At 41.2% G+C, this 120,532-nt stretch overlaps 8 protein-coding genes across 17 annotated transcripts; 3 read left to right on the forward strand and 5 right to left on the reverse strand.

The window, feature by feature from the left end:
- Positions 1-5,078: 5,078 nt before the first annotated feature.
- carnmt1 (carnosine N-methyltransferase 1) lies at positions 5,079-17,646 on the reverse strand. 2 transcript variants are annotated; one of them, XM_035436224.1, is made up of 8 exons: positions 17,472-17,646; positions 12,760-12,955; positions 11,052-11,218; positions 7,814-7,954; positions 7,532-7,710; positions 6,754-6,867; positions 6,406-6,509; positions 5,079-6,126 (listed from the first exon to the last, which is right to left on the reverse strand). In XM_035436224.1, the coding sequence occupies exons 1-8, from the start codon at positions 17,618-17,620 to the stop codon at positions 5,941-5,943; spliced, it is 1,236 nt and encodes a 411-aa protein (XP_035292115.1). In that variant the 5' UTR covers positions 17,621-17,646; the 3' UTR covers positions 5,079-5,940. The 2 variants fall into 2 exon arrangements, with proteins under 2 accessions (XP_035292115.1, XP_035292116.1); XM_035436225.1 differs by lacking the exon at positions 17,472-17,646 and adding an exon at positions 17,440-17,461.
- A 363-nt stretch (positions 17,647-18,009) lies between these two features.
- On the reverse strand, positions 18,010-22,287 carry LOC118237485 (hibernation-specific plasma protein HP-55-like). The gene is made up of 5 exons (XM_035436223.1): positions 22,137-22,287; positions 20,862-21,494; positions 20,080-20,347; positions 19,214-19,367; positions 18,010-18,639 (listed from the first exon to the last, which is right to left on the reverse strand). The coding sequence occupies exons 1-5, from the start codon at positions 22,240-22,242 to the stop codon at positions 18,442-18,444; spliced, it is 1,359 nt and encodes a 452-aa protein (XP_035292114.1). The 5' UTR covers positions 22,243-22,287; the 3' UTR covers positions 18,010-18,441.
- A 530-nt stretch (positions 22,288-22,817) lies between these two features.
- nmrk1 (nicotinamide riboside kinase 1) lies at positions 22,818-31,636 on the reverse strand. Of its 3 annotated transcripts, none has more exons than XM_035436229.1 (9): positions 30,221-30,365; positions 29,698-29,742; positions 29,366-29,456; positions 28,447-28,495; positions 28,002-28,173; positions 26,306-26,377; positions 25,850-25,956; positions 25,515-25,598; positions 22,818-23,362 (listed from the first exon to the last, which is right to left on the reverse strand). In XM_035436229.1, the coding sequence occupies exons 2-9, from the start codon at positions 29,724-29,726 to the stop codon at positions 23,352-23,354; spliced, it is 615 nt and encodes a 204-aa protein (XP_035292120.1). In that variant the 5' UTR covers positions 29,727-29,742; positions 30,221-30,365; the 3' UTR covers positions 22,818-23,351. The 3 variants fall into 3 exon arrangements, with proteins under 3 accessions (XP_035292120.1, XP_035292119.1, XP_035292121.1); XM_035436228.1 differs by having other exon boundaries at positions 30,122-30,284; XM_035436230.1 differs by lacking the exons at positions 29,698-29,742; positions 30,221-30,365 and adding an exon at positions 31,538-31,636.
- Positions 30,708-45,819, forward strand: ostf1 (osteoclast stimulating factor 1). The gene is made up of 10 exons (XM_035436227.1): positions 30,708-30,881; positions 38,165-38,211; positions 38,666-38,716; positions 39,731-39,794; positions 40,636-40,689; positions 42,474-42,581; positions 42,923-42,972; positions 44,562-44,640; positions 44,818-44,916; positions 45,719-45,819. Exons 1-10 carry the CDS (start codon positions 30,848-30,850, stop codon positions 45,775-45,777), a joined length of 645 nt encoding a protein of 214 aa, XP_035292118.1. The 5' UTR covers positions 30,708-30,847; the 3' UTR covers positions 45,778-45,819.
- A 4,872-nt stretch (positions 45,820-50,691) lies between these two features.
- Positions 50,692-56,892, forward strand: LOC118206794. The gene is made up of 7 exons (XM_035379868.1): positions 50,692-50,811; positions 53,402-53,752; positions 54,173-54,271; positions 54,965-55,051; positions 55,679-55,712; positions 55,854-55,895; positions 56,283-56,892. Exons 1-6 carry the CDS (start codon positions 50,766-50,768, stop codon positions 55,870-55,872), a joined length of 636 nt encoding a protein of 211 aa, XP_035235759.1. The 5' UTR covers positions 50,692-50,765; the 3' UTR covers positions 55,873-55,895; positions 56,283-56,892.
- Positions 56,893-67,437: 10,545 nt separating this feature from the next.
- On the forward strand, positions 67,438-72,203 carry LOC118206424. The gene is made up of 6 exons (XM_035379133.1): positions 67,438-67,588; positions 68,660-68,965; positions 69,388-69,468; positions 70,845-70,955; positions 71,398-71,437; positions 71,559-72,203. Exons 1-6 carry the CDS (start codon positions 67,540-67,542, stop codon positions 71,602-71,604), a joined length of 633 nt encoding a protein of 210 aa, XP_035235024.1. The 5' UTR covers positions 67,438-67,539; the 3' UTR covers positions 71,605-72,203.
- A 573-nt stretch (positions 72,204-72,776) lies between these two features.
- Positions 72,777-112,461, reverse strand: LOC118206422 (calpastatin-like). Of its 7 annotated transcripts, none has more exons than XM_035379127.1 (15): positions 112,199-112,456; positions 104,235-104,342; positions 83,849-83,878; positions 83,563-83,640; positions 82,521-82,601; positions 82,186-82,233; positions 80,725-80,805; positions 80,283-80,384; positions 79,638-79,754; positions 79,167-79,244; positions 78,877-78,930; positions 76,050-76,085; positions 75,848-75,919; positions 75,329-75,404; positions 72,777-74,609 (listed from the first exon to the last, which is right to left on the reverse strand). In XM_035379127.1, the coding sequence occupies exons 1-14, from the start codon at positions 112,238-112,240 to the stop codon at positions 75,339-75,341; spliced, it is 993 nt and encodes a 330-aa protein (XP_035235018.1). In that variant the 5' UTR covers positions 112,241-112,456; the 3' UTR covers positions 72,777-74,609; positions 75,329-75,338. The 7 variants fall into 7 exon arrangements, with proteins under 7 accessions (XP_035235018.1, XP_035235017.1, XP_035235019.1 ...); XM_035379126.1 differs by having other exon boundaries at positions 75,329-75,407; positions 112,199-112,449; XM_035379128.1 differs by lacking the exon at positions 112,199-112,456 and adding an exon at positions 111,481-111,633 and having other exon boundaries at positions 75,329-75,407.
- LOC118206421 (diacylglycerol kinase kappa-like) lies at positions 76,097-78,870 on the reverse strand. Its single transcript, XM_035379125.1, has 2 exons — positions 77,798-78,870; positions 76,097-76,829 (listed from the first exon to the last, which is right to left on the reverse strand). The coding sequence occupies exons 1-2, from the start codon at positions 78,686-78,688 to the stop codon at positions 76,650-76,652; spliced, it is 1,071 nt and encodes a 356-aa protein (XP_035235016.1). The 5' UTR covers positions 78,689-78,870; the 3' UTR covers positions 76,097-76,649.
- Positions 112,462-120,532: the final 8,071 nt, after the last annotated feature.

The raw sequence follows: 120,532 nt of genomic DNA on the forward strand, positions 1-120,532 counted from the left end.
GAATATTATGCAACTTCATGGAGACAACTCATTGACAAGGGTTACGAAGCACTTAAGACATTCATTTTGACAAATAGAATTAGTGGTGGAACATTTTGTTTTCTTGGAATTGAAAAGAGTTGTAGAGAAATTGTAAAGAAAATCACAACAAAAAAAACATCTCACCTACAGTATGAGGATTTTGGAATGCAGGGATTGATTTCACATATTCCCTCTTGTACAAGGTTTCTTCATTCCAAGATTTCCTGGACCTTCAGTTTAAAATACGTTTTCATGTCATCAAGAAAAAACAAACTTAGATCAAAGTGTAAATGACTGGTAAGTGAACAGTTATGAATTTTATTCATTGTAGTCCTGTTCTTAGATTTTCTAAAAATGCATACGTAAGTAAGGAGAACCTTATGTTCCTGTTTTTTCATTGAAACTGTTTGTGAGAGAGCCTGCTTGTGTCGCCAGTCTGATCCAGAGACTGTAAAAAATAGGTCTGATCGCGCAATGACGTCTCTCCCTGCATGCGTATGTGCTGGGCTTCTCGGAGTCTGCGCGGAAGGAACTGTGAGCGAAAACCAAGGGCTCTCAGGAGATTCCAAACTTACAGTACCTAGAGTTTCCCCGTGCCTATGCGCCACCATGTGCAGATACTGTTACGGTTACCCAAGAACTGCATATCTTTTGTGACACCTCTGAGCGAGCTTATGGCTCAGTCGCCTACATTCGCACTGTGGATGATCAGAACCAGATTCATGTTTCCTTTGTGCTTGCCAGGTCACGGGTAGCCCCAAAGAAACAACTCTCGATGCCTCACCTCGAGTTGAGTGCTGCACTCACTGGGGCCCAGCTGGCCAGTACCCTCCAGGCTGAACTCACGGTGCCTATTCACCAAATAATCCTCTGGTCAGACTCCACCACAGTACTGTATTGGCTCAGGTCACAATCTTGCCGATACAAGGTCTTTGTTGGAACTTGTGTCATCGAGATTCAGAACCTGACGGACGTGGAGAGTTGGAGATATGTGGATTCGGCAAACAACCCAGCAGATGACATCACCCGGGGTTTAACCCTGGAAGAACTAGCACAGCCCCATCGGTGGCATCGAGGTCCACCCTTCCTCCATCAGGCTACTGATCAGTGGCCAGCAACACCTTCCACTGATTCCGAGCCTGACGACAGTGAGCTCAAGAAATACGCTTTCATTGGTACTGTCACATCTTCTGACGCTAGTACATTCTCCTCATGGAAGGAACTTTTACAAGCCACATCCCAGTCCCTTCACGGGGTGGCTGATTCAGACTCTAGCTCACCTGGTAATGCAGCAGACTACATTGCCGCGGAGAGGCTCCTCCTGGCACAAGCCCAGATGGACTCATTTCCTGAGGAGGTCAAAGCCCTTAAATTTAACTGGCCTTTCCCATCTGATAGTCGACTGGCAACTCTATCTCCTGATTATGACGATGCCACTGGACTGCCGAGTTGGTGGCAGACTAAGCCATTCGGAAACATCAGCACTCTTGCCGAAGCTGCCAACTTTGGCGAGCTAAGCCTGATATCCCCAAAATGGCTGATCTTCCGCCCTCTCGTCTGCGCCTTTACAAGCCACCATTCTATTCGACCGGAATGGATTGTTTTGGCCCCTTTACAATCAACATTGGACGTCGCCAGGAGAAGAGATGGGGAATCATCTATAAGTGTATGACAACACGTTGTGTGCACCTAGACCTTCTTGAGAGCTTGGATAGTGACGCATTCTTGATGTCGCTAAGGCGATTTATAGCACGATGCGGCAAGCCGTACGAGCTACTTTCTGACAATGGCACCAACTTTGTCGGCGTAGAGCGGGAACTGCGCAAGGCTTTCACTTCCATGGCCCCTCACTTGCAGGAACAGTTGGCCGAACAGATGATGTAATTTCGGTTCAACCCGCCAAGTGCTCCTCACTTCGGTGGGACCTGGGAGAGAGAGGTGAAATCTGTGAAGACTGCTCTCAAAGTCATTCTCAAAGAACAAACTGTGCTACAGACAGTTCTCATAGAAGTAGAAGGCATATTGAACGCCAAACCTCTGGGATACCTGTCGTCTGATATTGCCGACCCAGATCCGATCACCCCGAGTATCCTGCTCGTGGGACGTCATGATTCCTCTCTTCCTCAAGCCCTGTATGATTCTAGCAATCTCCTAGGGAAGCGCGCCGTTGGAGACATAGCCAAGTGTTGGCGGATCACTTTTGGTCCACTTTCATTCTCCATTACTCGCCTAGTCTACAGGAGAGACGGAAGTGGAGGACAGATGGCAGGGAACTGACTGTGGATCAAGTGGTGCTTATTGTAGATCCACAACTCCCCCGCGCCCTTTGGCTTGTGGGTAAGGTGACTCATACGTACCCTGGGGCAGATGGACACATTCGAACTGCGGCTGTTCAGGTGGGAGACAAGACATGCATTCTTCCAGTAGCCCGATTAGTCCAGATCCCAAGACTCCGTGATGAGGACGATCAGGGTCACTAGCTTTCTCCCTGTGTACAACTGTCCTGGCAGACATTTGGGGGCAGCTGTGTGAGAGAGCCTGCTTGTGCCGCCAGTCTGATCGCGCAATGACGTCTCCCTGCATGCGTACGTGCTGGGCTCCTCGGAGTCTGCGCGGAAGGAACTGTGAGCGAAAACCAAGGGCTCTTTTTCCACCGTTGTTTTCATTTGTAATGACTGCGTAAATTAGTACAATGTAAGTACTTCTACCATTTAGCGGTGCTTGTTAGCCTTAGTGTTTTGCTGGGTTTATAATTTGGCTGAAATTGCCAATTAATTTAGAACGTATTGTTTAATTGCTATATTATTTCGGTCTTCCTAGTTCCTCATATGGCGGCTAGTTCGGCTAGGTTGCTACACCTGTTAATAATCGCGTATGTAACATAGCAGTGGAAAACGTATTAAGTTAAGTTAATTATGATGTAAAGCACCTTGTCCATGCATAGTACTGCCAGTTATTCTGTTGATGCCACTGTATTTATGTTAATGCAAATTTAGAAAGAGCAAATAATGCTACCGATGTTAATTGGCATGCTAAGGTTTGTAGCCGTTGATTATTGTGAAACTCTATTCTTCAGTTAAACCCGGATAGCAGCTACTAACATTAAGGGTGGTAATTCTGCCCTAGGGTGATAATTTGTTATTATTCTTATTATAACTGGCTATATTGTTATTATTATGCCTTTAAGGTGATGTAATGTTTTCTCCTTTGTATTTTCTCTAGACCACACACACATACATGGTACCAGTGACAATGCATCTTAAATAAAGCTGCTTAAATGAAGAATCCTCCTCGTTGATTCTCTAACCGGAGTCAGGTCCATATCGCCCCAACTCTAAATATCGGTCTGCAAATTCCAGAGGTCTCTATACCTCTAGTATACTATTCATTAAGAATTTTAAGAGGGACTTTGTGGGAGAAGTTGACAGTATGCCACAATTTTAACTAATAGAATAAAGAATGCAAGGGAGATCAATCAGAAAAATCTTTTTCATTTTGAAAGTATTTTTATATAAAACAATTAAGGTTGTTAGCCTGACTTTACGTGTAGGTGCAAGTATGTAAGAATACTTGTTTAAGAAAAGTCATGAAGGGGGAGCCACATGGATTTCATGATGGCAAATGTATTGATTTTCAATGACAATGGTCAATTTCGCTGTGGCATTTCTACTATTAACTACTTTTAACTAGGCTACTGTAGCTACCTTGGATAGCCACATATTAAAATGTATGTTACCTAAGCCTATGGATCATTTACCAACATACAATTAGTAGGTCCATCATGTATACAATAACCCATTAAGAACACACCGTAATCAAAAATATGACACTCATTTATTTGTAATTCATGGTAAAGGAGAAATGACTGAATCCACACCTGTTTCTTTGAGCTAGAATGTGTGTTTGCATGTATATATGTGTATGTATGTCTCTAGAGTTAGTTATCTTATGGTTCATACATTTATACGCATTATTATCAGTTACTCATAACACAGTACAAAAAGAAATATCTCAACAAAAATACATTTTCCATGTACAAAAATCCCAAGTTACCACACATACAAAACACTGTAAGTCATGGATTATAATGTGAAAAATCCAGGCCTGCCACTAAAAGTACTGATATCAAAATTAGGCCAAGTTACAAGAAACAATACTGGCTATCTTAGCTCACACAAATGAAACAAGCTGTATTCCAAAGCAATGCTTCCCAATGTTTCCTAAAATATTTCCCTTTATTTTTTCATCATACCGTCTGAAGAGAATGTGGTCAGTCAAACTTTCTCTCACATCAAAGTGTCAAATAACAATTTAAATGTTTTAAATAACTGATGAAAACTTGAAAGGACATGTTTATACTTCAAGTTAATTTTAGTCCTTGCAATTTACTGTGACAATTGAAATATCATTTGTAAAACGGACACTATAGATAGATACTTCATCACCCCCAAGGAGACATTTTTCGAGCAGCATACAGTTGAGGTCAAAAGTTTACATACACCTAGGCTGAAGGTATTAAAACTAAGTTTTTCACAACTCCGCACATTTCATGTTACCATACATTTCTTTTGGAAAGTCAATTAGGGCATCTACTTTGTTCACATCGGAGGTAATTTTAAAACAATCGATTAGAGACAAATTTATTTCAGCTTTAATTCACTATATCAGAATTCCAATGGGTCAAAAGTTTACATACACTTTGTTAGTATTTGGTGGCATTGCCTTTTAATTGCTTAATTTGAATCAAACACTTGGGGTAGCCTTCAACAAGCTTCTCACAATACTTTGCCAATTTTTTTTGTCAATATTGTTTGTTGTTCCTTGGTCTCATTTTGATATCAAGACTTTCAATGCCAGGCCAAGATTTTGCAAGTTTTAATTAATGGCTTGTAGTATACGTAAGTAGCTTGGCATTTTTGCACATTGTTTTTGTTGATTTAATCCTCCCCAGTCAGAACTACAACCTGGAATACAATGGGCCTCATTCACGAAACATGCACATCACATTTGATCGTAAACTGTGTGCAAGAACGTTTTGGCATTCATATTTTTTTTAATCTGTATTTGTTCATGGCTGTTTCCTTATGCTAAGGTCTGCACATGTGTCATGAATCCCATATTGTGTTTTTACAGGAACATTTTAAAGAACAAAAGTAAGTTTTGTGAATGAAGCCCTATGTCTGCTTCACTCCACCCACCACAATCTTGAGTCAGCACCCTTTTTATTTACAGCTCCACCACTGGTAGGTGGACAAGCATAAGGTCGTTTCTATGAGTAATTTTCTTTTTTCATGTCCCTTTAAAAGCTCTGTGGCATTGCACTGCAGGTTATACTACCAGATTTGTTCAACCCAGACTATCCAAAATTGCACTTGGGTTTGAGAAGATTTCAGAAAACCAAACCATGACTCCATATAGTATTGATAAAATACATACTGTATAACGGAAAGCATTCTGCACTTTAAAAAAAAGTTTTAAAAAAGTTTATTTTTTCCTTTATTGTCAAGTGTGTACGCAATTTAACCCAGATGAGATGGAGGGGAAAAAAGCCATTACCAATTATACATTAAGTTTAAAACAACTTTAGTAATTAGAGAAAATAAATATACACAGTTGAAATTTACAGTTGACATCTGAAGCACATGCAAACGATTTAGATACTTCAGAATGATAAAGAAAAACTTCTGGGTATAAATTTGGACATGACAAAAGGCACCAAATCAGGACTTTACTGAAGAGGCGAAAAAAATGAAATAAAACGCCGGTAATCTTGTCATTTGTCACTTTGTTGAGTAGTGTCCTGTTATTCCTTTGCAGACATTTACAGTATGAAACGCATACTATGCAAGTTCCGAGGGCATCATGATGATAATAAAAAAATAATTGTACTTTTCTTGGCTGGGAACGCGTGTCTTGACGTCATGTCATGTCATCATTCTTCTCATTCTGTTGGGATTCCTCAAACTGACATACGTCCGCCTCCTGGAAGCCGTTGGAGAAGAGGTGAGCTGGTTTTCGAGCCACGAAAAACACGCAGTCGTACAGGTACTTCAGCATGGAGCGCTCGTTTTCTGTGTATGTGGTGGGAACAGACTCTCTCTCCACCTGCACACAGACAGACAGAGGAGCACATTTTGATTCACCCTGATTCTCAGAAATCAAAAATAAAAGCACCAGCAGCACTCTGGTATCTCAACTCCACAGAAGCAACAACAATAATAAGAATTATTATTTAACTGTTATTATTATTATATGTATACACATCATCAACACAGAAAACATGAAATACAAAGAAACCAAACAATTATGATAGCACTGGTTACGCAGTACATTCAGTCAACCTCCCCGTAACTTCCAAGTCATGTAAAACGCACTGCGCTCTACCTCCATTTGGAATCCGTATTTTAAAATTACAGCCTTGATATCTTCGTAGCTGAGCTCGACTGACAGTTCATTCGCCATGTTTTCAAAGTGGTACAGCAGTGGGCCTGGAAGAAGGACAGTTAATTCTGTCACAATTCCAAAGAGAAGTTTCTTTTCTTTTTTTATACAATATTGAAGAGTATTCTGAAACATTTCAAGACAAAAGCTGACACAGCAGCAGGGATACATTTTTATTTACCAGTCTGATGACACAATTTACATAAAACTATGTATGGGAATTAACAGAGATGTAAACAAAAAATGTATTGAAAATGACATGTTTTAACCAATGATTTTGTGTTGGCTCACCTAAATTAATCCATACACCGCCAGGTTTGAGAATGTTCCAGATCGTTTCTATGTAGTCAATGACATTGTGAGCCGTATCAATAAAAAAGCAGGTGGTGACACAGTCCCAGGTATCTGATGAGGGGCATAAAAAACAGACGTTTGCGTGACCATGTTACGTTTTCTTTCATTATATGTACACAAACACAAACTCTGAGGGGCTCAGACACAGAAAGAAAATCTTACTAGGTTTTTCCTCTTATTCTCTTTTTCTTCATTTCCAGACAAATGTGACAAGGATGAGTGCCAAAAAGTAGGGTCTGCATGTTCCTTTGGCCTCTGGTTCTTAAATGTCACAAGAAAGACTGAATAAAAATCACTAAATAGGATTTTATATTTGCAAGATCTTACCCTTACTTTCTCTGATGTGTTTCACATTAGTTTGATGGCTGAGAATCAACCTAGTTTGGCCTCTTCAAGAGTTCACAGAAACATTTAATTTTTTTTTATTTTATTTTTTTTAATAGTTTTTTTGTGGGCTGTTTTGCAGAATCTACTTTTTGACGTTTTTCTTTTGCTCTTGAATGAAATTCTTTGTGAATGCATTTCCAAGGCAACCAAGGCAGACATTTTTATTGGCAGCAGGGACACAGTCCAGAACTTGGAATCACTGAGAATGGCGTTTCAAGCACAAACTCTCCTTAGATGGGAAAATCAAGGGCTAAATTCTATTGGTTGGTGCCATAAAAGACTGAGTTCTCATTGGGTGGCAGTACAGGACATACTGCCGCTCACTCACTTGGCTCTGTGTAGACTTCCTGGAAGTCCCCTGCAACCATAGAGAAATCGGAGTTAGGTGGAAGACTCTGGGGGTTTACGTCAGGGAAGGTCACCGGCCGTGTCTGGTCAGCTGATCTCTTGTTATTGCTGAACTGGTGGACCCATGGATACAGGATCATAGAGTTCACTTCGTCGCATCTAAAGGGGAGAAAAAAACCAGGCATCACTTCTGTTTTGGGCCAGCAGGATGGTGCATCCACCCATCAGTACCTGCTTAAAACTGCACTGAGAGAATCAGTACCTGTTCAACACAAAGTTGGAAGAGAACAGCATGAAGAAGCTCCACTCGTTCCCCTGACAGGAATAGCCCAGACTAGCGATCTCCCAGGCCAGCCGCCCCAGCCCTGCACCGGGCACCAGGATGCTCACCTTCGAGGGATCACTGCAGAACATTGTGATTATTATTAGTGGTAGTAGTTATAGTAGGCTGACAAATCAAGGACGTTTCTGATTCACAATGCACTGTACAGTACCAGTAAAAAGTTTGGACACGCCTGCTTAAACCAGTTTTTTTCATGATTGCTTTAAAATGCTTTGAACTGTATAAACTGGTCTATATACATTTAATATTTCATGATATGATATTTGTACTTATATAAGCAGATAATCATAAGTGAATTGCATTCAAAAGTTTAATTTTTAAATGAAAATGGAAATCTTGTAAGCTCACTGGGGGGGGGGGGGGGTGCATTGTTTTGTTATTTAAATATCTTGGTACGAACTGGTGTTCATGATGACGTCTGTCTTAACAGGTGCTCCAGGACCTGTAGAGTTTTTCATATTAAAAAAAATATATGGAGAAAAACATGGAAAAAAACTGGTTTAAGCAGGTGCATACTGTATATGCACTGAAACATCTGACCACTGTTTGTTTTTGTAGGTCACTTCACAGTCACAGCCTCTTATCAGACCCCCCAAAGTAAAACAGACTGTGCTGTGCTGTTTACTCTGCTAACAGGGAGTCAGCTGGTGTGATAAGGAGACAGTGCTCAGTTCCAAAACATCCTACTGGATCAGCATTATGTGAGCTTTGGTTTGTCCATAAAACAACGCAATCATGTTTTGTATTGTTGGAAAGCCAATGTCATGGGGAACAAGTTGGTCTCTGGTGGTGGGGTGCTGACTAAAGATCTTCATACCTATGGCTCAGCACCCAGCCAGATACAAAGGTTAAACTGGTGTGACATGCTAACAGAGACAATGCAAGCAAGATAACTGATCTGTAGTTTAGCCATTATTGTGTCTTCATTTTATGACTTGGTGTTTTGTTTTTAACTTTTGGGTTTATAAGGGGAAACTTGCAGGGGGGACTCGTCACCACGGTCTCATACGCATATGCATAAAGCCATTAAACTCCACACACTTTGGCACCATTGTATATTATTGACATACTGTGCAATAAACTGCATTCACTTTAATCTGGCATTCCTCTTTGACTCTTACTCCACTGCACACCTAGCAGTTTTAAGGTCCTAAAATGCACATGGAATATCTGCACCCCATAGTCACTTGCCTATACACTAGTGTTGCAGGACACATAATTGTATTTATGAAGGCTACACAAGCCAGAGGCACATCCGCGTCTACGGTGATAGATAATGATCCGTATAGAACCACACAACTGCTGCACAGCAGTCTCCTGCATCTACAGTGCCTTTGGAAAGTATTCAGACCCCTTCACTTTTTCCACATTTTGTTACGTTACAGCCTTATTCTAAAATTGATTGAATTCATTTTTATTCGCATCGATCTACACACAATACCCCATAATGACCAAGCCAGGTTTTTAGAAATTTTTTCAAATTAAAAAAAAACAAAAAACTGAAATATCACATTTACATAAGTATTCAGACCCTTTGCTATGGCACTCAAAATTGAGCTCAGGTGCATCCTGTTTCCACTGATAATACTTGAGATGTTTTTATAACTTGATTGGAGTCCAACTGTGGTAAATGCAATTGATTGGAAATGAGTTGGAAAGGCACACACCTGTCTATATAAGGTCCCACAGTTGACAGTGCAAAAAAGTTGTCAGAGCAAAAACCAAACCCTGAAGTCGAAGGAATTGTCCGTAGACCTCCGAGACAGGATTGTGTTGAGGTACAGATCTGGGGAAGGGTACAAAAAATTTCTGCAGCATTGAAGGTCCCAAAGAACACAGTGGGCTCCATTATTCTGAAATGGAAGACGTTTGGAACCACCAGGGCTCTTCCAAGAACTGGCCACCTGGCCAAACTGAGTTCCGCTGTGGAGATGGGAGAACCTTTCAGAAGGACAACCATCTCTGCAGCACTCCACCAATCAGGACTTTATGGTAGAGTGGCCAGACGGAAGCCACTCCTCAGTAAAAGTCACATGACAGCCCATTTGGAGTTTGCCAAAAAGGCACCTCTCAGACTCTCAGACCATGAGAAACAAGATTCTCTGGTCTGTTGAGACCAAGATTGAACTCTTTGGCCACAATGCCAAGCGTCACATCTGGAGGAAACCAGGCACCGCTCATCACCTGGCCAATACCATCCCTACGGTGAAGCATGGTGGTGGCAGCATCATGCTGTGGAGCGGCAGGAACTGGGAGACTAGTCAGGATCGAGGGGAAAGATGAACGGAGCAAAGTACAGAGAGATCCTTGATGAAAACCTGCGCCAGAGCGCTCAGGACCTCAGACTAGGGCGAAGGTTCACCTTCCAACAGGACAACGACCCTAAGCACACAGCCAAGACAACGCAGGAGTGGCTTTGGTACAAGTCTGTGAATGTCCTTGACTGGCCCAGCCAGAGCTCGGACTTGAACCCGATCGAACATCTCTAGAGACACCTGAAAATGGCTGTGCAGCAATGCTCCCCATCCAACCTGACAGAGCTTGAGAGAATCTGCAGAGCAGAATGGGAGAAATATCCCAATTACAGGTGTGCCAAGCTTGCAGCGTTATACCCAAGAAGACTCGAGGCTGTAATCGCTGCCAAAGGTGCCTCAACATAGTACTGAGTAAAGGGTCTGAATACTTATGTAAATGTGATGTTTCAGTTTTTATTTTTAATAAATTTGCAAAAATTTCTAAACCTCTTTTCATTTTGTCATTATGGGGTATTGTGGCTAGATTGATGAGAATAAAAATGAATTTAATCAATTTTATAATAAGGCTGTAACGTAACAAAATGTGGAAAAAGTTAAGGGGTCTGAATACTTTCCGAAGGCACTGTATGCATAACTGTTAGCACAGCTGTTTGGTGTGTTGGAAGGGTTTCTTACAGCTGGTGATAATGTTCTGCTTTCTTACTGTTCGTGACCTCGATGCTGTTTGGTGTATCTGAGGGGTTTCTTACAATTTTTTTCCCTGTACAACGCCACCTTCATCTGTTATATTAACGGAAAAGGCAATGATGCTAATTCTCTATGAAGTCTCTCATGAGCCCAGACCAAAACTAAACTGTGTGAAGAGCAGGAAAAGGGGGGGAGGTGGTGTCACGCCTAAATACCATTTATCCCTGGGGAATATCTTCAGAATCTGGTCGATGAGGGGCTGGTAGCAGGTGTCTCTCTCCGGCTTTCCTGCCTCACTCCAGTCCCTCACAAACTGTTTGATGGTGGACTTCAGCTTGTCCATGTCGAACGTGGATGACGGGCGCACCTTCCTCAGGTCATCCTGACGACAGCAAACAAGCACCAATCAAATCCGAAGGCCGGACACAGGCTGTGCAGCAGCGCCTGAGGAAAATGGCCAGTCCCTAGCCGGTGGATATCAAATAGCAATCAAAATCAAATGGAAATCAGTGACAGGGTACTCCTCTCTAAAGGAGGTCAAGCACTGCTTAACAGAAGAGACCACCCCGACTGTGGTTTTTGGGCTGTTTTTTTTTTTTTTACAGAAATAAAATTATGATGTACAGAGATCTAATGCAAAAATTTTCTTATTATCTTTCTGTGAAAGCCCAAGGCTCCTGTTCTGTCCAGGTTCTGAGCAGTCCCATGCTTCAAGATGGACTATATTTACAGTAACTCACAGCTTTGTTAAGCACGGCAGTAGGCGGCAGTGTAGTATAATGGGCCTGGTAGGACACTGCCATTGTATCCTTGAGCAAGGTACTTAACCTGCATTGCTCCAGTATATATCCAGCTGTATAATTGGATACAATGGATACAAGTCGCTCTGGATAAGAGCGTCTGCTAAATGCCTGTGAACTAAGCACGACATGTTCTTAGCAGGACACCGCAGTTGCACCTTCCTTCAAGGGTTTTCTTTATTAATCACAGGACAACTCCGGGCTAGAGATCTGCGCAGGACTGTTTTTCACATCCCGTGCCCGCCAACAAACCGCAACATTAAATTGTACCCCTGCTCATGCCACTTCCACTGAAGTCCGCCCGCAGCCTTAATCGTTGCCGTCCGCAAAATCAATTTACTACCGTGCCGATAACAAGTTTGTATTCTACATACCACACTAGCCTAACACAGTGACATGTTTTTCAAACATAATGAATCAGGCTACTGCCTATTAAACAAAACAAGACCGGCTGCCTGGTGTAGGCTTCGAATAAAAACAGGAGCGCCACAAGTTTTTAAATAGCCGTAAACTGAGGATGTTTGAAGAAAAATAAGCAACAAATCTTTATGCTCTTAAGCCATCAGCTATCTACGATTTAAACATATACATACCAGCCTCCTATAGCTACAACTTGTATTTTTGCATTTTTTTAACGAGGCTCACTCAGATTTTTTTTTAACAGTATCGGGGGGGGGGGGGGTGGGGGGTGGCAATGGGTCTGGTCATTTGAAACAGTTAAGCTTGCGCCTTCATAATAGTGCATTGGCTACATGACGTGACAACTACACTATTTTAGATGGACAAAACAAATTTCAGCAATTTTATATGAATTAAATGCTAAATCATTTTGGGATGCTTGGACTGCAGCATTTTCACTAACCGCCTGTCCACAATAGGCTAAATATATACTGCAATCGCATAAATGACTTCAAGTCCAGCGGGACCCACGGGAATCCTGTCCCAATGCAGACTTCTACTCAAGACCTTCAAAAAGTTTCAGTATTACAGGAGAGTCACAGAACAGAACACACAAAACTACATCTTGCGTGAGCTCCTGAGTGGACCGCTCCACAAAGCAAATAAACAGCTGCCTTATAAGGGAATGTCCTCAAGCATGGCAGACGGTGAAGGTGTCACCTACTTCTTCTCCGTACTCCATGTTCTCAAACATGTGCACGCAGTTCAGCACGATGGCCTGCAGCACTTCCTGGTTGTGGTCCACGCAGCGACGGACCTTCGCTAAGTTGGACAGGAAGTTAGGCAGCAGCATCTGGTGGTGTTCAGGGAGGAACCCGAACTGTCTCTCTGCTCGATTCACTCGCTCGTGAATGTGGACTCTGGGGGAGGCGTATTTGGGAGAGGGAGAAAGAGAGAGAGAAGGATGGAATGAATAAATCAGTCAAATTTTATTTATATGGCGCATTTTACAAAGAATTTCTCAGACAACGCTTCGGTTCACCCTGGCCTAAACAGCCACAGCGTAAGCCAGAGGCAACTGCGACAAGGGAAAACTCCCTGGAAGACATGAAGAAAGTTTACTCCATCACTTTAAAAAAGGACATACAGTCATGTAGTAAAAGAAAACCTATCATCGGGAAAAGCATGCCTTCCAAATTGAATATATTAACAGCATGCTAAGATTAACTAAAATAATTTAATGTGGTCATTCTTGTGTACATATGCATAACTCAAAGAGGGGTTTTAGCCTCTCCCATTGCAGACACAATAAACCCATTCAAAAAACTCCCTCATTCCATACTCTGCTAAGATGTTCAAACAGTTAACTGGTCTGCACCACCAATAATGCAAGAGAATATCCAAGCAATCTGCAGGCACAATAACTGATAATAGGTGCACTAATCAGGCTATCTGGCCTTGTTCTGAGTGTAAGGTCTGAAAGTGTGCTTGGCATATAATGTATGAAATGTGTATGGAGGCTCCATAAGGCCAAATTGTACAAAATATGACAGGAACCCTCAGAAAGCTTCCTTCCAACAGTCCTGAGAAGTATGTCCCCCTCAATCCAAGATTCTTAAAGATAATCAAATACAAATATGCAAAAATTGTGGTAAAGATATTTTACCACAACTCCCTTACATCCAACCACGGTTCAAATTCTGAAATATGCTAATTGAAAAGTAACCCAAGTATATCATGTGTATCACATTTCGTGCACCTTACAGTCAAGGTGATGCTACAGCACCACTTCAAATTTGCAATGTTCAAGTCATTATTTCAGATGTGCCCATACATCCAATATACACCAAAGTTGGTATGCATGATATTTGGAAACAATTTTCAGTCCATGACAAAAAATAAGCTGTAATGATGAATTTTGGCTGAACAATGACTTTTCTGATAAAATTCAAATAGACTGCCACATGGCTCCCCTCCCATCCCCCACATTCACACTCTAAGAGTAGCTGCAAGCAGGACATAACCCCCCCCCCCCCCCACACACACACACACACACACACACAATGCAGTGTGCCGTTCCTGAGCCTTGACATATAGCCATATTATGTTCTCTGTAAGCATGGTGGCCTTGCAAATTGGTCTACTCTTTATTTAAAGAAAAATACTGGGCTTATTGAGGGGAAAAAAGCGTTCATGACCCCGGGATTACATCAAAACAACAATACTGGCATTTCTATATTCACCAGGCTATGATATTTCATAAAACACTTCCATGTAAAAACGTTAAACGATTTCCCTGCAGCTAACTGTAAGCCCGTTAACCTGGAAAGTTACATTTTCATGGTAAGCATGCATCATATGTATAATTGCACAAATTACTACAAAAACTCTAAGATGACATGCTTCCTATGCAGGTCACCTTTTGTAAAAAAAAAATAAAGGGCTCTATTTTCTGGAAACAATGTTGCACAGTGTGCAGACAATGACACAGCATGAGGGCACAGTGGGCGTGGCTACTGAATGTTTGTATTTTCACGGGCAGAGGAGAGCAACGCACAGTTCAAAGCACGCACTGCAGGTGGAAAATGGGTAGGATTAGCCTGAATATATTAGCAGTGGGCGTGTTACAGGTGGATCCAATCGCAGCCAATCAAATTTCCTCTTTTCATTCCCATTCAGAGCCCTGTGCTTTAGACCCACGTGGTCTATCACTGAAATGGAAGATGAATATATACGTATCAGCGGAAACTTATTGCAAGAGAAGTGTGTGGGAGTTGTTGTGGAGGTGTAGATGTATCACTATTATGGCCCAGTTTTAATTTCCTATTAAACTAGTTAAATTGCTTAAATGTGATATGCTATAATGACAAGAGTACAAATCCAATCCTGCATGCCTAACATTTTTGCCAATAAAATAAAAAATAAACCAATAAAAAAAATAAAACATGACATTCCTAATTGGTTGCTGGTTTAAACATCTATGCACAGTATGCTGTTTTGAGCCAACAGTGTTTTGTCCTGGAAATATGGTACATATTAACGATTTATGCAGTTATAGTTATTTTTCATTGTTACAATTCTACCGCATCTCTGTTCCAACTGTCCTGCACATACTTCACAATTGTAGCATTGGACTACATTTATGTTTGTTTAAATTGTACACAAACCATTTGTGATCACCTCAAATGTAATATGATGTATTGTAGCAGACAAGTTCATGCTCTTTGTAGCGAAATTTCATAGCTATTGAGTTATTGAGTAAGAAGTGGAAATTGTTACAAAGAACCAGTTCTCCCCTATCTTGGAGTTTTATTAAACAAATAAAACCAGGGAAGATATTAACAATGTCAATGTTGCCATTCACAGCAATAAAATGACTGGGTAAATCAACTGTTGCTCAAAAATATAATGTATGAGTAAGGTGACCATATGTTGGTTTTTTTTTTTTAAAGGACAGGGGCAAATGGTGTGTAATGAACATAATAGGCTTTAAGGCTATTTATTGTTTTAAACAGCCTATGGTCTATTGAATGAGCAAAACCTAACCAAACAGGAAATTAGAAATCCCGGTCCCAAAAGATGAAATATCCAGAAAAAAGTGGAACGTCTGGTCAGCCTATGTGCAAGTCCATAATTAGCCTAATTCACAAGAATGGTGTCATCTATCTTAAATCTGGGGAAGGGAATTATTCTAAATAATCACCACTGCCATAAGTTTCACTAGCACTACAGCACATGCATGAAGAAGAAGAATGCAATGAAGTGCATTCACAAGTCTCTGTGTGCACACTGAGAACTGCCTGTGGCATAACCAGCTGTGGTTGAATCTAAGGAAGACATCTGTAAAGTCTACAATTCTCATTTAGGAGCAGTATGCTTTCCTTGCATTTCACATTACATAAATACTTGCAGATGAGAACAGGACAGGCAGAAAGGCAAGGATGGGCAGCACCAGGCAATGGGGGGGAAAATCTGCAACTCAAGGGGTAATTTTGCTCCAGTGGGGCAAATAGGCTGGTACTCCATCAGGACTATATGTGTGTAGCTATGTGCCAGGCTAGGAGAAACAAAGGACTGGACCTTGCACACCGCTTGTCTCCCTCTTCCATCGCAGCATGCAGTGCACCACAGCAACACAACTGTGGTAGTATGAATGCAACTAAGCTGTTGCACAATTTTGTTTATGTTTTTCAGAAATATCAGAAAGATACAAATTGCAGTCAATGCTGTGACTCACCCTTGGTGCTTGGCCCCCGAACATCACAGCTTGCAGCTATATTTTTGTATTATTAACTGAACCACTATATATTTGCCTGTAGCTGTATAGGCGAATTAAGCTACTTTTACATAAAAAATTTAAATTCTGTAATAGTCCAAGTTTTTTCTAATCACAGAGGCTTTCACTTAAAAAGTCAACAATTGGTCTTTCATGATTAGACAAAATGGCACTTTTCAGTGCTCTTACACAAATTAATATTTTCCTTCAATTTTCTTTCATTTTAATTGCTTTGAAAAATACTGAAATTCTTGTTACCAAAATTAAGTGCTAAATAACTTCACATAATATTTAAATACAATTAAAATGGATCTTACATAGTCACAGACTAGAGTTGACCAAATTCTCTCGTAGCACATTGGGTAACATGGAAGGAATGAAGTGAATGAACCACGCAAAAAAAAAAAAAAAAAAAAAAAAACGCCCATCTTGCAACCCCACGAAGCTACATCACTGCCATAAACCAAAACACAGGCCAACTATAGCGCATTTAAACAGCTATTCAGTTTACTGGTTGCCCGACATCGGTCCTATGTTAGCTACTAGATGGCAGCCTAGATCAGTATATTAGGCATCAGGCAGCTGACTAGTAAACTCCCACAATAGGAAGCAATCTCTTCGTTACAATTCATGTCAGTATACTACAAAAGACATTCAATTGTGGCCTGACTGAGCGAGCCAGCTGTTAGCATTTTGCAAGCCTGCCAACCAAGTTGCTCATTGACTCATAAACAGCAAGCTCACTACTCGTTACTGTATTCAACTGCAAATGAATGCAATCGGAGTTTGCAATCTACCGTAAGAAACTTTTCATTTTCTTGTTCTCGAAAGAACGGCACGCTAACCAATGTGCCCTGACAGTCTAACTGAAGTTCTGAGAATGCCCTGTAGGTACTCCTAATGTCACCCAAATTTGATAATACAAAAGACTGATGGTGGCCACAGTTTTGTGTGGTGGCGCATCATAAAATAAAGATCACCTGATCTGCATTGTATCCGTTTTAAATGTATTCCTAAGAACACACTCTAAATTCTCACCAACAACGCCTGTGAGGTAGCTTAGTGACTAACGTTAGCTATCCAGTGCTAGCTAGCTAACGCTACAGATACCACCCAGCTTTCTCACACCTTGTTTGTCTGTTCTGAATGACGATAGCTACCTATAATATCTAAATGCATCGATGACTTTCCAGAAGTGTTGGCGCTCCAGCCGCTCCTCTTCGTCTGGAGCATATTTTATCCTTTCTCTGTAAAAATATGCCTCCTCTTGTTCTCCATCTGCACTCAGTTCCTCCGTCGCCTCGGCCATCGCTGAGAATGACGTGCCCAGGCCAGAACAATCGAGACCAGACTACCATAGACAGGTTAATCAATCGAGTTCAACAAACTCGCTCAAACCAAACAAACAGGAATTAGTGGCTATTTTTGGAAAGGCAATACAACAATGACAAGTTATTAATATAATCAGTGATCTGCTGTAGTAATAATAATAAAAGAGCTTTATAGTGAAGTTGAAAAATTCACCTCAACCACTACCAACGTGAAGTAATCACCTGGGTGAGGCAAGTCAGAGCAGTAAAAGATATATAATTGTTGAGCCAATTGTTGAGGGATTATCAGGTGACCGGTTTAGAGAGCCTATCCGAGAATTATACTAAAAAACCAGGCATCCCCCAACATTTCTAGGACCACCACAAATTCAGGAGTCTCACTCTCAAGTTTAATAACAAGTACAGGCATTCAAAAAAGTTACACAATATATTTTGGTGGTAAAATAAGACAACTTTTTAGGATGTGGCATTTGCAGACAATCATTCATGGATGACACTATATATTAAAGTACTTTCCTGAATAATGAATATTGAAGATGTCACCCAGGAATAACATTTTCCTGTAGGACATTGAAGAATTATAATAATGCTCAGGTGTGTGTGTGTGTGTGTGTGTGTGCCTGCGTGCATGTGTGAATGTGTATGGCTGTGCATGCAAACATCCTAGGGTGTATGCAAAAATTCAGCATTTTTATTTAAAAAAATAAAAACAGAAAGCATGTCTTTTTTATTTAAACTTTTTTGCATTTTGCCAGGCAATAAGATTGGAATCTTATTTACAATGGCAGCCTGGCATTATTTATTTCCCCAATGGATTCACTATTTTTCCCATGAAGAGCACACTTTTGGTGTCAGTGCTATAGATCAGAAACATGAACGGCCGATCAAACTTCAGGAAGGGAATACGGATGAGCGAGTGAAGTGTGATCGTCACCCCTGTTGCAGCTGCTGCTGTGGCTCCTGCCTCATCAACATCTAAAGAAGCCTGATGAACAACCTGAAAGCAGTCACACAGCAAAGCTTAACATATGGCACAGTTTAAGCACCACAGTAGGAACTAATACACATGTAATACTGTATATTATGTCAGTTTCACAGAGCTGGGTCAAATACATATTTGTTTTGGATTCAAATACTTTTCTACACTTTACTGATCTTCTCTGGTGTATTGTAACAAATATTCTCAAAAAGTGCAAATCCTACCTTCTGGTCATACTGGAAGGCTCAATTACACCAGGCAAGATCAATAGAGCACAGAAAAGTACAAAACAAATACGTATTTGACCCCGGTCTGCAGTTTCAGATGTTATTTCTATTATCAGTTGAACCCATTTTGTTTTCCAACACAAGCATTCTTGTGGAAAAAATTTCTATCATAGAAATATCAAGCTCATTTTACTGGGGATCAAAGTGTGAGAATAGTAAATTACAGCAACACAAACAATGCATTGAATCAAGGTTTAGTATAACTAACTCAAAAATTGATTAAACAGCAAATATTTGTAGATGCACAACTGTCACTATTGTTTCTACTGTCACAAATTTTAACACTTTAAAAAAAATTTTTTTACCTCAGATACTTTCAGTTTTACTCCTTCTTCATTAGTTATTCCTGTGAAGTCAGCCACATCATCAAAGATGTCAGGCATTCCCATTCCAGTCAGGACGTCCTTGAGTGAGTATGATGTTGTGATAGAGAATTTGGGAACATACACTTTATATTCCCTGCAATGGGAAAATTGATAATAATTACTCTGCTTTCTCATGGTTTTCAATGCATTGGAAATGTTCATTGTTTCAGGGTGCAGGTAAAAAGGACAAAAAGAAAAAAAAACACAGGAAGAAATATGACCAGCCATTTTAGGGTCAGTTGCAACATAAGTAATGGTAATAGTAGTAAACTGCAGCAAGGTGATATTGAGGACATTCAAAGTATTTTTATAAATTATTTAAAATCCTTCCATTGTCTATAACTGCTTATCTTGGTCAGGGTCGCTGGTGGCTATCCCAGCGTGCATTGGACAGGATTACAACCTGGACAGGTCACCAATCTATCGCAGGGCCAACATCATTAATGAATCAGTTTAATAGCTTCTAATGGCTGTCACATTTTTCAAAAATGAATATGACATTTGTAAGAAAAGAATGTACGGTATGTCCAAAACAATCACAACTGCTCTTCGGGAAAGGAAATCATGCACCAAAACAGTAAGTTTATATCCATGAACTTGTATATCCACAAATGAAGACAGAAGCCTCAAGGCATCGGCCACTTTAGTGCATTAATCAGCCACTATAAATTAACGTTTTCATACTAAAACTCACAAGTGCCGTAATGGGAACTTTTACATTACTTCATATCTTTGAGGATATACATTTTTTATGTACCCTTTTGTCAAAATTTTGTTTGATTTTATGCCTTTAAGCAGTTACTTACTTTTTTTTCATCCACTTCAGCCATTTTGCCACGTGTTTCCTGCAAATGACCTCTTCCAGTTTCTGCAGTCCATCCTCAGGAAGGAGCAGCAGCATTGAGACAGAATCATTATAATGCAGCTGGAGAACGTGAGTGGAGATCTCTGTGTCATAATAAACATTAAAATGGTTCTTTTCTATCATCATTGGGACTTGAACTGTTGTTGTGTTGTCAACGAAAAATGGCATTTCCAGTGTTGATTCTGGCTTGAATGGCACCTCCCATTTTCCTGAAAAAAATGTAATTCATTAGTTCTTTTTTTAATCTTGAAAACAGGATAAAAAGTTATTTTACTGCCAACTACAGGAGAATTTGGGAAAATGTTCCCTGCATAAGTAACATGGTGATTTACATTTAAAATAATCAGCAGTAAGACAGTATGTTTAGGAGCTTTCAGTCAGTTGGGAACTTGACATAAATATCCATTGCTGACCTACTCAGGAGGTTTTGTAAAAACATTACTTCAAAAGCAAATTACTTATTTTCCTGCTTGTAAACTTGGAAAAGAAAGAGTAAGTATGCATCTTTATGTTGGGTGGGGATTAATGAATACTCTGAATGCACAGGGTCTTTATGTCTAAACTAGTAAGGGTCAAGAAGGACGCCAGAAACTCCCCCCCCCCCCCCCCTTCATGATAGGAAACAAAATATTAGAGGTTACATGAAGACTTAAATACAAAAATGATACTTTCTGTTCAATTAGTTTTACTTTTTGTCCTCACACTCATCCACATATCCCTCACCTTTGAAGTATATGTAGTTGATGAGATACATTACTGTTAGGGGATCCACTTCCTCAACCAGCTTTGTTATTTTACCCTTGGTCTTTTCATCCACATACTTATTTATCTGCTTCTTGGCCTCTTCAGCATTGCCAAAGTTGGTACTAAAACCCTCTGACCGGTAATATTGTTTCATGCTCTCCAGGAAGTTAGGGCTTGGCTTGATGTTTTCTCCAATGAAGAGTGCATTCCCAAGTGACAGGTCTACTTCCGTTTTCTCGTTGAGGTCCTGATGGATGTGCTGGAAGGCCTGGTTCATTTCCTCTGCAGTCATGTCCATCTCGTTGAAGCCCAGACCTTCAAAGAGCTGCTGGTGCGTCTTCCCTCTGGCTCCCAAGGACAGAGCGGCCAGGGCCACGGACACGCTCAGTGGGGAGAAGAAGACGTTCTTGGATTGAGAAGCAGGCAGGGCAGAGATGTGCTTGTACAGATGGAAAGCAAAGTCAAGATTCTCCTTGTATATCTTCAGGCTTCCAGCAGCAGAATCGTTGTGGACACCATGGTTGCTGTGCGGTGTGTGATGGTGGCACTGGGCAGTGGACCAAAAGAGCACTAGTGCAACACACAAACTCAGCAGCGCCTTCATCCTGGTAACTATCAAATCAGAAATATGCATGTTCAAACAACTAAAACATGTAGGATTTGTTGCATTTACTGTATGTACTTGTTGGGCCTATGTGAGATCATACAAAATTAAGATTTTACAAAACAAAAAGCGAAATTATATGAGAAGTAGACAAGACCAGACATCACACACGCATAAAAAATGCTCTCATCTGTGGATTTCTTTATGGAAAATGTCAGTATTTGCAGTGAAGAGAAACATAAAGTGATATAAAGGATCTTCAAGGGGGGGAAATGCCCAGTGAAAATGTATAAGCTAACAGCATTATAACAGACAGGTGTAACTACATAGCAAAATGAAAATAAAAAGTAAGGAACAGAGAGGGTAAAAACAAGACTGGGTGAGAGCACATTCTGAAATATAACAAAAATCCAAAATTAAATCAAAAATCCCAAATAGCCAACTGACATTTAAATCTCTTAAAAAGCAATAAAAAATATCAGCCACGGGTAACTATGAGGATTTGATCATTAAAATATTGCCAAATCTTGAAGTGGCCACCAATCAACTCATCTACTGAAAGTAAGTCATAACACTGACTAGACTATTGTACTCTATAGTAATATTTTAAAACAGATTGTATCACAAAGATGACCAAATGCTGAACTCACCTCTCCTGAGTTTTCTGGTGGATTCTGCTCGGTTTTGAATGGCTCTCTGAATTTTTATATGTTTGTGGATTGCCTTGTTTGGTTTAGTTCTTGATCTTTGGCCCATTTTGAAACCAAGCTCAAATTTGTACTACATAATGATTAGCCACAGATTTTTAGGCCTGCTGACCAGAGATTATGTAACACAGGGTGAAATGGAAGGGACATCATAGATTATTGTTACTGACTGTTAACTCCAGATATTAAATGTCCATTCAGCACATATTTGAGCGCAGCGCTGCCCGGATTGCCTTTTTATTTCTGTTTATTGTCACTTCACACCAACTTCTGGAATTGAACAGCCAACTGACATTTTGACAAAGGTAAACATTTTCAGTTCAGACAGTGAGATCGCCTCCCTCCTTAGCAGAAATACACAAGTAATTTGCCTTAACATACCAGTTTGAACTTTCCAAAATGAACATTGTGGAGGTTTATTAGTTTACTTTGGCTACTCAATGGCATTAATGGCATTTGGACTTCTTTGCCTGACAAATGCATCATATCAGCCAGCAAGTTAAAAATGTCCCTGCTGACCCTGATGGAGATGAAGAGCTATCAAACCGTATGCCAGATCAAGAATCCTGGGTTATGCCGACTCATGCAAAATCGGAAAAGAGGAATCAACAATAATACTGCCACTCATTTGTTAAAACATATTTTAATGACATACTTCTGACTTTAAAAAACTCACTTTCACAATAGCTCCACCCCCCCCCCCCTACATTCAATTCCATTGATGTTTTTGAAGGTAATAAGGTCTAACTTTGTACACAATACTGAAATGCTGTATATTTGGGAAAAAAAAATAATAATAAGATAAAAATACACGTCATATTGAACAGCAGTGAAACCACCTTATATTTTCTTGTAATACCGCAAACAATTTATGGGTCTTTCATTTGAAAATGTTCAACTCTGCCCATGTTACACATTTTTAACACATGTAACAACATTACTATAAACACACTGTAGCTTAGTTCATTTCGCAAAATCAAAATACCGATAAATGTAATACCCAACACAAAATGTCTGTGAAGAACAACGTACAGAAGACACACTATGACTGTGTTGTTATTTGGATAACAAATGTGTATATAGCTGAATGTGCATTATAGAGTTTTCTTCACTATTGTATGGTGCAATATTCAAGTACTAGATGGAACACAGGGAGTGTCAGTCTGCATCTGCAGGGGGGGAAACAACAAAAGCAAGTTCAGTTCACATCCATAGATACTGATTAAATATAAATTCCAGTTAAACTAGATGGCTGCCTCTTTGCGTTAATGACATTTGTGCACCATGGTCACACTGCGATTCTCTCCCTCTGATGTCAAGAACTATCGACCTGTATCGCTTCTGACCAAAACCATTGAACGAGCAGTGCTTAAGCTGCTATCATCTTTCCTCCATCAGAACAACCTTCTGGATCCTCACCGGTCTGGCTTAGAAAACCAGGCACTCAACAGACTGCCTTCCTGGCTGTGACAGAAGCCCTTGCCACTGCAAGAGCTTCATCGCTCTCCTCTGTCCTGATCCTCCTAGACCTGTCTGCAGCATTCGACATGGTCAACCATTAATTACTTATCTCCTCTTTGGCTGAGATAGGCTTTTCTGGGACTGCCCTCTCTTGGTTTGCGTCCTATCTTGCAGATAGGTCCGACCACCTGGATGGGGTCTGTCAATGCACCTCATCCCCTTGTTACAGGAGTCCCACAGGGATCTGTACCGGGGCCTCCGCTATTCTCCTTGGTTCAGTCATTAATTTACATGGCTTCTCTTCTCACTGTTATGCTGATGATACATAACTCTTCTTCTCTTTTCCTCCCTCTGCCATACAGGTCAATGAGAGAATATCTGCCTGCCTGGCTGACATCTTAACATGAGGCATCACCTCAACCTCAACAAGACAAAGCTGCTGTTTAGATCTCAAAAGACCTCACAACTACGGTAGCTCTCCCTCACTGTCGATGGTACTACAGTGAATACCTCTCACTCTGCAAAGAGCCTGGGGGTGGTCCTGGATGACCAGCTGGACTTCAAGGAGCACACCATGGTAACAGCCACTTGTCCAGGCTATGGTGATCTCACGTCTACATTACTGAAACTCCCTCATTGCAAGCCTGTCAGCCTGTGCCATACAGCCACTACAGATTATTCAGAATGCTGCTACCCAACTTGTCTTCAACCTTCCTAAGTTCTCACATGTCACTCCCCTGCTGAGGTCACTCCACTGGCTATGGTTGCCACCAAGATCAGGTTCAAAGTTCTGACCCTGGCCTACACTGCAGCCAACAGGACAGCCCCCAACTACTTACAGGACATGATTCAAGCCTACACTCCAGCTCGATCACTCTGCTCTGCTGCAGCAGGGCGACTTGCACTCCTTGACATCCGGGTGAATGGTTCACGCCTGTCCCAAACACAGAGCTTCTCCACCCCAGGTCTCCAGTGGTGGAGAAATCTCCCTGTTCCTCCACATACCACTCTGGTCTGGAGATGCATCTCTTCAAACTGTACCTGGACTAACTATCACTACTCTACAGGACACTCCCAATCTAGGACTGCTCTTATCACTTGAATCCTTTCAATTTGTTCCTGTAGCCCTTTCATGTTACACTTGTATCTCCATCCAGCACTTATATTGCACTTATATTATTATCTTGATGTTGTAGCTTGTCGTCATGCCTCCTAGTTTGACTTACCATAACTTTCTGACCTACCCCATGCCTACTGTGTGAACTGGACTTAATGTGTCCATGGCTATAACTGTTACATAATGAGTGATGTACCTTATCGGACCTGTGTTTTGTAGTTTCTCCAATGACCTTCAGTATGCACTTACTGTATATCCCTTTGGATAAAAGCACCTGCCAAATAAATGTAATGTAATAATTCTGCATACTCTCATAGTTAAGAGTTTCAAAGTGGCACTCAAAACATTAGACTGGGCTCTACTCTGACTAGGTCGGTGAAGAGGGCCTCGCTCACAAAGCCGTATGTTTTTTGCGTTTCAAATGTTCTGTCTACTGTACAGGAAGTTCATTCTGAACACTTAGCTAGCTATGTTTTGAAACTGTGCTTGAGATGTTCAGTGGGCATGTTGTGGCTGTGGGAACGTCTACTCCACTATGTGGCTGATAGAGTAACTTATAGAAATGACTTAATAGCATGTAATTGGCCACCGTATAAAAACTGCTGTTTGTTTCATTCTCTTGTCCTCTCAGTCACCATACTGACAATGTTCTACAACTGAACATTCAGCTCAGTCCAGTTTTCTACTTTAAAACGTTTGCACCAGTAAGGTTTTGGCGCTCTTGAATACAGTACATGTCTTACCTAACTGCTTCTGAATCTCCAACAATACTTCCTCATAAACAGCAGAGAACAGGTCCTCACTGCACTTCATTCCATCCAGGTACACTGAAAAGATTTACAGTAAAAACATGAGTGGTGAGCACCGGATGCTTCCCACCTAAACCAAGTCTGAGAGATCTGTTCTCGTGAGCAGATTATTGACCATTTAGACAAAAGACTAAAGACATTTTTTCAAACTGCCCTCTGCTCAGTTATCCAAACTTGGCAGTTGTAAAACCATAGCAAACTACTGTGAGGGAAACATCCCCCTATTTAACGTTTTTTGTTGTTCCCAGAACCTGCAGCTGAAAACGCACCCAAATCAGTAACAGTTTCCTCCATTTCCTTTCGATTTTTCAGGAACATTGGCCACACGTGTCCGTCAAAGTAGCCAGGGGGGTCGGGAGGTGTGTATACCCTTGAGCTTCCAGTCAGAAAGAGGATAGAGGAAGAACCATCACACAGAAAGCAGGGAAGGTACCAATCAGAAAGAGGATAAAGAAAGGACCAATCACACAAGAGAAATAGGGAAGGGACCAATTGTACTGACATAAGTAATACACAGAGGATGACAGAATACATAATTGGCCTTGTTGATATGCTGAAAGTTTTGCACAATCCTTCAATGACTTTTGGAATAAAGGCAAGGAATAAAACCAGGAAAACAAAAAATGACTTAGTACTATATTTTGATACTTTCGATAAATTATTTACACTTTGTACAGAATTTTTTTAAAACACACCAAAATCAGAGGGGAAGCGTTGACCCTTACCATCGTCGCTTTTTGCAGAGCTCGTATGGAATGACCAAGAAGTACCTTTTATCCATTAATTCATTCAAGGGCCTATAATTGAAAACATTTTCAAAACAGACCTGAGTGGCAGCTACAATTAGATATGATTTATGCATTTCCTAATAACTAATATAACAAACTATCCAGGAATCTCTCAATTGACACATCTTTAAAGCTACTTCACTTTATGATTACAAATGTTCAATTCATACTGTGGATAGGCCAAATATAATTAAAAGCATACTATACAGGATTTTTTCCCTTGCTTTGCTTCTTTGTTTACAATCAAAAACATCTCCCTCTATTGTCAACTCCATCAACACACCCAAGATCACAAATCTCACGCACCAACAAAACAACTCTATATTTTGCTCTGGCTAGTAATGTTGATATCTTTGTAACATCGTTTTTCCGACTGCTGGAATCACGTCTCTCTCAAAAGCACAGCAGTAGCTGCATTCATTATCAGTCAGGCAGTCACAAGTATGCCAGAATGCTCAACTGACATATCCAACAGCAAAAGCTTCCACTTTACTGGCATATGCAGAAAGGTTATGGGGTAGTGAGCTTCAGCTTAGTGGTGATAGAACAGACATACAGTATGCTAGCTACTGCTAGCACAGCACTAGTGGGTTTCAGTCTAACCTGCCTGGAAGCACGGCGAAGTTCCGTAACATATGCACGCATATTCACAAACACATCATTTCATTGTCGCTTTTATTTTTATAGATTTTTTATTAAAGTTTTTTTTACATCATTACATAGCTTTATATAGTCAAGCTTTGTGTGTCTATTGCAGGAAAATTGCATGCCTGTCCCCCTGCATAGCTCAATGGCAGGCCGTCTTTCCCCTTCTGCAGAAGACTTCCAGGCTGCAGCCAACCAGCCAACCCCCATAGCAACACAACCACACATTCACCTAGTTATGAACTGAGTGAAAAATGCAATGCGACTCTCCGACCACGGTTATTAGTCTGTTGTAATCGAACTGCAGTTGCACCCAAAAAAATATACATAACATACACGGGATAGTAGGATTTTCCATCTGGTGGACCCACCCTTATTGCTTAGCTAAGGATAGCTTGCTACCCCACATAAGCTGAGAGAAATGGATTGGAATCATATTCTCCAGCCTTAAGTTGTTAATTTATAAAATATTGGACCCATAGCAAATTCTTGCTTTATTAAATTCTTGAGCCACCATAGCCAGCCAGCTAATGCTGCCAAACATAACTGAATTTAGCTAGCTAAGCACAGCAGCTAGCTAAGGTTATTGAATGCTGACCAGCCACTTGGTGAGCGTTGGGCTAGCCACCAAGGCAATCTTATCTCTCCAGCACTACAGGCAGACAAGCAAAGACTGGGCAGAAGTGAATACAGTCACAGTTCCCCACAGTGACATAGAAATGACTGAGCATGGTTGTTTTATAATATTTTCAAAGTAAAAATCCTGCATAGTTTGCCTTTAAGCACTAAACTGTCCAGAGTAGTGTTCAGTTTATTTTTTGTAAACTTTTCTGTTATAATTCACATAATGGAGAAAAGAATTTCACAAATGTTAATGTGAATTACAAGCATAGTTATCCTGGAAGTGAGAATTTCAACCACTAAATATTACTTCGTAGTTATTCTTTTTACATAAAAAACAAATAATGCTGTATGCTTACACCACTACCTGTAGTTGAAGATCAGAAAGCCCTCAATTATAAGGACGTAAACCTTGTCTTCTGCTTTTGGAATTCTGGAAAATTGAGGTTTCAAGCCCCGAGACGTGAGGAAGGATGCAGGATCCTTCTGCCATGCCCGGACCTCACTCATCATCCGATCCATGTGGAGCGCATCAAGGACTAAAGCCACCAAGAAATTAATCAAAATAATATTGCACAAATGATTACTTAAAAAGTGAACAATGTTTCAAAACCATATATTACATCGAAATTGGGGTAATTCCATCTCAACTGAGTTAATTCAGGACATGAATTACAATGGAACTGACCCCTACCATGTATTGCACAACTGTAAATAGGTGTATAGATAGATAAAATATCCAAACAACAAATATGTTTCTTATTGGGTGGTGTATTTTACAACATTCTGAAATGCAGAATGAGTGGCCTTACCATCGTATTGCTTGAATCCATTGCTGTCAACAGCTACTACAGAGTCGTCCTGCAGGACCAAATCAGCTGTTACCATGATGTCAAACAGTCTTTGCAGAGTGGGAGGATGTAGATGTATTTTACTGAAGTAACTTAGTTTAAGGGAACAGCTGTCGCCCTTTCACAGCCAATCAAACTCCTACCCAACAAAATTAACTACTTCAGCAAAGTAGGGATCCAGGAAAACCATTTCCAATTGCGGGTTATTTGCAAATGGACATTGTATTAGCCATATGCAGGCTGTGCATTAAACTAAATGGGAATTGCCTTTAGTTCTGATTTTGCTATGGAGGAAGAAAAACAAGAGTCTAAAATATGACCCTTTTGTTCCATGCATCCTACAGCATATATCATTATATGCATACCCTGGCAAACTATATTAATCAATAAGACAATACATTTTGGTATAGTTTCAAAAAGAAAATACACGTTGCATGTGAATTAAATATATGTAAACCAAAGTTAATATTATGCATGAGTAGACTTAAACAAAAGAAGGTATACATTAATCAACCTGTTTTAAAAAATAAGTAAGTAACAGTAACATGCATTTAATATTTTGAATTTAATATTCGATAAAATAGTCAGAATTTAAGATAGAAAAGAACGTTTCATAAAGCATAAAATCAGCTAGAAATAAATATGAATATTAACTTCGTATTAGTGTTGTGAACAGAATGCCCAACAGTATAATGCCCTTTTCTCTGACTCATACAAATAAAATGGCCTGTATTGACTTTTGGTTCTGTTGTGTCCTAACTGTCCTAACTGTTTTGCTGACCCAGTGTACACTGAAACATCCAACATGAAAATCCAGCATTGTGGATGATGATGATGATGATAATAATAACAATAATAATAATAATAATAATAATAATACCTTGAAGAACGTATCCTGTGCGACAATGTAGCTGTTGGGAATGTGCTCATGAAGACTCTTTGCCAGCGTGCTTTTTCCCCCGTTAGTGATTCTGTTTAGGATGAAGACAGCCTGGTTAAGCATTTACCAAGCCAACAAACGCGTGCGACAAATTGAACGGAAAAGAACAAAAATGCAGCTTAGATTTTAAAAAGTGGACTTTTTAGTAGAAGCCATACGGCTGCAGTGAAAGATACAGTTGCAGAAAATGTGCAATAAAGCCTATTTATATATTAATTCGCATGAACTATCTCTTCTGGAAAGGTCAACAAAAATCATCATATGGGTCTCACCCCCCAATTCCGATGATTAGACTTTTCATGACTGTCGTGGACTTCCTGAGAAAAGTGAAAACATCGTTGTAACTTACAGCCTTCCTTTAGCTGATGCATGTGCTAACTCGCCAATCTTTCAAAACGCATTAAAGTTCATTTGACAGGAAAGCAAGAATGAATGGATACCATGTAGCCTACAGACAGCCTCGCAGTACAAGTGCTGTGCGTTTTCAGAAAAGTTGCTAACAAAGATAAATGCATTATTGAAGAATATCCAAACATATGTTGGATTCTCGAGCAATGATTAAATTATTTAAACCTTAACATAACGGTTTGTGTAACAACTTAAGCTAGCTATATTAGCACCACGCTAACTGTTACAAATGGTAATTTACAAATGTTGCTTATTCGATTAACATCTTCCAAACTTAGTTACACTCACAAAGTCTGCCAACGGCGATGAACACACAAAAAACCCAAACCGTGACAATTCTAGATAGGCACGGCTGTGGTCCCAAGGGGTGCATGTATCATAACGTACTTATTGCTAGAAGCTGACCGTCGGGGACAGCGTGTTTTACTCAGGGACAGATAAGAGAAGAGTGGAGATTGGAGACGGTCACAAGGCCTCTTTTCACTCAAATGTCACGTGTGTCCGTCTGCTTCAGGCAGCCTGCCAGTATCAACGCTCACTACCCTGAAGAGGAAGAAATATTCAGGAGGATAACTTATGAGTATGACTTTATGAGTACAAGGTTCCAAATTACAAGTTTGTACACCAAGAGATGTAGCCAAGATAATATACGGCCCGCGGGAAAATCGAGAGCTTTCCTTTTAATATTTGCCAGGATGTAAAACCTCTGGAATCCGATCAGCAGCGGCGAGCGCTGGAAGTTTTTCATAACCATCTCTAGAGGCGATGTAATGTAAACCGGCTCAATTTTAACTCCAGCCAGGTAGCTTCGTACATTATCGACTTTAGGGGGAGCGGTCACACCGCCTATAGCGTTTTGACAGGCATGCGTCGTGCAACTTTTCCGCATCGCGCTGCAGTTCTACATTTTTGTACTTCCTCATTGAGAGTTGCTCTTAGAGGGAACGCGTTTCTCGTGCATTTAAAACAATTAAACGGATTATTTTGTTATAATATAGAACGAAATTATCAGAGATGTCCAAGCCTCCTCCAAAACCGGCCAAACCAGGTGAGTTAACTTTATCTGCAAATGCAAATTATCTCACTTCAGCTAACGTAGCTACGTAGCACAGTTTCAACTTCCTTTCAAGAAGTGGTTAGCTGACTAGCTTGGTGGCCAAACATTAATTCGTTAAGACAATCTATCTGTCTGAGTATAACATTTTGAAATATTTTAGCGGTGTGGCAGTAGGCTCGCTCATTTGTGAGCTTCGTAAATTTGTTTGGCCATTTACGTTGCTAATCTAACGTTAGCTGACGACATCCCGGGTGGTTTTTCCGCACAGTTCCCCATTTTCCTGTACTAGGTAAACGAGCGTATATGGCTATGTAGTGTATCGTACAAATACGACGGGCGGGGTACACATGTCAAGTTAGTAACTGCTCAACCAAGTGGCTGTATACGTAGCTTGTCCCAACTATAAGCTAACCTCATTCCCTCCACCGTATCAGCCTGACCCTGCGCGTTACAGCGAGAAGGTGCTGGAATAAGAAAATGTGTAGCTTGCTTAGCTAGCCGTGAGCGCCCTTCTGCCGTCCGGGGTTGTCCACGCAAGCATTTGCTTACATGCAAACACTGTTCGGCTGTTGCATGGGAAACGCCCGCGTATACTTTCGCTGCCTAAAATAAATCATTTCGACGGTGTGTGCATCGTTATAACATACCTTATGTCAATGAGGTTTTCTTGCTTCTGGTTAACTCCTTCTAGCTATAACTTGCTATTCAGTACTGTTTAGCAACATACTGTTCAGTTGGACAGTTTAGTACCCGTGGTATGTATAGCCTACTTATTGATAGCAATTCCAGTATGAAGTTTTTGTGTGGATGCGGTGGGGTGAAGGCTAAGCTTTCGATTTCCACAATTGCTAATTGAAAAGACTGTTACGGCTGGAGCTTACATAGGCATTAATTGTATTTAACTAATGCATAGACAACGACACCGAACACAATGCCAGCTTTGTGTTTGTTCGTTTAAAACACAACATCCTTTCAAACACATCCCCATGTCACTCTCAGGAGTACTCCCGACTGCTGTCGCTGGGATGAATTAATTTTAGTATTGACTGTATTTTAGTATCTAGTATTTGCCAGCAGCTATACCTCCATGCACTCTGCTCCTGCCAAATGTCTGAAGCTAAGCAGGTGTGGGCTTGGTTAGTACCACCAGGAATACTGAGATGCTGCTGGAAGTGGTGTTGGTGGGCCAGCAGGGGTCAATCTTCCCTCTGGTACAAATTTTAAAAAAACCCCAATGCCCCAGTGCAGTGATGGGGACACTGTGCTGTAGGAGATTCTGTCTTTCGGATGAGACGTTAAACCGAGGTCCTGACTCTCTGTGGTCATTAAAGATCCCATGACACTTATCGCTAAGAGTAGGGGGTTCCCCGGTGTCCTGGCCAAATTCCAGATCTGGCTCGCAAAAACTTGCCACTAAAAATCATCCCCTGATTTAATTGGCTAAATAAATGTTCTCTCCCTCTCCACCTTCGCTAATGTGTGGTGAGCGTTCTGGCGCAAAATGGCTGCCGTGCATCACCCAGGTGGGTGCTACACATTGGTGGTGGGTGAGGTGAGTTCCCCTTCACTGTAAAGCACTTTGAGCATTTGGAAAAGTGCTATATAAATGTAATTATTATTAATAATAATAATAATAATAATAATAATAATAATAATACTGTGACATCCAGTAGCACTTTGGATTACACCTCCCAAAACTCAGAGAAAGCCTTCCTGTGGAAACGTCTTATTTCATCATAGCATTCAGATTGGGGAATAGCAGCTCTTTAATTGAGCAATGTCGTGGGGTCAGATTGGCCAACTAACACACCGAGCTGGAGATTTGCAGTTTTTTGTTGTTGGTGTTTCAGTTTTTTCGTTTACCACATTTAAGCCCGATCTTGGAGTTGCGCACCACTGTCAGAGTAGTAGGCCAGCGCAAGCCCATGCTTGTCCTAATGTTCCCTAAGATGAGTACTCTCTGTTACTTGTGCCTTAGCATTCCTGTGCAGGCTAGAAACCTGCGCAGAATGCGCACTGAGAAACCAGTTTGACACACCGACTGCGCTCCTCCTAGGGACCTCTGCGCTGCTGAGAGGGGTGATGCCTTTCTAGAAAAATGTGTTTAAAACAAACACAGATGTACTTGACGACGGGTCATCCCTTTTCCTTTCCAAACGCCGTCAACTGATAGGAGCCGTTTTATGAGAAGGGGCCCTCCAAGATTACTGCATGTGACGGGATCGTGGGACCTTGTCTCACGTCGAATGCTCAAAAATTTTGCGCTGGAATTCCAGCTAGGCCTACTCTACCGAAAACACAACCAGTGTACAAGAGTGCTTTTTTGTTGAGATTTAGGGCCTTTTTTTAGACGTGCAGATTTGTTGAGGTTACAGGATTGCTAGTGTTAAGTCCGTCAGGACCAGCATTGTCGTGGTTGTCATGCCGATTGGGCTGCATATAGTGAAACTGCTGCCAGTACTGTTTAAATGAGCATATTGTGGTGTGGATTTATCTGATATAGTGCCCCAGTGTACTCAAATGAGGAATTGAAAATACGTAACAGCTTTTCTTAATTTCATAAATTAAAATTTGACCCAACAAAAAGGGAATCTGTAGCCAAATACAGATTGAATGTCAGTTAGGGGAAGCAGCATTTAAAACTAGAGGCAGGTCAGACATACTCAGCTGTTGTAGCAGGGATCGAATGACCTACTGCTAAGATTTTGTTGTTGTTTTATGGCATTCATATAGAAGGGTTTTTCCTACATTGAAATGTCTTAGATAGGCCGCCTTAGTGTTTTTTTTAAAGTAGCCAATTCCAACTACCGGATAGATTAAAAAAAATAAATTATTATAAAAAATAATAGCAATTAGAAATGGTCTGTGCGTTTATTGGTGCGATTTGGCAAACGTTTTGTAAAGTTTTGACCGCTTTCAGCTTTACGTGCAACCTTAGACAAAATTAACTTAAGTAGAATCTGCTTTATTGTGGTTTATTTATGAGGCATCTGCTAACTTTTACCGGGGAGAGTCGGTATAAATGTAATACATCATGTAACAAGGTCAATACCTTATTATACACTGCTGCCTCAATAGCCTTTTCAGGTTTGTACACGTGCACACAGTCCTCTATTGTGTGGCAAAAGAACGGAACAATTCCACAGCTTGCTGGGGAAATATTTATAAAAAGCTGTTTTTTGAGTGAGGTAAGTAAAAATCTGTTCCAGAAGTAATTTTTGGATATAAGGCATTATTTTTATTTACAATAAATCAAATCATCAATCATTTTAAGCAGGCATCTGTCTGTGAAAAGGTAGTATGGTTTTCTGAGTCAATTTTAGCTGAAATTGTTTGCTGGGTGACCAAAAAAACATGATGTCCCCATCTGTATAAATGTAACGGCTGTTACAACTATGGGCCTCTGAGTTGCTATAACAAACAATGCGCTTTTTTTTTTTGCTGTTATATGTTTACAAAATGCCATCTAAAGAGGAAATGAGAGGGTTAGTACCCAGGTAGATCATGGAGAGTGCTTCTGATTTTGAGATTAGGGACACTAGATGGTGTTGAAAAGCATCTAGGCCTATATGTAGTGTCCTTTTACCTGACTCTAGGCATTTAAAATGGTGTTTACTATTTGTTAAAGAAATTAATTGTACTCTGATTGTACATCAGCTTCAAGTTAGTTCGGTGTTTAATGTTAAATGTGTTCAGCTAATTTGCTTGCTGTGTTGGCATAGCATCATCTGGATGCTCCAAGTGATTAATGGAAAAGAAACAGCCACCTGGTCACTCGCATTTATGAAAAGCATGGGCCAGATAGGTGTGTATACTAGGCTGTTTGCTTTGTAAAATTTGGACGTTACCACCACTCACTTCACGGTTAAGTTTCGAAGTTGCTTGCGTGTAAGTTTTTACTCACAGTATTCAAAAAAAAAAAGAAAAAAAGACCCCGTGCTTCATAATCTGTGGATGTGGCTGGTCTCACGTTACCATTGGAAATGTGTTTGCTTGGTTAACATTAGTATATGCAGAAAAAACCTCCATATGTGTATTATCGGGCATTTTCATTTACTGTTACAATTATATCGAATAGGTCATATGAATGCAACATTGGACTGCTTGTACTTTGGTTTAAATTGTATCTGATTTGATTAAGATATGAATGTCATTGAAGAGGGTAATGACTGCTGACATGTCAAAGCTATTTGAAGCAAAATTTCATAGTGCGTGCTAAATATTTTTAAATGAGTAAATGAGCTGTTAAAATAATACAGACTCTCCCCTATATTTATCGATCATTATGCAATGTAATTGGACATAATTCTATGAAAATATCCTAAATGTGTGCTAACAATTTATGCAATTTATTCACACTGGAATGAATGGGAAACGGATGAGGATTTGGCAATTTTATGCAAATGCTCGAATTATGCGATAATCCATTATGCAATTAAGTGGATTCTACTGTATTAACCTACAGGAGTTTTGCCTGTTTGTGCCGATTGAAGGTGAAATAAAATTCTGAAAAATTTCTTGTTACAAGGTCGGGGTGAGTCACCATAGATGTGTCAGTTTTTAGATCTTGCTCATTTCCTCAGAGAACATTTAGGCCAGCTCTATGAATTTTTTCTTCAGACAGCTTTGATATGTCAGTACTCAGTTGCTGTTTCAGTTACATTCATAACTTAATAAGGTCGAATAACCTTATAATGTGCGTACGGAGGTTTTTTCAGCACACATATATATATATATTTCCCTGATTAACTCATTCTTAATCAAGGAAACACAATTCCACGGGTAACATGAGACCTCTGATCATGACGAATGGGGCTTTATTCACGAAAAAAGACATTGATGCTTAAGCAACTTCGTAACTTACCGTGAGGTGAGTTTTAGTAACATCCAAATCGATGAGGAAAGATGCTTTTGTTTGCTCTGTAATACCCTGGTAAGCTTTTGAAAGCAAATAGCCTACCATACAGACCAATCTGGTGTGTGCTTATTGTATATGCCTGTGAACAGGTCTAACAACACACATTCACACAACTAACAACAGGTCTTCTTTTCCATTAATTGCTTGGAGCATCCAGAAGATGAGGCTATGTGAACGCAGCAAGCAAATTAGCAGAACACATTTAACTGTGAACTTAAAAAGTCAAACACATTGAGCAAAATTAATTTCTGTAATAAACACTTTTAAAGTGCCTAGGGTCTCCCAATGCTGTAAGGATACTACATGCAGATGTTTTTCAACACCATCTATTGTCCCTAATCTCCAAATCTAAAGCCCTCTCCATGATATACCTGGGTACTGACCCTCTCATTTCCTCTGTAGGCGCCATTCTATAAACATATAACAGCAAAAAGCACGTTGTTTTTTATAGCAACTCAGAGGCAGCCTAACTAATACCTGTTACGTTTACTGTACACAGACGGGGACATCATGTTTTTTGGTGAGCTAGTATCCAATTCCCTCAAGCATACACTCTGAAAACCACACTAATTTATCAAGGACAGATAAGATTTAAAATGATGAATTATTTTATTTATTGTAAATAAAAATAAAGCCATATACTCCAATATTACTTCCAGAACAGATTTTTACTTTGGTCGCTCAAGAACCGTTTTTTGGATATATTTCCTATAAAGGTTATCACATTGCTCTGTTCCTTTGGGAGGAGGGTTGAGGATTTAATTACACACGTATAAACCTGAAACGGCTATGGCTGCCACATTGTACATTATGTTATTGACCGTGTTACTTATTTATGGTGATTCTCCCCTACAAGTTACACCAGTGACAAAAAGGATGGTGCAAGCATTCTTTTCGTAAATGCATGAAAATAATTCAAATACATTAAGGTGCCTTTTTGTGTGTGTTTCTTTTAAAGGTTAATATTGTACCATACGTTTTGAGTGCCAAAATGAAATGCATTTCAGGACGTATTACAATTCCAAATACCACTATTCCTGTAGAATGACTCCTTACAATGTGTTAATCCTTCAGTATAGGTTATATTTTCCCTTCAATTTTGGTGCTTACAGTACATAACCCTTCTGTAAATATTTAAATTGAGCCAATTTTTAAGTTTTGCTGTGTGTTTCATTTAACAGTCTACATCTCAATTTATTGTGGAGGTCTCTTGAAGACTTTACAGGACTTAGGGCCTAACATTCTAAATGTAGCTGTAATGTGGGGAAACAATGCATTGAGTTGACAGTGGCAGTAAAGCCAGACAGACCACAGTTCTTGTCATACAGTCGCCACCTAAGCCCTATTTGGAGCAAGGAAAAACCCTGATATGTTCAACGTCTTAGAATTAATACAGGTGCATGGTATGTGTTTTTATGCAAGAAAATAAACATAGTTTGTATTAATTTTCTGTACACTTATCAAAAGTTTGCGTCATAGTGTAAAGAACTCATTAATAAAATATTCACTCTATATTCCATGGACATGGCGCCTTGTCAGAATGAAATAGTTAATCAACCAGTTACTACACCATACTATAAAAAGGGTTAAAATGCATCGACTTCTCTGCTGCCCTGTAGGGGACCTGGGGGGCATGCTATTCCAGAAGAAGTTTTTTTAGAACAGTTGTGAAATTATCAATACTGGTGAAAAGGGAATAATACTTCTTATCAGTATATCCCAATCACAACATGAAATGTCTATCTTCATTTTATGAAAACGTCGTTATGCTATATTATTGGGGGTTATTTGCAACTCTTCTATTCCCCCCCCGCCCCCATCCCCCCCAAAATAAATTATGCCATACAGTACTGCAGGACATAGCTAGTGTGAATTGACTGGTGACAACTGGTAACCTGCAGGGATGTTCAACCGAATCAGAAAGATTCACATAGGAGTTTGAAGTTTATACAGAACTCATGGGTCGAAAATATCTGGAATTAAAGAAAATAAATCACACAGTGACAGTGCCCGTCCATACCTTATTTAGCAACAACACTGACTTGTCAAGCCCATTTGCTCTTCACCAGACTTAACCAACATACACAAGATCGTCATCTTATATATGCATAAATCGCTGCTTAACAGTCACATGATCATGAATTCCTGGAGGTGCATGATAAGTTGATGAAAGTAGCTCCTGTTAGTAGCATATCTACAATTACTTCCAACTTTATTTGTGTTTTGTTTTAGTTCCACCTCATATGCTGCTGAGTAATGGCCTTTTAATTCTGACTTGGAAAATTCTGGGAAAAAAAGACTAGTTCCTTTGTCATTGAGCATTGTGACATACAGTATTGTCCTCTTTTCCTTTTAGGTCAAGTGAAGGTCTTCAGAGCTCTGTTCAACTTTGACCCCAGAACAGTAAGTAGCAAGTCAAAGTTTTCTTTTGTATCACACATACGTTTATTACTGTGTTAATAAACCATTTTGTAATTTTGGGTTAATTCTGTGTTCCATTCCAACTATGGTGAGCAAGGGGTTTTTAAATAAATTTTAAAAAAATAAAATAAATGATAATACTGAACAGAATGTTAAATGCTCTTCTCTGATACGGGGAACCTTTTCTGAAGAATGTTCATTTTTGCATAAGGCAAATTTTGATCTGTTTTATCACAATTTCAAAGTATTTTCTAATTGATTGCTTAGATGTTTGCCTATGCTTTATGATTGTTTTTAAAAGATGGAATTGATTTACATAACAAATTGTGTGGAATCTTTGTTATGCTCGACACTGATTAGAGGTGGGTGAAGGTCAAATTTTATGTTTACTGTGACACAAAAAATTAAAGGATTGATTGCGTTATTTTCTTTTTAGCCAGACGAACTGTACTTTGAAGAAGGAGACATTTTGTACGTTTCGGATACGGTGAGTTTACAGTGTGATCTGCTGAATTTATTCACTGAAGAAAACTAATTGATATTTTCCTTATAATATAAAACATAGATCCTGCTGTATACCACTGAATTCAGCTGGTCTGGTATTGTTTTAGAATAAGATACTTCTTATTCAAGTTTTTTCATTGTCTGAGTGATTATTCAGTTTCTATGTAGTATTTTTAGTGATGGACAGTATTTCTTATGGACTGATGTATTTTCATTGAAATTTTTCTTTTTTGGGGAGGTGGGGGTTGGTTGGTGGTGGGCTTACTGAATTTCAGACCTGTGTCAAATACGTATTTGGATTCAAATATTTTTTTACACTTTACTGATCTTGTCTGGTGTATTGGAACCAGTGAAATACTCTCAAAAAGTGCAAACCCCGCCTTCCGGTCATATTGGCAGGCTCAATTACCCCCGGGCATAGAGCACAGAAAAGTATTTGAATCCAAAACAAATACGTATTTGACCCAGGTCTGCTGAGTTTGTTAAAAATGGTAAACTGTTTGGGTAGTTGAACAGCTTGCCAAAAGGCATACATCCATAGAATTTCTTTGATTAAGGAATCAAATTCAACATTTTCATAACGGTAATGAGCACAGGAAAAACGAAATCTTTTGGACTTAAATTTTTATTAAAACCATCTGGCTGGACAGGTTAATAGTTTTAGCATGCAGTGATCTTCGTCAGAACCACTGTGAGGTCGGAGCAGGATTTTTACCGCAAGATTTTGGGCATGTGCTGTTTTGTTCTTTTTTTTGCCTTAAGCTGAGATGTTTTGCATTGCTTTTACAGAATGTGTGTTGTTAGTTTCCTTTCGTTTAAATTCGCTGATGGGAGTTGAAGCCTTAGGTAGATTTCTGTTTCCACGTGAACAATAAATCACTGTTTTATTCCATCCTGCGGTGTTCCATTTGATTCTACTGAGGCACATTATTAAGGCTTTAGTTTAATGTTTACTTTGTTTAATTTTTGGTTGTGACATACCATGTTTCTCTTTCAGAGCGACAGCAACTGGTGGAAAGGAACCTGTAAGGGTCGGACAGGTCTGATCCCCAGTAATTACGGTAAGCAAGGTCACTGTTCGACTGTGAGAATCACCACCTTACACCTGGAGCACCATGGTACCCAAACTGCAGGTCGGGACTGCCATATTAGCATGGTGGGTCAAGGCGCTCGTTGACCAGGGCCCGTATCCACAAAGCGCCTCGCTGTAGGTGTGCTGATCAGGTTTTCCCTGTCCGTATGCCCCGCCCAGGAATGCCCAACCCCGGTCCTGGGGAGCCCCAGGCTCTGCTGGTGTCTGTTTTCGCCTTAAAAACGACGGCCACTTTAGAACCTAGAAACCAGGTCCGCTGAGCAAGCTGCGTAATCGAGTGCTTCAATTGATCAATTAAGTGCCGAAAACCAACAAAAACCAGAAGACCCTGCGGCTCTCCAGGACCCAGGCTGGCCACCTCTGTCCTGGCCTCATCTATTGTGAACTGAAAGGCAAAACTGAGCCTAGATCGACACCCCTGCTCTGAAACCCACTATGAATGCAGGCCTCAGTAAAAAAAAAAATAATTAAAAAAAAAGTTACACAAAGGATTCATAAATACCCTTTCCTTGTGAACTTGAAAGCAGACCTGGCCAACCCCCGAATTAAAACAGGAAACCCACCTAGCATTGTCAGACCAGCATTGGCCTAAATATACATCATTGTTATTGTTACCATTTATTTACTTAGACTTTTACAGGAAGTGCTTTGCATGCCTTGTGTTGCTCAGGTGACCTCTTGTGTAAGCCTCTCGGAATAAAGAGCGTCTGCCATACGCCCGTTATGCAATGAAATGCAGCCGCCGTTGCCTGCGAATCTGCATGGAAAACCTGACTGACCCTCTCTCTCCTCTCTGTGGGCCGTTGCAGTCGCTGAGCAGGCCGAGTCCATAGACAACCCCATGCACGAAGCCGCCAAACGAGGTAGGAAACCACACTGCCCTACAAAGCCTAACTGCGGTAACTACGCAAAGGATAAAACTGAGAAAAACGGCTTTAAAGTGTTTTAACTGGCCAGCCAAATGGGTTATAGGTATATAAGTGATATTGGACTAATTGTACATGTATTCATGAGGTAATTGTTATGCCCAAAAACCATGACGGCTGGCCAGTTAACACACTTTAAAGCCATTTTTCTCAGTTTTACCCTTTGCGTAGTTACTGCAGTTAGACTTTGTAAGGCAGCACAGACGGCCGACAAACCTCCCAGCACTTTTCAGGGTCTGCCGCTTCAGCCCGAGAGAACAAATAGAACTTTCAAAGATGAAATCAAATGTGCCATTTGTTTATTAATATAGACTCAGCCACACTTGGCTCCCCGCAGAAGTGCAGTTGCTTCAGGTGGTACGTGTGACACACATAGGACTAACATTTGGTTTGATAACTTTCAGTTTCTCCAACAACCTCTGTACTGCCATGCTCCAGTGGGATGATAAGCAGCTCAAAATAGGGCTTAGGTGGTGACTTTGTGACAGCGACTCCAGTCTGTCTGGCTTTACTGCCCCCATCAACTCGACGCATCGTCTCCCTATATTTAGCTACATGTAAAGTGTAAAGTTATGATCTTCAGGACACCATCAGTGTACTTGAACAGCATGACAAAAATATGGAAAACTGGAACAATTTACTTTAATAAATATAAAAATTGTTCCAGTTTTCCAGTGCCAGGATTTGGAGGGGGGAGAGGAAATATAGCCTATACTGAAGGATTTACAAATTGTAAGGGTGTAATTCTACAGGAATAGTTGTATTTGGAATTGTAAATATGTCTTGAAACGCATTTCATTTTTGACTCTCAAAGCTTAGGGTACAATATTAACTTAACCTTTTAACTTAATGAATTCACACTAATGCCAGCTTACTGTATTTCAGTTATTTTTACGCATTCACTCAAGAATGCTTGCACCATTCTTTATGTCACTGGTGTTACCCAACGCAGCATTAAAGGCTTTTCGGAATTTTATTTCTTAGTTCAGTCAGCACAGATTGGCTATCACACATTATAAATTAAGTTATTGACCGTGTCGCATTTATCAGTCGTTACATTTGTTACGTGTCGCACTCTCCCCTACGTTAAAAGTTGGTAGATGTGGCATAAATAAACCGACGATTTCTCTATAAAGACACAAAACTACAAAAATTTATGAAGGTGGGCGGTTCCTGTTGAAAATCACGCCGATAATGGATGCCTGACTGGTATGTGTGGTCTTTGGCACTTAGTTTGCTTCATTCTTTTATGCAATTAAGCGGGTTCTACTGTAGTTAATTTAGCGTGTCTAAGGTTGCACGTAAATGTGAAGTAAGAACTTGACATATGGTAACATTCATGATGAAACTGTACTAATACATTCACAGACCATTTCTAATTGTTTTACAGGTTTTTATTTATTTATTTATTTATTTATTTATTTATTGCGTGATTTCTCCAAGAGGTGGCTTAGGCAGCTTGAAAAAACACTTTGGCTGCCCTCCTAAGGCATTTCAATACGGGAAAAGCCCTGATAATGTGAACTTGAAACATTGATTGGTATATTGAGAACAGCCACTAGGGGGCGCATGAATCAGCACACAGGCGCAGTCGATGTCATCCAGTTTCTCAGATTTCACAGCATGTCTCGCTTCACTGGTCCGCAGCCATTACATCACAGTGGGTTGCTGTGGTGATGGCAACGACAGTCGACAGCAATCCCTGTCTTTGTGAACTTCAGGAAACCTGAGCTGGCTGCGGGAATGTCTGGACAACAAGGTGGGAATCAATGGACTGGACAAGGCTGGCAACACCGCCCTGTACTGGGCGTGTCACGGTGGACACAAAGGTAAAGTAAGCGGCTGCGTTCAGAACGTCTGAAACATCTACGCTGGTTTAGAATGTACGATTTACACCAGGGGCATCAAGAGTACTCTCCTGGACAGGCCCTGTGTCTGCTGGCTTTAGGTTGTCAGAGTGATTAATGTAGGTAATTGTTTGATTAAATTATCCAAACACCTTGTTTCCTAGGCCTCAATTAGATGCACTTTGAATGGAAAGCACAAATGCCTGCAGCCATTGTGGATTTCTGGGATTCGAGGCCCCTGCCTTATAATGGTGTAGAGTATATGTCTGACGTAGCATTCACCGTGGGTCTCATTGGATTTCCCTCCTGTTTGTTTCCTACAGATGTGGTGGAGCTTATACTGGGACATGCTAATGTTGAGCTGAACCAACAGGTGGGTATTAGCAGGCAGAGGCAGTACTGGTCTGGAGGGTGAGATACAGGGACGCTTTAGCATTGTGAGCAGGACCCAGGAGAGTGGGTGGGTTCCATCTAGGAGCAGAAAGTCTGTGCCGTGTAATGACTGTCCAGTGAAATAGTCAGGTGATAGAGCACACAGTGTGTAGCTGCAGAATTGTGTGATAGCAGGCTCTGTGGGCTTGTTATTTTAGTTCTGACAGCATTAAAGAGTCAGGTGATTGGGCATACAATGTGTAGCTGCAGTAATGTGTGATAGCAGGGTCTGTGGGCTTGTCATTTTAATGCTGACAGTATTGAAGAGTCAGGTGATAGAGCACACAGTGTGTAGCTGCAGCATTGTGTGATAGCAGGGTCTGTGAGCTTGTTATTTTAATGCTGACAGTATTAAAGAGTCAGGTGATAGAGCACACAGTGTGTAGCTGCAGCATTGTGTGATAGCAGGGTCTGTGGGCTTGTTATTTTAATGCTGACAGTATTAAAGAGTCAGGTGATAGAGCACACAGTGTGTAGCTGCAGCACTGTGATGTGCGATAGCAGGGTCTGTGGGCTTGTTATTTTAATGCTGACAGTATTAAAGAGTCAGGTGATAGAGCACACAGTGTGTAGCTGCAGTATTGTGTGATAGCAGGGTCTGTGGGCTTGTTATTTTACTTCTGACAGCATTAAAGAGTCAGGTGATAGAGCACACAGTGTGTAGCTGCAGCATTGTGTGATAGCAGGTCTGTGGGCTTGTTATTTTACTTCTGACAGCATTAAAGAGTCAGGTGATAGAGCACACAGTGTGTAGCTGCAGCATTGTGATGTGTGATAGCAGGCTCTGTGGGCTTGTTATTTTAGTTCTGACAGTATTAAAGAGTCAGGTGATAGAGCACACAGTGTGTAGCTGCAGTATTGTGTGATAGCAGGGTCTGTGGGCTTGTTATTTTAATGCTGACAGTATTAAAGAGTCAGGTGATTGGGCATACAGTGTGTAGCTGCAGCACTGTGATGTGCGATAGCAGGGTCTGTGAACTTGTTATTTTAATGCTGACAGTATTAAAGAGTCAGGTGATTGGGCATACAGTGTGTAGCTGCAGTATTGTGTGATAGCAGGGTCTGTGGGCTTGTTATTTTAATGCTGACAGTATTGAAGAGTCAGGTGATTGGGCATACAGTGTGTAGCTGCAGCACTGTGATGTGCGATAGCAGGCTCTGTGGGCTTGTTATTTTAATGCTGACAGTATTAAAGAGTCAGGTGATAGAGCACACAGTGTGTAGCTGCAGTATTGTGATGTGTGATAGCAGGGTCTGTGGGCTTGTTATTTTAATGCTGACAGTATTAAAGAGTCAGGTGATAGAGCACACAGTGTGTAGCTGCAGTATTGTAATGTGCGATAGCAGGGTCTGTGAGCTTGTTATTTTAATGCTGACAGTATTAAAGAGTCAGGTGATAGAGCACACAGTGTGTAGATGCAGTATTGTGTGATAGCAGGGTCTGTGGGCTTGTTATTTTAATGCTGACAGTATTGAAGAGTCAGGTGATTGGGCATACAGTGTGCAGCTGCAGTTCTGTTTTCCCTGCAGAATAAACTGGGCGACACGGCGCTGCATGCAGCCGCGTGGAAGGGCTACTCCGACATCGTGGAGATGTTGCTCAGCAAGGGCAAGTGCCTTCTACCTACACACACACACACACACACACACACACACACGATCAGAAACACGTGGGCACGCTTACCAAGATGGCCTGGTTAAAGGGACGTCGCAGGTTCAAATCACTAGTGTCCGTAAAGAAAAACGATGATGTAATGTGCCCGCACTGTTACCCTTGTGTTGGCAGATGCCAGGATGGACATCAGGAACAACGAGAAGAAGCTGGCCCTGGAGATGGCCACCAACGCGCAGTGCGCATCCCTACTGAAGAGGAAACAAGGAAACAGTAAGTCCTCCTAATTCATACACTAAGTGGCACCATTGGTAGTTTTACGTGACAGAATTTTAAAGAGCTCAATGTGCCAGAATTAGTCTGGCGAGAGAAAGGCTTTATACACAATGGCTGCGTCTCAAACGGCAACAATGCCTCCTTGGAAGGCAGAATTCTGAGGCCAGAAGGCACAAAGGCTCATTTGAAAGTTAGCAGAAACTGATGCCTGCTAAGGTGCCTTCATTTGGGCCATTTTGTTGGCGGTATCGGATGTGTGCTTCACTGGGTAGGATATCCCATAGGTCTTTGCCATTACCTCAGGCTCCTTGCTTCCGTTAAAATAATGGCGACTGAAAACAGCTACGGAGCGTGTTTATAAGTGAGAGTATACATAAACACATGATCATGAACTCGATAATTTCATTGTAGTTTTATTTTTTTTTAAATACGTTTCAGTTATTTAATACTGGAATAATGTATGCAATGTTTTTAAGCCTCAATGAGCTTTCCATGAACTAGCCATCTAAGTTGTTGTAATCGTGGATCGATATCACGTTACTTTTCTGTGATGCCATCCTGCCTTCAAAGTGCATCCTAAAACGGTTGCTTTTTGAGTTCACTTGTCTGTTAGTGCGCTACCTTCTGAGGGAGCTTACTTCTAAGGATGTTGGCAGCGAGGCGACTGCCTTCCCTTTCAGATGCAGCCCTTGAGACTTGCATGGACCGATTTTTGCTCTTGGTAGCAAAATGCTGCGGGTTCGGGTTGGGCTAGCTCAGTAACGACATTAACAAAGTCCTTTTCTCTCGTGTGAACCAGGCACAAGTCGATCTCTCAGCAACGCGGAGGAGTATCTGGACGATGAGGATTCTGACTGAATGGCCCGAGTGTTGAGCTTTTCCACTCTGGAGGTGGGGGGGGGGGGGGGGGGGGGGGGGCGGGGGTGGGGGTGGGCAGGGTGCGTGAGAGCTGGGGTGGGGAGGTTCGGTTAGCAGTTTGCAGCTGCGTGCATCCCTCACAAAACTAAAAGGAAATAAACCTTTAGTTCCACAAACAGAGGAACCATCGTTCAAAGTTCTTTGTGAAAATGAGTCCTTACATTGTTGAACTGATTCTCTGAGATTTTTGGGATATATAAACCGTGTGTGCTTGCTCTCTTTAGTTTTGGTAACGAAATACAGTGGAATGCAGGGGGAGATTTGGACACGTTACCCTCCTGAGTATTTTGTTTTGTTTTGCGATTGAATTTTAGATGCAGTTTGAGATTGCCCTCTTCCTCTGTACATACCTTAAAACTGCAGCCCTTTTCATTTTGCACATTCTTGTGCCTCTAAGAGAGTGTCTGTATTAATCTTTGTATTCAAACCGTTTTAATACAAACAGTGGACCAATCATTAAATATTTAAGAGCGCAACTGCATTGAAATTGCCTCTACGTATGCAATCGTTTTTTTTTCTTTTTTTGTTGTTTTTTGTGAGCGATACAGCTATTATTCTGTATCTTCCTTATTCTTTTATTTTCTTACTGTAGGATCTTTTGATTTTACAAGCTCTGCTTATCTGTCCCTTTTGAAAAAAGGAAAAAACTGCAATAAATGGATTCAATCTGATGTGTTTTGTCATCTTTGTCTGGATACCTAAGAACAATTTTTGAACAAATTTACCCAATATTTTAGCACCTGTGTGATATTCCTATTATTTATATCCCTGTAGGTGTGTACTAACTAATTTTTCTTGCTATGCACTAACATTTTCATACTGTGCTGTTCAGCGCAATCTGATAATTCTGAAGATCTTGGAAGCATAGCGTTGTCATAAACAAGCAGTGCAACTGTGTTTAAATATACATGCATATTACTACAGGGGAAATTATTCTTGTCAATTAATATGAGTAGGAGGCCAGTGTGATTTTTGAGGTCGAACAAATTTCTGCTCTGTGGCTCTGAAACAACACCACAGTTCATTTGGAAGTACAGTGCCTTTCCAGATCTGAAACTTCTTTTTGGGAGAATTACTGTTCTGATCGCAATCTCTCCGCACTGATGTCATAATTAACGGTGGCCTGATGGCATGTTGTAACACGGCCACAAGGGGGAGCGGGTGAGACGGCAAACAAGCTGGAAACGCAATTGTCCTGCAAACAGTTTTCTTTCGAACAGAACTGTGAGAAAGAGAAAGAAAGGAAGACACAGGTGGGGCCCTGAAAAACACTTCATGTGACTTACTTTCTTTTCTTACATTTGCATCCAAAGCACAGGATGATGTCCTGTTGACTGTGTTTATTCAAATGAATTTAATAATTAATTCAGCAGATTATCTTATCCAGAGTGACTTACAATGTAAGGGAACATAAGTGCATCCACCTGTGTTATACTAGCATCCAGATATAAGTATGGTGGCCTAGAATTGTACCACAAGTCATGAATGCATAGAGATGAATCCTTTACAAGAATATTTAATGCACCCTATTAAAAATAGGAGTTAGGTGTGTACAGTAAGTACAGAGTTGTGCTGATACAGTATGTTTTGGGGTCAAAATGATGCAGCACACATCATGAAGGAAAGGCAGCCTGCCTGCCCCCCCTTTAAGCCCAGAATCATGTGGCGTAGCAGACATCTGAGAGGAGTGTAGGGGGGCTGACAGGTGCTGAGGTTTTGGAGGGTGGGGGGGCTGGGGGCAGCCTGCTGGCTGTTTTTACTTCATGATTGACATTATTTGTGTGCAGAGGAGGCCATGTTTTCAGCTACTTAATGTATTGAGGTGAGGACCAAAGGACTGAGAAGTACTGAAGCTACCTCCAACAGCTTTCCGGGTCTTTCAGAATAAACTCTCCTGGTGTCTTGACCACAGACACTCTCCTGTGATAATTAAATATGCGTAAGACAGCAGTAATTATGCCATTTTACGTTTAAAATATAACCGAGAGGAAGTCCATCAGTCACTTTGTGGATTTTTAACCAGGAAAACAGCACTGAAGTTTATACTTCCCAGATCCCTGTTTAAAATGTCAAATAGTAATTTTTATATTACTGGCAGAGAAAAATGAAAAAGTACTAGCATGACTTCCAATGCAAACTCAAGTGCAAAGATGAGAGAATTTAGTGCAGTAATACCAAATGGGGAAAGTATACAAGCGAGAGACAGTAGAAGACAATCCATCAATTCTAGATATTTCATATTCAATGGGAATAATTCATTCTAGAATTGGAATGAAACAATTTTCCATATACCGATGTGCATTAATTCAGACACACATGCATGCACGCAAGCATGTACACCCAAACACAAATGCACATGCTTACACGCAAACCAAAATGCACACGGTACACAGAAAAATACATGATCTTGCCTATACATACGCTCTCACACAAAATTCATCCCACACATACACCTCTTTACATTACATACACCGCACACACATGCACTTGTATTTCAAAATGTGAGAAACGTTTCTGTAGTTAAAAGCATGGGAGAAAAGTACATTGTTGAAGCCCCTCCAGATCTCCTGTTTTCAAAGAATCGTGTGGCTTTCGTTCCCCCCGTTGCCGTCGAACCCTCGACCCCCCAGAGCGCTGTGGTGTGCCCGCTTCCCCTCTTTCCTGCGACCCCCACACGGGCACTGCGCAGGTAACACAGGGGCGTCTGAAGCGCCCCAACAGAGGAGAAGGAGAGAGAGAAAAAGAGAGCGAAAGAGAACAATTAGCACAGTATCATAGCTGTCATCCCGCTCTCTTGGCATTCATTTTTAACTCCATTCAGTTTGGTGGCGCAGTTCAAGCACATGCACATTTACACTAAAGAGTAGTTAAGGAATGCAATACAAAAAGAATATAATCTTAAAGTAATCTTAATTAAAATCCATTTTATTTCATATTTGTGTTTAGGCAATGGCAATTGGCAAAATGATATGATTAATAGAGTATATTTAACAGACATTGGTATGAGAAGAAATTTGGCTGGTATCAGAAAGGAGATCTATATGAATCAAATTATGAATATGAAATTTATAATTGTTATGATAGTTCTTTGCAGCTGCACCTCATAATATGTACTCTGGCAAGGCCGATCTTGCTCTGAAGCATTTTGCTCTGCAGCAGACTGGGTTTGTGAAGAAAATAATTAAAACTTGCATTTAACTATGAGTCAATGTGAAATGGAAATGAGTTCATTTAAAACCCGGTCATTATACCATTATGTTGTATAATGTTGCTAATTGGTGATCATTACATTTTGACAACTTGTATGAATCTGGAACATAAACAAAATGATGTAAACCAAGCTAACATTTAATATTATTTTTATATTTCTGTCAAACAATAAAGAGAAAAAGTCATATCCATTAAAACTTCACTTCAAAAATAACTTTAGTTGGCTACCAAATTTTATCTAGATTTTTGTTTCATGTGAAATTTGATCTGTGGTTGTTATAATTCACATTTTGTCATCACTTATGACGATCATGCTCTATGTAGTATAGAGCATTTTATGTTGTGTAGGCAGAGTGCAGAATATTTTGGCTAGTTTAGGTAGACTGTAGATTATTTTGACTAGTTTAGGCAGACCGTGGATTATTTTGGCTAGTTTAGGCAACGTATGGCATATTTTAGCTTATTTATGCAAAGCTTAGAGTATTTCAGCTAGTTTGTAAAGCAGAGCATTTTGACAGTGTACAAACTAGCTCAGCTGCAGTCTTTGTGCTGCCGCTCCTCCTGCAGCTGGGTTCTGCGCTCTAGGCTTGGTAAATGCGCACCTGGATTGTGGTGCAGAGTGGGCCAGCTCCTCTCCACCTGGAGCAGAGGGGTCTACATCCCTGCCGTGGGCTCAGAATCTAACTACTGTAGTCGCACGGCTCTATACCACCGTGTTCATGGCTATAAATAACTGGTACAAAACGAATATTGTACCTTATCGGACCTGTGTTTTGTAGTTGTTCCAATGATCTTTGGTATGCCCTTATTGTCCATCGCTTTGGATAAAAGCATCTATAAAATGAATGTTATGTAATGTTAATGTAATGTCTTTCTGCTCAGCTGCTCATCTCTAGTATATTTACCATCAGATTATTTATTTATTTTTTCTTTTTCTACAAATTAATTCAAATAGAATCAAATATGGAGGTCGGATATTTCTGAATCTGCATTATGTTACTGTTACTATATGTATAGATAACTTTATAAAAAAGTAGGAAAGTTTACAAAAAGTTGAAAAAACTGAACCTGGATATAAAGGAGTTTTGGCACTGACTGCCATGCTTTTCTCAAAAGTTACTTTTCTGCTAAGCACGTAATGTCTTCTCAGTAAATCACCAGCTTCATAGAAAATATTTGATATTTTCAGGTAGATACCCTTACATTTTGATAAAGGCTTTAAACTTCACTAGTAAAATCATAAAACTTGAAGAATTTTTCCTAATTAATTGGAACAGTTTTTTCAGTTTTATTAAACTCAAAAGCCGTGTGTGTGTGCGCGCGCGAGTGTGTGTATGTATGTCTGTATGTCTGTGTGTGTTAGCATGGGTGTGTGTGTGTGTGTGTGTGTGTGTGTGTGTGTGTGCGCATGCATGTGTGTATGTACATATAGTATATGTATGTGTGCATGTCACTTTGTGTATGTACGTATGTTTTTGTGTGTATGTGCATGTACTATAGACGTGCGTTGTCAGGCTGTGATCAGGAGGGTCTGCCTATGATTCAGTGAGATATGAGAGAAGAGGCGGAGCAGGATGGAGGGGGGCACTGTCATACTGGGAAGGAGAGACTAATCACCTCTCCCCCACCCTGCACACACACAAACACACACCGGCACACACACACACTGACAGGCACAGACAGCGCTGTGGAGCAGACAGGGCTCAGGCAGCAGAATCATGGCCCAGGGAGCACAGGTGTGGACGGCGTGCGTTTGGACAGCAGGTAGACCTCACTTCAAACTGTCTTCTTTACCCGGGGGTTTCTAGGCAATCTCTCTGTCGGTCTCTCCCTAGTTCGCACTCTCATTCCATCTCTCACTCTCCCTGCCCTCTCTTTCTCAAATGAGCTGAAGTATGATGGTTGGTTTTTGTCTAACTTCCCTTAAGGCCGTGAGGGTTTTGTGTTTATGTTAATGTTCTTCTGGTTCTGATTTGATAAGGTCAGATATGTGCCGTTTTCAGCAGAGGAGGTGAAGGATCGAGTAAGCGGAAAGGGTCGGGCCTTTATGTTGGGTTATGATGAGAGTCACTATTGCTGTCGGACATGATTGTTCGTTCAGTCGTCACAAAAAAACAAATGGTTTTAATATCTCTCTTTAACCCTCCGTAGTTCTCGTCATAAATGTCAGTACACAACAAAACATTCTAAACTGGAAACATAGAATTCAAAATACGCTTGTACTGTAATGGAGCATTGCAAAACTGTTGTGAAAGGACCTTTTTTGAAACTGTTGTGAAATGAGCTTTCTTGAAGGTCGGAACGCAGCTTCAATAAATGACAATGAATTTAATCAGTTTGTCAAGTAACAGTCTACGTCAGAACGACGGCCAAGATAAAGAGGATTGAGATGAAAATTATGTATACTTCTGTCCTTTACAAGAGGTCCAAACATCAATATGCAATATCTTGTGAGAAATAATTGTATTCTAAATACAGAAGCAGTTATCTTTTTTCAAATTCTGACTTGATATATTGAGTTGATATATTTGTCATGTATGTTCACATTTCACCTCAGTGTGTCGTCATATTGGTTTTACATCTGCATACGTTCATGCAAATATAATACTTTTGCGTTATTTTATTAATGTTATGTAATGCATTTCAGACTCTGATTAATGCGGTTCAGACCAGTTCAGATTTTGAAAAATATATTGTTAAATACAAGTTTGGTAACATCTTCTGAAAAGAAAGCAGGTTACACGCAGGGTAACAAAGACTCACATTTTTTTTTTATAGATTCCCAGTTTTCATGTCCCAACCTGTGTGCCAGGAAAGACTTGGTTAATCTTTCTGCAGAACGGAATGCATAACTACACGGTCAACTCCAAATGATCGACCGCGCGGTCCAAAAACCTGACCATGACGGACCCATCGTCCAATTGAATGCTCAAGCTTATTTCATAATAGGCTCGAGCGTTCTATTTCAGCCTATTTGTGAAACAAATATGTATATATACCCATGCACTGCACAGTATATGTAAACATCTAAAGAACACAAAAACAAATAAGGAGGCAAACAGGCCATTTACCCCAACTATTTACCGCCAGACAACAGCACAACCAGCACTGTGTCAAGCCTGGTCTTGAGTAACCATTGAATACCCTCTGCTTCAGATAAACTATTCCATGCCAATCTTATACCAAAGCATTTACATGCTTTTTTTTAAACACATAATACTTTCATATAAATCCTATATGAAAGCTATTAATTTACAACATGTAGCCAAAAATAAAGGCCATCTGTGAGCGTATTTCTCCTTTCTATAGTAGTAGATCATTACGTGGATGTGGCCTGTGGGGGAAAGGTAGCTCTAGACTGACCCAGAGGAGCTAGCAACCAGTATCTGAATGAGTAGAGAAAACCGAAATAAGACAGGCTTTGCAGAACCAGATCTAAATGCATGGCATTTCAAAGTCTTCTACGATCCAACACTGAAGTTAAATCGTCTAATGATCTCCTTCTGATCTATTCTAATTTAAACAATGGGCAAATATAAACATATCATTTTTTAACTTCTGTTTTTTTATTTTGTTGTTTTATTGTCTTCTTTTTTTCATAGCGCTGCGATAAAATCTTTGATCCTCATGTATTTCTGCATGTCTGTGTCACTAGGCAGTTGAAGAAACTTTTCGGGCAGTTTGAGTACTTTCACAAACGATGGGGCGGACATTTCTGTTTAGTGATACATTTGAATGGTCAAATTTGTCCAACTTAGAATCTATTGCAGCAGGTGTACGGAATTGGTCTGTTCTTGACTGCATAAACTTTGGACTTCTATGTCCTGCAAAAATGCTGTTTGTTACTGCAATGCTGAGTACTCTTTAGGCCATGGATCTTATCTGAAAAAAGGCAGTTTTTGGTGCTGGTTTTTGTTTTAGCCCAGCACCAAGACACCTGATTCTACTCTTTGATTGAAAACAGTAATTATTTAATTAGTTGAATCAGGTGTCACATTGCTGGGCTAAAACAAAAACCTGCACCCACAACGGCACTTTTGTGCGTAAGACTGGACACCCATGCTTTAAATGACCAGCTGTATATGGAATGAGTAGTCCGTTTTGATCATAACATTTCTTAACACATCTGTGTTCTTAATAATGAAATAACAATAATACTGTAATGCTAGCTATTGAGCAATAAACAGACATGAAACCTGTTCTTGACACGTTTCTGGTTTTATGCCCCCTCTGTGTGTAATGTTTGTCTGAAACCCAATTTCTCAAATATCTTATTCTAAATATATTATTATTGGTTGGAAATATATCTGTATTTGAAATGATTCGTATGTCTCTCTCCCTCCCCTCCCCACAGTGATTGTTCAATCTGTATGGGCGTTGAAGATCCAATACCCCGTGCTGAACATCACTGAGACTCTTGACTGCGGGTGCAGCACCTCGAACTGCCAGGCTGTGTTCTGGTACTGGCAGCCCCGGCACAGTCCGTCAAAATTCCATTTCCTCTTCTACCACAACGTTGTGGATCGCGTGCACTACGAGCCGACCGTCGACCAGGACAAATACAAGCATGGTATGAAGGGGACTAGGCCGACCTTCTCCCTGAAAATCTTCCATGTACAGGAGAGTGACGCAGGCCGCTACTTCTGTCAGCTCCAGGAAAGCCGCAACATGCCGAGCATCATCGAGATCGAGCTTCGGCCAGGAGGTGAGATTTATCACCCATCTGGCTGGTTTCAATGTCCGATTGCGACTAATTCAATAAATGATCCATGTAATAGCACTCCCAGGAATCACGTGTGCACAGTACACTGAGGGTTCACATCATTTTCTTATTTATTTTTTTATTGCCACACAACACATTTCATCTATCTATCTGTCTATCTATCTTTCTATCTATCTATATATAGCTCTGTGACACATTTATGATTTCTGACAGACAATTATTTACTTATGATTTATTGCAATCATGTTTCATTCCCACTTATTATTAGGAACAGGGGATGAAACCATATGTTGCTTACCGGAGAATGCTCTCTTCTTTCCCCACTTCAGATAGCAGCTGAATTGATTCAATTGGGATAACCTTTCTTTCTTGGTCTAAATCAGTGTCTCTGTTCTCATCTAGAGAATCCTCCAACCCCTCCTCCCACCCCATCGCACCCAAAGAAGCCCCCAAAGAAGCCTTGCCGCTGTCTTAACCAAGGAATCAATAAGAGTCCGAAAGGTATGTAACCTTCACCCAGGACCGATAACCTTGATCCAGCGCCGTCACCCCAACCTGGGTCAAATACGTACCGTAGTTGGAATCTTTGACAGCTTTAGATGCTGGTACAATTTTTAAGCTCTCCTGCCAAACTCCTGTTTTCCACAAAACATGTTACTAACCAAAATGTGCAATAATATAAAGGAAGAATGTTGTTGTGGTAAATACAGGTAAACGTAGAAATTTGCTTTCTTAAATTGTCAGTAATTTGTGGAAATTCCTAATTATTATTTGTCTCATGTGTGAAAGCTGCACACTACGCAAGCAAAAGGTTGGCCTTATAAGAGCCATTGAACTGGTGTCCGCTTGGTATAGTACAGCCAACAAGGAGCTTTTTGCAGTGTTTTTTCAATATATTTATTCTTATTTAATATTTTTAAAACATATTATATTCTCACTTCAGCAGTAGGTGCAGTGTAGCTTCTGTGTATGTGCACATAGCACTTACATAGCATGCACACTTTGGCTAGTCAAATATATGTTTCAACGGTCAAAAGATAAATGAATTAGCTCTCCAGCTCTCAATTTCCTGATCATGGTCATGCAGGGTTGTGACTGCAGTAAGACTGCTGTAGTAATCAGATCAGCACTTTGGGTCGTCAGCACAGACAGGTTTACACGTGTTTGTGTGTGTCATGTGTGCGTCCTTGCTAGGCTGTGGGCGCCTGGTGCTCTGGCCCTTGGTGGGAGTGCTCGCCAGTCTGGCTGCTGTGTTGATTGCCACCCTCTTCTATTTCAGCCGTGAGTATGCTGTCAGTCACACACACACACACACACATATGCATGCATGCACACGCGCACACACACACACACACACATGAATGCACATGCGCATACACACACACGCATGAATGCACATACACACACTCACACGGCTTTACCATTCACCCTTACCAAAGAACTTCCTTCAGAAAAATTTAATATTTAGTTTAAGTATTTATTTCAGGGCTACCGAACCCTGCTCCTGGAGATCTACCATCCTGTAGGTTTTCACTCCAACCCTTACAAAGCACATTTTATTCAACAGGTAGAGATCCCTCTGAGCTGCTAACTGGCAGAATCAGGTGTGTTCTATGAAACTAAACAGAACACAGAACCCAAAGGCTTAAAGGCAAATCCCTTACTAGGCTCTTTCAGGGGGCCTATGAAGGCTTTTGCGCTGACAAAACAAAAGTTTGACAAAAGCCACACATCTCCCCCTGCCTGTACGTGTTTCTGTCTTTGAGGAGAATGTCAAGCCTTTAACAGAGGATTATCTGCCGTGGGTTAGAGACGTGACACAATATGTTTTATTTTATATTGCCCATTAAAAAAAAAATGAAATATGTTTTTGATGTAAAATTTGTGTCTGCTCTAATTGTTTTTCAGGACTACCCAAGAAGTGCCGCCACCGGTTAGTCAAGTAAGTTCACCACTCCCGTCTTTCACTGACGCGTGAACACCAATGTTCATACCTACAGCTCTGCCATTTCCATTACCTGATACCTGGGGGAATCAGATATATGCTCACCATATCCATTTGTCGGTCTCTCTGTCTGTGCAGGAAGAGACAGCTCCAATGAAGGCGGGGGTGACATGGAGACAGGTGAGTAACCTCTTGTAGCCTGGATACTGCGTGCTGGTCACTATCATCTTGTAATTTTCTTTGATTCAGAATGTCTGATAAGTGAATCGATTAATGACATCCTAGAACAAGAGTGCACAGACTTATCAAAACGGGGCCGGTGTGGTTGCAGGTTTTTGTTTTATCCCAGCACTAATTCTGCACCTGATTCTGCTTATCAAGGTCTTGATTGAAGACCATGATTACTTAATTAGTTGAATCAGGTGATGTATTGCTGGGCTAAAACAAAAACCTGCCACCACACCATCCCTTTTTGAATTAGAATTGACATCCCTTTACTAAAACATATATTTATTTGTGGTTATAATTGTTGTGGTAAAGTTTAACATTTATTGTTATTCTTTGTAGGTGATTCTCCTGGCTGGCTGTTCAGACTCTGTAACTCCCCATTTGGACTCAAAATATCACTGATATTATACACCTCACACATTCGTGTTCAGCAAATGCGTTTATTACAATTCTGTGGTTGACCCGCCATGGTTTTGTACAATGTCAGTGTTAATAAGTGTGCATAGATGGTTCAAACAAATATGTATGAAAAAGATCATTCATATGCAGACAAGATGCTATCCTCCTTTTTGATTTTGGTCTCTTTATCGGCTCTGCTCCTCTCTGTGATTGATGTGGCTATAAACTCTGGTGACCGGAGAGTCCTTTGAGAATGATCGTTGAGGCATCTGTATACTGAGTAATTGGTGTCAATTTTAATGTGACTGACATGTCTGTTTCATCCTTGTTTATATTTAACTCTGTATACATTTTTAGATATTTGTATATGTATGTACAGTATGTTTTGTAATTTTATACTTTTAGGCTTGCAGGGGAACAATTGTGATGTATAAAGTGTTTATGCATCTCTTGTCATAATGGTCTGGCATACCCAAGCAACTGAACCAAATATTGAGAGTGAATGAATGTTTGGCACATCTGTGATGACAAAATAAAATGAATTTTTGTGTACTATTACTCGTGCCATGAATGAATAGTGATCGGTCGGTGTTTGTGCCACATTAAAGTGTTGGAAGCTTCTTAACGGTTGTTACATGATCTGCCAAGTTTTATTTTTATGGTCTGCGGAAGACCATGAGTTCGAAAAGCAGTCTGAAAGCTGTACACTGAGAGCTATGGTGGTGCAAACTGCATTAGTTGTGTGGTGATGATTAGACATTTGAGAAGAGGCTGCTGATAAGGTCCTGGGGCCTCATTTATAAAAATGTCCTTAGATTTATACTTGAACTTAGTCTTAAGATAATTTCCGATGGTGTGCTTACGTTCGATTCATAAAAGATACTGAGCATAAAAAACCTTGCTTACGCAGGTTCTAAGAAGCCCATTTGTAACTTACGCACCTGTGATCTATAAATCTCAAATTAAATTAAAATTGACGGCACCTGAACGTGCCTTACAATCAGCGATTTCCCCTTACAGTATATAATGCTAACACAAATGAAGGTTTAGTCAGGAATAACCATGGACCAAAAGAGAAAAGCAAACTTTTTGGAAGACGAGATCACGGCATTGGTAGAGGAGATTGAAGACAGGCAACACGTATTATTCGGTGGGCTGAATAGTGGGTTGACAAACAAAGCCAAACAGGTAGCTTGGGTGTGTGTCGCCGCTGCAGTGTACGAGGTGGGGCAGCAAGACATAACTGTGGCTGATCCAAAAATGAAATGGTCTGACCTTAAACTGCAAGGGAAAAAAAATAGCCATACATAACCAGCAGGAAAATCACTTCGAGTCTAGACTTTGCATAGAGATAAGATAATTTCCACGTCAAAGTAAGGTTTTATAAATAACTACTTGTACGTGGTTTTCTACGTAAGTCATACTTAAGATCAAAACTGATGGTAAGTCCATTTTATTAATGAGGCCCCTGGTCTACTTTGCACCCTGTGCATGCTGGGTATTTGTTTGTGAAGTCACAAACAGAATCCAGAGAACAACAGCGAGAGACCTCTATTTTAGGTGGATAGGCTGACTAAGCGCTGAGGGTAATCAAATACCAAAGAAAGAATGCAACATAATGGAGAAAATGTGCTTCAGTAGAATAGTAAGAGAGAAAAGAGTACAAACGATACACTGTGAAAATAAAATTGCAAATAGTCAATGAAAAATGTTAAGTCTGAAGAAAAATAGTCACATTTCTATACATTTCTGTCTGCAGGAGTGATAGGGCTCTCTCTCTCTCTCTCTCTCTCTCTCTCTCTCTCTCTCACACACACACACACTTCCTGTTTGGTCACTGAAGTTGTGCAAAATTCAAAATCCATTTGTTCCATTAAAGTTTTTGAAAGCATTTGCCATTTGTGCATGGCATGAGACAGCAGTGTGAATGAATGTATCTATGGTATTGTGTATGTGCGTGTGTCTCCCTTTTCCTTGCGCTGTCCGAAAGAGAGAAACCACTCCCACCTTGCTGCCCGTGGGAGGAGAGAGTGTATCCAGGATGTACGAGTGAGAGAAAGCGAGTGACACTTTCGGAGGTGGGGGCCGCACAGTATTTAGTATTTATACTCAGAAATACATTCCCTGAAAAGGCAACTGTTTCCTGTTACATGTTTATCAAACAGGGGACTCAGTCAAGGCTGAAACGATACACAATGACAACATCATCACTATATGTCATCTCATCAACATTTCCGAAAGAAATTAATAAGTGCATAATACAGATTTTTGACATTTTATAGAAAGAAGACCCGAATGGCAGAGCTAGGTAATTAAGAGCTAGGTCACTATCCTGTGTGTTTGTGTGTTGTGTGTGTGTGTGTGCTTCTGTGTGTGTGCGTGTGCTTGCATGTGTGTGTACTGTAAGTGTGTGTGTGTGTGTGTGTGTGTGTGCATGCACTTGTGTGTATGTGTGTGTGTGTGTGTGTGTGTGTCTACATGTGAGAGGGTGTAAGAGGATGAGGGAGAGAGAGAGAGAGCAATAGAGAGAGAGAGAACTGGGGGGTGGAAGAAAGGGTGTTATACACGCTGAGATGATATCTCTACATCAGTTTATGAACTGAACCCAAAGCGACGTTTCGACTTCGAGCTTTTAGGCTCTGCCCTGAAACAAAGAGACCGCAGAGAGACCACAGACCGCGCCACAGGCAGTGAGAAAGAGAAAGAGAGAGAGAGAAAGACAGAGAGACAAATACAGAAAGACAGAGACAGGGGGCAAGAGTGGGATGGAGAGGAAGGCTACAAGCTCATGAAATTACTCATTAAATACTGTGAAAGATCAAAGAACATTTCCAAAGATAATAAATAGTTTTAACGGCTATGGAGAGGAATATACTTCTATGCACTGCCATTGGCTGTCTGTCATAATCATAATTCTTTTGGCAGTCACACCAATGTAACGTCAATCAATCATATTTGAGTGACAGCCTCTTTGCGGACATCTCTCTCTTAATTATGCATGCATACAAAGTTTTGTGTACTGGATAGTGTGTGTGTGTGTGTGTGTGTGCATGTGTGCCTCTGGCTGTGTTCAGTAGGACACAGCTGTGCGTGTAGCAGGTCTGTGGTGGGCTATGTAGTGCAGGTGGTGGTGTAAGTGCATTTTCTCCTTTGCATAAACAAACAGACAGAAGAACTGACACTAATTCATCAAACATCAAAAATCACAAAACTTTATTAGTCGACAAACTTTATAAAACAATTTTTCACACACAAACACACACACACACACACATATATAATATTAATATACTAAATATACTAAATAAACATTACCTAGGTGATAATATGATAATCCAGGTACGTGTAAGGCAGTACAGTACAGTACCACTCATGTTTCTCCATTTCAATGTTCTCTGACGGTGCAAGCTCAAAAAGGATCGTCCTTGAGTTAACATTACAAGACTTCATTTAACCGGTTTTTTAAATTTATTTATAAGCACAGACTAGCAGGAAAAGAATGGCAAGGGGCTTCAATGTGTGAAGTTACACATTGAAGTTACACATTGTACTGTATGTCAAATAAGAATACACTGTAAAAAACTAATTTGGTTCTCCTTTAAGTAACTAATCACAATAGTACTTTTAAGTACCATTTGATCAATTTCCAAAGTTCAAGGTTCTGTGGATTATGTTTCACTGCAAAATGGTGCCAAGCTTGAATCCCAACTGGCCATGCCTGATATACCCTGGGATAGGATCCAGCTCCCCCACAACTCAGTACCAGGAGCAGATGGGATAGACCAGTGTTTCTCCATCCTGGTCCTGGGGTCTCACTGTGTTTTGACAAAACCAGCACACACATTCACTTTACACAAATGGTTTCAGGTTTCCACACTCTTAGCAAATGAGAGCCAACTGATTTCACCTTTCAATTAAAAATTGATTTTGTTTTTCAATTAGAATTATTTGACATGTATTAGCCTACATACAGCACAGTGAATGAATGTACAAGTACTCCGACTTATTGAAATTCCTCAGATGTGAATATGGGACATTTATTTTTTAAGACATAGGCTACATGCTATCTCTGGCATAGTATGGCTTTAGGGTAAATCATCCTTCGATTGGCATAAAAAGTCTAAATAAGAACAATTAGTGGCTAATTAAGAACAATTAGCAGCTCATTACAACACAGCGTTTGGTTGTAACAAAAACTAGCATACACAGTGGGCCCCCAGGACCATGGTTGAGAAGCACTGTGATAGAAAATGGATGGATGGACAAATGTAATTTTGCCATGCCTTCTTTATTTTAACCCCAAGACCCTTTTTTTCATTGGCTCAGTGTAAAAAAATGGCTCATGTTAGTTACATGAACTTGGTTATTTTGCTTTTGTATTTGAATGAAATCCAGATCTCAAGATTGGATTACGTTAGAGGCACCCAGAACTAGAACAAATTTGGGTAATACTGCTTTTAGCGCATTTGCGCCTTATAGTATATGTGGAATAAATGTCAGGATACACTAAATCTAGATTGCCTTATCCCGATCGAGTCCTTCAAGAAACTAGTGATGGATATGATACTAAAAGAGAGCGAATGTACTTGCTTTTAGTGATAAATTAGGACAATCAGATCATTATTCCATTATTATGATTATTAGATCATTATTGTCTTTTTATGTTTTTTTAAAATGTTTTTTCCATATATTTGCACTTGGCGTATGTGAATTCCTTGTATCTAAACTTTATGTTTTGTAAAACTGTCACTGTAAATGTATATATTGTAATCAGGGCTCCTCTGAAAAAGAGACCTTGGTCTCAGTGGGACTTCCCTGCAATAAAGGTTTCAATCAATCAATCAAAAAAAAATGTAATTTTAGTTTTTTTTACTAGCACACTTTGAGAAAATACATATTTGTGATTGTTGCGCCAACATAAAATGTCACTGGAGTTTACAATTTGTCATCTACAGACCCGTGAACCTTCAAAGTTGAACAAACTCAGAATTGCTATTGTAAGTGGGAGAGTCAAAAGATTTTACAGTTTAAGAATAACAGAACCAGAAAGGGTTGAGTTCATATTAAATGAACTGCCTCATTGTTATTGTTCAACATAAATGTCATATTAGACACCTAAAATTAATATAAACCAAAAATGAAAAAAGACAAAGATGTTTGTATAGCTGTGCTAATTGTCGACTGATAACAAAGCTGACTTTTTACCCATTTAAACATTCACAGAGCCCAGGTCATTTCCTTCTATAAGTTTCCTAACACCGCGCTCATCACAGGTCTTGTGCTCTGAGTAGACGGTCACTTTCATTCCTGTATATTAACATTTTGATACATTTTTTAAATGTAACATGCTATATGCACTATGTCAATGTAGCTATTATTTTATGATATCTCTGCTTTACTCTTTGCTTACTGTTCCATAAATGATTTCAAAAAGTAGATTTCCTTTAATAAATACATAGTTATCAAAAATATAATTTTTGATTATATATTTTTTTCTCCAATTATCAGGCAGGATGTGTACCTTGAGAAAGCACTGGCAGTGCCAGTGATCACAACAGACAATAATAATTCTTTCAAATATTAAATTGAGGTTACTTTGCTCAAATTCTATTTTACTTTGACAAAATTGCATTAGTGTTTTTGCAGATTTATTCTGTTGAGTTATTCACCCCATTTTTACTATTGCATTTGTTATCTAGTATGTAACCTGCAACACCAATAATTAAATTATTAAAAAGACCTTAATTTCTTATAAAAAGGTATGCTATGACCTCATTTGTTTTGAAAGAAAGTCTGGATCCACCACTACAAAGGCAAGTCATTAAGGAGGTTTATGTTGCACAGTTATTAATTCAGCATTCATTAGGTCACAACAGAGACTGGCCCTGTTGTCCAAACAATGATAGGGAGGCAAAATCAGAACCAGATTCAATCTAACCACAAAGTACTTGTTCCTTGCTTTAGAGAGTGAATAAACTTAGTTCTGCAAATAATCATTAATAATAGTTATCCTTATTCTGCATTTCAGAATTAATCAAACACATAGTGTTGAGCAAATACCAAGAAGCAAGCATAGCATCTTTCTGAATCACATCAATCGTGGACAAGGCATATTGTGGACGGACTGAATTTTGACTCGCTACTCTATAAAGCTGTCATATAACTGAACAAGCCACACTGTTCATAACCGGCATTGTGGATGTGAGTGGATGCATAACAGATATTTACATGGACCAACTGTAAACTGTTTGCTTGTGACCCAGGTTCATTTGGTTGTCTCTTTTCATCTCTTTCTTCACCCAAAATTAACATTAAATATGTTGCTACTGTATTACAAAAATAAAGGCCTGTTTGGTTATTTTCAACATACAGCGCTTTTTCATTTATTCAACCTGCTTCAGCTGGACAGAGTGACATGACCATTTTAAAGAATAAGGATCCCCTTCTCTTCCACCCCTCTCTCAGTCTTTCAGTCTCTCATGCTCTCTCTCTCACCCTCTCTCTCTCGCAATTCAGTTAAATTCAATTCAAGTTGCTTTATTGGCAAATTTAATTATTGCCAAAGCATACATATAAATAATATGAAAAAATATAATATTTAAATAATAATAATGATAAATAAGGATAATTTATGAGAACATATTTTTCTAATTTGTAAATATTTTGTGGAAGTAAGAAGGAAGTGCATCTTCTCTCTCTCTCTCTCTCTCTCTCTCTCTCTCTTTCTCTTTCTCTCTCTCTCTCTCTCTCTTTCTCCTTTACCTAAGTCAAGTGTTCCTGATTCTAGTATTGGATGAATAAGTTAGCACAGACCATAAAAGAATTGAGCACCACAGGTGTAAAATCCCACCACTCAAGACAAAGCGCACATTACAAAGTGTTTCAGTGTTTTGGGAGGTCTACAAGGCAAAACATTCAGTGCAAAACCAACTCTGATAGAGTACATTTAACTGTAATAGAATAAACCTCATCACCATTGGATTCATTAACTCTGTTTCAGTCAATTTAGCACAGATATTTTAAGCCCAATGAATCACCCAACATGACACTGTTAAAAACTTCACTCACAGGAAGTCGTTTCTGGGTCTGAATGATCTGTGTTGTACTTACATAGCTGTCTAATTCCTTTGCATCCTGTCAGGTCAAATGTGGTAAATGTATAGTCCTACTTCTCCTGTTCACAGGCCATCTGGTAATGACAGTGTTTTTAGGCATGGGATCGCACAAGTCACAGTCATCCCCCCCAGCCCACACACACACACACACACACACACACACACACACAAGCAAACACAACACACCGACAAAATCAAGAAGTTCCTGTTTCATGTTGAATCCCCCTCTTGTTTTTGGGGTGAGTCAAACAGGGAACCCCAGGTGGGCTTATACAAAGAGAGAGAGGGAAATTGAGCAGAGGGCTTAGGAAGGTTTGACTCAGTTTGAGTTCAGTGTATTGGGGGTGTTAGGCTGACACCAGGTTGAATGGAAACATGAATAGGTTGGTTAACAGTAAACCCTGACCAAATCTCTGTTTAATTCTGTCTCGAGACACCCACCCCTGTTCCAGAACAGAACAACAGAATCCCCCCTCAGTTTGTGTTTCATTTTCATCTCCCTGTACTAGACTTTCCCAGGTCTGACATTTTTTAAAGGGAGTTACTTTACCAGATAAAACGTGCAGTAATCTGAATATAAAAAAGGGTGTCTTTTTGCGAGTATTTTTTTTTTTCAGAGACAGGAAATTGCATTACTTCAAGTCAATACTTCAAGCTGAACCCTGAACATGGCTATGGAGGATGAGGTTGACTAGGCAACCCATGAATCGTCTTGAGGCACAGAGAGAGAGAGAGAGAGATTATCCATATTTTTTTAAGGCAGATGCTATTAGCACCCAAGTGTCAGTAGCCAACAATGCTATTTACACCCGGGTGTATATAGCATGGCAGAGACAAGCACCCAGGTGTCCGTAGCCATCAATGCTATTTGCACCCGGGCACACATTAGATACTGTATGTGTATATGTACTGTATGTGTATTTTAGAAACAGCATCAGAATCCTGATCTGCTGCACCGCGTAAAGAACAAAGTTGAGGTGGTGTTTCCATGAGGCCAGACCAAGTCTGACAATCTGCCACCCAGTAGCGGGCATCAGGAACCGCCACATGGACTCACATGAACTCCGATCCCGAGTCGTAGCGTGCTGTGCTTCAGAACCAGGTCTTACAAACTTATTAACATAACCTGTAAGTGGCTAGAGCCACGGCTTGTTGGGCTTTGTGGAGCCGGGGGGCGGGGGGTGAGGGGGCCGGGTGTAAATAGCCGAATAGCTGCCCTGTGACTATTCTCACCCGGGTGCAAATAGACACACCGTTTTTTTTTTTTTTTTTTGGTTTTTTTTTAAATGGTCATGTCTATCTGTTCAACTGAAGCAGGTTGGGTAAATTTAAAAGTGCTGCATGTTGAATATCACCAGTTGTAATTAATCACAGGACTCTCTCTCTCTCTTGCTCTGTAAATTAAAATTATGTCTTAAGATAAATGTGCATAATTGAGAAATTGACGTTGTAAAATGACGTTCACCTGTTCTCTACGGTAATCGATGCGATGCGCTTACTCCACATTTGACGCAAAAGCATGTTGCATAATCAAGAGATAGGCACCATTGCTTGCGTTTCACAGTAAAACTCCTACGGAGCTCTTTTTTTCTACGCCTACATCGAGTCGAACGAGTGAAGGTTTGAGCAGTCGCAACGCAAAAAAGTGTAGCCTATGTGCTTTTAGCGGCCGTAACTTTCCACTCAAGGAAATAACGCGGAGATAAAATTGCATTTGTTAATCTGGTAGGTGTTGATCCTTAGAGCTGACAAAATGTACTTCCTGCAACTGTCCTGGTTTGAGTCAGGGGACTGTTCCATTGCGCGTGAAGACAGAGTATACAGAACATGGGGCAATAGAAATGACGGTTATTATTTTGAAATCGTTATGCACTCTGACAGACAATGGTAGCAGTCGTAGTCATGAAAGGGCGCTTTTTTCTCAGCCGGAGTTGGTCTATAAACATGTTTCTATTTACTACGCATTTCATGTGATTATCGTTCAAATTCAGGGTAATTATTTAATGACATTACAATGCTTTAGTTAGTTCTATGATTTTATGGCTGAACATCGGGCCGAACTACATAGCTCAAGGGCTAGACCAATATACTGTAGGCCTAATCATTGCCATTTCTGGGAATGAAATGCCCTTTATTGGAATTTCGAATCGCAACATTTGCCATTTAGCTTTCGGAAGCACCCTTTCGTACCGAGAGAAAAGAAAACACCTTCTCGATAATAACTCACGAATAAGGGAACCCCCAACCCCCTTAACCATGTGGGCGGGGCCTATTACTCATAATTGTCTCCCGTGACAGCTTTGCTTGTCCTACAGACAGGAGTAGCCTAATTTCTGACGCCATGTCTCACCATGATAATATTTTTACATTTACCACTCTGTGACTGACCTCTGCTGTAGACTACTGAGCAGTATTTAGCATACACAATCAATTAATAAAAATGATTAACAATATTAACAACAAATATATAATAATGTTTATAATAATACGCCTAATCTATTGTCGTTATAATAATAATAATAACAATAATAATAACAATAATAATAATAATATAGTCGTGGTGCATACCATGTATAGCATATAGCCCATTTCCAGGCAATGATGCATGGGAGAAAAACGATCGATGGATGAGAAATAATGCAACTTCTATTTGATATTCTGTTTACTGTATAGTGATATTATATTTACTGTATTGATTCAATTTTATAAACTCCCATATCTCCGATTGATGTATGAAAATAATCTGTTTAAGTCTGTCTCTTTCTTGCTGTTTCTCCTGAACAGTGCCGGACGCGTGTTCTGTTCTCGCGTGGTACTCCCACGGCCACGGGTTGGAACGCTGTAGGCGGCCAAGTGGTTGGTTTTCATCTGATGTGTGAAGTGTGTGTTTTGGAAATGTTGAAGAAAGGACATTTGCAATGTTATCTGTTTGTCAATAGGGGACGATGTAGACCAATATAAATCGTAACAGCTCCCCCCCCCCCCCCCCCCCCACACACACACACACACCACTGCCTTTGTTCTGTTCTTTACAATACAAATTAAGTTCTTCTTCTAAGGACCTAATTTACTTAGGACACGAAGTTACAGGATATGTACATGTTATGTAAATTCATCTCGACGATCCGGCGTGAACGCCCCCACAAATGCTGAAGTGTTAGGCCGAAAAATACGCAAAACTCTCTACGACAATGTATTTAATTTTGTCATGAATTTGTCCAGTCTTCATCTTATGTCAATTTTTGTAAGCATCCTCCAAATGAGTAGACGCTCGAGTCATTAATGCTATACAGAAGCGCATAGCGCTCGAGGAAAAACTTTTTTTTTTAAGAATGGGACTGGGCCTAATAAAGAAACGAGTCCAGTGTTTAAAAAAAAATAAACTATGCATATTACCAAGAAAGCACTCCAGTCAAAACTATCATCGATTAAATGTTAATGCATAACACTCATTTCCTTTTACAACTTGCTTGCAGTGTTTTTCGACAGTGGAACCCATAGGGCATCTGAAGTACCTGAAAACTTGTGTAAACCACGAGAAAGAACTTGACATCATGCTATAGCGCAAAGCTCCTGCCACTTATATAGGCCCCTTTTCATTTCGCACCTGTTAATGTTTGTTTTATGTATTTTTAGGCCATTACACACAAATTAGGTAGGGATAACGATAGGCCTACCAGATTATTAATCATGAGAATTCGACATCTCTTAGGATTTTAAAATTGTGTTCGTCAACCTAAATATTACAATATTTGAAAATATCAGCAAATTGATAAATTAGATAAATAAGAACTTCCTATAATTAATGAAAAGTTAAGGATTTAACATAATAAAATATATGCACCAAATGAAGCAGGATGTAATCAGTGAACTACCCATAATTCAAGTTATTATAATTTTTTTTTTTTACTAAAATGCATTTCTAACCGTATTTCCCCGTTTCCCTGTGAGTATTTGTTGTCGCCCCTCTACTTCCTGTGTGTAGCCTGAGCGTGAGAGAAGAGAGCATCGCCCTGCATCCTCGTTGTACAGTAAACTCTCCTCATTACGCTTCATGAAAACAGGCTTCTCGTGACGAGAACATGTTAGAATTCTTTTTGCACCTGCTTTTTCTCTTCTGCCTGGGTCGATGTAAGTGGTCTTCAAATTATTTTTATACCACTGTACCTTCAGATTGCTATTATTTTCAATTTTCTGTTCTTACATATCTGTGAGTGTTGGGGGCCTATTCGATTCAGCCTATCTCCATATATTGGATACACTCTTATTAAATTGCTGTTCAAATTATGCCTACTACTTATATTGGGCAGGACTAGAATATGTTTGTAACAAGTGTAAATGTTTGCACGGCGTTTTAGGCAATTGTACAGACAATTCCACCAGGAGTAAGGCAGAACCATTTTTAATCATAAAGAGTAATTAAAACTTTTTTTGCGAGCTAAATCATGTTTTGGTGGTTACATACGCTGATTTTAAATCATCCTTAAACTCATTGGGCCTCATTCACGAAACGTGTACGATCATATTTGACCGAATACTGCTTATAATATCTGATCTGTGTTTGTTCATGGCTGTTTCCTTATACAAATCAGTAATCACATGAACAGTAGTGCGCATAAAATTTACAAACAGGCAGCATTCATCATCTCATACACCTGCGATATGCACAAAGACAAAGGTCTGCACACGTGTCATTCATCTCATATTGTTTTTTCGTAGGAACATTTTTAAGAGCAAAAGTAAGAATAATTTAAGAAAACTTGTGAAGAAGGCCCATTCTCTCTCGATTAGCAGCATATAACGCAAGTGCTTAAACACATTCAGACCTTAACTTAATTGACCTAAATGTTGCTCTCTTGTCTGTTGTTGCTCTCTGTTTTTTGTTTTAACTAGCAAAATAAATAAATAAAAAAACTAATAACAAAAGATATTGAAAAAAATGCGGAAAAGAAATCCAACCATTTAGCTGATTGAATTTAAAACGAAACTCTGAATGTTTTATAAATCTGAAATGATAAATTACCGAAGGGTCTCTTAAATCATGCTGTAAGAAAGAATCCATTAAACAAATTATGTAATGTAAAAAACATATTCTGCTTTATGCGAGGCTTACCAAAATTATAATTTTGTGATTTTCTGTATTTTTTTGAAAAATAATTTACTGATACTCGGGAATATCAAGTGATGTTTTGTCCCTTTCAGACGCAGATTGTCAAGATACTCGAGTGATCTTGGATGGGAAACCAGCGAGAATACCGTGCGATTTAACGAGTCCTGCCACTGTCCTTTGGTTCCGGGTAGGGAACACGGGGATGGACGTCATAGGATTTATCGACAGCAAAGGAGTGAATCATAACCGCGCGGACGGTAACTCCACTGTCATGAGAAAGGAGGACATAACAATTAAAGATTTCAACAAGAAGCGCAACAGCGGAGTCTACGGCTGCTTGACGACAAGCGGTCAGAAATTATTATTTGGGAAGACCACTACCCTCGATGGACCTCCTGGTCAGTTATCCCATTGCAGGGAGTTCTCAAGATTTTTAATTATTTAATGTCGTACGTTAGTCCAACTAGTTGCCTACAATTTATACAGTTAGCTTATAGGTCTACACCAAAAATTGCAGTGGCTTCTGCAACTATTGCAAAAAAATACACGCAATAGTAACCATAATAATATAGGATAGTATATTATTATTATTATTATTATTCTTCTTCTTCTTCTTCTTCTTCTTCTTCTTCTTCTTCTTCTTCTTCTTCTTCTTCTTCTTCTTCTTCTTCTTCTTCTTCTTCTTCTTCTTCTTCTTCTTCTTCTTCTTCTTCTTCTTCTTCTTCTTCTTATTATTATTATTATTATTAATTTACAGAAATGCCATCATCATACTTATTATTATGGGTTCATATCATGGCTTTGTGATTTTTGTCTCCAGACCCAACCACCATGACAACTCCTCTAGTGACGACTGCCCCTCCACCTAGCACCACTACAACTCCCTGTCCCTGCAAAACATGTGAGTGTTTATGCCTGTCACTGTCAGATCACTCTGGCCTGTACGAAGGGAAGGCTGCGGGTTAGATCATGACCAGATCTAGGGTTTTTTTTGGTCGTAATGCCACCTTGATTCTGAGACTGCACGGACTTCCACTGCATCATGTGCAAACCTCTGCTATTCTAATCCACTATATTCTTTTAACTCTGCAAGTGAATACAGCCAAGAATACAGCTATCAATACAGCTAATTATTTACCAACCAAAAATCGTTAAAAATGTGATGTGAAACAATTTATATACTGAGGAAACAACATTAACAAGGAAAATTGATTGAAATAATCTATTCTGAAAAATGTATTTATCCTAAAAAAAAAAAATCATAGAATATTTACAGCAAAAAAAAGTAAAAAATGTGGAGATCTAGAAGCAAAAAAAAACCTTAACACTAAAACCTTACACTAGCTCCAGAACATAACTCACATCCTGTCTCAACCTAAATACCCATTTCTTAACCCAAACCCTAATCTTAGCACTAACCCTACCCCTACCTCCGGAGCATAACCCAAATCCTCTTGCAACCTTAACATTTACCGTATTCCTTACCCTAACTTGTATCCCAGCCATATGACATTCTATCGAGGTTCCTAAACTTGGTTGTGTTTCAACCAGTCGCAAACACAGAATTTTAACAAGCTTTATTTTTTATTAATGAGGTGCTTTTCACATTTAGAGGGATTAATTACCCTCTTAAGCCACATTTTGTCAGAAATAGCAGTGCAAGCCACAAATAACAAAAAATATTAGGAGCCTGTTTATTTCACCTCTTTCATTTGGTCAATGAAGTCACCTCTTCTTGTGCAATTTGTTGCAGTGTAGGACAATAAGCACAATGTAGGACAATATCAACCAGGGAATTTTATTCTTGGTAGAATGCAATGCTATTTCAGACATAATGTGCCTTAAGAGGGTAAATAATCCCTCTAAACAGGAAAATTAAGAAATTAAGAAAAATTAGCAGCTTGTTAAAATTATGGGATTGCGATTGTGGTTGGAACAAAAACCAGCATACACAGGGAGGCTCCAGGACTGAGTTTGAAAACCACTGCAATTGACTGTAAGATGGGGCTGCAGAACCCTGTTCCTGGAGATCTGTCATCCTGTAGGTTTTCATTTCAACCCCAATTTGGCACACCTGATTCTACTAATTAGCAACTCTGCAAGATCTCGAGCTGTTAAATGGGATACTTTGTAGGGTTAGAGGGAAAACCTACAGGACAGGAGATCCCCAGGAACAGGGTCGGGCTGCCCTCCTATGAGACTTGCCTTTAGAAAAGCAGTATTAGATGTCCATCCGGTGACCACAGTGCCTAATCTCAATCCCTCTGCATCCTTCAGTGAGGAAGCCTGATTCCCGTGGCAGCTGTGAAGTGGCCATCTTGGCCCCATTGGTGGTCGGCTGCATCCTCCTCTTTCTCATCCTCATCCTCACCATCCGCCACTGCAGCCGTAAGTAACCCCTCCTTTCCCCCAGTACCCCACGTCACCCCTCTAACTCGAACCCGCCTGTAGGCATAGGTACACCTGTTGCCTCCTGGCTGTTGCTTAATCTATACCAGTGGTTCTCAACTCGGGCCCGAAAGGGCCGGTGTGGGTGCAGGCTTTTGTTCCAACCAAGCAGTTACACACCTGATTCTACTAAGCAAGGTCCTTAGTAAAGACTTCAAAGGTTGATTAGTAGAATCAGGTGTGTAACTGCTTGGTTGGAACAAAAGCCTGCACCCACACCGGCCCCTTCTGGCCCGAGTTGAGAACCACTGATCTATACCTTGGTCTGCCCATATACCTCACTCAGACACAGGCATGATCTAGGTACACGTTTGAAATATATATTTGTATGTATGGATTCCATAGGCAATGCAAGTTGCTTGACTGTTCTTATACCTTTTAGGCATTAGAACGAGAGGGTGCCCACACCACTACAAGCAAAGGTGAGCCCTTTTTGGCGTCCTTGCAGGGCTAGAAGTTGAAGACAAGTTTCCAAAATTGTGCTTTTCTGTCCAGTTTTTCCTCATGTGTGTCCCCTCTCTTCCTGTGTCTCTCCCGGCCCAGGAGGCCCACACAAGCCAACACTGCCAAGCCCGGGAGATATATCTAGCTGCCAACAGCAACCTCGTCTGCACAGGCAAGGAGACTGAGCGCGTGTTTGACTGAATAATGAGAGTGACGCACCTGAGAAATATAGAAACATATTCCTCCTATATTGAGAACTGACATATCTATTCATCTTTACCATTGTGAAAAAAGCTCTTCTTTAATAATAATAATAGTAGTAGTAGTAGTAGTAGTAATAATAATAATAATAATAATAATAATATTCTCAAGAGAAGATGAGATGGGTGTTCATAGGATTCTGAGGGTGTTATTAGAGCTTAATTTCTGTTACCTTGCATATTGTTCATTATTTTAGAAAGGCAAATATTTGGATTACTGTAAATATAATTCATTTTGCTGTAAATGTTTAATATATTTAAATCTTTTATTGTCGCTCGTGATAGTTTGTTTTAAAAGGATAGTGCAAGATGTAGACTGGCAGCAGATGTAGTTCCTGCAAGTCACGTTTACTTGGTTTTGCAACTGAACAATATCCTTCAACCATGGAGTGTGCCAGTGCACACTCTCTGAAGTATTTCCCATTCTGCTTTGTCATACTTCATTTCAGTGATTTCTCAGGAATAATAAAGGCTTTTTGTTGGATGTTTCACAGTGTAGTACATTCTGTAGTTCTGTAGTTTTTGCATTTCTTCTTGAGTCAAACAAATGTAAATTGCACTGGGTGCCGTGAATTGCTTGATATGGTACTGTGGCTGGTTGTTAAAGTGTACTATTGTTATATAGCCATATATGTGTTGGTAAAAGACTAATTTTGAGCATGCAAGGAACCAGGATAGATGGATTAGAAATAAGAGTCTATAAATCAGGGTACTGAATGAGCAGTATTGCAAGTATTTCATTTTTGACACACAAAACTTCAGTGAAATGTTCAAATGTAATCAGACATGCATTTTTTATGTTTTCTTTATGTGGTACATGATTGCACATACAGCTGTTCAAATTCCTGCATGTGACCTTAATTTCATATTCACAAACATTAATGTATGTTTTCTACATTGACCCGCATAATTTCTTGTGTTGTTTCATGAATAGATCTGCTTGATTAATTCTGAAATTAGCCCTCTTGTATTGCAAATATGAATTGCTATCTCAAGGTGAGGTCACTATACATGTACATCATAAACAAAAACCTACATAAACAAACAGACAACTGTATTCCTTTTTGTTTTTTCCATTTTTATAAAACATTTTGAAATCCATCTGTTCCATAAACACCGTCATTAAAGCAAAAGTACCCACAACCGTTCAACAAAAACAATGTAATTTCTAAAATGTTTTTTTTTTTTTTTTTGTCGTGAAATCTTGTTTAGCAATTGCTATCAAAGCACTTTCTATGTCAACCTTATATCTCAGCAGTGTCTTAAAGGAGGCTTCTACAGGGTAAAATGCTCTTGGGGTGTCTATGGGAGAAACTATTAAACAAGTTTAGACAAGATGCAGTTAACAAAAAGACAAGTTTGAAAGAATTCCAGAACACACCCCTAGCCTAAAGTTCCATGAAAACAGACAAAGCAATTATCATTAACCATTAGGCCAATGATTTCAGAAAAAAGAACAGAACAGATGTATAGTAAGAGGTGAGCAAGATGATAGAGAGATAAAAAGATCTGCATATTACAATACAAAAAGGTAAACTAACACAGCATAATATTGTTTTTTAAAAGACTGAGTTAACACTAAGGGGAAACATTTTTAGACATTTTACAGAGTAAACTAAACTGAAAAAAACACTGACAGCAAACGGCGGAGGGACAAGTAGCCAAAGATGTACGAGACTTCCTTGTTGAACACTCTTTATCTCTCTCTATCTCTCTCTCTCTCTCTCTCTCTCTCTGTCACACACACTCACACACACACACACAAACAATCTCCCTTTTGTCACATTGTCTTTGTCCTTTTCTTTTACACTCTCTCTCATTTAAATGGTAAAGCTTAACCACTTGAAAACCAAGAAATATAAACAGCAAATGTTCCAAGTCTTACTGTGATTGTGAGGTCGCCAGCATCGCAGATGAATGAGAATTATGTCCCCCTATGGACGAGGTATTGGAAGAGGAGGATTCTCAAGAAAAAACAGGACATTCGTTCTGGTGTTAGTCAGCCTTCCTTTTTTCTCAGGGATTTTAGTGGAAAGTGTTCCTTAGCTAAGTTTTGCATAGTAATTTTGCATAAGGCAAGTTGAGTGAATGTAGTATGGGCAATAAAATTTGATGTACAAGAATCACAAATGATCAAGAAATTTAGTCACACAATCCTACTTCAGAGAGCCAATTCTCATAGGAGCACCAGAAACACAGTGATGTCTATGCCCTCTACCTGTATAGACCTCCATAAAAAAAATCTGTATATATTTTATGCTTTTGTCCCTGTATGCTTGTCTGCCATAGAACTAATCAGATGTTGCCTGTGACTTTGCACTAGCGGCTAGTACCCACTCATTAAAACGTAGCGTTAAACTACAACAACACCAGTCAACACCGTGAGGAAGAGATGGAATCACACTTCAGAACCAAATACAAAGGAGAGGAGGTGGGCAATTTTTCATTTTAGAACAAAAGACTGGAAGGAAGGTAGAGAAAATTCCAGAAGTTGGCAGAGTGCACCATTGTCTCATTTTAAAATTTGTTTTACACAAAATGTTAGTTGTTAAAACATTGGAAATCAGCTCCACTTTTATGTCAGCTTTTAAATGTGCAGCTTTTTAAATGTGTTTTACGTGGCATACCAGTATGCGCAAAGTAGCACAAAATGTGTTAATAATCTGACATAGTGTGACACGAATTTAAACCAAACAGACTCATTGATCTTGCAAAATGTTACTTTTTCTGGCGTGTGTTATGTGAACCAAGGCTTGATGCTGTGTTTGTTTTCTTTTGCTTTTTATCTTCAATCTTTTCCCTCATTTAAATGAGAAACATGAATGAAATCTGGAGCTTTGTCCCTTCGTCTCTCTGTTCGTCTGTCCCTGCTGAGTGTGAGCCAGGCCTCCTGCGAAGAAAAACAGGAAGAAAACAATCCGGTTATTCCCAGGCTGAGCCACCGGAGGGCAGTATGTTTCTGGATTTTAAGCCAACTTCTGCTCCCAGTTACTTCATTAGCACAATCACGTGCTAATTAAATATGTTATCTGTCATTTATATATTATGTGTATTTACATATGACTTGATTTCTTCTGTCCATAAATGAATAGTTTATTGCTATTTAATCTACAGTTGGCTAATTATCTCAGGGATAACTGGTGGAAACCAAATCCTGCCCACACACACACACATACACACACCAGCATTTATTAAACAGAATGGCAGAATATCAAAAATAATATTATAAAATACCATACAATGACTACCTACATCCTGTGTTTCTCATTTTAGTGTCGTGGTAACTATGGTACAAAAGATTATAATATGTCAAACAAACGTTTTATTACTTTCGTAGTTCTTTTTAAAAAAAAAAAAATGTTACTACAAGTATGATGTTCAAGTATGATGAAGTTGAGGTGGACTGAGAAGCAGAATCCCATTCTAGATTAATATAAAACAGATTCTGTCTTTGCGCTCAAACAGTGAAACGGCAGCATCATCAGCGCCAGATGATCTTGGTTGCAACACCACACAGCCCCGATGAGCGATCTCGGTTACCATTTCCTGTTGCGCATACCAAAGGTTTCCTGTCGACCTGTGTGTGCGCTTCACAGTACAAACTTTTACCTGTAGAAATTTAACTTTGAGCCTGCACCATGTTTCCTGACAGGTCAGCAATGGCAGGTGCGTCCTCCACCAGGGCCTGCTGTAACACAAGAAACAACATGTTGCAGGTCGTCTCTGCAAAAGAGTTCCTGTCTGAGGCTAAGCCATCTTGCTAGTGATCAGGCTATGCAATCTCAGGATATGCAAAACTTGACGGTGCTTCAAGGTCTTTATATTGAAGCTTTATATCCAATTAGGTAGTTACTTACAATATTATAGACTGTAATACATATGAATATCATTTTGCCTTGTAGATTCAGGATGATGCTTTAAGGTAATAGGAACACTATAACATCTGATATCTGTTATATATGTTATTTTATTATAATTATATTTTGGACCATTTTGGACTTTGCATTAGAGACTTGCAGGTGCCTTACAAGCAGCACCGATACCAACAGACACATAAAGCCAACACATGTCTATTGCCATACGTACCATGTTCAGTATTTGTTTTAAGTACTGAAGGAAGCAGCTTACCACAGCTGTGTCACTGGGAATGGCTGCAGAAGGGCCACAGGAGATGACACCAAGGGTCTCATCAGTAGAGGTCTGCAGGGACAGGAAGTGGAAGTGATGTAGTGGTCAGGCATAATTTCTTTTTTTAATGTCCTGCCTGGTTTCAGTTCTGGCTTGTGTCAATGACAGAGTTTAAGCCACTGTTCTCGTGAATTTAGTTCACCTGATTGGCTGGTATGTCTGTCTGGACCTCCTCTGCCTGCAAAAGGAAAGGAAACCAGTCTGATTACAGACAAGCTGCTGCATCATGGGTCAGCTGATTCCCCTGTGAATCTCTCATACCAAACTCATAACTGCAAGACTTCCTGAAAATGATGATGTTTGACAGGGTGAGTGGCACCTGTCAAACGGGCAGATATCTGTTGCCATGGCAGTGTCTCCTTTCCACCTCTCCTCTCATTTGTTTTGTTGATTGACATATAAGTTCTATTTTTACAAATAAATACAATTATTTTTTTTTTCACAGCAAATGTAAATGGCTGAGGCGGTCAGTCAAGGTCATTTCAGTATGGCAGTATGGCATTCCCTTCCCTTTGACATGGCTGTATTGAAACACATTTACCAAAACTCTCTCGATGAAACTCTTGGTGAAAATTGGGTGAGATGTCATTGGCTGTTGGCGAATGTTAAGATCAGCTATTGCGCAGTGTTCGTGCACGAGATTATAGATTTATATAGATTGTGTATACTCCATCTTAAAAGTGCAAGGATACCTGGAATAGAAACAAAATGTCACCATTCTCAGTGGCCATTCACAGTTATTTTAGACCTTGCTGACTTCACTTTGCAAGTGAAGGCATGCAGCAGGACTGCGGCACAATCGAAGCCGTTTAAAAAAAAAATATATTATTCTTTTTGACATGTCAATCACCAGCAGGCTTTTCTCTGAGGGCTGGGGGGCCGACCGAAAACTTTCCTCTCTCTCTTCTACAAGCTTCTCCTCCTGGAGGGGGTGGGGGTGGGGTGGGGTGTGGTACGGGAGGAGGGGTTAGTAAGTAAAAAATGTAAAATGAGACGGTGTGCGGCAGCACGTGACATGAAATCCGTGCATTGGAGAGATCTCACAATCATAAATGACTGACAAAAATATGGACAAGCCCCGACATGGCCAAAATCAACAAAAAAAATTCACGTTTTCTTTGAGGTAAATTAGCTTATCTTCATGATTAAATTAATTAAATATTTCCATTTCCATAAACCCATAATTACAGCACAGGAACTGAGATGCAGAGGGAAGAGGCTGAAATGTTTGTAGTCTGCAGTTACTGTTGGTAATGGTTGAGCAGATTGGAGTATAGAGGCAGCCATTAGCTCTTCTGTTATGGTCACTCATAAAATTTGCTCAGCATCACATTAGATGCAAGCAAGCAAAAATGTCCTCATTATGGTTTAAGAAGTTTATTAATCAAGCAAAACAAATACAATATCAGTAGCAGTGAAGGCCCTGACTGGCAGTTATAAGGATAATGAGTCAGCAGCAGCGAATGCCCTGACTGGCTGTTATGAGGGGGTAATTGAGCTGTAGCAGCGAATGCCCTGATTGGCTGTTATGAGGGGGTAATTGGGCAGTAGCAGCGAATGCCCTGACTGGCTGTTATGAGGGGGTAATTGAGCTGTAGCAGCGAATGCCCTGATTGGCTGTTATGAGGGGGTAATTGGGCAGTAGCAGCGAATGCCCTGACTGGCTGTTATGAGGGGGTAATTGGGCAGTGGCAGCGAATGCCCTGATTGGCTGTTATGAGGGGGTAATTGGGCAGTAGCAGCGAATGCCCTGACTGGCTGTTATGAGGGGGTAATTGGGCAGTAGCAGCGAATGCCCTGATTGGCTGTTACAAAGGGCATTAAGTAGTGAATGCCCTCACCCTCCCTTAGGACTTGAATGTCCTGAAGGGGGAAATTATGAAGCCAAACCTGGATTCTGTCTTTGACTGCAACAGGTTCCAGCTCAGGGGTGCAGCCCAAGACCAGCTCAGAGGTAGAATCAGGGACCAGGTCAGGGGCCAGCATAGCTGTAGAGTCAGGGTTCACCTCAGAGGAAGAGTCAGAGGCCAGTTCAGGGGTGAAGGCAGGGGCCAGCTTGGTGGCTGAGTGATGAGGGGAATTAGGGGTTGGGCCCAGTTCAGTAGTGGAGCCGAGGACCAGATCCAGGGCAGATTCAGGGGTGGAGGTAAGGCCCACCTGAAGGGATTCTGGGGCACAGTCAGGGGTTGGCTTATGGGTCAGATCAGAATCCATCTCTAGGGCAGATTCAGGGGTTGGCTTATGGGCCTGCTGAGGGCCCCTCTCTGGGGCACATTCAGGGGTTGGTTTATGGGCTTGTTCAGGGCACATCTCTGGGGAAGATTCAGGGGATGGCTTATGGGCCAGTTGAAGTCCCACTTCTGGGGCAGATTCAAGGGTTGGCTTATGGACCTGCTGAGGGCCCATCTCTGGGGTACATTCAGGGGGTAGGTGATGGGTCAGTTCAGGGCCCACCTTCGGGGCAGATTCAGGGGTTGGGTTATGGGCCAACTCAGGGCCTGCCTCTGGGGCATATTCAGGGGTTGGCTTATAGGCCAGCTCAGGGTCCACCTCTTGGGCACATTCAAGGGTGGAGTCAGGCACCAGAACAAGGGTGGAGTCAGAGATTAATTCAGTGGCTAGCTCAGGGACAGGTTTAAGGCAGGATTCAGGGGCAGAGTCAAGGCCCAAGTCAGGGGCAGATTCAGGCGAGAAGTCAAAGACTATCTCAGGGGTAGAGTCATGGCTGAAGGCAAGAGTTAACTTGGGGCCAGATTCAGGGGTCAGCTCAGGTGTGGGCATAAGAGTGGATTCAGGAGTGGGATCGATGATGATCCCAGGGACAGTGTGGGGTTCCAACAGAGCATCTAAACAGCCTTCCGGAGCATGGATCCTCCCTGCAGACAACTGAGCACAAGGAGAAAGAGATATGCACCTGTGTGTGCGTGTGTTTGCGTGTGTGTGTGGGTGAGCATATAAAACTCTCTTACCTGAGCGGGGGCAGCAAAGTCTCCATCAAGCATGTCAAGAGCCTCCAAGCAGGGCTGAGTGGAGAGAGAGAGAGCGAGAGAGAGTCCAGCAGATTACAAAGCTAGTTACAGTACAACAAAATCTACTGTAATATTGCCATCACCAGAAATATAATGTGTTTTAATAAATTGTCAAAATTTTTTTGGGGGGGGACGCGTTATTTCTACTGAATGTGTTATTATAATAACAATAATAATAATAATAATAATAATAATTATGCTTTCATATTTGAGAGTGGATGTCCCCTTACCTGTTTGGGGGGGGCTCCTGGCACCGCAGCGAAATCCCCAGACAGGATGTCCAGGGCCGCACCGGAGTCCATGGAGGGCTGAGGAGAGGGGTGGGAGGAATCGGACTAAAACATCAGCGCCCACTCCACAAGCACACCTGTACTGACATTATTATCATACATCAGGCTGTCACTCATCCTCCTGCAGCACCAAAAGGGTTAAGACTGAGCTCACTGCGCCTTTTAACTATGAGCACCCTGTCACTCAATGTGAAATATATTATCAAAGACAGGCTAAGTCAGAGACAAACAAGGCAAGACTTTTAAGTTCTGTCAGTGTTTACGTGAAGAGTCAAGATAGATGCAGAGAAAGGTGCTGTCTGCTGGACTATGGCTAAATTATGGACCACCTTAATAACCTGTTCTTGTCAATATGTATTTTAATCTACACGGCTGGTAAAGTAGTCAAGAGAAAAGGCGGGGTGTGGTCACCTCTTCTTTTGGTGGGGGCAGGTCTGTCCCATTCTCTGTGAATCTGTAGTCTGGTGGGATGGTGTCCTCATCCTCCCCCACAAGCACAGCCTCCTCCTCTGTGACCAAAGTGCGCTCCTGCAGTTTACACACACACACACACACACACACGCACACACATGCACACACACACACACACACACACGGACGCACACACAGGCACATACAAACACATACATGCACACGCGCTCGCACACACACGCACACACACACACACACACACACACACCAGGAAAGGGTTCCTTTGTGAGATAACACAGCTCTGACTTTACATGCAATCAACAGTCTCTATATGAATTTATCCGTTGAAAGTCAGTGGAATGTCCACCTGCTGATCTTTCATAAGAAATTTCTTATCTTTCAATCAAGAAACTTCCTGAAAGCATAAACCTCTTGAGATGAATCATCTCATTTTCAAGGGGGTCCATAAAACACAAAAATACAATGAAAATACAAAATCTTCCAATCTTCCCAATCTTCCATGGAGGGTGAATTGTGTGTGGGTGTAACAGTTTAAACGCTGGAATCCAGGACCCATATCCTGAACAGAAAACCAGACGCCTTCTGCATCGAATGTGAGGCACTGCACGAGGCGATGACACTTACACTGATGATGTCCGCGGGATCGATCTTAGGGGGTTCAGGCTCAGGTTCTTGGGATCCCAGTATGTCACTCAGGGCATTGAGGGCATCCAGAGGCACAGAGCCCTGGTGTGACCACAGAGGGATGGGAGGGAGGGGGAGGGTTAGACAATAGAATAAAAAAAAAACAAAAGTCCTTCCACCCATACCCTCATGCTTTTAATTTGGACATGTACCTCCTTCATCGTGAAACCACAGACTATTATTTGAAACTGAAATTGTTATCATTAAACTTATGACATTATAAATGATCTTAACTACATCATTGCATTATTTTTTAATATAACTTGCAAGTGTCTATACATATATTACTGTATGTTCCTACATTCTGATATTAAGTGCATGTGTGTGGCTGTTATATATTGTAGTGTGGTAGGTTGGGAGTAACTTGGGAGTCAATACGTACTGGTTCTTCCGCCGGGGCAATGGGGGCGGATTTTGTGAAGCCAGCGGAGAGGGCTTCCAGGGCACCGTCATTGCTCAGGGACTTATGGGATAGGATGAGAGAGAGAAGACAGAGATAAAGACACCTGCACTGAGGAAGAAACACACAGACGCTTATCAGCTGTTCACACCAGAACTGGGTCAAATAACAAATATGTATTTCTTCTGGATTCAAATATTTTTCCATGCTTTACTGATCTTGTCTGGTGTATTGGAACCAATGAAATACTCTCAAGTGTAAACCTCACCTTCTGGTCACATTGGCAGGCTCAGTTACACCAGGCAAGATCAATAGAGCACAGAAAAGTATTTGACAAAAACATATTAAAAAAACCCGGTTTTATGAAACATGTTTTTATGCCACAGTATTGTTGGGTAAGTATTGTTGGGCACAAACAAAGTTGGAACCTTGTTTGTGCCAAAAGACCTTCCAGAAAAGTGTCCGGTAGAGGGTTCCTTACGCTCTCAGTTTGGCTGAGAGTGACTGTGATAAAGAAATGGAGAACAGTACAGTCCCCTGTCTCCAAACTGATAATGGCTCTCAACCTGTTTTTCGTGTTTCTCCAAATTCAGAAAGAATCCCCCAGCAACAAGATGGCTTACTATTCCTGCAAATCTAATGAAATGACTCCCCATCCCACAGTCTTAATGTTTCACATTCAGTCATTTTAAAATGACTGTGAATGTGTTTTAGTAGAATTAATGTTCTTAGTCATAACCAACTGAACTTATTGAATGTGCTGTGCACAGAAGTGTCTCCACATAGGATATAACCAAGCAAATATGCAACAATGGGGATGGAGCTTGCTTAAACAAACCTTATTCATTATCAAATAAAGGATATTTTAAAAAATAAAATTTATAGCAAGCACTGTTCAATATTCAGGTATTTAGTGAATAAATAGCTAAGAAGCATAAAAGAATGTGTATAAACAATGTGCATATGTGCTTGGATGTATGAGTTTACATATATATAACGTGTATCCGTGTGTGCTTGCTCACGTGTGTGTTTGTGCATGTGTAGGTACGGGAGTCTCTCAAGATGTGTGTGTCATAGTTGTCGGCTCACAGAGCAGAACAAACACACGACAGAAACACACACATTTCTGTGTGCACTTGACCATGGTGCTGCTGTGGGCGTGTACATTGGCATGTTCTTTATTTAACGGTGCTGTGGGTCTCATTGGGGGGATGAAAGCTGCCATTCAGCGTGTGACGCTCCGCCTCCGCCCGCCATCCCCCTCCTCCCACCCCGCCCCCCCCCCCCCTTGTGAACGCTAGGCTGAACCCTGGCAAGCGCTCCCCCCACCCCATGGGCCCGGCCGCACGTGCGCCGGAATGCTAGTCAAACGTGATCGCTTTCGGCAAGCGGAGGCGAGCGGCTCCGCGCGGAATTCCACCACCTGCGCGGGGGCCAACGTACCTTGGGAACGACTTGAGGGCTGTCGTTCGTTTTCTCCACCGGGACACTCTGGTTTTCGTCGGAAAAAAAAAGAGAAAGAAATTCAATCAGGTAAAAAAAAAAAAAAATCTTTCTTTTCTCCACCTCTGTTAATGTCGAGAACAGGAAAAAAAAAAAAAACCGGTTGGGTTTAGAAACTGCCGTAGAGACGCAGGTGAGTGGGGGGTTAAGGCACGGAATTCTCCCGTGCCAGACGGACGGAAAGCTCCGGTGTGTTAGGCGGACACCACCGCAGCCGTGCGTGCGGGTGAGGAAGAGGAAGGCATCGGAGTGGAGGAAGAGTATCCGTGACTGACCGTCTCTCGAAACCTGTATCCAGGTGGCAGTGAGCTCTCTCTCTCCCCACAAAACACTGCTCTGGACGGAGTGATGACGGGCTGGGACATGCAACACACACACACATCTTCACACCCTCACCATTAGAACAAACACCACCGCACATGCAACATAATTAAGGCATGCAACTTAATTAAGAGGCCTGGTGCAATGAACACATGGACATGTGACTGAAGCGGGTTACGTCACATGACACAATCGACAAGCATCATGCACATGCAACACGCAGACTCCATCAGAAGATTCAACACACAGGCAGGCACTGGCACCAGGAACCTGTGCGCACGACACCATGTGTACATTTGATGTTGTGTTAAAGCTTTCTGTTTGCGCGGCAGAAAATAATGAGGTTACTTTGCAAAATATATGCATACACGCAAATTCACCTGCACACACACGCACGCACGCACACACACACACACACACACATGCACACACTCAAACACACCTGCACCCACACACACACATAGACACACATACACACATACATACACACACACACGCATGTGCATACATATGTGCACACACACAAACACACACATGTGCACCCACACACGCACACAGACACACACAGGTATGTGCACACACACACACACACGCACACACACAAACACACGTTCACACACACACACACACACACACACACACACACACACGACACACACACACACACATACACACACACACACACATGTGCATACATACATGCACACACAAACACACACACAGGTGCATACACACACACACAAATACACATACACAGGCATGTGCATATACACACGCGCACACACACAACAAACATGCAGATGTATGTGAGGCCGTTTAGTAAACCATACTTCCTCTCACAAACACCATCATACTCTCGCATACTGACCATCATACTCTCTCACACATACTATTATAGTCTCTCACACATACAATCATTCTCATACAGATGCACACACACACACACACACACACACACACACGCACACACAGGATGTGGGCTGTGAGCAACAGTACCTCCAGATCTGTGTACACAGGGCGGTTTGAGCGGGTCAGGCGTGGGCCTGGAGCATGCAGGGGTCCAGAAACACGCGCCTACTCATGCAAGGCACCAACATCACATGATCAGGGTCATACACATCGCCAACAAATTACACATGGAGACACAGAAAAGCAGAAAGACTGAAAGGAAACCTGAAAGCCTGAGAGAGAACAAAATAAATGTATATATATATATCAATATTTCTCTCTCGCTTTCAGTCTTCATTTGACTCTTTCTCGGTTTTATATATAGGAGTCTTACTTTATTAACCACAGCATCCTCTATCTTCACCTGAGAGAGAAAGAGAGAGAGAGAGAGAGAGAGAGAGAGAGAGCATTAGCACATGCCCGTGATCTTTACAGTGGTCATATGCATATGTCATATGTATACTTTGATTCCCAAACTTTCTGCATGGTGAGATGGGCAGACAGTCACACGCACAGCACTGCGCAAGCGGAGGAGACCGCTAGCGTAGCGCATCAGCGCAGACACCGTAAGATATAAGATAAGATAAGATATACTTTTTATTGAACCCCGTGGGGTAATTTGCCTTCTGCATTTGACCCATCCTAGTTACTTATGAGCAGTGGTCAGCCACAGTGCAGCGCCCGGGGACCAACTCCAGTTCTGAGGCCAGTGCCTTGGTCAAGGGCAACTGCAGGAGCGCACCTAACACACTGTACACACTGGCGCGACCCTGATATGCTGTCCTTACACTGCCCCCCAGTGTCTCCCGATGGGGGGACACGGTTGTTAAACACTGTCCACATATCCCTGGTTCGCATGCAGTTGGACTCCAGCTACGGACATTTCTAAATACCCCTGCTGTGCGTACTTCACCATGGAGAGCCTATACGAGCTTTTAATCTTTATTTTCCACTCAGCTGAATAAATGTGGCGAGCCCTTGCTGCACCTCGTAAAAAAAAGCTTGGCCTGCTCGGTAATAAAAATTAAAAACAGACCTACTGTGTTTCCATGGGGGGAATAAGCTCTGACTACACAAAGGTGCTGGAAACCCCATTACTCTTTAGCACAACATCGAAACTCCAGGCACGTTTCCCAGGAGAGCAGCGCACGCACACGCACACACACACACACACACACACACACACACACTCACGTACGTATTCATAAGAACACACATATGCAAACACAAAAACACATGCACATACTTATATGCTTACATACTGTACAGTATATACACACTTATATGAATACACCCGTACAACCACAAATATATACATACAAATGCAAAATGCACAAGAATGCACACGGACACACACAGAAACGCAGAAACACACACACACACACATGCATACCACAACATTGCTTCTCAAAAGAGGTCATAAATAATGGTGCAAGAGGAGACAAAGGGGACAAAGAACGTTTCGCCTCCTGGTCCAAAACCCTCAAAGGGACCGTGGGAGGATCTGGACACGCATGAGGAGTACTGGAGACCCTCCGAGACTTACAGTCATTCTTTAAGCGCCTTGGGCATAACAGAAACCTGCATTACAGCCACCTGCAAGCAGTTTCCAGTGACTGTCGGAGTAATGGGCTATCAGAGACATCCACCCTCAGTGTTTAACCAGTCCCTGTGCTACATAGACATGCTGAAACCCAGAGAGGCTGAAACAAATCCAAAAATGTTTTCATCTGTAACAGAAGTGAATAAGAATGCAGTGAATGATAAAAGCTTGTTGCTCATGCCAACCGTGTATTATCACTAACGTCAGCCTTTGAGGGAAATGACAGTTGATCACCAGGGAAATATCACTCTTTAGGCATCTAGACATACAGTATATCCACACTGACATTTTGCTCTATAAGTACAGAGCATAATTGAGCTGTGTTTCATAACATTCAGCTGGTATAGCCAGCTTTCAATCAGAATTGTAGGGCACATCGATGAGAACAAGCGCCTCGGATGTCAGAACTCATTCTGCTGAACGTGTTTGTGCATTACAAGGAAACACTCATTTGGCTGCTCCATTAAACTTGACTCAGCAAAAACCTTCTGGCCAAGTTTCAACACCAGCCACATTCCTCTGTATGTTCCAAAGGCCGCCACGGTAACAATAGTTTTCACTGAATGTTCCGATGGCTGCCGTGGTAACATTGTGGGAAAATAAGAAACAGGAGCATCCTCATTATTACATCATTATTACATCACAAAAAAGCTTGTACTAACTTACATACACATAGACCAATACAATGAAAGGACTAAACTGTCTCATGCTACGCTAACCACTGGGTGGCAAAGGTTTTTATGGAAGGATTCATAAAGTATGCACTATATCTGCATTACCATGATCTTTATAAGCCATTCATGAGCATGTGTGCACAAAGTCTCACCTCAAATTTTAGAACAAAACTTTAAACTGCATTAATTTCCACATAAGTGTGCAATATCACCCTTCATAAAGCACTGGCAAACGCTTATGAATGATTCATAAAACGGCATGTCATGTTAATGAAGGTGCTATGCTTTGTGAAAAAGCGCTAGGAGCAAATACTCTGTGTAGTGCAACTGAATAGTTAATTTAATTTTATAATAGTTCTGCCCCCAACCCTCACCCCCCACCCCTTACCCCAAACACCTACAAACATACATACCCACATCACCCCATCCTTCCAGAACACTAGTGAGCACAGTCTGTTCCAAGCAAGTGGCCAATAAATTAGTGATTATGAACAGGAAGGACCCGTTTAATTTGTTCCATGCCAGCTCTCTGGGACTGTTCCTTTCTCTCTGGCCTTCCAGAAAGTGGCTTTGACTGCAGGTGTAGGACAGACTGATCTCAGGTCAGCACGGCAATGATGGCAGGGGCAGGACAAAGGCCAAAGCAGCTGGCATTGATTCTGCTATCACAGAGGAAAACTGACCTGAGATCGGCTGGAGGAATGCAAGTGGTTGTTTTGACTGTATCCCACCTCTCGCTCATCTGATTGAAATAAGTCAGCTTGGATTTAGAAGGTAGGGTGCCCACAGCGCCGCCGTGAGGAAGTTCAGAGTGGAGTGACTCTGACCAGTCAGCATGCACTCTCCATGTAGAAATTTGTGTGGGGGAAATTGCGGGTGGGGTGGCTTGAGCGTTTATATCTTGTATTTTTCAGGGCAAAGTTAATAACAGCGCTATCACAGGAGAATGGTTTTCATGCATACATGTTACAGTCCACTACACTATTACTCTACATTATGATCACTGATGATGTGATGCATAAAATACACATGAATACACTTACACACACACACCCCAACAACATATACCCTCTGTTTCCAGCTTATCTGTCTGTTACCATCAACTCAACTAAAAACGAGATCAGTCCAACTGTCAAATCAAGTGATAAAATTGTGCTTCAAGCAGACACACCCATAATTACTGCTGAAACCACAGAAGGTGCAAAACTGACTCCAGCGAGTTTGACACATTCCCTGCAGACATCTCACCGCATCTCCTGACTCAGTGTGAAAATTCACACACATCACCGACATGCCAGAGCTCTCCAGAAATAAACCTTTTTGTTTAAATGGCTGTCGGCATAGAGAAGGGCAGAAAGAAGGTCCGCGTGTTAAGCTTCACGTCAAATGACATGTTTTCCTCTGAATAGTGTCTGTGTGAGCCTGTTCCTCGCACTCGTGTCTGTGTAAGCCTGTTCCCTCTACACATGTCTGTGTGAGCCTGTTCCTCGTACTTGTGTCTGTCTTAGCCTGTTCCTCCTACTCATGTCTGTGTGAGCCTGTTCCTTCAACTCTTGTATGTGTGAGCCTGTTCCTCCTACTTCTGTCTGTGTGAGCCTGTTCCCTCTACTCATGTCTGCGTAAGCCTGTTCCCTCTACTCATGTCTGTGTGAGCCTGTTCCCTCTACTCATGTCTGTGTGAGCCTGTTCCTTTTACTCATGTCTGTGTGAGCCTGTTCCCTCTACTCATGTCTGTGTGAGCCTGTTCCCTCTACTTGTGTCTGTCTTAGCCTGTTCCTCCTACTAATGTTTATGTTACCTGACTTGCAGAACAGGCAAACTGAGGCATGATAAAAATCAGCAGCTGAAATCACAGTCACAAACTTCAGAGGAGAGTATGTGCTGGTCTGCACTGCATAGTGGAGGTTGCAACAGGGAGCTACAGTTAAATGCAAGACTATTGGGACAGTGACAGAAATTTTGTCATTTTGGCTCGGTACTCCAGCACATTGGATTTCAAACAAACTAATGAATATGAAGTTAAAGTGTACATCCATTATTTACATACATTTCAGGGGATCTGTGCAGGAATTACAGCCTTTTTACTTTTGCAGTTTTGCCCATTGCTTTTACTGTGTTGAAATTTGTGCATACTTTCTGACATTTTTAAACTGAAGTGAAAAATAGATAAAGGTATTTCTCATTGGATTTATTATTTATTCAGTATTCTGTATTCTACTCCAATCCCATTTGTCCAGCTGGAATTCTGTTCCAGACTGGCAGGACAACCTACCCCCCCCCCCCACCACCTCCCAGTGTGTAGGCACGCCCTCACACTGCTGTCGGTTATCTAACACACCCCATAGAGCTGCACAGTACACGTGAACAAACTGCCAGCAACACAGTCTGCACATGCGTGTGTGCGCTTGTGTGTGAGTGAATGTATGTGCGTGCATGTGTCTGCACATGTGTGCATGTTTCTGTGAGCATGTGTGTGTGTGTGTATGTGTGCTTGTGTGCGAATGTGTGTGCGTGCATGCGTGTGCATATGCATGTGTGCGTTTGTGTGTGCACACGTGTTTATGTATGTGTGCTTGCGTGTGTGTGAGTGAGTAAATCTGTGTGAGGATTTGCATAAGTGTATGCATATGTGTGTGTGAATGTGTGTGAATGCATGCGCGTGCGCGTTTGTGTGTGCACATCTGTGTGTTTATGTGTGTTTGTGCATGTGAGTGAGTGAATGTGTGTGCATGCATGTGCCTGCACTTGCGTAAGTGTGTGCATATGTGTGTGTGTGTGTGTGTGTGTGTGTGAATGTGAGTGTGCATGTGGGTGCACATGTGTGTCTGTGTTTATGTACTCATGCTTGTCTCTAACTGGGTCCATTAGGCTAGCTACAGCAACACTGCTAACACTCTTGCTGTATAAAGGGTATGTTTCTGTACACCGCCCAGACATATAATCACTTTATCATTACTTATTCTGCCTCCTGATCACACAGGGGGGTAAGGGGGACCTGGGGGGTTATTTTTAAACAAGGCCCCCCCAAACAAGGCCGCCCCCCCCTCCCCGAAGCAAAGGCCACCCCCCTCCTCCACTTCAGGCCGTGCTTCCACATAAATTCTGCGGGGGAGGTACAGTTATATAAGCGCCTTTAAAAAGGCAGGGAACAGCCTAGGCTTTCCGTCACCATGCACCCCCACCACACCCCCACCCACACCCCGCCCACACCCCCACCTCACCACCACATTTCCCAGCATGTTCTTCCTTCTCTCCCCTCAGGAGAAAAGAGAAAGAAAAACTCCTGGAAAAAAAGACACACGGGCCTACAGGGAGATAGACTTCGGGCAGGGGAATGGCCACGCCCTTTGGGGGGTTCAGCAGAGAGAAGAACGGCGGATGCAAAACAGATGGACTACATATGAGCACGGACTACAGTCGCGCACAGATCAGGTTACCAAAGCACTCAACAGTGGTCAAGAATGTGTACTCAACACAGACACCACAGTAGGACCATACACTCAACACTCTTTGACCCTACTCAGTAAAATCTATAGTGTTAAGTCAACTCTCGCCGAGTACATTTGATCCCTGTTGGACTCATATATACTCTGTTCAAGTTGAATTAACACTGGACATTTTGTTGTGTAATTACAAGTGTTTGGTAACAGTAATTTCTGGTGGCACATTCCAGTACAGAATGTACATTGCTGCAGTACTGTCCTTGACTCTGCCCCTTAAATACATTTTGAGAGGATACATGAAAGTCCAATGTTTCCCCTTTGAAGGAAGGGGGGGGGGGGTGTTAGGCAAATGCAGCTGAATATCAGATGAGCCCATAGCATGGGTGTCAGAATCAGGTCCTGTAGGGCCGTAGTGCCTGCTGGCTTCCAGCAAGTTTCAGCACCGGTGATTCATTTAAGATGCTGATTGGCCAAATTATCCACACAACTCATCCTTGAGGCTTTATTTGGCTGATGACTGACAGCAAACCGCAAATAGCTAAAGACACTGTGGCCCTCCAGGACAGGATTTTGATGCCCCTGGACTACAGAATCAGTGCCGCCCCTCCCGAGTTTTGATGAGTCAGGGGTGCAACTTTACTGCCGAACTGCATGAAGCAAGATCCCTATCCAGGAACAGCTTCCAGCACCAGGCTTTCTATGTTGGGACGCCATTTTGATTTCTTGGGGTTGGCTCAACACAAGCTTCCTGACAATGGCAGTCATATCGCAGACTTGCACCGGACTCAACCCAGAGAAATCCGTTCAGTTATCATTCAAACAGACATCTTTTCATTGGAATGAGAAGCAGGGACACGGGTACTGTACGAGAAACTTCTATGAAAATGAAAATGAGTCATGTAATGCAAAAGTCATGTAAACCACTTAAAGGGGAGTGGAGGCCCGAGGCCATGATAATATATGCCGTTTTAATCGCTGGATGGGAAATTATATCACTGGAGACAGATATGTGCCAAGTCTCCTTCCTACCTCTGGCTCCACCTCTCTCCCTCCCTCACACACTCTCTATTCCCATCTCCTTCCCTCCCTCTTATTCTTCTTCTTTTTATATATATATATATATATATATATATATATATATATATATGTATATATAAAACTGGTGCATACACACACACACACACACACAGTGCCTGCTGCTGAAGAGACATAAACAGTACACCACAATGGGCAAAACACACAAAACAAAGCAAAAAAGCACAAATGCACATTTTGGCATACTGAAGGACACATAATTTATGATGTACATATGTAGTAATCAGCCTCTCTCTGTCTCTCTCTCTCTCTCCGTTTATGTATTTGTGTTCTCATAGCAGCTTGTTCACTGGCATCACGATGCTGTTTACATTAGTTTTGTACATATTTACTCAGCTGCTGTTTAAGGCACCCCCAGTAAACCGAGTTGCGAGGAGAGAGAAGACCCATGATCCCCACTGTGTGGTCACATGATGCTTGTCCAAGGACTAAAATGCACAACTTACACTGGAAGCCGGAAAGAAGGACACACAGAATCACAAACATGAGCTCTCTCTGCATGACTACAAAAAGACAGAAGACAAAAGATGAAAAAGAAAGAAGAAAGTTATTTTTGTCCTCACTGTCATACTCTTTCTCCCTCTCTCTCTCTCTCTCTCTCTCTTATAAACAACGAGTGGTCAACTCTGGTTCAAAATGGCCGCAATGCTTCTAAATCAAAAATATCAATCAATCAACATTTACCACAGCTACAGCAACTTTTTAACCTGCCAAACCAATTTTCACTAAGTAATGACATTATTCTATAATAATGTTATATTTCTGATTATAACATCCAAATAAAATTAGAATTCTTATAGTAATTATTTTGTTATGGGGCAGGAGTGTCTTTGATTATCACTCCGTGATAATCCAGTGTGAATCTGGATCATACTGTTGCTCTTCCCTTGGCAGGAACAGTGTTGTTGTCAGCAGCAACTCAGAAGTCATGCCAAGCTGATGTTGGCATCAGAGATGAGGCATTGCTTTGGCATGCAGGTCATCGAGTACAGACAGCCCGTCACTAGTATAACACTGGCAAAATCTGTCTCCTGCCAACTAGCTCAAAACAAGGGCGGGGAAGGAATGTAGCTGAGGTACTGTAATTATATTTTTTATCTTTCTTTTTTTTTTTACGTAAGCATTTGTGTAACAACCTTTAATTTCAGGATCTCAAATCTTCATATTGAAGTAGGGGATATTCAACCACCACCAATGTTCAGAAGGAGGGCATCATTTTGAGCAAGGTACTTTTTTCAGATTGCTCCTAATGTGGTGGTTTCTTTTTGTAAGGCATTAAATAGAACTGTCAAAAAGCATAATTCTATGCACTAAATTTATTATATATTAAAAGGGAAGTCCTTATTTATATTTAAAATATTTTATTATCTGCACTATAAAAGGTCATTTCATTTGTCTTGTTTAAGAAAAATGGTTAAAAGATGTATCAGTAAGGTAGAAACTGTTGTAAAACTATTCCCTGTTAGTGTTATTTTATTTGTACATCAGTTAAATTAACTGTTTATGTCTGCAGTCAGCCTGAAGGGGAAGCCTGCGACACGTTGCTCCATTCTGAGTAAACCAAATAGTGAACTATGTGTCATGCATATTCTGTATTCATTCTCCGTGTTTCAGGTATGAAATGAAAAAACAACGTCTGGTAAACCACAATACATGTATAAGAGTACTGTGCATGTGCTATCAGGGATTCCGACGGAATGTTGAGTGTCATAAATGATTTAGTACCAAGCAAAAAAAAAATACCTCATACTATTTTTTTTCAATAGCCGAGCCAACACAAATGAGATGCATCATTAAAAGATTAGGGGTGCATTCCAATTCCTTTTTTTTTTTTTTTTTTTTTTACCAATGAAAGGAAGCGAAGCAATGGATAAAATAAGCGATTGGAATGAGCCCTATTTGTTATTTAACATACCTGTTGCCGCAGTCTTACAATAGATTTGGTGCCCCCTACTGGCATGGTAGTGTAAAACTCATATCAAACCAATAAGAGTGAGCCAAAATAGGCAATGACAAACCAGGTTGTTCATTTAGATTTTCTATTACCTTTGTACCCATGAAAACTACACTTTGGTCTTGGCACCCCCTTAAAGTCAATGTCACCACCTCGCCACCCCATAAACTTCTCCAGATCTGCCCCTGCGAGGTGTAATGGCTTTCAAAATGCTCTGTCTGTCATAAGGAGATAATACAGTAATAGTTAGCAGGATTTTTTAATGCACGGGTTACTAAAATAATTTTGCGAACGTTAAAACTAATTCCACTAGATTCAGCGTGAATTTGGAAAGTAGCATAAATGGTTGCAATATCCAATATCCTTTTGCGACTATGATTTAAGCTTGTGATGTAAATGAAAATTTCATAGAAAAAATAAGATTTAATTTACCACTCCAAAATCTAGCAAATAGTATGGGCTATGTGTTAATGTTACTAAAAAGCTTTGTATATTTTTTATTCTAAATGCATTTGTTAGATTTAAAGTGGAAGGTTTGTGTTGTAGAGAAAGTGAACTTGTGAAATCACGAATGAACGTAAAGCCTTATATGCTTATATGCCTTATATGACCTTATATGCTGCAGATTAATACTGATATTAACTATTTGTTTTGCACTGGATTGCCACTGTTAAAACATTTTCCATTCTGAACGAAGCAGTCAAAGAGTGAACATGTCTTGTGTGTTCCTCGTTCATTCTCCCCGTTTCACGGGTGCTACACTAACCGGCTCAGACAAAGTTGGCACTGATAGACTGCTAACCTGCTCCTAATCTGACGATAAAGGGAGCGGCTTAAAAAGCTTAATGAGGCACTCGGTTTGGGTGGTGCATTGAAAAGAAAAGTGACAGCATCTGAAAAATCTGAAGGTGTATCAGGGCCGGAGGGTGCGAGGTACGAGCTGCGCCCTACGGGCCTGTGGGTGTGGCTCTGCGTAACAATCCAGGGCTGTGAGAGAGCCACATAGGCGTAGCTGAGTGGCACAGCATTGGCTGTAGCCTGTGCGCTTTAGCCTGCACAGCTTGTGTTCTTCAGCCTGAGTGCTTTATCCTGTATTCTTTAGCCAGTGTGATTAAGCCTATGCTCTTTTTCCTGTGCACTTTAGAAGGTGTGCTTTACTCTGTGTACTTCAGCCGGTGTGCTTTAGCCTGTGCAATTTAGCCTGCGTACTTTAGCCTGTGCGATTTTGTCTGTGTACTTTAGCTGGTGGTCTTTGCTCTGAGTTCCTTAACCAGTTTGCTTTAGTCTGTGTACTTTACCCTGTGTTTTTTAGGCTGTGTGATGCTCTTTAGCCTGTGTCGCAGGTTCGAATCCCGGGTAAGGACACTGCCGTTGTACCCTTGAGCAAGGTACTTAACCTGCATTGCTTCAGTATATATCCAGCTGTATAAATGGATACAATGTAAAGTGCTAAGTAAAAGTTGTGTAAGTCGCTCTGGATAAGAGCGTCTGCTAAATGCCTATAATGTAATGTAATGTGTTCTTTAGCCTGTGTGCATTAGGGCTGTGCAGATTCATGTGTGCGCACATGTGAGCTTGCATTTGTGCCTGCGTGTCTGTCTGTGTGCATGGGTGTATATCTGCATGTACTGTATTTGTGTGTGCATGTGTGTGTGTATGTGTATGTGTATGTGTTCCTCTGTGGACTTTCCATTTCCTCAGCTTTACAATGGCAGACATTGACCTCCTTCCACAAAGATGATTTAAACAGGCCTTGGTCACACAAGCCACTCTCTCACATCCCACAAGGCCAAGCGAGCCTCTGAACTGATTGGGCAATCAGACATTCTGTTCCTGGCTCCTATAGGTAAACAAGCCCCTCCCTCGTTTCCATGTGCAGGGGCAGAAAGGAAGTATAAGAGGACTATACACTTTTACACAGAGGCGTGCGGGTATTTACAGAGAGAGCGAGAGAGAGGGAGAGAAAGTAGGATTTTAAAGGGTGGCACAACAAGGCAAGACAGGGTCTGGACTTTAGCCTGCGCTCATAACATGAAACAGAACATGTTCTAGACATACGTAAAGTTACAGCAACACTGCAAGGATTGGCCGATGGCCAGTGGCAACAAACAAGGTAATTTTTTTCCTTATAAAAAAACAGCTGGGGTGATAGATTTAAAAAAATATATCACGTCATCACAAATCAAAAAAGCTGTTGATGAAACTTTAAAGAACATGGCCTCTTAAAGTAAATGGGGCTAATTAATCAGTAAATAAAAGTGAAGTAGCAGAAAACATGTTGAAGTACTATAATTAATAAAAGACTCAAATACAGACAATATCATTAAGCCTAAATTGATAATATGTCTCTTAATGCTAATATCTGCTTTTTATATGTTCTTATTAACTCTGCGGTTAATTGATCCAGGATACAGTACTCCTGCCCAATACCATGGGCAATCCCAGAATACTTCATCATATTAATCTCAATCTCCCACAAAGCACACAAGACGATGTGAGCAGATAGGTGGGTGTGTCACATGGCGTGTTGGTGGGAATAGAGCCAGGAGCCTCAGTTACTTGGCAGCCAGCATTCTTCTGACAAATCACAGCCGCTCAAAGGTGGAGCCTCTGGCCCCGCCCCCTCATGTTTGAAAGGCGGGGCAGAGCATGCAGAAGAGGACAGTTTGCACTCTCAACAAATGTCCTTTGAGAAGAAAGAATCTGCACTCCTGACACAAGAGAAGCTCTTACAAAATAGGCCCCCCCTAACCCATCCCTCAGCCTAGTTCAGAATGTTCCACATGCAAAGAGAATATGAGTTGCCAACTCAGCAATTCTGCCACCAGACTTAGAGGCTAGCAATGTTAAAAGAAAATGTAAACAATTCTGAATACAAAAGCTTCTATGCATTTTTTAAATGTTTTTTTTTTTCTTTAAGAGGCCTCTTTTATTCTTTAAGAGGTCAAAACAATTAGTGCCAATAACCGACATCAGCTTGTTACACAACAGTGCCTCAAAATATACACAAAATGGAAAAGATGTCTTGAAGTTCCTTTTAGTTATCCTCAAGCTTCTGTTCACAAAAATACTTTTGGAGAGTGGTGTAGTTTTTTAGTCAACAGTTCCCAGGCAACACTGAACACGTGGAGTCGTAATGTAATAGAAGTAACATTCCCACTAATCATCACCTAATGCTTGATGAATACACAGAATACACTTTGACGGCATTCTGGAATTTTGGGACAGGGGGCATTCTGAGTTTGGCATTCTGAATTCTAGATGTAGGTTCCAGAGCTTAGAGATTAGCATTTTTGAGATGTTAGGAGTTTTCTGGACAAGGTAAGCCTTGTTCAAGGAGAAACCTTAGCAACGGGGGGTGTGGGCTGTGAGGTGTGAGTCAGTGTGTTTATAAGAAGCTGTGGCCTCCCAAATAAACCAGGTACTGAAGCAAGACACTACCCCAGTTTTTGCGCCTTGGGTGAAGTCATCGTCTGAAGCCTGCTCAGGGCTTTCCACCTTGTCGCTCTCGGTCTGTGATGTTACAAGGACCACCGGTGTCCCTTTATGGCATATGAAAAAAAACCTAAGCTACTAAAATTAGACTGCTCAGTTTCACACCAAATTATGACGCCCCCTAAAAATGCACAAAGAATCTTGGTGTCAGCATTGCGTGACCTTTCCGAAATGCAGAAACGAAGAGTTCAGCAGAAGAGCACGACATGTTCACATGCACACGCACACCCCCCCACACACATGCCTTCATACAGACATAATATCTGGTTTCAAAATGTCTCCAGTACCGGTAGGTTCAGTTCTTCTAAACATCCCATTGGTCAGTGTAGTATACAGCCAGGAACATCCGATAGACCTTTGGACAGCTGTGGCTCACAACTATACCCACCGTAACTCAGTTAGAACATGGACAAGGAGCCAGAGGTCACATTCATTTAAAATTCTTTACTAACTGCTTCACACTAAGCAAGCCCAATTCTCACAAGAGACCAGTCTCCTGAGAGACATTAAAAAAATGTTTTAAAAATAGAAACGCCTTTGATCTCTTATTGCACCCCTCTCTTTAACCTGTCAATCACACTTTGTGAGGGTACAGGGAGGGTATCCGCTCTGTGTTCCCACAGAGCGGATACCTCTTCAAAAAATCCTGAAATCCAAACTACTTTGTTCAAACGCAACTGGTCTTTAGCAAGGTTCTGATTGTGTTGACATTCATAAACGTTGCTACGGGCAACATCCTAAAGCACTCCACAGGAACCGTGACCGTCGGCCCGGAACGTGGGGAACGCTGTTAGCAAACCAACATTGCGCCACCAAGGCTGCGGTCTCATCACTCCAGTGGATAAACTGTCCTCCCTGCCTTTTTGCCCGTCAAATCCAAGCACAGCTAAAACACGGGGCGAATCAGGGGGAAAGGTGCTTTATTTAGGAGCGTTTGAAAAGGTACGTGACTTGGCATGGACCGAGGGGCCAAAGGAACGGTGCAGGGCGCAAAAAGGAAAGAGGAACGCACGCAAATAAAAACTGTCGGAGGAATGCATCGTTCTTGTGTGCATAGTCTCCGGCAGCTGCAGCACTCACTCAGTCCTTTCAATACAATTCCGCTCTCTCTTTCTCTCTCCCTCAGAATTCCAGACTGATCCTAATTCCCTGCCCTTTTCCTCTGCATTCTTGACCCCCCCCCACACCCCCACCCCGCTGCCTCCCACCCCTCCGCACCCACCCGCCCTTCAACCAATCTCTCTTCCTTGCACCTCCTCCCAAAAGTTTACTCCTATAGCAGAGCTCCTCAGCAGCTGTGGGATACACAGTGCCACACAGAGGACAGCTACAACAAAATAAACAGAGGCGGAAAAACGCCAGAACAATCCCGGCACAGTCGCCCCTGGACCCCCTCCCCCACACCCCCCCCCCCCCCCCAACACAGTCCCGCTGCGGGATGTCTCACCTGTGTCTCCACGGTGACATCCTGCAAAGCCTGTTGTTCCTTGGATCCTTTGAACCAGCTGAAGATTAGCCCCATGGCTGCTGGCTGTAAGCCTCTCTCTGACTCTCTAACAGGCTGTGTGTGCGTGCGCCTGTGTGTGTGTGTGTGTTTGCACGCGAGCGGTGTGTCTGTCCCAACTCCCAGCAGCAACGTGAGAGAGAGAGGGGGAGGGGGGGGGGTGAGGGAGGGAGGGAGGGAGGGAGAGGGAGGAGGAGAGGAGAGGGGTGGGACTCCTGAGCCCTTTCCGTAAGAGCCCAGGGAGGGAGGGCTCAGGGAAAGAACAGCAGCAGCCCCAAAAACACACACCACCCCTCGTCACATGAACTCTCACTCCTACCGCTGGCTCTTTAACCGAAAATAAACTGCACTCTTTGCCAGCGACCCTGCACAGGAAACATAGCCTTCCTATAGGAACGCAAGCTCAAGTTGTGCAAATCCGGTCTATTACCATGGACAACCACACTCAACAACAGGCTCCTCGCCTCGATCACCAGCAGTGCGAGGCACACTGCGGTCATGCTGACTGTTCTCAGTGACCGCAAGGATATCGAACAAAGATATCGTACCAAATTAATTTCATTTTCAAATATTCGACCTTCGGCAAGCCAAAGAAATGAAGAGCTCAGTTTATCAACGCAACACAGAGAGCAAGCTTGCCGTTTACAAAGACACAAAACCACAACAAGGGAGAAAGTATGAAAAGCCACAAATCACCTGTCACTCAGAAACGAGGCCAGGTTACGACACCAAGGCAGCGGGTTCCACAGTCACGTTTAACCACTAGAGTCACTGCCATTGGAAAGCACACGGTCACCTATTTTAACAAGAAATCTGTCCTTTGACGGGGGGGGGGGGGTCCGAATTGGTTTGTTATTTCCTGTGTTTAATGACTTCACTGGACTACAGGGCAGAGGGGACCGAACCCACACCCCTCCCCCCCCCTTAGAAAAACACACAAATAATGAAAAGGGAGGCGGAGTCAATACAAAAACAGGGAGGCTCAAAAATGATTTCCTTGTCCTCAGAAAGAAAAAAAGTTTTTCGAAAAAGGCAATTGGAAAACAGCAGGACAGAGCACACATTCGCAGGAGAGTGGGCGGGGCAAACAAAAGCTGGCCTGTGAATCGGAGCGGCCGCGCGCACGGTTCGGTCAGGCGGCCGGCATTAAGATCGGCGGGCAGCGGGCCATGACAAACAGGCCCGCATTCCTCACCTCCGAAACACAGGCCGCCTGCCTCCCAGGGCTCTCGTTCGCTCTGAACCCTGTCTTTCCACGCGCGCCCGACGCGAACGGATCCGAGATAAGGGTTCAGGGTTCTGACAACAAGAAGTCAGGGCTTATCGTTAAAAAATATTCTGTACGTGTGTGCCCCGGGCATGTGCAGAGTGCCTGAGTACCTGTTCCTTTTAACCCAAGTGTCTGATGTGCCCCTTTAATTAAATAATAGAAATAATATTTGTATTATTGTTGTTGTCATTCATTTTCATTCCTTCATTTAATATATATATATATATGTTTTAAAATATTGTGTACAATAACTAGGTTTCGTAAAACTCAAATCATCACCCTTGAGGTCTAAGAACTGCTGGTTTTCAACCCTCCCTTTTCCTGGGAGTCAGGTGTGATTGCAGTCTGGCCAATCAGTAGCACTAATTGTTCAGATAATTACCTGGGGGAAAAGAAAACCAGGGCCAGATGTGGATTCTAGGTCCAGATTTGAGAATCCATGTTCTAGGTTATTGGGCCTTTTTCTCACTGTGAGTACCTGCCCCTCAAAAGGTCTCAGCACGGCCCTGGTATGGTTGCCATGGGGACACGCTGAGAGGGCGATTATATAAATAAACAGGCCTATACTTACATAAGGATTTCAACATCACCGGGTCTTCCTTACGATCAAGGCCGTAACATGAGATAAATGCTGGCTGTCAAGAGATAAATTATATGACAAAACCAGGGCTTAGCCATGCCATAACTGAGGTTACAAAATGGTAAGCACTGCAGTGTAGTAAACAATATAGTCACGATTATAATATGCAATCAAAGCAACAGCATAAGTACTATTCAGGGCTATGATGTCATAAGTGCTACAATCAATGCAGTGGGATAATAGTGCAATAATATGGTCAGTCAGTGGTATGATATCATGATAATGTGAGTGCAATAGTAAAGGTATGATATTGGGGCCAGAGTAATGATGTCGTAGGTCCTATAATGAGATTTTCACAGCAGTATAAGTGCTAAAATGCAGTTACAGCAATGATGTCATACGTGCTATAATGACTTTGTTGCAGCAGTTTAAGTTCTAGAACACGGTCACTGGTAAAATTCAGTGATGGTATTAGTGCCATAATGGCATTAAGCCTTTTGAGCATCCCCAGGACTGAGGGCTGGTGGTTCTCACATAGAGTGAGCTCTATAATGTTTGGGACAAAGACATTTTTTCTTAATTTGCCTCTCCACTGCACAGCTTTAGATTTGTAATCAAGCAAATCACATGTGGTTAAAGCTTTCATTAAACGGTGTATTTGTAAATTTAGGTTCACAATGTAGAAATTCCAGCAATTTTTATACATAGTCCCCCTCTTTCAGGGCACCTTAATGTTTGGGACAAATGGCTTCAGGTGTTTCTTATTGGTTAGGTGTGTTCAATTGCTTCAATTGGTGCATGCATAGGAGAGCTTTCAGAATCTAGTCTTGATTCTAGGCTTTTGATTGATTGAGTCTGTAGTGTTTTGCCAGAGTTATGCCAACAAAAATTCAAGGAAGCCTGTGAAATAAGGCTGTGAAATAAGAAAAATTGTCATAGACATATGCCAAATCTTAGGCTTACCAATTGCAACTGTTTGATACATCATTAAGAAGAAAGCGAGCACCGGCGAGCTCAATGATCGCAAAGGGCCTGGTAGGCTAAGGAATATCTATACAGTTGATGACTGAAGAATTTTCATCATAATAAAAAAAACACTTTGTTCATCAGAAGAAAAAACCCCAGACACCTGTTCGACAGATCAGAAACACTCTTCAGGAGGCAGGCTATTGGATGTGTCAGTGACTACTGTCTGCAGAAGACTTCACGCAAATAACTACCGAGGCTACACTGCAAGATGCAAACCACTAGTTAGTCAAAAAAACAGAATGACCAGGAAAGTACTGAAAACAGGTCTTGTGGGCAGAGACCAAGCTTCACTTGTATGAGAGTAATGGCAAGAGCAAAGTGTGGAGGTCCAAAGGAACTGCCCAAGATCCAAAGATCCATCTCCTCTGTGAAATTGCTGATAGCAGCAGCAGAATGAATTCTGAAGAGTACAGAAGCATCTTATCTGCTCTAGTTCAAACAAATCCATCCAAACTCATTGGAAGGTGCTTTATTTTACAGCAAGACAATGATCCCAAACATACTGCTAAAGCAGCAAAGGCCAAAATTCTTCTATTGCTAAGTCATTTACCTGATCTGAATCCAATTGGACATGCACTTCATGTGCTGAAGCAAAATCTAAAGGCAACTAGCACCCAAAACAAGCAGGAGTTGAAGAAGGCTGCAGTACAGGCCAGCCAGATCATCAACAGAGAAAATACTCAACACCTGGTGATAACAATGAGTCATAGATTTCATGCAGCCATTGCATGCAAACGATATGTGGCAAAGTACTAAACAGGACTACTTTCATTTGCAAAATGTTAATATGTCCCAAATCTGACAATGCTCAAAAAAGGGGGTATACCAAACATTTTGGAGTTTGCTGTATATCCTTTCTGTCAGAGTGAAAGAATTAGCCGGTGGCTGCTAGCTCACCTGACCTGTTGGACTGGCATTCGGTTTCACCGTCGGTGCCGATCATTCTTACTGTCTCATGCTCCCCCCTCTCACCCAACGAGAGGCGCTCTTTGCCCTCCGGCTCGAGGCGGAGAGCATGCTCAACCTGTCTGAAGCTATCTATATCTCCACACGTGTCCCGCTCCCTCACTCTACTCAGTTATTTAGTTCAGTAAACCTATAAAAGTGCATGTTTTCCTTTTGACGGTACAACTATGTCAACAAGTGCCTAGACAGGGCAGGACCCATACCAACACAGCCACAAATGAAGCATTTCCTGTAGGAGTAACCGCAATGTGCAACGACACAGTCATTTCATTTCAAACATACTTATATATATGTATATAGTATATTTGAAATTAAATGACTGCAACATGCTGTCACACAATCTCTGGATGCTCAGTCAAGATATTTTCATCAATCAGAATACATGAGTAAGCAGCTCTCTCTTCCTAAATCACCAATGCAACAGTTGTGTCTAGCACCCCCTTGTGGATTAATTACAAAAAGTCCGATCTGCAATGCCACATTGTTGGTTCTGCTCAGCATTTCCAACCCTGTCTTTTGTGACAGCAGACATGACAACACTAGAGCTCATTTAAGGGTCAATCTGAGTCCCCTGCCAAGGACATTTCAACAGAGGTGACATCATCTCCTGGGGGAAAAAAGCACTACGCAAAATGGACACAGAAACCACAACAGCCTGGGTGAAAAGTCCCTATCGAATGAGAGCGAACATAAAATGCCAACACACATCTGGCATATGCAATTCATAGCGATCGTGTCCAATCACAAACTGTCCCAGGCTCTTCAAGGAGCCATTGTCATAGGAGACGACAGGTATTCAGAAGGCCACAGCCTTTCTGTGACCCCGGTGGACAGATGTCTGGGCAGGGATGAGGGTTGTGGGCCTATCACACTGTACACACAGGGTGTGAGGCAGGAAACGCAGCACTGCAGCTGAGACTATTTTTAGCCTGTACACAGGACCCCCAGTCACCAGCTACTGACAAAACCAACAGGGTCTGCTGACAGTGGGACAGAGTGTTTGTTTTCCCAAACTCCCCAGTCCAAACCCTTCTCTCTCATTTCAGTTCCCTACACATTTCCTTCATCGCCCTCTTGTTTTGAATGGATTCAAAATGTTTTATTGGCATGACATATTTCAGTATGCGTTGCCAAAGCTTTGTAAAACACATTACAATGCATATAAACTATAGTGCAATACCATGAATTATAAACCAGTACACACATAACAAATACATACAAACACATAGACTAATGATTATAAGATGAAAATAATTAAGAAAATAAATGACAGTTCATCATCATTTATCAGCATCACAACTGTCCCTCAGGCTGTGGCAGGCAGCAACACATCGTGCAGCCAAATTTTGGCAGCACCTTTCCTCTCCCAGGAGAATTTTAATTTTCTGTTATTTCTGCAATTCAGGTAGGTTTGGGAAGTTTGGGACTTGTTTCGTGACTTAGGGGAAGAAATGTTCTCTAATGTTTCTGTTTTTCTCACATGACGACATGCAGCTCTGTCTCTACCTGCTCTTTGTTGCAGTGGGAGCACAGCCTGTCCTCCTTGGGCAGCCATGGCTGCCTGTGTCGACCTGTCTCTACTGCCAGGCCGTGCTCACTGAGTCTGTACTTCGTCAATATTTTCCTAAGCTTGTGTTTGTTCACTGTGGTCAGATAGTCTGCCACAGTGTAGTCTCGGTTTAGGGCCAAATAACATTCCAATTTGCTTTGATTTTTTGTTTGAGTTCCCCAATATGTAAATTAATTTTGTTTTTGGGGCACTTCTCTGGGCTCATCTCTCTCTCTCTCTCTCTATCTCTCACTTGCTTGCTCCCCTCTGTCTTGCTTCTTCCCTCTCTCCTTGTCATACCTGTCTCTCTTTCCCTCTCCCTTTCTCTTTCTTTCTCCCTCCTACTTTTTCCATCTATCGTCCTTCTCTCTCTGTCTTTCTCCTTCCCCTCAGCCTCTCCACATTATTCCTACTCCCTCTTCTTTGGCACTTCCTTTGCTTAACAAAATGTATTTCTTTACTATTTAATAATCTAAGGAACTCCTCAAACAAGGGTTCGTGGGCTAAGCTGGAATGGGACATAAGACTGCTCTGTCTCACTTCTGAAAGTGTACTTTTGGGTGAGGTCTTTGACTTCACCCAGTCTATCCTGAGGTCTGAATTCTAATTCAGAATTCAGAACACTCTTGACTTTCAGAGCTCTCTGTAGCTGGCTGTAACTTTATTTGTATAATTTGCTCAAAATGGGTGCCAGCTTCCTCTACCCTAAACATTCATCCCCCATCCCCACCCACACTCACATTTACTGCCTCTGACTTTATTTATCCACTGAGTTGTTTTGCAGAATGTAACAAGCAACAATGTCTCTTTGCAGTTTCTCAGTAAAGGTAATTATGATGACAAATGGCAGGGGAATTGGGGACTTCATACAATGAAACGCAACATTCTTTGAAGGGTCCTGGCAAGAGAACTTACCTCTATGAAACACTAGGGGGCGAAACACTGCAAAACAGCACTACATTTGCCCGACGAAGGGGGCTTTCGACCTTAAAACCTTTTTTTTATTTTAAACACAGGGGACTTTACTTTAAAATGTTATTTAAAAAAAGCATGTAGCTAAATGAGTAAAGTAAATGAGTGGATACAAATATAACTCTTGGAACAAGAGGAGAGTTCAAAATAAACTTTTGTTCTCAGACAGCATTGTCTTGTCTCAACAAAGTAAGAAATTGAAAAAGTGAAGAATGACAATACTTGGCACGGTGACGGGAGTTTCCCACGTGTAAAGAAAACATTATGAAATTACATGGCAGGCTTCCATCTACTGGCTGCTATGGTTAACAATAAAGTAAGTGACTGCGAAGAGGCACTGAAGAAACAGCCGCTTTAACCCTTTAAAGATCACAAATATGAGATAAGAATGTTCTCAACTGAACATTCTAATGCTGATGTAACAATCACTACTGGTAACGGAAAGCAATGGAGTTCTAGAATACTGACAGAGAATTTTGAAGAAACATTCTGAAAACCTACTTTTCAAAGTGTTAACTGCAGCCGCGGTTGCTAAGCCACAGCAGCTAGAACCCAAATTTACTGACAGGAAGGAATGAGGTCTTACCACTTCAGCTGGGGCAGGGCAGCCATTTGCCACGGGGGCAACAGAGGGCGCTGCAGGGGTGCCTCCCGGACCCACCTGGGCTGCAGCCTGAGCCTTCCTCTGTGCCTGCTACAGTATGGAACACACACACACACACACACATTGAACACTGTTAGCAAGGGTATTGTGAACACACACTATGGTTAATACACCTTACATGCACCACATGACAATGCATAATTATTTTTCTGCCACTGATCAATTTTTAGTCATTTCAAAGGTAAATGCCTTCTAAATGCATATTCAATTAGATGCTTTTTAGGTCCATACTGACAATGTACAGATGACATAAAATTGCATTTGACTTTTGACAATCACAGAGTAAATGTAAGTCCCTGTTGTTAATTTTTTTAAGTATTAATCAACCTCATAGAACACAGTTTATAGCTACCCTTGCACTATTAACTCATAAACAATTCATTTTTTAAACATCTGCAAAAATTTTATCTTCTGTTCATTAAATGGACTGTCCAAATATCACATTGTGAATTGAAGTGTGCAAAGAAACCACAATCAAATATATGGGGCAGCAGTTGGCGTTGTACCCTTGAGCAAGGAACCTGCATTGTTTCAGTATATATCCTGCTGTATAAATGGATGCAATGTAAATGCTGTGTAAAAGTTGTGTAAGTTGCTCTGGATAAGAGCGTCCGCTAAATGCCTGCAATGTAATGGAATTTTCCGATAACTGTAGGCTGCAAGTATCATCATCTACCAGCAGGGGGTGCCCTGTAAACCAGGACTGCAGTGGATGCTTGACAGTAACTGCAGTCAGAAATCTGGAAGCTCATGCTATTACTATTTTATGCCATGATATACAAATACATAAAATGAAAGTAAACAGAACTGGTCAGGCAAACTAATGGAAGGCTTAGTGTTTTTTTTTTTTTGGTTTTCATCAGTGCTGTAGTGCTATCCCCTCAGACCTGAAATCAGCACACCATATGCACGTAATGTACTATATGTAAGCTTTTCATAAACAAGCAGATTGGATTTTAATGACCCCTTGACTTTATCACTTGATCTGTGAAGTGTGCTCTAGTGCAAAATGGCTGCCGTGCATCACCCAGGTGAATTAAACATTGTTGCGGTCGAACTTGCACACCATAACTATCCCATTATCCTCAACATACTGGGCAATACTTTTAGATCTTTGAAAATAATGCAAAGTACTGTATAAATTCAATTAAATCCATTGGTTAATTCATTCAAACGAGTAGAGCTGTCAAGACAGAAAAGTCCCTGCCAACCCTACGACATGGACTGAAAACCCTTCCTCAGATTGCACTATGGCTCCCCTGACCCTCTTAAATTATCCTCTTTCATTCGTTTTGAAATAAATCTCATTTTGTAGTAGTAATGTTATAGGTGTAGCTGTGTAAAAACAGGTTTAGCAATGTAGAGGTATGTGCTTTTTGTTTAGAACACTAATTGCTGGTTTGTGTGCTAAGTTTGGACTCATTGATGCTTTGTATTCCTGAGACAAACACTGATGTTCTCCACTCCTGTACATCACTCTGGATAAGAATGTCTGCTTAGTAACTGTAATATAATGTAAATTCAGAGCTAGTATAATAGCACCACATGAAAATATACCTACCAACCTGACATCCTATCAGCATATTATGCAAACCCTTGCATAGCATTTGCCTGCTGTGCATTATCACACATCATAGCCAGAGCAGGAGTCATACCAGAGGGCAGAAACATCATCACTTAAAAAACCCGCGGATCAAACTTGAATCATCAGCATCTGCTATGCAAGTTAACACAGATCTTGTTTAATAATTTTACATTGAGCTAGAGGTGCCGGTACAGGCTAGTAATATGTCTCTCTTTGCAAAACAATCTTTAGCTCCATAGTGATTTTTTTTGTTGTTGCAATTAAACACAATGAATATTATTAAATTAATGTATAAATGACTTCTGCAGCATGCGCAGATGGTCTCTCACTACTGCTTTTACTTAACAGAGTTCAACTTTTCTGTCAAGTAGATCTTTTTCATGATTCTGGCCAGAAAGTTGATTTGTTCAGATTGGAACAAATCTGCTAGTTAAATGCACAACGCAAGTTACAGTCTGCCTGCAGCTGCTACAGCATTTTACATATGTCAAAGTCATGTGCATGTCATTTTAAAAGTCAGGCTACAGTACGTATGTGGGCCTGAAACAAAATTTGCTCATAAATTGGGTTGGGCTGTGAGCTATGAAAATCTGGGAAGCATTATGCTACAGGTTTTTTTTTTGGGGGGTGGGGGGGGGGGGTAGTCTGAGTGTTCGCATCTAATCATTACCTGCAAATTCTCTGTAGCTCTGTGCTTGCAAGAAAAATTTGGCAACCCCATCCACAGCTGCTGAATTAAAAAAAAAAAACTATCAAAGTTCACATGAGTGTGTATTTCCTATAGACAGAGCCAAGCGATAAGGATCTTAGGAGCGGCGGTTGACACGATTACAATTTTGATGAGTGATGGAGCTTCAGCAAAAGCCTTGCGAAATGCCTCCTGGCAGCTGACTGCCACAGGATAAACCTGTTTGACTTGGGGTGTGGGCACTGATCTTTGGAACAAAATTTTAATGTCACCCTCATTTGACTAACTAGAGGGAATGAACACAGGAGTAGGCAGATTTTCACATGTGCAAGAACAAAGGGGGGGGGGAACCTGACCTTCTTGCTGGAGGCAGTGCACATCTCCTCTGCATGACTGTGAGGTTCTGAGATGTGTTTAACTCTTTGAAAAGGAGGTTTCTGGAATCGTTTCCCAAAATTCTCAGTCAGTGTTCTAGAACTCCATTTCTTTCAATTACCTGCAGTGATTGCTAATGATTGTCACATCAGCATTAGAATGTTCAGTTAAGAACATTTAAATCACATATTTCTGATACACCTTAAAAGGTTAATGGGACCAGGTTTCTCTCTCTGTTTTATGGCTATCTGGGGAATGCAAAGGAGATAAGTGTGAATGGACCATTGCTGTTTAGGATCAGCCACGTACAGGGTTTGGTCTGGAAAGTGCCAGAATTTTACAGAATGTGCAGTGCGAATGCACAGTAAAAAAAACAGCTGCACACAAATGTGGGGGAAACTTTTAAAGTCCCACAAATAGTCATTTACTTACAGAAACTGAATGCATTGAAGTAATTACATCATAAAAAACATTGCGGCACTTCACCATTCCTTGGCAAAAGTACAAATGACATATATTCTTAGTTAGGTGGGGCAAAGTTTATTAATATCACTTTAATGATGTTTTGTAATGGATGAATTACTGGGATCGTACTATGAAGTGTAGCCAGGAGCTCCACATTTGGATACATTACTGTCTTCACCATCACTCTGAGAGGTTAGGCTGACAGGGTAATCCTGGTCACATTTTTTCAACAGAAACCTGCTTGAAGATCAGGCTCCTGTGATCTGTAGTCATTGTGAAGTCATTGTGCTGGCCAGCGCTGCCAAACACAGAAAGAAAAAAAGCAGCTTGCGGCAGATGGGGTGGAGGTCATGTGATCAGCTCTGTGTGTTTTCACAAGACGACCGGAAACATTATGGACGTACTAGGCTGGCAACGTGTCTGGCTTTTTAGTACTGGGACAAGTGGGAATGCCTGCATTTATGGCTGCTGTTTACACTATTTACAAATTTACAAACAATGGACCACTTCTGAAGAAAAGAGGGGTCCTTGCATTTTGAAACGGGCATGTAAAATGACAACTCTTACCTAACCTCCCCTGATGTGCACGCCTATTTAAATAGACTACAATACCATAGTTAGCTTTAGTATTCATTGTGCTATGGCTATGTGCATGATATGGCCAAGGCTAATTTCCTCCAAGCTTTTTTCACCTTCACTCTCCTGTTCACTAAACATTAATATGAAACAATGTTTTTTTTTCTTTGCCGGTAGACAACCCGTGGTCCACTGACCGCACCACACCCGGGTTCAAGCAGAGGATCTGAATGATGAGATAAGCTCTGTAAATACAGCACAGGCTCACACACACTCACATACACCCACATCCACCCACACACACACGTACACGCTCGCACATGCACGCTCGCACATGCACGCGCATAACACACACACGCACGCGCACGCACGCGCACGCACACGCACAAAACACACACGCACGCACGCACATAACACGCACGCGCATGCACATCCACTTGCACACACACACGCAAACACAAACACATACACAAAAGCCTATAGAGGCCCTGCTCCCTTCCAGCTGGGGGGTCAAGACTTGTTCCATTAGCAGGCTGGTGCCAAATTCCAGCACATTAAGAATAGAAAATACTGTACCAATCCATTATGCTCAGACCTAGTTTGCTTTGTCTTATCTCTGTATTATTTTTGCAGTGCTATCTTTTACACCAGTATAGGTCTATGACTATGTTGCCTGCATACACCTTCTGTGCATGACAACTGTGTCAGAACATGCTTGTTGTGCAATGGGAATTCTGCTCTTGACTGCAAACAGGTCTGCTGTTTCTGTTGAAAACATATACGCTTAGTTTCTTTTTCTTCTTCCAGCCAAGAAAACCTATTTATCTAAATGGGTACCTACGTGTGTAAATAAACATATCATGGGATTGTCTCATGGGATTATCACAGGAACGTAATGTTTTTTAGTATTATTTTGTACTCTGTTTTTCCCCCCCTTCACACTGTTTATTCTGTGCCAAGAGCAGAGTGGATGAACAGAGTTCTTATCTTTCACGTCTTTGATATAGCTCTTCCTTAGCCCTGAACAAACAGGCATTGACCTGTCTAACACTGAAAAATGACACAGCCCACTGAAAGCATGTCAGTGGCATGCATTGCTCATGCCGTACACTCGAAATGTCCACAGTGAGCAATGCTCAGGCCCAGCCCTGCATCCAGAATGCGCTTCGCTGCCTTAACCTGGAACAAGGTACGCATTGTTCCACCCTGTCCCTGAAAGTTGCCCGGAGAATTCCACCTGAGGTCTGAGCTCTGCGTGAACGCCCCTCTACTGCAATACGCTTTGCCCCACCCTCCATTCACCGAATATATCTAAACTGGATATATCTGTATAAAATCTAAAATTTTTCTTTTTTTAAATGAGCAAAAATCATCTGATATGTCAGTTATCTTTTTCTTTTTTACAAAAACATGAAAGGTGTTTTTGTAAAAAAAAAAAAAAAAAACCCACCTGTTGGTGAAGGTTTCACCTTCACTTTCTTAAAAAAAAAATAACTAAAATCTTTCCGGAAACCATCCCACATAAGTAAGCTTCCACACATATTCAGTACAGCGCTGGCTACGCGTTCAGATATTTCCACAGGGAGCTCAACGTGGAATGTTAAAGCTGTTCCCAAGACAATGTACTGCAAAGTAAAGCAACACCAGAAAACCCAGAATATTTACTCCCACTTGCCACACAAGATCTCAGTGACCCAGTTTCAATTCTGGTCAGCCTTTAGGTTCTGAATTCATTCTTATTTATACATAATGTTATCTGTTGAGAGTTTAATTAACACTGTTAGATGTAAATTAACACTCAACACATTGCTGTGTAGAGATATGGCAGAGGCAGCATGAGAACTAGCCCACAGCAGGTGTATCCCAGGTAAATTTGTTTAACTGCTCAGAATCATAAACCAAAAGCTTCCTGTGGTTGTACGTGCAGTTTCAGGTTGAGGTAATGCAGCATGGCTGGTTACGGGCATGTTTGGGCCCTGAGAGTGGGGTTTAGCTTAATTAAAACGAGGGACAGGGGTCTCCTAAATCAGATGTCAGAGAAACAACCCGTTCGTTGAAGGAGCGACAAATGAAACACTGACAGGCAGCAATGGCTGTGTGAGCACTCCATGAGAATTGAATAAATTCAGTAATGCCCAGTTGATCTTCCAGGCCTGTCTCATTGCTGCAACATGATTGGGTGAATCAAGAAAACGCAGGCAAGCATTGAGTCTCGTCCACAGCATGTTCTGTGCCAGCTGCTTCTTTTCACTAGGCAGTCACGCACCTGAACTGTGCAGTCCGAGCGAATGCTTGTCTGCGCTCTCCTGATTTGACCAATTACATTGTAGTGATGACACAGGCCTGGCAGATCAACTGAGCGCACTGGCAAAAAGAGGCCAGGTTTGCTCTGGCAGCTAAACAATTGCCTCCCTAGACCAATGCTATTGGCTAACTGGGTGTCATTCAGCATTGCCTCCACTCATCCACAATCAGCACTGGCAGGATTCAATATGAGATGGCAAAGCCCATCCACACAGTCGTATTTGTTCTTAGTAGGATGAACAACACAGCAGCATCTTGTGCATATATCGCATGACTTTCCCATTTCCCTGATAGATTTTCTCTGGCAGAGAAACTCATCTGATATCATCCGGTTATATTAGCTCAGTATATGATACGCGGGTTAGGGATGTTGCGTTTGTCTGTGAAGTCACGAGCGGAGGAGGGGGTGGGGGGCTTTCAAACAGCGATTCAAAACGAGAGGGAAAAAAACAAAGCAGGATTTCTTCCAGCTCTCCTGGTTCCCACAAACGAATCAACCAACACGCCCTCAGGGTCCTAAAATATTCATGATCCAGAAATTTCACAATTCAGCAATTCGGAATTATTTACATTTACATCATTTGGCTAAATTTTAATATTGAGTCAGCAGTCACGCGAATGACCCTGTCCACTGTTTTTCTTATATGACGTGATTTCAACGGCACTTATAAACTGTACCAAGTGATATTATACGTTGTGGTTGCACCGTATAGCCCCACCCCCTTCCCCAGTTAAATCAGATTATGTTTAATGCTCAAAGGTGATCAAATTAAGCAAACTGAACATTCCTTTGACATGCCTATTTTAATTGTGCAGGGATAATTGTAGAAGTAACTACACACAAAGCGCAGACCTCCGTACACTAATAACAAGACAATAAAAAGAGAAGTATAATTTTTTTTATTTCTACTATAGTATACTCACAAACATTGTTGCCGACCTCACTAAATCGTGCCATTAATTGTTAGTCGACAGCTGATATGACATATTGCTCGAGTTCATAAAACTCAAGTGATATCCTACTTGATAACCTACTACAGCTGTCAGCGTTACACCTGCAACCAAAGACAAGCACCCCTCAAGAAACATTCCTGGCCCCAATGAAAAAGACGGAGCGGAGCGTGGGCTACAAGTGTATCTGAGACGCCTCGCTTAATTTACAGTAGGCTACTCACGCAATACGTCCAGTAAGCCGCGAAAGCCATTAGATGGGAATGTTAAACGAATGAGGATTCAAATGTAAAAAACGGCCGCCAAGTCCTGTTCCTTCCTCCCCAGGTGTTCTTTGTGGCACACGGAAGGTAGATCCACCCTGAAGTGTTGCGGCACACCAGTTATAATTGCAGGTAACAAAAAAAAAAAAAACTTCCAGGGCGGACACGATGATGTAAGAAAACAGACAAGTTTGAGCTGTATGGCCCATCCCTTCTTTTTTTGGCAGAATTTTTAATGTGAACTCTAACCCTAAAGCTACACCCATCGGGTTGATAGACTAAGGATGTGCTGTGCAGAAAACACCCCCACGGCAGAAAATAAAATGCATCATTTTTTCGTCTGTGCATGTGTACGTGGTAGATTTATTTATTTTCACAGGGAGACCTTCAAAGTACATCAGTCTGATATTATCAGACGATTAGCACGAGGAGAAAAACGCCCCCATCTTTGGTTGTCTACTGGCCAGGTATACGGCAGCGCTAATTATGAAACACTGGCAAAAATATTGCATTGTATCCGTAATTATTCATCTTAAGAACATAATGAAATAGCCTCAGTCGGCCGCGGTCCTGGCTCTGTGCCAACATAATTATGCATTCCCTGTGTAACAAGGTGCAGATAATCTCTGCAAAAACGGACGCACTGGAAAGATTTTTCATGTATTTATCTGAAACTCACCCTCCTTCTCTTGCGGCTGTGCTTTCGGCTCTTGCTCGGCATCTTTACGCAGCAAACTGATCTGCTAAAAAACAGCGAGCGAGTTTCTCGATGCTAGATGCAGCGGTGTTCTCCGACCCTTCTAACCAGATGTTACAGCTTGCTCTGACAATATGCTTGTATTTAAAGCACTTTTCCTCGACTTTGCCGACCCTGTCAGGGGCGGGGGGAATGGGGAGCTCTACAAGGGATCGGGGGGCGTGGGCTAATGTCCCCCGTGGGCAACCCCTAACTGATTAACGAGGAGTGGGTCAGCACTGCCCGCGTCGTTGTGTTATGTAACCCACCAGACTGATATTGGCTGTGGAGTGTGCTATTGCCACCTCGGTCTTGCTGCAGGCTAAATTTATGACTTTAGTGCGTACACAGTGGTCCGAACCGACGCCGGGGGAATACTCTCCGCGGTTATGTAACTGCGCGAGTTACACTCCGCTTCGGTGCAAGTCTTTATTCACCCGTTGCACATCGTCATTGGAAAATGGTACTCGCGTTGTCTAGGCTAGTGTTGACAGACACCGAATTTAGTAACCTTGCAAATCAATGAAAAATACAGACTCCCCCCCCCTTTTTTTTTTAAATAGAAAAAAATGCCTGGCTGATTTTTTTAAAAGAAAAAAAGTGGCACGTGCAATGAGCCCAACTAAGCACCAGGAGGCTTCTCTGCTTTGCTTGGGTCCAGCGGTGGTCTCAAAAATATTTATCGAAAAGACAATAGTTTGTAGCTGTTAATTGGAGCCCTAATTCAAATAGCATTTGCTTGTACTTCCATTAAACTCCGAGAGCCTTAGGAACAGAAGCACTGTCATTGACCCTTGAAGGTATAAGATCACAAATATGTGATCAGAATGTTCTTAACTGAACTTTCTATGTAACTTTAACTACCGTTGATGAAAATCAATGCAGTTCTAGAACCCTGTTTAGAATGTTGGAAAAAAAAACATTAAAAACTAGTCTTCAAAGGGTTAATTGAGCTTGGGTCTTTGAGACAGTGGCACTAGCTGAAGTGGAGTCTCCATGTAGCTGTGAGATACCAGGGGCCCAGAAAGATTAACCAGACCCTGCTTATGACTGATGAGAGCCTGAACAGCATTCCTGATGTAAATGAGTGTTGGAGTGGGGGTTCAATGCAAACAAGCTGTGGCTCTGTTAGCCAATCAGCTTTCTGTGTTATCAAGGTATTACATGTATGCAATCATATGAGCACAGGTGCACACAGTGCAAGTGGGCACACACACACACACACACTACGCACATGCACATACATGCACACACAACTTCTCTCTCTCTCTCTCGCTCACACACACACACACACACACACACACACTACAATCACAGGCACATACATGCACACACAGCTTCTTTCTCTCTCTCTCTCTCTCTCTCTCTCACACACATGCACACTACAATCACAAGCACATGCACATACATGCACACAAAGCTTCTCTCTCTCTCTCTCTCTCTCTCTCTCTCTCACACACATACAAACACACACCACTCAAAGGTGCATTAAAAACTACCAGTCTCTCTTATTTTCATTGTTTCTTTATCAACTTCCAGATCTTGGGAGAGAACACATCACTATAAAGGAGCTTAACTGTGAAAGGACTCACCCATGTGTGCGTGCAGCGTGTTGTTGCAGCATATGTAAAGCGTAAAGGATAAAGTGTCTGATTCAAACTCCTGACCTTTAGAGTCCAGGGCCTGCTGTGGAGTCCCTCTTACTGTTAACCTCTCTGTCCACAACAGAATCCTTCTACATCCATGTGGAACTGTGGAAGTTTAATCAGAGACCCGTGTACACGTGCTCCTTTGTGCACGAGCCCATTCGGTTACATAACCCCCCAGAAATGGGGAACGTTTCAAAAAAAGAAGGAGAAAAAAGGGAGAATTCAAATTCTCTGCGGCATGAATAGTATTACACTTAATGCCCATAAAAACCGAGCCTGAAATTGGAGAGGGGTGGTCCTGCAAGCACATATAGTACATTTAGGAGTGTGTGTGTGTGTGTGTGTGTGTGTGTGTGTGTGTGTGTGTGTGTTCGTGCATGTATGCATTCATAGGAGTGTATGTCTGAGTGCAAAAGAGTATATGCACATGGCTGTGTGTATGCGTGTGTGTGCATTTATGGATGGATAGGCATGTATGCCAGTGGTTTCATGTGTGTACAAGAGAATAAATGCACTTGGCTGTGTGTGTGTGTCTGTGTGTGTGCGTGCGTGTGTGCTTGAGTGCATACTGACAAGTGCATGCATGTGTATGCGTGCATGTTGAGTGACAAGCTAGATCTGCACCTTACTAGTCATCCCCAGTAATGCTTGTGAGAATCCAGATAAAATGAGGTTACTTTCTGTGATTCTTATCTGGATCAACCTTGCTTCCGCTTTTGTAGACAAGCGCAAACCAAACAAAAACTCAGGACAGCTCAAGGGAGATTTGCTCATTATCTCATGGGTGGTCCATGAAACATTCACAGCCTGCCTAAAACAGAAAAAAAGGAGAACCAGTCAAAAATAAATAAATAATAATCATATAAAACACCTGCGCACATCATATAAGTTGATGGTCTGGATAAGAGCATCGGCCAAATGCCTGTAATGTAATGTAAGTTCAAAGACAAACAGTTCTCTCCTGTACAAGTCGCTTATCTAAAAAGACATGTTTCATCCAAGAGTAGTACAGTGGACTAGAGTGTCACTGTAAACGGATATTCACAGTGAGAAAATGTCCCAACCTTTTTTTTTTCTTTAGCTAGGCAGGGTGGAATGAACATTTGCGCTCCACTGTCCTTTTGTAACACACCGTGCCACATGGGTATTGCCCATATGAGTAAAATGGCTGCCCCCTGGTGGTAAATTATGATTTATTAAGGAAGACAAGCGGCCGTTCATCTCCTGCTCATTTCCTCAATAAAACTCTGAACATCATTATGCATAAGCCGATGCAGTGCTGATGCCGAACCGCACTTATCGGACTACAGAATCATGTACTTTAGCAAAGAATATGTGCAAAGTATGCCACATTGCATATTAATATACCATATCGACGTAAAATACAGTAGTAATTGGTGGCTACAGTCAATGATGCACAAACTAAACACGTGACCTTGTAAACTGAAGTCTGCATGCTTTTGTGTCAGGAAAACTCCTACTGTTGTACCCTTAGCTTTGTAACATATCCTGAATTGCTGCAGTAAATATTCATCTGAATTAAAAGATAAAATGTAGAAGGTACCATACATCATACATAAGTGGCTCTGGATGGGCGTATTCGCCGAATGCACAAGTAATGTTGCGCCACGTTATGAAATGCGATAGTCCGTTACGCGACAGAGAACGTCTGTCTGAGAAGTCTGGGAAAAAAAATGGGGCGGCGGATGGACAAGGGACAATGTTCTCCAAATACCAAGAGATGGCGCTATTTCCTCAAGTAAAATCTGTCATTCTTTAACTTAAAAAAATAATTCTTCGACTGTATTGTTTATCTTGTTTATTTAAACTCTATCCAGGGTGTTTTTCATTTGTACCGCTGGCAAAATTTGATGCTAAAATAAGGTATATGTGACTACATTTATTCAAATGGAAAATCATTTTTAAACATTGCCCGTGATCTCTGATCTGTGGTACAAATTTTAAAAACTTGGGTTGGTATGTTTAAAACCTATAAAAAAAGTAGCATTTACAGTGACAGAAACAATTAAGAGACAGTAGAGTATACCCCTGCTTTTCACAGAGAAACATAAAATACCAATTTTCCCTGTTTCCACGAGTATTCTTTTATATTTTTGACCATCACAGCAAATAAAAATGATTTGTGTTGTTTCAGATTCTCCACATTTTCTTCCTCTCCTCCTCCCTCTCTGTTTCCCCTCTGTCTACTGAAAATGTACACACACAGAAAACTGACAGGAGATTATTAAACACTGACACAGATAAACTCATATAGAAATGAGGTAGTTTCACAACAATCTGCTTTAAAAAAAAACACGTCTATCCTAAAGTCTAACCCCTCTCCACGACCATATTTGGATAGAAATTGATCTCAAATACTGCACTAACAGTAATACTAGGTCCCCCTCTGATCATAACACAGGACACAACTGCCTGCTTTCTCTGTCTCCCTAACTCTAGTGGAAGGGGGAGCCAAGAATGGCTTGCTGGAGGCCTTAAAAGGAGGTATCATAGACAGACATTAAAGACTGGGGTGAAGAGTTGGGGGGGGGTGAATTCAGAATGGACCTGCTGAGATAATGCCAACCGCACAAAGAGAGCGGCTAGGAGGCCTCGTCGCGCCAAAAACGGGAAGCAGTCGCCCCTTCTTTCCGAACAATGCACTTCAAGGATGAGAGGCTTCCTCATTAGTCGTGTATGAGGAGCAGGGATTCATGTCTGCGATGGCACTTGAGAGAGAGAGAAAAGAGAGAAAAAGAGCAGCGACACAGGAAGGATGCCCCTGACCGCGGCTCATTAAATCGCTCTCGTACACGACGCGACATCACGATGCTTACTGATGAATGTAAATAGAGTTCATGCAAACACTCATACACACACACACACACACACACATGAACATGCATAAAGTGCTGTGGGGTGTTTGAAGGTGTTTCAAGCCTTAGTTAACAAGGGAGTTTATATTCAGCTTTCAAATAAGGCCTGTAGAAGGAAAAGAGAGACTGTAACGGTTACCCTTTATGGTGGGGATAATTGGAGCTGACTATTAATCAGTGTGCATTTGCTAGGCAGCTATTGACGGGGGCCCAGCGCGGGCCAGCGACAGACTGATGGCAGCATTAAGGTAGGGCCCTATAGTTTCTGTGACAACAGAATCACAGATGGAATCGCAGAATTGAGAATTTAAAAAAGCTATAACACAGATTCCTTAGGGCCCTATATTAAGTCAATGCTAAAAGCTGACTGGAGATTTGAAAACATGACTACGTTATTCACTACGTGAATGTTGTTACAAATAAGTCATTTATTCAACACGCATTTAAAAAATCAACAACTATTACAGCATAGCAGAGTTTTACAAAGAATCTGACAACAATGTACAGTCTTGGAATGCTGTGTTTTCAACAATAACAAAAGAAATTCTATAAAATAAATAATATCATAAGTTTTTGCACTCTACAAAAAACTTGTATTCAAGTCCTGATTTGCTACTGAATCTTATAACAAGCATTGGAATGCTGGGCACATTTAAACATTTAAAAAACTGTCTAAGGTTTTTTGCCTTTTACCTTTCCTCCTTGACATTATCCCTAAATGTCACAAAGGAAGTATCTGGGTTACTGGCTGTTTGGCTAGCTAGCTAAGTTAGCCAAATGACCACGTTGTCATTAAATTTTTCCCGACAGTGAAAACTGCCTGACTTGTTTACATTTTGGACAGATGTGGCTCCTGAGTAAATCTATCGTTGTTTCCGTCGCAGCACTTTCGACACAAGCAAAAATCCTGAAATTTCTTCTTACCGTGAACAGACCTGCAAACTCATCAGGGGTGAAAAAGGTGACAAAGATGCGAACCCCCTCGGGGGGGTCCGGGGGCATAAATATCAGCTTTAAAATGTGGGTTTACAGTAGATTTTAGCATGAGGATATAGGGAAAAACTCACTGTGAAGGAGTGGCCCTTCACCAGTTTGTTAATTGCTTAATTGATTGCATTTAATTGATTGTGTATTTATTGATTAATTGATTATTTAATTGTTTAATTTGATGTGATTGTAACCAGGTGCAACTGATTGGCTCAACTATTTAAGTGTCTGTAAGTAGGGACAGAGGGAAGGAAGGTGAGCCACTAACATTTGTACTGCTGGTGGGTTTAAAAGAAATTATTAGTCCTTTTTACAAGTATTGTTTTACTCAATTGTTTTTAAGCCTTTTTACACTCACCCTAGAATGAATGCAATCTTACTGATAATGTCCCCCTTACATTACAAAAGTAATGTAAGGGGGACATCAGTTCAGGGCACTTAAAAAAATAAAAATAAAAAAAAGTCAAGAGAGTGCAGAGCCGGGTCCAAAATTGTATTAAAATGCATTGCATCCACTATACAATAAAGTTGATCAAACAAAACAAAAACACAATATGCACAACAACTGACAAATCAAATGGAAAACACAGCTTATGTTATATTTTGGGAAAGAGAGAGAGTTTTTTATAGTGGCAATATGGTGTGGAAATGTGTGTTCTATTACACACATTATTTAACTGACTAGTACTGATAGTTTAACTTAAGGCACAGTGGTGGCTGCGGAGGTGAAAATCGAGGAGGCAGGAAACTTCCCTTGATTATTAGTCTTGACTTTCAATCATTTTCCTTGATTAACAAGTCTGCCCACGATCTGAATAATTCAATTGTAGGCCTAGATAAACACAGTTTCCTTCGTCACGCCATGCTATGAAGATCAAATAAATTCAAAATAAATTATAAACTCAAAAATGCCATCTAACCTGTGCTCGTTCAAATGACAAAATCTGCGTATTCCAGATCTTTGCCATGAACATTTTCGGAGTGTGTACGTTTATCCAGTTTCTAATATGCTAATTCACAACTGTGCGACGCAAATAGAATGTTTTTCTCGTCTGAACTAATTGAGGATAACTGTCTCTGTCATATTTAGTAATATGACATTTCTAATCAAGTACAAAAATTTTTTTTTAAAAGTTTACACCCATAATAACGTTAATCAGTTTAAGAGATGTTCTGCATGCTCAATTTTTCAGCTCAGCACCCGTCACTAGGGCACCCAGTGGTTTTCTTTCACTTTAAAAACAAGACCAGGTCAAACCCTAGTAGGCTATATGGTTTTGAGAACTGCCCCGCTATTGCGATCCAGCCAAAAATAACTAGCACTTTGCTGTAAGCGGTGGGTACAGACAATTTGACAATTAGGACGTTGGCTCTTCTCCATTGCTCTTAATGGTCTACAAGAAAATACAAATAATTCGAAATCCACGCCTGCAAATCCATTATTAAAATGCTTGGTAGATTTGTTAATCACCGCTGATGGCGTTAATTTCTACTTGTTTAACGTGACTTTCGAAAGGTTAGCTATCGTTGTCGTAAAATTTAGTGTTAACACATTACTACGGTTGTGGGTCAGGCACTACGGTAAGAAGAAATATTAGAATAGCGCTTCCAATATTGCTTGTGTCCAAAGTGCTGCGACGGAAACAGCGATAAATTTACCAACGAGCCACATCTGTCCAAAACGTAAACAAGTAAGGCAGTCTTCACGGTCGGGGAAAATTTTACGACAGCGTCATCCATCGAGTGAACACCACAGACGGCGGTGGTGTAACAGTTATTGGCTCATTAACTGATTGCGGCGAAAACTTCCTAGGTTAACCACCCCCTCCCCCTCCCCTCCCCTCCCCTCCCCTCCATTTCAAAAACTCATCGGATCTACACAAATGACCTATTTTGGATTCAAAACGGCGAATTTCGCCGAAAAGCCACTAGTTTGCAGGTAGCCTATGCGTGAAGAGTGACTGACCCTCAACCGTAGAGTTTTTTCCCCAAAGATGGTATTTCTAGATATAGCCTAATTTTGCCGCTGTGTTAACACATTTCTACGTTTGCCGGTCAGGCACTCTTCACCGTAAGAAGATATTTTAGGATTTTCCGGTTGTGCACATTTCAATCTACATTAGCATATTAAAAACTGGATAAACATACACACTCCGAAAATGTTCTTGGTAAAGATCTGGAATACGCAGATTTTGTCATTTGAACGAGCACAGGTTAGATGGCATTTTTGAGTTTATAATTTATTTTGAATTTATTTGATCTTCATAGCATGGCGTGACGAAGGAAACTATGTTTATCTACAATTGAATTATTCAGATCGTGGGCAGACTTGTTAATCAAGGAAAATGATTGAAAGTCAAGATCAGGGGAAGTTTTCTGCCTCCTCGATTTTCAGCTCAGCAGCCACCACTATATGCCTTAAGTTAAACTATCAGTACTAGTCAGTTAAATAATGTGTGTAATAGAACACACCTTGCCACACCATATTGCCACTATAAAAACTCTCTCTCTTTACCAAAATATAACATAAGCTGTGTTTTCCATTTGATTTGTCAGTTGTGCATATTGTGTTTTTGTTTTGTTTGATCAACTTATTGTATAGCGGATGCAATGCATTTTAATACAATTTTGGACCCGGCTCTGCACTCTCTTGACTTTTTTTAAGTGCCCTGAACTGATGTCCCCCTTACATTAGCCTACTTTTGTAATGTAAGGGGGACATTAGCAGTAAGATTTCATTAATTCTAGGGTGAGTTTTTCCCTAT

Source organism: Anguilla anguilla, chromosome 10 (assembly GCF_013347855.1).
Source record: "Anguilla anguilla isolate fAngAng1 chromosome 10, fAngAng1.pri, whole genome shotgun sequence".
Lineage (NCBI taxonomy): Eukaryota > Metazoa > Chordata > Actinopteri > Anguilliformes > Anguillidae > Anguilla > Anguilla anguilla.

Coding starts and splice junctions, on each gene's coding strand:
- carnmt1 (XM_035436224.1), bottom strand. CDS start 17,620: ATGGCCGAGGCGACGGAGGAACTGAGTGCAGATGGAGAACAAGAGGAG. Junction 12,956..17,471: donor GATGCATTTAGATATTATAG/GTAGCTATCGTC, acceptor CGCCTCCCCCAG/AGTCCACATTCACGAGCGAG. Junction 6,510..6,753: donor CGGTGTATGGATTAATTTAG/GTGAGCCAACAC, acceptor TCCTTCTTCCAG/GCCCACTGCTGTACCACTTT.
- LOC118237485 (XM_035436223.1), bottom strand. CDS start 22,242: ATGGGCCAAAGATCAAGAACTAAACCAAACAAGGCAATCCACAAACAT. Junction 21,495..22,136: donor CACCAGAAAACTCAGGAGAG/GTGAGTTCAGCA, acceptor CTGATTTGATAG/TTACCAGGATGAAGGCGCTG. Junction 19,368..20,079: donor CTGAAGTGGATGAAAAAAAA/GTAAGTAACTGC, acceptor TTCCCATTGCAG/GGAATATAAAGTGTATGTTC.
- nmrk1 (XM_035436229.1), bottom strand. CDS start 29,726: ATGAAAAGTCTAATCATCGGAATTGGGGG. Junction 29,457..29,697: donor CTAATCATCGGAATTGGGGG/GTGAGACCCATA, acceptor CATCCTAAACAG/AATCACTAACGGGGGAAAAA. Junction 28,174..28,446: donor TGGATTCAAGCAATACGATG/GTAAGGCCACTC, acceptor TGGTGGCTTTAG/TCCTTGATGCGCTCCACATG.
- ostf1 (XM_035436227.1), top strand. CDS start 30,848: ATGTCCAAGCCTCCTCCAAAACCGGCCAAACCAG. Junction 38,717..39,730: donor TTTTGTACGTTTCGGATACG/GTGAGTTTACAG, acceptor TTTCTCTTTCAG/AGCGACAGCAACTGGTGGAA. Junction 44,917..45,718: donor GAAGAGGAAACAAGGAAACA/GTAAGTCCTCCT, acceptor CGTGTGAACCAG/GCACAAGTCGATCTCTCAGC.
- LOC118206794 (XM_035379868.1), top strand. CDS start 50,766: ATGGCCCAGGGAGCACAGGTGTGGACGGCGTGCGTTTGGACAGCAG. Junction 50,812..53,401: donor GGCGTGCGTTTGGACAGCAG/GTAGACCTCACT, acceptor CCCTCCCCACAG/TGATTGTTCAATCTGTATGG. Junction 54,272..54,964: donor AATCAATAAGAGTCCGAAAG/GTATGTAACCTT, acceptor CGTCCTTGCTAG/GCTGTGGGCGCCTGGTGCTC.
- LOC118206424 (XM_035379133.1), top strand. CDS start 67,540: ATGTTAGAATTCTTTTTGCACCTGCTTTTTCTCTTCTGCCTGGGTCGA. Junction 69,469..70,844: donor TCCCTGTCCCTGCAAAACAT/GTGAGTGTTTAT, acceptor TGCATCCTTCAG/TGAGGAAGCCTGATTCCCGT. Junction 71,438..71,558: donor CCACACCACTACAAGCAAAG/GTGAGCCCTTTT, acceptor CTCCCGGCCCAG/GAGGCCCACACAAGCCAACA.
- LOC118206421 (XM_035379125.1), bottom strand. CDS start 78,688: ATGCCCACACCTGAGCTGACCCCTGAATCTGGCCCCAAGTTAACTCTT. Junction 76,830..77,797: donor CAGTCAAAGACAGAATCCAG/GTTTGGCTTCAT, acceptor CACCCCCTCCAG/GAGGAGAAGCTTGTAGAAGA.
- LOC118206422 (XM_035379126.1), bottom strand. CDS start 112,240: ATGCCGAGCAAGAGCCGAAAGCACAGCCGCAAGAGAAGGAGG. Junction 76,086..78,876: donor ACTTTGCTGCCCCCGCTCAG/GTAAGAGAGTTT, acceptor TTCCTTTTGCAG/GCAGAGGAGGTCCAGACAGA. Junction 75,408..75,847: donor TTCCCAGTGACACAGCTGTG/GTAAGCTGCTTC, acceptor CTTGTGTTACAG/CAGGCCCTGGTGGAGGACGC.